General features: G+C 37.7%; 8 protein-coding genes and 3 pseudogenes across 12 annotated transcripts; 5 read left to right on the top strand and 6 right to left on the bottom strand.

The window, feature by feature from the left end:
- Nucleotides 1-1,852: 1,852 nt before the first annotated feature.
- LOC143551206 (threonine dehydratase 1 biosynthetic, chloroplastic-like) lies at nt 1,853-15,103 on the bottom strand (annotated as a pseudogene). Its single transcript, XR_013138463.1, has 7 exons — nt 14,548-15,103; nt 8,331-8,374; nt 3,691-3,870; nt 3,317-3,586; nt 3,047-3,253; nt 2,017-2,262; nt 1,853-1,935 (listed from the first exon to the last, which is right to left on the bottom strand). The product of XR_013138463.1 is annotated as a threonine dehydratase 1 biosynthetic, chloroplastic-like (transcript).
- A 4,006-nt stretch (nt 15,104-19,109) lies between these two features.
- Nucleotides 19,110-21,357, bottom strand: LOC143551223 (aspartic proteinase nepenthesin-1-like). The gene is made up of 7 exons (XM_077041696.1): nt 21,082-21,357; nt 20,095-20,273; nt 19,734-19,896; nt 19,588-19,661; nt 19,390-19,486; nt 19,207-19,270; nt 19,110-19,132 (listed from the first exon to the last, which is right to left on the bottom strand). Exons 3-7 carry the CDS (start codon nt 19,848-19,850, stop codon nt 19,110-19,112), a joined length of 375 nt encoding a protein of 124 aa, XP_076897811.1. The 5' UTR covers nt 19,851-19,896; nt 20,095-20,273; nt 21,082-21,357.
- A 15,124-nt stretch (nt 21,358-36,481) lies between these two features.
- LOC143551177 (uncharacterized) lies at nt 36,482-38,239 on the top strand. The gene is made up of 5 exons (XM_077041667.1): nt 36,482-36,593; nt 36,787-36,984; nt 37,100-37,225; nt 37,971-38,120; nt 38,219-38,239. The coding sequence occupies exons 1-5, from the start codon at nt 36,507-36,509 to the stop codon at nt 38,237-38,239; spliced, it is 582 nt and encodes a 193-aa protein (XP_076897782.1). The 5' UTR covers nt 36,482-36,506.
- Nucleotides 38,240-38,276: 37 nt separating this feature from the next.
- On the top strand, nt 38,277-40,260 carry LOC143551185 (uncharacterized). The gene is made up of 3 exons (XM_077041671.1): nt 38,277-39,571; nt 39,642-39,760; nt 39,831-40,260. The coding sequence occupies exons 1-3, from the start codon at nt 38,315-38,317 to the stop codon at nt 40,072-40,074; spliced, it is 1,620 nt and encodes a 539-aa protein (XP_076897786.1). The 5' UTR covers nt 38,277-38,314; the 3' UTR covers nt 40,075-40,260.
- A 528-nt stretch (nt 40,261-40,788) lies between these two features.
- LOC143551186 (uncharacterized) lies at nt 40,789-42,232 on the bottom strand. The gene has a single exon (XM_077041672.1). It carries the CDS (start codon nt 42,208-42,210, stop codon nt 41,029-41,031), a length of 1,182 nt encoding a protein of 393 aa, XP_076897787.1. The 5' UTR covers nt 42,211-42,232; the 3' UTR covers nt 40,789-41,028.
- A 1,229-nt stretch (nt 42,233-43,461) lies between these two features.
- Nucleotides 43,462-52,823, bottom strand: LOC143551207 (uncharacterized). Its single transcript, XM_077041683.1, has 4 exons — nt 52,049-52,823; nt 45,610-46,425; nt 44,329-45,117; nt 43,462-43,590 (listed from the first exon to the last, which is right to left on the bottom strand). The coding sequence occupies exons 1-3, from the start codon at nt 52,734-52,736 to the stop codon at nt 44,603-44,605; spliced, it is 2,019 nt and encodes a 672-aa protein (XP_076897798.1). The 5' UTR covers nt 52,737-52,823; the 3' UTR covers nt 43,462-43,590; nt 44,329-44,602.
- On the bottom strand, nt 52,820-55,497 carry LOC143551208 (uncharacterized). Its single transcript, XM_077041684.1, has 7 exons — nt 55,328-55,497; nt 54,241-54,410; nt 54,007-54,071; nt 53,547-53,589; nt 53,374-53,430; nt 53,193-53,292; nt 52,820-52,971 (listed from the first exon to the last, which is right to left on the bottom strand). Exons 1-7 carry the CDS (start codon nt 55,473-55,475, stop codon nt 52,820-52,822), a joined length of 735 nt encoding a protein of 244 aa, XP_076897799.1. The 5' UTR covers nt 55,476-55,497.
- A 14,462-nt stretch (nt 55,498-69,959) lies between these two features.
- LOC143551210 (phosphatidylinositol 4-phosphate 5-kinase 9-like) lies at nt 69,960-77,152 on the top strand. 2 transcript variants are annotated; one of them, XM_077041685.1, is made up of 8 exons: nt 69,960-71,225; nt 71,305-71,472; nt 71,596-71,761; nt 72,386-72,496; nt 72,589-72,776; nt 72,903-73,060; nt 73,143-73,302; nt 76,837-77,152. In XM_077041685.1, exons 1-8 carry the CDS (start codon nt 70,009-70,011, stop codon nt 77,108-77,110), a joined length of 2,442 nt encoding a protein of 813 aa, XP_076897800.1. In that variant the 5' UTR covers nt 69,960-70,008; the 3' UTR covers nt 77,111-77,152. The 2 variants fall into 2 exon arrangements, with proteins under 2 accessions (XP_076897800.1, XP_076897801.1); XM_077041686.1 differs by lacking the exon at nt 76,837-77,152 and having other exon boundaries at nt 72,903-73,066; nt 73,143-73,263.
- Nucleotides 77,153-80,988: 3,836 nt separating this feature from the next.
- On the top strand, nt 80,989-82,996 carry LOC143551211 (ras-related protein RABC2a-like; annotated as a pseudogene). The gene is made up of 6 exons (XR_013138464.1): nt 80,989-81,127; nt 81,805-81,873; nt 82,026-82,091; nt 82,225-82,345; nt 82,629-82,758; nt 82,842-82,996. The product of XR_013138464.1 is annotated as a ras-related protein RABC2a-like (transcript).
- Nucleotides 82,997-96,962: 13,966 nt separating this feature from the next.
- LOC143551188 (signal recognition particle 43 kDa protein, chloroplastic pseudogene) lies at nt 96,963-98,181 on the bottom strand (annotated as a pseudogene).
- Nucleotides 98,182-99,779: 1,598 nt separating this feature from the next.
- LOC143551212 (abscisic-aldehyde oxidase-like) lies at nt 99,780-107,996 on the top strand. Of its 2 annotated transcripts, XM_077041689.1 has the most exons (10): nt 99,780-100,017; nt 100,803-102,419; nt 103,252-103,502; nt 104,155-104,364; nt 104,452-104,670; nt 105,455-106,516; nt 106,624-106,722; nt 107,152-107,341; nt 107,425-107,656; nt 107,882-107,996. In XM_077041689.1, the coding sequence occupies exons 1-9, from the start codon at nt 99,864-99,866 to the stop codon at nt 107,643-107,645; spliced, it is 4,023 nt and encodes a 1,340-aa protein (XP_076897804.1). In that variant the 5' UTR covers nt 99,780-99,863; the 3' UTR covers nt 107,646-107,656; nt 107,882-107,996. The 2 variants fall into 2 exon arrangements, with proteins under 2 accessions (XP_076897804.1, XP_076897803.1); XM_077041688.1 differs by lacking the exon at nt 107,882-107,996 and having other exon boundaries at nt 107,425-107,868.
- Nucleotides 107,997-144,179: the final 36,183 nt, after the last annotated feature.

Here is a 144,179-nt window from a genome sequence, read left to right on the forward strand (position 1 = left end):
AATCGCAATCACGGAACTGGTTGTGGGACTTCATTATGTTTCAAGGTTTAGTCAACAACTTGTTGATAGATCTTTGATGGGGTGTGCATGATGTTTCATATGTTTTATGGTTTTGTTTATATTTGGATGTTTGAACTTGTTTTATGGGCAAATCATGATGGATGCCCATGTATTTGTCCTTGTTACAGGGTTTATTGTAAGTAATGTTCATATTGTAAGATGAGTATGGTTTCATGAAAAGAGATGTATACTATGAATGGAAATCAATATTTGATGGTGTTTGGTATGCTTTTGTTATAGGAGTACATTATTAGGTATGTTAACTTTTATCTAATGGGTTCGGGTCAGCTCTATTTAGGGCTGTTCACGAACCGAACAGAACCGAACGCGGGCATGCTCATACTGGTTGAAAGCGAGCCGAACCGAGCGGATTGAATTTAAAGAAACGAGCAATATCTTTATGCTTGAACTTGGTTTGGTTTTGAAACCGAGCGGCTTGGTTCGGTTTGGTTTTGCTTGATTTCGTACAAAGTTTACAATTCTAAATTTTTAAAACTTCAAAATATCATTAATTCAAGACTTTCAACTCTAAATTGTCTAAACTTTCACCTTTAAAATGTATAAAACTCATAATTAACAACAAAACATATATAAAACGAGTGGCTATGGTTTAAATTTGAACTTTGAATTCAACACAAAAGAGGAAAATTTTAAAAACTTTAAAAAATAGTATACTTTTATATATATACATAAAGTTTATATATAAAACTAATAAATAAAAAATAATTCGAGCAAAACAAACCGAACCAAACCGAGCGAGGCTTTGCTCGTGCTTGGATTGCTTTTAAACCGAACTGAGCCGAACGGCTCACTTCCAAACCGAGCCGAAATCGAACGAGCATTTTTCGAGCAAAATTCGAGCGAACGACGAACGAGCGGCGAGCAGTTTGGATAGCCCTAGCTCTATTGGAGGCTTTGGGCCTCCTCATTAGTTGATTAGTAGGTATGTTTACTCTATAGAGTTCGAATCAACACACTAATTTATATAATAATAAAAGTAGGAGAAACATGCATTAGTGTTTTATACATTATGCATCCAAGTTTGTATCATGTAATATTCATTTTTATATAATTTTTATTTTTTTACTTTTGGTCCCTAAACTTTTTCATATTCTACAAGTATACCACAAAATATATTTTTCCAATATCAACTTTGGTGTCTTATACTTTTCATCCTTTACTTTTTTTGTTTAACGTTTACGTTTGAATTTAACGAGTTAACCTGCTACAACACATGTGTGTGGTTTAACATTTCGTCTATTTTCCCGTTAAACAGCCACATCGCAACGCGTAGATATTAAGTTGACTTAGCTATTTTTTTTAAATATTTTATGTTTCGGTTTATTTTTTGTGTGTTAACACGATGCAATGAGCGTGTGTGGTTCAACGTTTTTATGTCTACTTTTTGTCCAGTTTTCTTAATGGTTAACGTAAGGTACTGACTGCAGGAGAGGGGATGACGAAGGAAGGCGGTGGTGGTGATAACTTCATGCTTTCGAGTGAAGTGGATATGCAAATACATTGTTTTACACATCCACCGCAACACGGGTGTAAATACTAGTTCATATACAAACACGGTTTCATTGCTTCAAGAATGTATCACTCTTCTTGTGTTTAAGTTTTAACAAATGATAGGGCCGACCGCCAACTCACCATTTGATGACGAGCTTTACAATTATTTTTTATGAATTATGTATCTTTGTATACAAGCTTTATACTTTGATAGGTTATTTCAGTTTTATACACACCCTTAAATAACTGTTTCTTAGGGATATAAGAAAAAATAAAATAAAAAGCTTACCTGTATAGGACGAGAGCTGGTTTCTTTTCAGATTCATATCTATACTTGAACTCGGTAATATTCATCTTCCCAACCTGCCAGCACAAATTATTAATATTCATATTAAATAACGTTGGTTGTTTATATTAAAAATTTTAACAAATAAAAAAACTGACCAGGTCAGCAAATTGTTTAAAACTTCCAGGTTCTCCAGGCAGGAAAGTTGCGAGTACAGCCTCCCGTTGTCTACCAACATTTGCAAGTTCGGTTACCAACCTTAATCTATCAAAATTCATGTTGGCCCCACTGGTTATAGCTACAACATTTATATCCTTATTATAGAACTTGCAGTACGCTTCGGCTCCAGCAAGCGCAAGTGCACCTGATGGTTCTAAAATGCTCCTTTTTTCCTCAAACACGTCCTACACCAAAAACACTTTTATAATTAATAAAAATGAAGGTATACCCAACGCGAATCTAAACTGAAATTTGTTATAATGCAGCTAGAATGTTCATTTTAAACTGATTATTCCTGGTAGATAGGCCTGTAAACGAACCAAATGTTCAGTGAACATGTCATGAACCATTCAGCAGAAAGTTCATTCATTTAGCAAACGAACAAATATGAACAAGATATTTTGTTCATTTATGTTCGTTTACGTTTGTCCATTAAAATCGTTTGTGTTAGTTTGCGTTTATTTTTGGTCATTTACGTTGGTTAATATATTCATTTAAAAACTTTTGTCCCATTGTTCTTCACAATACTTTTAACTGGTCTTAGGCATGTTTTTAAGTTTGTTCATTTATGCATGTTAATTTATTTAATAATTTTTGTCCCATTGTTCTTCACAATACTTTTCACTGGTCTTAGTTCAGCTATGTTTTCATCTATGTTCAATTATGTTCGTTCATGAACCGTTCGCTTATACTGTTCACGAAACTAAACGAACACAAATATGTTCATTTTCTTAACGAACAAACACAAACAAGAAAACCCTGTTCATTTAATTGTTCGTGTTCGATCATTTGTTCAGTTAAAGTTAAACAAACGAACAAGAACAGCTCTGTTCGTTCAGTTTGTTTGCAAGCCTACTAGCAGATTTAAAATTACAAGTTTATCTGCATCTGCTTACAATGACAGATAAAAATAACTAGGAAAAGTGAAGAAACTACAGAATATTTAAACAGAAGAGAGGAGGGGGGCACCTTTATGGATGCACAGATGGCATCACGACTGACAAGAACCACACCATCGATCAATTCCCTGCATAACCGAAAGGTTTCCAAACCGACTTCCTTAACCGCAACACCGTCTGCAAAGCCTCCCACTTGATCAAGAACTACTCGTTGCCCGTGATGTAATGATAAAGCCATTGCATTTGCATCAGTAGGCTCGACTCCAATAATCCGTACCTGCATGGGTCCCACTTATGTCATAATAAAATTTTGGGTAAGGCCAAGAATAAACACACCAACCTCTGGTGATACTCTCTTCACGTAGGCAGCAATACCAGCTATCAAACCTCCACCGCCAACAGGCACAAATATGGCGTGAATTGGACCGTGCATTTGGCGGACGATCTCCATTCCAACGGTTCCTTGGCCCGTTATAACATCTGGGTGGTCAAAAGGAGTTATGAAAGTTCGGTTCTCACTTTCAGCTCTTTTTTTAGCATATGCTTGAGCTTCGTCATACGAATCGCCTTCAAGAACAACTGTTGCACCTAATCTCTTAACCGACTCCCACTAAACACATCATTCAACAATAAAATAACCATAATGTCTATAACTCTATATAAAGGCTGGATTGGTTACATATAATCACGAATTATGAAGCAAAGGTGCAAAACCTTAATCCGAGGTGTGGTAACTGGCATGACAATGACAGCATCACATCCGAGTGTCTTGGCTGCTAATGCAACTCCTTGAGCATGATTACCAGCAGACGAGCATATGACACCCTTTGCCAGCTGTTCTTTTGGGAGTTTTGCCATCATATTATATGCTCCATGAAGCTTGAATGAGAATACCTGCAAACTCAATTATCATCTAGCAAGTTAAACAACAGACTTTTACTATAATTTCATAAGCATTAACAGAAAACATGCTAACAATTTAAAACTTTACAACTCTATTAATAAGCTTGACATTAAACATGAATAATTAGAGTTCACTTTTAGGTCAATAAGCTAGGGTTGAGTAAAATCGAAGCCAAAAACAGAAATTAACCCTAACCGAAACAAAACCGACGGTTACGGCTTTGGTTACAGTTTACGTGTCTCCGTTAACCGAATTTAACCGAACCGAATATTTTTATGTTATTCCAATTATACTCTAGTTCCATCATTTATACCTTCATTTCTAGTTTCGAACATTTAAACTTATGTTGCAACTGTTTATAACATTGCTTGGAACATCATAACCAAGCTTGGAACCGGCATATTTCAGCTTCAAAGCTTCATACTTGAGCTTGGAATAGGGATGTCAATTTATGGCACTTGCGGTGCGCGCATATAATGTATGTATGTGTGAACATCGGGTGGGCAAAAGTGAAATTGCACTAATTTTGACCTTATTTTACTAATCTCGTGAAAATAACGTTAAAAGTGGCGGAAGGTTAATCAGGCATCATGTGGTGGCGTTGATAGCCGAAAGACAAGGGTACATGCACCAATCAGCCGGTTACCCGATGATTGAGTGTTATGTGCCTTATGTCCAAGGCTTGATGCAAACTACTATCGAGTCGGGGGTCTCACCGGAAGCAGCCTCTCTATCCCTATGGGGTAGAGGTAAGGCTGTCTACATCTTACCCTCCTCAGATCCTACCATAGCTTTTCTATTGGCGGGATATACTGAGTACGATAATGATGATGATGATGATGATGAATTTATGGCACAGACCTGTTAACACGACACGGGTTTTAACAGGTTTGAGCTTAACAAGTTTCATGTCTTAAAACAGGTCGACATGTTTAAAACATGTTAAAATTCGTGTCCTAACAGGTTAAAGACATGTTAAACTTTAGTAACATGTGTAGATTTTAAATTTTAAAAAATATATATATACACTCCTAAAGTCCTAAACCAATATAGACATAAATATACAACATTTCACTATTGTCCGTCAGAACCCACTATTATATTTTTAATGGATGTTATGATTTGCTTCTATGGTTTTTGTTTCAAGTATGTTAAGGATTGTGGTTTTTTGTTTCAAATATGTTATGAATTATGTATTTATCAAGACGTTTATACTTGTTTTGAAATTTTTTGTTTCACTAAATATGTATTATTCATTGTATGTATAAACAGGTCTTAACAGGTTAACCTGTTACTAAACAGGTCCGTGTCTGTGTTTGGAAAATACGACACGATTAGTTATCGTGTCGTGTTCGTGTTTAGTACAATAGGTCATCGTGTCTTATCGTGGCTGACATGTTATGACAGCCCTAGCTTGGAAATTAAAACACCGAACACTATAACTGAACCATTTTCAATTGGAATGAAGGAAAAAGAAATATATAAAATTATATATTATATGGCCAGAGAAGAGTGAACTTCAATCTGAGCCATAGAAAATACCGACCATTAATATTGATGTAGCGGTTTTCTGGGTGGTTACAATTTTCTCACTTTATAATAATAGGTTACAGGGAGGTCACGTCGCCCTCTTCCATCCTATTCAAAAACCGATCAGTTCTGATTTCAGGGGTTCGTCATCCCCATCTTCCTTTCCGTTAAAATTAATTAATAGCTTCGATTAATTATAAAATATTTGGTTGCTGGATTTCGAGTTAGTCGTCCTCTCAATTACGTTCAATTCATTATTGTTGAGTTTGTTTTCCCTAACTTTGAACTTTACGTTTGATTTGTTGACAGTTCAAAGGAGACGAGATTCTTCTCCTTCTGATCAATATCGATTGTGGATGCTATCGGTCAATATGTAATCACCACTTCAATGCCCAAGACGAGGTATGTATATCAATTTCCCTTAATTTGTTTATTATTTAAACCAAATCCACGTAGAAGATTACATATTGTTGTTTCTGTTTCTGAGAGAGATTCATTAGCGAGGAATTTTATAATCTGCTTATTGTGATCAAGGATCGAAGGATGGAGGATTATAGATGTGATTTTGGCAACAAGCTGTAGCTAGAGGATGCTGTCTCTCAAATCATATTTGATTATAAGTTTTTTTCCCCTGTTTTTGTTACCATAGTTTTGGGAATTAACTCCACTTTATTACGATTCCTTAAAAAGTCAGTTTTCTTAATTACAAGGTTAAGAACAATTTTTGTGCTGCTGTTGGCTAGGCTGCTTCAAATCTGGTATGTTAATTGCTAATTGGTAACGAGTTAAAGAGATAAGGGACTGAACGATTTACGGGCAATGGGATAAAGTGAGTTACAGGTTTTAATTTTCATTTTATCAATGTCACGTTATCTTTTATGCTACAGTACAGAACGAGTTGAAAAATGGGAAGACGAAGCGAGTAGATCATAATATGGGCTAAAGTTTGACTTCAGGTCAGTAGGGGCCAGTTTTGGAATACACTGTTTCGGTTAATTTGGATCAGAATGCAAGTCAAGTTTCCTTTTGATAAAGGTCAATATTTCATGTATGACTGCAAAGGGTATTTTGGTCACAGTGCAGATTTCAAATAAGCTTCTGGTAGGAAGATACAATTTATGTTTGTATTTGACAAACAGGGAAGGTGTGTTAATGACCCCCGTTTGATGGAATTCAAAATTTTAAAGGTTCAAACCCGAGGATGCAAACAAAAAACAAGACTTGCCTACACATAGATATCTTGTGACCAACTACATATGTACCCTAAATTGTTGGAATCATTGACTGCTATGCATCACATAATGATTTTTTATGATGGTTGTTATTGATTATCAAAATACCAAAGGAATAGTCTGAGGGAAACTGTTTCTTAAAAGGGGGATTGTGAGGAACAAGTTAATGTGGTTACATTGCAATCAAAAGTGCATATTCACATCTATGACGAGGTTTGTTATGCATATAAATATTGTATCTTCTCGCATCTTTCTCTTTTTATAATCAAACTTAAACTGTATGCTAACAGGTGATTTTGTATGAAGATGAGTTGGCAGCAGCTTCAAAATAAGTTGCATTTTACTTCAGTGAATGCTCCTAATGCACGAGCTGTTGAAGTGGATTCTTTCCTCAGGTGTTATCTCTAAGTTAAGTTAGTTTTCTCTTAATTAAGATGATACTGGGTAGGGATGGCAAAAATAGGTGGCCGGCAGGCAAAACAAAATAATATTTAGTGGTTTAAAGCAGGTCCGGGCTGGTTTAACCAACCCACAAATTCTATTTGAGTATTAATTATGTAATTTAGGAAGTTTTGTACATTTTAAGATGATTTTTTGACCTATTCATCCGACCTTTTTCTATTAATGCATTTGTTTTAACCAAAAGAAAAGATACTTATACTCTTTATGACATTAAAATAACTGGCCACCAGCAATGGGTAATACATTTGTCATGTGTGTTTGTGTGTGTATTATTCATGGGTCAAAATTATCCAGGTAACGAGCTAGAAATTTGGTATTACTAATGGGTTACGGGGCATAACAATGTTCGTTATACACGGGTCAAAATTTTTCCAGTAACATGTAAAGCTTTGGTATTATTGACGATATGTGTCGAAACTGTGTTCTCAAAAGACGGGTTAAAAGGTTTAAATTCACGAGTAAAAATTAATTCGGAAACGGGTAAGGGTAATATTTTTTTTAATTATTAATGGGTCAAAATTACGGTAACTGGTTGGAATTTTAGTATTAACGAGTCAAAAGGTTTTCGTTGACAAGTAAAAATTAACCCGTAAACGGGATCATGCTCAAGTTCAAAACCTCAGCCTATGCGGGACATACTGGTGAGAGAAACACGATTACAGGGATTATTAATTGGTAAGTCTTTCACTTTGCAGTCTTATGTATACATATATATAAGATTAAGTAAATTGTATTTATAATTGTTGTATGTTTGTTTATAAGGTATTAGGGGCAGGGTCTTTTGTAATGCAAAGAGCTTGGCCTATCAAAGAATGAAATGATAAACTTTTTCCCTTCCTAGACACAAGCTCATGCTCATCATATCAGGTGTGATAACTGTTCAGACATTCCAACGTTTGATTGAAATTCGGTGTTTGAGATAATGATCTTTTTTTAATGTATAAGTGGACCTGTTATTATAATGGTTTAAATTAATTTGTAATCAAAAGTAATAGTTGATGTTAATAAGGTGTACTTTGGTCATATACAAAACGATTTTTGTTTAGGAAGCAATTCAAGTATACTCTGATCTCTTTAAGTGCATTTATTTTGTAAATTTCTTATTTCATTACTGAATTAAGGTAGTCGTCATATTCCAGCGTTAATTTTCCCGTCTACCGGACGGGTAAAATACTAGTTATCATGACCTAAATTGAGTCAATATAATAAGTTAATTGTGTGCTTACCGGCTGAAGATCTTCACGTTTAAGCCAGACATTGAAGTGGCATTCTTTCACGCGCTGATTGTAGTATTTTTCTAGCTTTTTCTTGTATTTGGCTTCACTGATGATAGCCGCCTCTCTGCGTCCCTCAAGTAAATTGAGATCCAACCTCCTTTCTTGCTCGTTATCCGTCTTACTCATCATGAGCACTCTATAGGATGGGCATCCAATCTCTGCTGGAATCATAGCCTCTGTTCCATAGGTTAGGCTGAACGGGGACTCGCCATTGCTGGTTTTGCTTAATGTCCTGTGCGCCCATAGGACATTAGGTAACTCTTCGACCCATGCATGGGACTCTCCCTCCAACCTTTTCTTCAGCCCATTCAGCAAGCTTTGGTTCGCGCGTTCCACTTGGCCATTCCCTTGAGGGTGGTATACTGAAGTGAAGACCTGATTGATGTGCAATTCCTTGAACCAACTGGATATCTTCCTGTCAATGAATTGTTTGCCATCGTCGCTCACGATTTCCATGGGCAGGCCAAAACGGCATACGATGTGGCTCCAAATAAATTGCTTCATTGCCTCGGCTGTGATTTTTGCCAGTGGCTTGGCTTCAACCCATTTTGTGAAATAGTCTACTGCCATTACCAAAAACTTTACTCGCCCTGGCGCTTGTGGTAAGGGACCCACAATATCGATTGCCCACTTGTGGAAAGGCCATGCAGAGGTCACCGGAATCAAGTTGTTCTTTGGCCGCATGGTATTTGGCGCATAGCTCTGACACGCTTTGCATTTTTGGATCTCTTTTAACGCGTCCAAGTACATGCCTGGCCAATAGTAACCTGCGTTCATTGCCTTGGCGATCACCATGCGCGGGCCAGCATGTATTCCACAGATTCCTTCGTGTATCTCTCTGATCACATAGCTTGCTTCCTCAGCGTATAGGCATTTCATGAGTGGTCCAAGATAAGAGCGTCGGTATAACGTACCATCGAGCATTTCGTAGTTCTGCGACTTGTGTCTTATCTTCCTCGCCTGTGCGCGATCGTCTGGTACCTTTCCCTCCTTCAAGAATTCCATTATTGCAGTTATCCATGATGAAGGTGTTGTATGAATTACAAGAACAGACTTCGCTCCCACTGACGGGTTGCTCATTACTTCCACCCTGACATCTTTGCCAAAATGATCGAAGCTGGTTGATGCCATCTTGCTTAGCGCGTCGGCAGACTTATTTTCACTGCGCGGAATGTGTATGATTCTGAAAAAGTCAAATTGTTCGGTGAGTTTCTTTGTCTGTTCTAGATACAGAGACATGGTGTTCTCCTTGGCATCATAAAAGCCATTGACTTGTGCTGCTACCAGGTATGAATCTACATGAGCCTCTAGCTTTTTAACTCCGAACTTGTGCGCGATGCGCAAATCAGCCAGCAGGGCTTCATACTCAGCTTCATTGTTGGTGCTCTTGAAATCCAACCTGATTGCGTAAGTATACTCATGATTTTCTGGATCCACCAGTTTGAGGCCTGCGCCGGACCCTTCGTTGTTTGAAGCTCCATCAGTGAATAATCTCCAAACGCTTTCTTCATTATTGGCTTGCGGAGGGTCTACTTCGCGCTGAGCCTCTTCGACTTTTCCTTCAGGGATTTCTGCGATGAAATCAGCTAAGACTTGTCCCTTGATTGTTGGACGAGGCTTATAGGTGATCGTGTGCTCCCCTAATTCCAGCGCCCATTTTGTCAGCCTTCCTGAGAGCGCGGGACGTCGCAAGACTTGCTGGATGTTGTAATCAGTCAGGACTTCAATAGGATGACCATTGAAATATCTGTGAAGCTTGCGCGACGCATGCGTTAGTGATAAACTAACTTTTCTATGATGGTGTAGCGCGTCTCAGGATCTGTCAGCACCCGACTTACATAATAAATTGGTGTTTGGATTCCCTTGCGATCCACCAATAATACTGCGCCAATGGCGCGCTCTCCTGCTGACAGGTACAACGTTAAAGTTTCACCAGGTATGGAGCTGTGAGCGCAGGCAGATTTATCAGACATTCTTTTATCTCACTGAAAGCTTGCTCGGCCTTAGGCGTCCACTTGAATTGGCTTTTCTTTAAGCAATTTCTCAATGTGTTAATGAATGGGGTAGATTTGCTTGCATTGTTTGCTAGGAACCTGTTAATTGATACCAATCTACCATTCAACTTTTGAACTTCCTTCATGGTGGATGGTGAGGGCACGCCGAGGATAGCCTCCACCTTCTCTGGGTTTACCTTGAAACCATCCTTGGTGACTATTACGCCGAGAAATTTCCCCTCTTCTACGCCGAATGTGCATTTGCTCGGGTTGAGCTTCATGTTTACTTCCTTTAGGCGCCGAAGGGTTTCTTCGATGTCTTTGAGCATTTGTTTTTCCTCCCTGCTTTTAATCACCAAATTATCCATGTAGACTTCTAAGTTTTTTCCAATCTGCTCGTTGAAAATTGTATCCATGAGTCTTTGGTAAGTGGCTCCTGCATTCTTCAAACCAAAGGGCATTTTTGTGTAACAGAAAACACCCTTGTCAGTTCTGAAAGCAGTCTTGTCTTCATCCTGTGGTGCCATTTGAATTTGGTGATAGCCCTTATAGGCATCCAGGAAACATTTGAGCTTAAATGGCGCCACAGAGTCCCCCTTCATGTCAATGTTTGGGAGGGGGTAACAATCTTTTGGACACGCCTTGTTGAGGTTCTTGAAATCAATGCACATTCTCCATGACCCATTGCTCTTCTTTACCATCACAGGATTGGCTACCCATGTTTGATATCGTATTGGGCGAATGATATTCGCGCGCAGTAGATCCTCTACTTGCTCATTCATGGCCTTTGTCTTCTCGTCTCCCATGACTCTTTTCTTTTGAGCAATTGGCTCCACGGACTTGAATGTGTTAAGAGAGTGCTGCGCCAGGTCTCGCGGAACCCCAGTCATATCAAAATGTTGCCACGGTAAGACTGACATATACGTTGTGAGCAATCTTTTCATTCTCACTCTTGTGTCATCTGATATCGTAGCTCCGATTGTGATTGTTTGTTCTGAGAATTTTGGGTTGAGAATCCATTCCTCTGGCGCGTTGTTTGCCACTGGAAGCTTTATTCTCCCCTCTCGAGGTATACTTATTACTGCGCATAAATGATCTCGGTACACAAATGTTACTCCTGTTGGTGTTGAGAACCCCAACGCGCCATGCGCTGGTGACGGTATGGCGTTGAATTGGGCAATCGTTCCTCTACCCAAGATCATACTATGGCAAGAAAAGGTGGGCAAGACCAGGAAGTTGACAATTTCAGCTCGCTTGTGCTTCTCATCCCCCATAGTTAGTTCGAATTGTATCTGACCTAGGGGTGAATAATTTCATTTGAGACACCCGAGATTGGTGCACTCACAACTTCGAGCCTTGCTTGGTCTGCTGGATCCAACTTCCTGAAACATTGCTCATACATGATGTCTGACTCACTACCGGTGTCCACCAGGACTCTTGACACCTCATAATGAGCGATGTGTGCAGTGATGACTAGAGGACTGCTGATAGACGGGCCTCCTCTGATTCTTGGAAAGATTACTTGTTGCTCGCGCCAATCCCCTTGGATTTGCGCGCTTCTCTTCCTCGATCCTTTCCCTTGCCTTCTTCCTTCAGCTACACAGATTCTTTTGAATTTTTTACTGGCTGAGGCTCCGTCTGGTTGTTCGTTCTCTGGTCTTGGATTTTTTACCAGGTGAGCCAACTTGCCTGATTTCACATCTTTATCGATCGCATCCTTCAAATGATGGCATGCATCGGTGTTGTGCCATGTAGATTTGTGAAACTCACAATATTTGCCACTGTTTGGTGGTCCCTTATGGAGTAATGGCCTGGGGTTTTTAAACTGGACATTCTCTGTGCTTAACACTTGCGAAGGCGTTTTGGTGAGGGGAGTTCATATTCTTGGTAGAGGTCTGTTAGGCTCTCTGCCGCCTTCCTTCTTGTCACCTTCTCCGCGATTAAGAATGTCTTTTTGGGGTTGGGGTGAACTTTGTTGCGCTTGCTTTCCTGCGGGAGAATAATTGGTTTGTTGCAACCTGGACCATACGGAGTTTTGTTTGCCCCTCCTTTCATTGTTGCGTGGTGCTTCTGTTTGATGCCCTTTATCTCTTGCTCTATCTTGGGCAATTTGTTTTTCATTTCGCGCGAAGACTCGCGATGCTTCCATAAGCTTAGCCCAAGTGGTTGGCATGCCTTCTCTGCTCACGAGAGCTCTGCGGAGTTGATCACTGCGCGCACCTTGTATAAAGGCCACGCGCAAGAGTTGTTCAGTGATGCCTCCAATTACAAGAGATTCCTGATTGAAACGAGTTATGTAGTCTTCAATGGTTTCATCATTCCTGCGTACGCAGTGCATGATGTCATCGGGGTCGCGCGTGTGTCTGCGCTGCTGTATAAAGTGAGCCTGGAACTTTTCGAATAGCTCTTCGAACCCATCGATTTGTCCTGTCGGCAAGCTTTCAAACCAGACACGCGCTGCACCCATGAGGCAGCGAGCAAACATGTGACACCATGTTGGATTCGTCCAGCTTTCTAAGTTTCCAGTGTTATAAAAACCTTGTAAGAAATCATCTGGATCTGTTGTACCATCGTACTTGCCTAAACCACTTGGCATCTTGGTTTTGTGTTGAAAGCCTTCGCAATGCGCTCAGCGAATTTTGAATGTTTTACCAAGATGGCTGGCCTATATGGTGTGGTTACGTCCACTTGCCCTTTCGCTTGTGGGTTGTATGGTGTGTATAAATCCGTATCAGCTTTGGCTCCAGGTGCTATGTGCACGTGTGCGCGAAGCTGTGAACCTCCTGCATGAGTATCTCGCGTCTTCTTCATGCTGTGCACCTCTTCCTCATCACTAATATCAGCTTGTTCGGTGTGAACAGAATGACCGTCTTTCAGCGCGCGCGTCTTTTATGTTGTTCCCTGAATGGTTTGTTTATCAAATGCGAGCCTTTGTGTTAAATCGGCCAACTTTTTGTGTTTTACCAACTCATTGTATTTGTCCATTAAACGTCGTTGTTCGTTTATGAGCCATTCTTTAGGGTCATTGGTTTCAACTTCCGGGCCCATTGGTCCTTTTTGTTTTGTACCAGTCAGATTTTGGAATGTGAGATCGTCTGGGGGAGTTTCAGTTTGACTATGAGGTGTTGTGTTGAAGGGATGGTTACTGGTGGTGCGCGCAGTGTCACGCGGCGCCCTCAGAACCTGATGTCCCTCATTAACATCCTCAAGCTCATTATCCTCCAGAACTTGATCGTTGTTTCGAACACCGGAAACCATGGTGAAGATTTTCAGAGAGAAAATTGATGAAATAGTGGTTTTGTTGCCGTTGTAACAGATGATGGCGCCAATGAAGAAGCGTGTATCGACTTACTTGTATATGATCAACGTTCCTCGGGTACGAGTGTGCTATATCACCGATGGTTTTCCGAGATACGAGTTCTTCCACCTACAAAACGAACAGCACCGTGAGCTTACCCCTCAGAAAGGGACAAAGGGGTCCTCTTTGGGGTAACCCTCCGGTGTGAGAATCAGATATTGTAGGAGAGGATAATCAGGATGTGAAAATGAGTAAATGACTTAGAATATATTTTCTTGTCTGCCTCCAACTGTGGAGGTGGTGTGGTATTTATAGTATTAGGGTTTCCAATGATTGGGCTCAGACCCAATTAGGGCCTTTTTGGCCTCCTCCTATTGCTTCGTGCCACGTGTACTTAGGACACCTGGTGCTTTTTCATTGATTATTCTCTGACCAAGGTATTTCACCTGACCCATGTGCCATCACGCGGTGGCACATGGGCTTTGCTGAGTTGTCCACCCTTCATTGGCAGCTGTCAACATCAGCACATTCTTTATTCCTTAAAAGATACCTTCTGGAAGGTTGTCTGATGAGTACAATCATGGTTGTCCTTATCCTGATTTGGATTAGACTATTGTCTCATTTGTTGTGTGTCGCTTACGCGCGGCCTTTATGCGCCTATCCTGGGGATGCGCAAGGTCTTCTCTTTATTCTCACACTAAATGTGTGTGTTGTGTGCATATGTGATATGCGCCACGCGCAGATGTTTCATGCGCTTGCGCATAGGTTTTGGCTTTGTGTCTTCATGACATCCTGATTTCAAGCCTCTTGTCTATATCTTGTGGGTTGACCCGCCCCGCTCGATGTTAAGGCGGGTGCATACCCCTTCACAAACGTTCGGAAAGCTTAGGCGCGAGCGATAACGGCGACATCGTAAACTCGATTCGACGATAAAATATTGGTCAAATACTCCATCTCAGTCAACGCAGCATTGCCTACCTCCACCTTATGGTCCGGTACGGCTCCTAACATGCCTGCTTCGTACTGAAGTGAAGACGGAGACACTTTAATCACCGTCGGTGGTTTTTCTCGCGTCTGCAACACAGCAGTTATTGACGTGGCATCCGTCGAAGATAAGAAATCGATCTCTGACTTTGATTTGGAGACGTTGGCGGAGACGGAAGGTCTCCTTTTGGTGGTGGTATTGAGGTTGAATGACATGACGTCATTGTTAGGTATATTAAATTGAGTAGTGAAACAGAGGCTTGCCATAAGGCGGCGGAATGCGGAGGCGTCGACGGTGGCTGACGGGATAGAAATGAAATGAAATAATAATAATAATAAAACCAAGGGTTAGGGGTACAGGACAGAAAGGTGATGTGGAATAAATTAGGTAGATCCACGTCAGATGGGGCATGAGATGTCTAGTGTCTGGTGGAACACCACCAGCCGACCGTCGCCTTTTTATCTTTTAAAAAGTTGTTATAATATAATAAAAAAATGTTTTTTATATTTTTATGTATCTTCTTTTAACAATCAACAAAAAGCCAAAATGAAATTTCTCTCTGTATGTGTTTTAACATTTGTTTATACGTTTTGATCTTTATTTATGCGTTTTAATGTTCATTTATCGTTTTGACATCTGTGTTTTGAGTATGTTTGGCAATGAGCTTTTATGAGCTTTTAGGAGCTTCAAGCTATAAACTTTTTTGAAAAAACTCATATTTAATAAAAAGCTTTGTTTGGTTGAAGTAGCTTCAAGCTTTTAGATTGATAGAAAAAGCTCTTTTTTCAAGCGCTAGTATTGGTAGCGTTTGAGAAAAAGCTAGCTACAAGCTTTTACATTTGAATTTACAAGTTTAGTACTTGAACTTATATCAACTTTTGTTAATTTATATTATAGTTACACATTCAACTCTTATTCAAAACTAACTACCCCACGACTTTTTTAGGAGCCATAACTTTTTCACACGTTAATAATTTTTTAAACAAATTGCATCATAAAAACGAGCATTTTATTCTCTTTAATTTGAATATGATATTGTCATACTTCTTTAATTTTAAAAAATTAACATACTACGTGATTATCGGGTAGGATCGGTAAAAAGTCGAGTCAGATGAGCTCGATTCATGTGTAAGACCAAATTAGGAGTCGGGTCAGATGAACTTGAGTCATGTGTAAGACCAAATTAGGGTCAGAAAGAGTCGACACAAAAAGGGTTAAATTAGTTCGATTCGTGTCGATACGCTTTTGAGTCGAAGAATTAGGTCATAACATGTTTCAGATTAGAACAGTGTATGTTCAGAAATGGATTCATATCAAAATATATTGGTTTAAAAAATTATTTATTTGAAATTACTGTATATTTCTGCTTTGTTTCTTGATTTTCGACATCATTTACAAGCTTACTGCTTTTCCATGAATTACACGTCTACATTCAGGTTATGTATGCACTGTCATCAGGTGAATCATGTACCAACACTGATTATGCGGTTGATGTTAGGTCGTGCGCCCATTCCGTCGCACCACGCGGGAACCCAGCTAGTTTTATTAAAAGCTTCTGCTACTCTGCCAAACACCTAAATATTAAAAAGCTACAGCTAACAGCTACCAGCTTCCAGCCTTCAGCCTTCAACTTCCAGCTAACAGCTAATTTTGCCAAACATACCCAAAAATGTCTTTTTGTGTGTTTCGACATTCATTTATGCGTTTCGACGTCCATTTATGCGTTTTGACCTTCATTTGTGCGTTTTGACATCCGTTTATGCATTTTGGCGTCCATTTATACGTTTTGACCTCCGTTCATGTGTTTTTGCATCAATTTCTTTTCAAAAATTTGGACGAAGCAAACGGGATTGCTTAAAATTTGGCGGAAGAAGACGAAATTACTTAAAATGTGGATTGAGCCAACGAGATTCAAATCATTTTTGAATCTCATCGGCTCGATTACCTAGGTGTCTTCCCAGACAATATTTGAAGAGTTATTTCAGGTTTTTAATTTTTTTTCTACGATTCTAGGATTCTCTCTATAGAAATTTTCCTCAAAATGAAACATCAAATCTTATATATTTTAATTTTCACATGTTTGCACAAACCGGTTTAAAACTCAAAACCGGTTCGGTTTGGTCAACAAAAGTAAAAACCGGTTCATGCGGTTTCGATTCGGGTTGAAACCGGTTTCTTACCATGTTACGATCGGTTTCGGTTCGGGTTTTGACTGGTTTTGGTTCGGTTAACCTGTTTGAAACCGGTTTTGAGGGAGAAAACTACAAACCAGTTCCAAACATCCGGTTTCAATCGGTTCCAAACCAGTTTCTACATAATCGGTTTCAAACCGGTTCGGTTTCGATTTGATTTTCGGGTCGGTTCGGTTAACCGGTTTGTTTGCCCACCTCTATGTAGGACCTAGCCTTTGATTTTTCTTTCAATTGAATAGGGTGATGACTAAGCTTTGGAATTGAGATCTCGTGTTTGAAGCCTAGTTTAAGGGAGTTTTCTGGAGTGGTGGGTTTCTACCTTGATTGCGTTTTGGATGAGTCAGACCTGAAACATCAAAATCAATATGAAATATTGACATTCAGTCTCAAGAAGGCTTACTAGAGTGTTGGAGATAGTTTCCAAACATTGATGAAAAAAGGCATGTATAACCCATGTTCTATTTATTAGCATAAAGAAAGCTCGTTTCGGTATGAAGTAAAGTGAAGGTCTTCTATTAATGAACTATTAATAGGAATAACTTCATTACCGAACCAGTACCAATTTTGAATTTCCGAATCTCAAATTTTTCAAAAACTTGGTACCAGTACGATATCAATTCAGGCAAAAATTCAGTAATTACTCTACAGGTACCGATACCAAATTTCTCGATCCCGAATTTCTTAAAAAGTTACCAGCACCGAAATGCTTCAATTCCGGTACCTGGTACCATTTGCTCATCCCTAGCATGAATGTGCTCTCATATATCTTTAAGAAATTATTGAACGAAAAAAGAATTGTTAAGATTGAGATAAGTAATTATTTAATGTGCAAAGAAAAATGAAATGGATGGCTGTATTTATAGTTGAAGCTTCAAGTACCGTGGTTCATATCAGTTCCAAGTAGCTTGCTTATATGGGTATGAACAACCATGACTTATTTGTCTAGTAAAATGGTGTCCGCTCTCACAATATGAGATTTTGAGTTCAAATCTTTACATGTAAAAAGTTAAGGTGGAAATTTGTTTTTAAGAAAAAAGAAATTTGGGATGAATACAGCAATGACAAAAATAAATCATCTGATAGTGTTGATTGTTACGAGTGTTGCTACAATGACATTAATGACTCCAAAATCAAAAACCCAATGAACAAAATGATCCAAAAACTGAGTTTTGCACTCCAAAATTTGGCCCCTTAACTTGAACCTGAAACTCTGAAAGAGCAAATGCGCCCACGTTTCTGATCTTTTTAGTTGTTGTACTTAACATTTCCTTGTAAACATATCTTCTTTTTCAAAAATCACAAAAATTGAACTATCTCCTTTACGTGCGTCTACGTTTCCCTAAACCCGTTAATCTTGCAAACCGTGTTGTTTTATTTGTCTTTTTTTTTCATTTATGCAACAACGATTATTTTTACTTTTTATCAGAGTGAAGAACCAAGCGCCACTACTACTATATGGAGTAAAAGAGCTTGAAGAACACTCAGAGGTTCTTAATGAACTGTTTTCACTCAACTCCCCTGCATTTCTGAATTTATCCTTGCTTGCACTTATGGAGACATTTACATCATTTGAACCTGAAATCCAGATGTGAAAGTGAAAGAACGCGGTAAAGTATTATTACATCATTTGGTGTATATATATATATAGGGTAAGGATCCTAAGAGAACCCTTTGCAAATTGAGAACTTTGAGAACCATTTTGGACCACTAAAAACACCTTTAAAAAAATATTTAAAAAAATTATAAAACAAAAAATAATAAAAATTTTAAAAAAGTAAAAAACCAAAATTCTTATATTTCATTCCGGTTTCATTAAAAAAATGAAAAAAATAAAAAAAATTAAAAAAAAACGTCGTATTATACACATATGTATAGTTTTATATAATCTTTAGTTACGTAATATACACATATGTACAGTATCATTTATCTTAAATTATACACATGTGTACAAAAAAATCATGTAAATGTACATATATGTATATAGTATACATATGTGTATATAATTTAGCTAAACCGAGTTTTTTTTATGAAACCGGGATGATAAAATAAGAAATTTGGTTTTTTTACTTTTTTGATTTTTGTGTTCTTTTTTATTTTATGATTTTTTTTATTTTTGGGTTTTTTGTGGTCCAAAATAGTTCTCATAGTTCTCAATTTCAAAAAGGTTATCCTGATCCTATATATATATATATATATAAGTATGCTTACAGTTATAATCAGTCCATCCAATTCGTTTCTTTGATAGACCATAAAATATTATCAAAATAATAGCCTAAATTTTTCTTTAGTATAATAATACATGTTAATGAAAGTACAAATGTTATTGACATATCAAATCCAGACTTATTTAACTGACCTCCAAGAATCGACACACTGTTTTGACCTTTCTGGAAGCCGATGCACCATGGTGTACCTCCCTCCTGAAACCATCAATTCAGTCAAGAAGTCAAAATGGACCACATTTGGTCAAACCGATCACATATATCAACAACTTGTTAAAAAACTAGGTAAATAAGGACACTATACTAGAAAAACTCACAACGGGGTCTCCGTGTACAAGGTAGTTTTCTGGCTTAAGGATCATGGCTGCACCGCCAGCAAAGTTTAAGGAAATATTTGGGAAAATGCTGGTTATGCTGTTTATGAGGCAATAAAGACAAATATGATCACTTGATGTCCAAATGGCAACAAATAATAATTAAAATAAATAAATAAAGAAAAGACATTTGGAAGGTACCTTGATGTAACCAAGTAGCATTGGGTGCCTTTGGAGATTACGGGTGTTGTTAGTTGTGAAACGGCCGAATTTATCTACAATTACGAAAGTCAATATTATGATTACAGGTTTGACCAACAAAGTCAAAAAGAAGAGATAAAGCTTACTGCATTGACAAAAAGTTCAAATGCTTCTGCAACAAGGAAAGTCAAAGTTGTTCCAGTATCAATAACGGTTCCTTGGTTATCTGATGTGACAAAAATAGTCGGGTCAACTGGCAACATCTGCCCATTGATTGTGATGCTCTGTAAATCCAGATTATAATGAGGCCTGTAATTTTTAAATAAAAAGCCAAGAAACCATTACACTTCGTACGTGTTATCTAAATCGTATAATTAAGAAAACCATGTGGGCCCCACATTTATTATTATTTTTTATTTTTTTTTGTAACAGGTGAAACAATTAGAGATAATACGTACTGTGACGGGACAAGGGGACTATAAACCATAGTTGGGTCCAAAATCTCACCAAGAACAAGCTTGCCACCACCCATTCCATCGGCTTTTAAACAATGTGAGAACACATTTGGAGTAATTCCTCGTGACGCGAGTTGTGACACGACAGATAGGCTGTGTTGACCAAAACCGAATATCCCGTCAATCGCCTTTTCTGGTTTCGTCAAACTACCTGTTTGATGTGTGCTACACCTATAATTAGAACAAAATTAAATAAAATGTTCGCATGTCCTTTGTATAAATAAATAATAACTCGTTTTCTTATGATTAATTATCTGACTCTAATACTATAATGTCGCATAATCGCTTTCAGAATGTACATCCAAACCCCCCCAATAAAGTTGTAAAGCTCCCATTTTTATGTATGATATGGATTTGCACACTAAAAATATTATATAACTAGTAGTATAACATTTTTTTAAAGAAAAAGATAAAAGAATATTGAAAGTTCTCTTAACATTGAAATTTCTCGTATAACAATTTTTAAAGAAAAAGGATAAAAGAATATTGAAAGTTCTCTTAACATTGAAATTTCTCGTTTGGCTCGTTTAAAAGTTAACCCAATTTTTAATATATATGGTCTATGAATTCTGTAGCTTAAAATTTGTGCATTATGTGTATATTGCAAATATTATTTTCAGTTCTAAATATTAAAAGTTCTGCACTATGCGTATATATAAATTATGAATTCTGTAGTTTAAGAATTTTGTGTTACGTGCATATATAACTTATGTGAATAGTGCAAATATTGTATTCAGTTTCTATCTATATCAATGTGTGTAAAATAAATAAATTTAAACTTTCTTAAAAATAAAACGAGCCAGCTCGACGAGCCACGAGCTTTGACTAGCCGAGCTCGAGCTCAACATTTCAGCTTATTAGATAAACGAGCTGAGCCCGATCCCACCATGGCTCGGCTTGTTTACAGCCCTGGACTCCCGTTATATGATTAAATCACCTTGCAAGTGCAAGAAAACATTTAAAGTGACAAGAAGCTCACCCGAAAGTAATGGAGGGCGAAGAGTTAGCAACCACGGAAGGGCCCACAATCGTGTCAAAATGCAACAAATCCGTGACATAATTACCCGATGTTCCACTACCATCTCCATACTGAAAACTATAACCACAGTGATTGCCTTCAGAACACGATGCATCCGAGGTTTGAACTAATGATGAACACGTAGAATCTGAACATGATACTGTAGAAGCAGTTGACGAACTTTCAGTATCAAAGAAATTGAGATCAATCTGAAAACAATGAAAAAAGGCGGTTTTAGTAAGCAGGATCTACTCAAATTTGAGAACCATAAAAAGAAGCATACACCAGATTTATCTTCTTAGGCGTGCTAACAGTGTACTTTATTTAAAAAAAACATATGAGAAGTACCTGGTTTATCCAGATTCTGTCTTCTTAGGCGTGCTGTTTTGATGTCGGGTGTTGTTGGTGTTAGCTCTGTTTCCAATTAAATTTGTTATTGCAAGTGGGTTTTTGGTTGTTCCTGGCCGTGCGGCTGATTAATTGGCTGGTAATCCGCTGTGTTTGTAGCTCTGTTGACAATCACTGACCTGTCTTCTTTTCAAGCACTAATGTAAAAGAATAGTGATTCCTCCTCTGATGCAGTTTCCTCTTTTTTTTCCCAAATTGTTTAATGCAATGTTTTTGGCCTTTCAAAATGTTTTAAGAAAAAGTTGCATGAGTTGTGGATATTCAAAATAAATAACTTAAAACTTTTGGACATATGGTTATTATTATTTTAAGGAATCTAGATCAATACCTATGGATGCATCCATGCTTGGAAGATTTCAACATTGGATTATAAAACAAAACCACCTTAATTTAAGGATATTTATAGTCTTAATAAATTATATATTTTATACAAAAAGATACATATTTAAATAAAAGGTTGTGCTTAGAAGGTACACTGTAAATCATAAATCATGCTGATCATTTTGCTTTATTAGTAGATTTTTATTTGTTTTGGTTCTTTTATAGCCACTTTAATACATTCTTACATAGGGATGAGAACGGTACCGCTACCGAAACCCCAATCCCGAAAATGGTACCGGGATGGTGCCGATATTTAAGACCGGTACCAAAAACTCAAAACTTTGGTACCGATTCGGTACCAATACCGAATTTGCTCATCCCTATTCTTACATTCACAGAAAGAGCATACTAATTCTTGTATTCTCAAAAGGAGCATACTAACATGTTTTATAAATTATTCATATATATGTTTCTGAAGTTCTGTTTAGCGGTTTCGTTTAAAATTAGAAAAAAATATATCTGTATTTTAAAATTACATAGAAGTACCTCGAGTCCAATTTGTTCCAACATTTCATAATTCTCTTGTCAAAGGTTGTATAACAAAACAGGGAATTCGACCGTGGATACTAAAGAAATAAACATATGAGATCCCTAAACGAAATTTAAACACTTTACTAAAATTATCAGAGATAGTATTGTAGTAAATGTATAGCATTCCAAGAATCATATGAGATATTGAGATCTCTAAACACAAACATAATTGTTTCATGCTAATTTACTCATTATAACCTACTAATCATACTTTCAAGAAACATCAATCCAAGTGAAGCATCTAAAAGAAATAATAAATAAAAATTTGAGTGCAATGCCACTTACATCACTTAGCAGGTAGTTGGAACTTAAATAAATAAAGCTTTGATGGCCTCCATACAACTAATACAGAGCTGTTGTTTTTTCTTGAATAATGCTTTGCTGAACATCATGGTAAAGAAAACATGAGCAACAATTAAAAAAATCATCAATTTGAAATCATACAGAAGCAAATACTTACCTAGTAGTTGACGGTTGATCTGAAAGTGTGCTTGCTAAAGATGAAAAATAAAAGTACATAAATACTGACAATAAGCTGGGCAAAAACCGAAGTAATGAAATTGAAAACAAAAAATCATCAATTTGAAATGAAAATGCTTACCCAAGGTGTCGTTTTGAATGTGGGAATCGATCTCATGGGGGATCTTTTGAGATAATTGACGGGGTAATATCCTTAGTATATCCATGGCGATGAGACAGACAGCAACAATAGTCGATAGGCAATGATGATTACATGGTAACCAACCATGTAACATTCCACAGGTACCACCGCCACGAAGAACAGATAATCGATGCAGAACACAGTGGGCGAGGACATACGACCATCAAAGAGCGATGAGAGAGAATGTTTATGGCATAAAGGATGAGTAAGTAAAGAGGGGGGTGATAACACAGTAAGCCACAGGTACAACAGACGATGCATAAAAAGCTTGTGTTTTCATATATATATATACTAGTTTTTATAACCTTTGTGATATAGTGTGCCTTATGCAGGTTTGTGATATGTTTGCTACCATAATATATGTTTAGTTGAAGATCAAACCCCCACAATACATAAACATGAAAAATAGCGAGTCAGTTGTAGTTGTTACACCATTATATCAAAACGTAAGTTAAGTTAGTTGTACTTGTTACACCATTATATAAAAACATAAGTTGTTTGGTTGTAGATTAATATTCACAACACAAATAACATGAAAATCAATGACATTACACATAAAAATATAAAATATAAAGTGTTCTTGTTTTTTAAAATTCACCATTTATTGCAATACTACTATTAATGTTACTTAGTGTATATATTACAATATGGTGCTACAAATCGAAAAGTGTAGTGTTATCATTTGTTCACGTCTAATAGCCTTTAAATTCAATCAGACTTCACAGAAATATTAAACTGAACTTCGCTTAGTCACATGACAAACCCCACTTTAACTTTTGTGTGAATGTCTTGATAACCAACACAACTCCCACCAAACCGCCATTGCATGGCCATCACCGCCCCAGGTCCACACCACAACCACCCTCTGTGGCAACTTGTTTTCGGCCATCTATTGCAAATTTGCAACTCCACACCGTTTCCTTGTAACTCGTATTCCGAGTAGACAAATCATGGCGACCGCCAGTCTCGTCTTGCCGCTCAGATCTTCACTCGCCCTCCATCCTTTTGATTTATCTCTCTTTGTATTCCATTTGGATATGCATCTGACCTATTAAAAAAAGGAGAAAGATGGTTAAAATAGAGAGATCTGCATAGTTCCGCCACCACCGTGCATATCATCTTTCTAGCGAAAGAGAGATACGACGAAGATAGAGAACCGTGGTCGTCCGTCCTCTGCCGAGAGAGAGATGAGAAAGATAGACAACCGCTGCCACCATCTGCTGCCGCCTTAGACGACAGGTAAGCCATCGGTTACAGCAGGGCAACAGCTGTGTCTCTAAGTCTCTTTATCTCTCTAAAAGAAAAGTGACCGGCGTAGGTATGTAATTTTAAGCGTGAGAGAAGAGAAATCAAGTATGAATGTATGAATGAACATAGAGAAAGTTGCATGTATGATGAAGATAAAAAGGGCAAAAGCTTCATCTGTAAGTGAGGAGGTTGACAGGAACAATGAAATATATGAAGAGAAACATGTGTAAAGTAAATGATCTTTATGTTGGTATAAAGAGCTAACAATCACACAAAAGATCACAAACTATGAACACAGTTGATCACAGGAAGTATATTATAGAAATGGAGTTTTTCTGATGATTACATGCAGCCAGATGAAGGCTTATTTATAACTGAAAAAGAACGGGAAAAACTGAACTACCCAAAGACTAGGTACAGCTAACAAACTAGCTGTTACAACTTATTCAAATAATAATCAAACGAAAATACTGAAAATACTGAACTGCCCCTAACTGCATGCATGAGAACAGGACTTCCTGTGACACATGGGTTTGGATTACTTTTCTACACCCTTCCTTGATCCAAAACCCATAACTCCAAGTTGTTGTCGGTAGAATGCAAACTTTTCTTTTGTGAGACTCTTGGTTAGAACATCAGCTAGTTGATCATGAGTGCTGCAGAACTGAAGATCAATCTCCTTTTGCATTACCATTTCCCTAATAAAGTGATACCTCAGTTCAATGTGTTTGGACCTACTGTGCAACACCGGGTTTTTAGACAAGTGAATTGCCGATTTGTTGTCACAATAAATTACAGTAGGCTCTTCTTGTTTGAAACCAAGATCATTTAAGATTCTTCTTAGCCAGATTGCCTCACATGCTGCTCCTGTGGCTGATATATATTCTGCCTCCGTGCTGGACAGAGCCACAGTAGCTTGTTTCTTTGAACTCCAAGCTATTGCACCACCCCCTAAGTTGAAAACATAGACAAACACATTCTTTCGGTCGTCAACACAACCTGCCCAGTCGCTATCACTGAACCCAACCAATTTAAGAGCTTGCGTTTTCCTGTACCATATTCCATAGTCAACCGTATTAGCAACATACCTCAACACTCTACGAGCAGCTCCAAGATGGATCTTCGAAGGTTTCTGCATAAACCTTGAAATCATGCTTACAGCATGAGCTAAATCTGGCCTGGAGTGTGTTAGGTAGATGAGCCCACCAACCAAACTTCGATACATTTCTTCATTGACTTTGTCAGCCCCATCATCAGAAGCCAACTTTTCATTGGTATTCAACGGAGTTATCTCAAGCTTGCCTTTTGGCACCTCAAATTTTTCCAGCAAAGCTCTAGCATACTTTTCTTGTGATAGGAAAATCCCTTCCTTGGTCTGAATAACCTCAAGACCCAGGAAGTATGATAGTGACCCCATATCCGTCATCTCAAAAGTTGTCTTCATGCCTTGCTTGAACTCTGAGATAATTGGTCACAAGAGGATGTACAGATAATGTCATCCACGTAGAGACAGACATAAATGACATTACCTGAACCATCCCTTTTCACATGTAGTGTGGGCTCATTGTAGCTTCTAACGTACCCATACTCCATGAAATACCCATCAATTTTTTCATACCAAGCTCTGGGAGCTTGTTTTAGACCATATAGGGCTTTACGAAGCTTGTATACTTTATCTTCTTTCCCTGGTATCACAAATCCTTGTGGCTGCTCTAGATAGATTTCTTCATTTAAGTCGCTGTTTAGAAAGGCTGACTTGACATCCAGTTGATTGATTGGCCAAGTCATGTGAGAAACTATACCCAAAAGAAGTCGGATTGTTTCAAATCGAGCAACGAGAGCAAACGTTTCCTGGTAATCAATCCCAGGTTGTTGAGAATAGCCTTTCGCCACAAGTCTGGCTTTGTGTTTTACTCCTTTCCCGTCGACATATGATTTGAGCTTGAACAACCATTTTGCCCCAACAAGATTCTTTCCATGAGGGAGAGACACCAATTCCCAAGTATTGTTTCTTGTAATTGCATCTAGTTTAGCTTGCATGGCCTTTTGCCACTCCTGAGATTTAATTGCTTCATGGAAGGTGGTAGGACTTAGAGTACTTAAAGCAAATTGACAAGCATCTAAGTCTCCATCACCATCAGATGATAGACCTTCCCCTGAAACATAGTCTTCTAGCCATGTGGGTTTCTTGGGTTGTCTTCTAGTGGGGTCGACACTTTGAGAAGTTGTGGAAAAAATTGATGGTTGAGGTATGGGTGAGTAGGAATTAGGATCATGTGATATAGGTGTAGTAGGTGGTACTATTTGAGGTGAGTTATGACATGTGGGTGAGGAAAAAGAAGATATTTTATCAATTGTTTGGGTAATGGGAGTACAAGCAGACCCTTGTTGGGGGACATTACTTTCTTGACTTTCTTGAGTAGTCACATCACTAGGAAAAGGATCCACATGCATACTTTTTTCATTTTCACCCCATACCCACTTGGACTCTTCAAGGAACACAACATCCCTTTTTATAGAGAACTTTTTTTGTTTTGGGATTGTACAATCGGTAGCCTTTGGTCAGATTGGAATATCCTATAAAGATACACCTTTCTGATTTGTCGTCAAGCTTTCTTCTTAATTGGCCAGGTACCAACCCATAAGCTACACACCCAAACACTTTCATATGAGAGACAACTGGTTTCTTCCAGAACCAAGCTTCAAGTGGGGTTTGGTTTACTAGTGCCTTTGTAGGAGATCGATTGAGCGTATACACGGCAGTTGAGACTGCTTCAGCCCACAAAAAACTTGGTAACCCACGTTCATGCAGCATACTACGAGCCAGGTTCATGACGGTTCTATTCTTTCTTTCGACCACCCTATTGTGTTGAGGTGTATAAGCTACAGTGAGCTCACGTTTGATTCCTTCTTGATCACAGAACCTGTTAAATTCGTTTGAACAGAATTCCCCACCACGATCCGATCTTAAAATTTTGATCGAATTGTCACTTTCACGTTCAACCATAGCTTTAAACAATTTAAACTTTGAAAAAACTTCATTTTTGTTAGTGATAAAGTATACCCAGCACATTCGTGTTAGATCATCAATAAAGAGGAGGTAATATAAACTGTTACCTAAGCTCGGTGTTTGCATGGGTCCACAGAGATCGCCAGCCTCGACTTTGCGCGTGTATTTGTGCCTTTGAATGGAAGTCTTGCCTGCTTGCATGTGATACACGACTCACATATGAAGTTTTGATTGATTCTTGGAAGACCTTGCACCATGTTGTGGTCATATAGTTGCTTCATCCCTCCAAAATGAAGGTGGCCAAAACGATAGTGCCATTTGAGTGCTTCAACATCATTACGAACAGCAGGTGAGTTTTGGATGGTAAGCATGCAGGAGGTATCTACCATGAACATGTTGTTGTTGGCAACAGGAGCTCGAATTACCCTCTTCTTGGTAGACTTGTTACGTACCGAACAAAACCCATCATCAAATAACACCGAGTACCCTTTTCTCATAAACTGACCAACACTAAGAAGGTTGTACTCAAGCGAAGGTACATAGTAAACATTCTCCAGTACTTTAAAGTCATCCCCTTCTGTGAACATAATCACTGTGCCCTTACCTTCAACCTTCAAGGGTTTTTTATCTCCCAATTTCACAGTGCTTTTGAATGATTCATTCATTTCGATAAAGCTTTCAAGATTACTAGTCATGTGATTAGAGGCACCTGAGTCCATGAACCAGATCCGCTCCTTTTTATCATTCTGGGTTGTGCTTACCATCAACAAGTGGTGTTCTTCTTCTTCATTGGTCTCTTCCTTTTGGTCAGTTTCTGCAATATTGACTTGAGGTTCATCATTGTACCAACAATCTTTTTTAAAGTGACCGAATTTTTTACATACAAAACACCGGGGAACCTTGCTTTTGTCAAAGTTATTCCTCCCTCGGCCACCATTTTTTCCACTTTGAGACCCACGTCCACGACCTCTCCAAGAATTTCTATTTTGTTCTTGCACAACCGGCAGTGCTTGCTCATCAGACCTTTCAACCCCTTTGCTCTGTTTACCCAGCGATAGCCGGAAGTTAATTCTCTCCTCCTGAGATTGCAGCAACCCCATCAACTTCACCGGAGTTACCTCAGCCAACTCGAACGTGACTTCAATAGAGGGAATCACATAATCAAATCTAGGAGAGAGACTCCTAAGAATCTTCTCCATAATTTTTTGATCAGTGAGTTCTTCTCCAAACGATCTCTGCTGCCCCACGTTGTTCATAACACGTGAAAAATAGTCACCAACAGCCTCATCTTCATTCATGCTCAGGTTTTCAAAGACCCGACGTAAACCTTGGAGTTTGATGGAATGTACCTGGGAGTCCCCTTGGAACTCAACACGAAGGATCTCCCAAGTTTCTTTGGAGGTTTCAGCAGCAGCAATTCTTGAGAACAAGCTATCATGAATACCTTGATGGATGATAGTCATAGCCTGGGCATCTCGTTTTTTTTGTTCTCTCAGATCGGATCCATCTGCAGCAGCCGTGACATCAAGATAAACGACGTCCCAAAGTTCCTTCGAACGAAGTATAGTCTTCATTTGAAGGCTCCAATGCTCGTAGCCATCACCCTTAAAGACAGGGATGACGACAGCACGAGTAGTACCAGCGGAAGAAGTGTAGTCGGCCATTTTTAAGGTTTGAGTAATGAGGAAGGCGATTTGAGTTGAGTGCGGTGAGAGAGCTGTGCTCTGATACCACAAATGTTGGTATAAAGAGCTAACAATTACACAAAAGATCACAAACTATAAACACAATTGATCACAGGAAGTATTTTATAGAAATGGAGTTTTTCTGATGATTACATGCAGCCAGATGAAGGCTTATTTATAGCTGAAAAAGAACGGGAAAAACTGAACTACCCAAAAACTAGGTACAGCTAACAAACTAGCTGTTACAACTTATTCAAATAATAATCAAACAAAAATACTGAAAATACTGAACTATCCCTAACTACATGCATGAGAATAGGTCTTCCTATGACACATGGGTTTGGATTACTTTTCTACACTTTACGTGGAACTGTGAATAAATGAATAAAGAAACACGTACCAGCTTTCCTACCAGATGTCATCACACAAAACATAAGAAAATGTACAACTAAATTAGCCAAGATTACAATACCTATAAAAGTTAATAAATAATAATTTAAAAAACCCATAAAAGTTAATAAATATTACCCGCCGTAGTAAGGATCGGAGGTGCCGGCGACGTTGAAGTCAACAATGCCGCCGGAAAACTGCTGCAAGATTCGCGCGTGTCTGACACGGTCACGTGTTCTGAGGACTTCAAGCTCAACCGTCCTGTTCGCCGGAAACGTCCTTTCCAGGGTCAGAACCCTGGCCGGAAAAGACAGCTGCGGCCGCCACATATAATAATAACAATAATAATAATAATAGAACGATTAAGAACTCCATTTCGGTCTTTAAAGGGGTTTTACAAATTCATTGATTCAAAGTACAATGCGATTATCGATTGAGTTTTGATGGTGTGTGTACGCATATGCTTGAATCCCAATGAGAATAAGAATGTGTGTATGTAGATAGATACATGAAGTTGTATCTATTTGTTTTGTGGAGAAAATTGAGGACGGTGGTGATCATCATTGACTGTTGACTTTATTTAAAAAATAATAATAGAGTGGTCTCATTATTGACCAGTGAATTTTTACATCCTATTTTATATAAAAACTAGTATTAACACCCGTCGCGCTGCGTCGGGGTGTAAATCGTGTATTTACATATCCACTCCACTCGAAAACATGCAGTTACAATTACCATCGCCTTCGTTTGCTTTCCTTTCTCCCGCAATTAGTAATTAACGTTGTCACGAAGAAACTGAACAAAAAATAGACGTAAAAACGTTGAACCACACACGCTCGTTGCGTCGTGTTAACAAAAAAAATTAGATCGAAACGTAAATTACAAAAATAAAAAATCAACTTAACATCTACGCATTGCGACGGGCCAACAGGGAAAATACATAAACACGTTGAACCACACACATGCGTTACAACGGGTTAACTTGCTAAATTTTGGCGTAAACATTAAACAGAAAAGCTTGTAAAAGATGAGAAGTATAGGAGATCAAAGTTGAAAGTGGAAAAATGTTAGCGCTAAAACTAAAAAATATTTTGTGATACATTTGTAAATTATGAAAAGTATAGGGGCCAAAAGTAAAAAAAGAAAGAAAAACTTGCAAAATGGTACAACAAGTAAAGCATGATGTACAACTTTGAAAGCCATCATCTCCCAATTTTGTAAATATATAAATAATATAACATAATTAAATAAGAAATTAAATACTTCAAATATAATTATATTATATACTACTGTACTATATTAATATCTATTTGTCAGTGCCACATATATCCTTTGTACTAACTTTATAGTTTGGCCAGATGATTTAAGTTGTTTTCCCAAAGACTTCCAAAGGGTATGTTCATGAGTTCGAATCACTTGGCATCAATTTGTTTTGTTTCTTAGTTATCTTAGGGTTTTTTAATTGTTACATTAATGGTTATTTTTTTCTCAATCAAAATCCCTGATTACAACTTCTTTAGTTATTATTTTATATATTGGTGTATAAAAGAATGCTTTTTTTAATGATAATTTAGGCTTAGTTCCCTACTTTGTAATGAATCTAACTGATACCGAACAAATTCGCGTCAACCCGCTGACGCAACGCCCGTGTTTTTTTTAATATGTTAACTTGACGAAATTAGTTTTGGGTTGTAATGAATCTAACTGATACCGAACGAATTCGTGTCAACTCGCTGACACAACGCCCGTGTTTTTTTTTAATATGTTAACTTGAAGAAATTAGTTTTGGGTTCAGTTTCGGTACCGTAACAAACGTAGCCGATGTCGCTCGAATTCTCATTGTCGCTGCAATGCCCGTCTTTTATTGACCAAATAAGCATCATTTTAAATATGTTTTTTTTCGTATCATAGGCTATACAAGTTTCAAAACTATTTTGAGCGTCTATTAATTTACTCCTAGGGTTTAATGTATATATTGGCACGAACTTAGACAATGGCGATCAAATTCTTGTGACTATGATTATAAGTTGTATGTGTTCCGATACTCTTTTGGGTCTTTACAAACTTAATTTGTCCCACCACCGCAACGGGACTGAGATAATATAACTTTTTTTGTTTTTATAGTTCCGGTACAATAACGAACGTTATTAAACAAAACAAATTTGCATTGGTTCGCATTTTAGACCGTACGTATAAACGTCATTTTAGATATGTTTTGTTGTATTATAAGCTAATGAGTTTTTTTAGTTTGGGGTACCGTAATGAACATAACCAAAACTGTGGGAATTCACGCCGACTCGCCGCGCAACACTTGGGTTTTACCGGCCGAATAAGCGTCGTTTTAAATGTGTTATTTTTTGTATCATAAGCTATACGACTCTTTTGGGCAGTTACTAAATTAATTGTTGGGTTTGGTGCCAGTACCGTAACGAAGTTAATCGATATAAAGCTTATTTATAACACATTGATCATAAGTTGTAAGTGTGAACATAATATTTTAGATACCCACATAAATATTTTTTGAACTTAGTGTTGTTGTCATTACCAAATTAAATGATACCGATCAAATTTGTGAAATTGTGATGACGCCGTAACGCGACGGATGTTCCTAGTTATGTTCAAATTAATGAGGAGAATACTTTGTTTTATCTGATTGATTTTGTCTACAAGTGAAATGAAAGTTGAAGGTTAGACAAGACAAAGACCAGTCGAAGGTTAAAACGGAAAACGATGAAGAATAATTTAGTCAGTAAGGTGACATAATATTATTAACTAGTGACGTAGTCTGCAACATGACATGTATCTCATACTCGAAGCAATCGTGTGACAATTTGTATTGAGTTTTAGTGTTAAGCCTTTAGACTGCTAACTGGCAAGTCTTATTTTAGATCCCAAGATTGACAACATTATTTGTGAATGCAGGGCCGTCTCCAAGAATTTATATGTCTCGACTGAGCCGAAATAAAAAGGCCCGTAAACTCTAATGAGTAACGAAATATTGTAGCAAAAAAAATTTTAGGCGTTACGTAAATGGGTTTTTTGTTTATTTTAAACAATTAAATTTTTAAATGGGCTTACTTAGTTATGATTTAGGTTGTGTATAAAAAAAAACTTAAAATATGTCTCAAGTTAGAGTAGAACTTGCAACCTTTTTATTGGAACTCACAACCTTTACCACTAAACCAACCTAGTTATTGTACAATTAGAGTAAAACATTAAATATATATATATATATATATATATATATATATATATATATATATATATATTTCTTTTTCATATAAATATATATAAATTTGTGCCCCCAAAAATTAAGTGCCTCTGCCGGTCGCCCACATTGCCCTATGCCCGAGCCACCCCTGTGTGAATGCATATGGTACTTGTAGGTTAAAAATCATGTATATTTTAGAAGAGCATTGCTCGAGCCCATGCCCATTTTGCTGGAAATGCAATGCCCTACCACGGTACCACCAAACTTCCATCATTGTTGATTGTTTTATTTTGAAGAGTGGAACTTAAGAAATTCTCTCACGGGCAATGTTTTCATAACCGGATGGCCTACCGGTTCACCGGTCGGGCCGGCCGAACAAATTTGGTCAAAAAATGACGGATCAAGCTTAAAAAATGACTTTTTCAAAAAAAAAAAAAAAATTTTTTAGAAAACCGGTTCAACCGGTCCGGTTTTCCGGTTCAACCGGCTGAACCGGTTCGGACCGGCCGGTTCTCTGTCAGCCGAGCGAACTATGTGAACCGGACCAGTCGGGGGACCGAATCCCGGTCGGACCGGTTCAACCGGCCGGTCCGGTCCGGTTTCAACAACATTGCTCACGGGTTTCAAAGGGGGTCGTCGTCAAATTTCATAGGGGTCAGTCGATATTTTAAAATATATTTACATTTAGAAAAATATTTTCATAAGGTACGGCTGACCTCTGTACTATAAGTGTAGGTCCGCCCCTAAGTTTAAAACATTTTGTTTCATATTATTTTATTATTTTACGATCTTTTGTTGTAATATTTTACCCGGCCGGTCCGGTCCGGTTTCAACAACATCTCCAAACGTAAATGATTGGATTCCCAAGTATTTTCACACCATGTTATTATATAACGTAGTTACTTTTGCTTAGTTTGTAACTTTTGATATTTATTACTTATCAGTTGACTCACTAACAAATCTTATTATCCAACTCATAACCATGCTATCCCACAATTTTGCATGAGCAAGCCCATCAATGGTTTCAAAATCGTACCTTTTACGAATTCTAGTACATCTTATTTATTTATTTTAGTAGATAATCTTACCTTTTACGAAACAACGCATCATTAAAACCAACATTATATCAATACAATCATAAGGTTTGGTTTACACGTCGCAACTAGTACAGTTTTCATCCACTTTATATTTTGCTCAATGCCATGTCATATGCAGATACATGTGTGCACACTCGCATGCACATGCAAATGGGTCCTGCACCTAGGCTAACTGGCGTAAAATTGATAGTCAACATAAGAGTATAAGACCATGTGTTAGTGATAGTAATACGGAAACTCATGCCACGTAGCGAGTTAGTAGGGGTGTGCATGGGATGGTTTAGGTCGGTTTTGGTTCAAAACCATAACCATTATTGAGATGTCGGTCAATGGATAGCAGTAACCATAACCGATTGGTTAATCGGTTTTGAAAGTTATAGCGAGTCAGTTATTGGCCAATTAACTGTGAATTGGACCCAATTAACAATAGTTGGAAACTATATAATTTGACATTATTTGTGCCTAAAAATCCGGGATTGAATTTATTTATTTTTTGCCATAAAGTATATTGTTATTACACAATCTATACTAATTAATAAATAAAGGTTTTCATATGCCACATGTCATCACCATGTTAATCCTTACAAAATTTTTCCTCCCATCTCTCATATTAAATACATTTCTCTTTTTAATATTTCATTTTCAATTTTTAATAATCACATCTTAATTTAAAAGAATTAATACCATCATAAATATGTTAATTTGTTTAATATAAAATATATTGCATTAGTTATTAATATTAAATTTTTATAACTAACCAATACGAAACGGGTGGGTTTCTTTAACCGATTAAAGTATCAAACATTGTTCATGCCAAAACAGTTTAAGATTAGAATGACTTTTGGTCCACGAGTTGGTTTAAAAAAGTAGTCATTTTCAACTAAATTTTGATATAGAAAATAACAAAGAATTAATTTATGATTTATGAATTTCTAATTTTTGATATAGAAAATAACAAGAATTAATTTTTGATTTCTGAATTTCTAACAACTTTTTATTTCCAAATTGCGTAATGTGTAACATTTTTACCGTATAATATTATCTTTATATGTGATAAATTTTTTTTATTTTACATTATGTTATTGTTTAAAAAAAATTACTTATTTTAACCCGTGTGCTACACGGGTAACTAACCTAGTTGGATATATATATATATATTAATTAGGGGTGTTCGCGGTCCGATTTTTGGGGTTTTTTACGTCAACCGTGAACCAAACCGTATAATATTTAAACCGAACCAAACTTGGTTCTGGTTTGATTTCACGGTTTGGGCTTGTCGGGCTTTTATGCAGCATATATATAAATGGGGTCGAGATACTGTACAATAATGCTTTAACGTACAATATGTACGCGAGACGCTCAAAGACAAAAATACTAAAACGCTCAACCAAAAACTAAAACGCTCAAAAACAGTAGACATTAATTACGAGTGGAAGCACGTCTAAGTTATAATTAGCACATGCATTTAAGATAGTTTCTCCAAATATAAACAGGGTATAATATCTAAGGCATCTAGTACAATGGATCAACATGGCATTACAAGAGTGACGAGTCTAACCATAAGCACTCATGAAATCATGATTCCATTCATATTTTACCTTACAAGCATCATCTTCATCATGCTTCTTACCTTTTTTTAGCCTATAGGTGCATTAGGTATCCACCACATGTAAAGTAAATTAGGCTAAGGGTCACAAAATCATTTAAGGTTACTTTTCAACTTCGCAATCCAATAAAAAATATTTCTAGGAAATTTTTTAAACTTTTGATTTAATTCCAACAATGCAATGCAATGCAATGCAATGCAAACTGAACAAGACCTCATGAACAAGATATCATGAAAAATCATATATTGCAATGCCCCCCTTCACTTTTTTTTATAAATATATAGGCACCCCTGAGTTTTGATACAACACAAACAACTTTCTTTATTTATGCAACCACACGGTGAAAAATTTAAGTAGGGATGCTCATGGATGGTTAATAAGGTAATCGGTTAATTGGTAGCGAAATGATTAGTTCAAGACTTTCTTAAACCTAACCTAAATAAAAAAAAACCGCCTTGTATCTTATTACTATTTACTTAGTAATAAACTGTTTTGTAGTTAACATTTTAAATGAGTTCAATTATTGTCGAAGAATACAAAGAAAATTTATATGTTAAAGGGGAAAATATAAAGGATAATAGATGTGATTTGAAAAAAAGTTCAAATTAAATTACTACGTGATTAGAGTTGAAAATCCTTATTGACTCGTAGATTAGTACTAATCAATAAATGTATGTACTAAAATCTAGATGCAAAATTGGCGTTGGACTGTTTGTTTCGGTTAATTATTAACGTATGTTAGTAAATTAACGTGTGGGGATTGTTAATCGACTATTTAACAAAATTCGTAGACCTAAAAACTCATCTTAAAAGTTGTAAGTCGTAACAATATCAAAAGGCTAAATTTTGATAACTTGATTAACCAAACCCATTTAGTAATCCGGAAACTTTCAAGGTATATCTAAGTTGTGATTTCTGAGAACTTATTATTTATAAACTACAACAATCCAATGAAAGAAAGTTAAGGGGAAAAACTGTCAATTATTGAACTACAGGGGTTGGCTTTGTTTTTCTAATTAGATCACCATATAGTCATATATAAACTAACATGAAAAGTGCTCTGTTTCTGTAAAAGAAAATGGATTTGTTGCTGATGATAATACTAGAATTCACAGTTTTATAGAACACCAATTAATTGGTGAACTATTTGCTCTATCATGATGTTTAGAGCACAAAGAAATGGAAAGTTTTCCGGTTCATGGGAGAAGATTGATTTCAAGTTCTCAAATCTTCAGGCTCTTCAGGTAATCAATCATCTATGTAAATTGAGTCGACGACATTTTTAGATGTTCATGCATTTTGTTCTCAAATTAATGAACTTATGTGTGATATAATGTCGATGAGCCTTTACTTCTGATCATACCATCTTATAACTTGCACAGCTGAAAGAACTCGACTGGTCATCATATCATGTCATATTAGCATATTACATCGCAGGTACCAAAGTTATGGGACAAACTTTTAGTGTCGATAATCTCCATAGAAACAGGAAAAACAATTGCAAGATCAAATAAAGCGTTGGTGCGAAATGGGAATTGTCAATGGACGGAAACTCTATCAGTATCCATCTGGATTCAACATCACGATTCTTCAAAAGAGCTCAATGAACATCTATACAAATTTGTTGTTTCTATGGTATGCATGATCTTGATCCAAAATGTTTCAAGATCTATCACTTGATCTCAGTCTTAAATTTCATTATTGTGTGTTTTGCAAAAACTGAAATAAAAAACTTATTTTTTTTTTGTAGGGGTCTGCTACATCTGACATTCTTGGGGAGGCATCGGTTAATATGGCGCGTTGTCATACTAGTTCAAGATCATCTTCCACAGTTTCATTGCCATTGAAGAAATGTAACTATGGCACGATTTTGCAGGTGACTTGTATGTTGCAGAAGAAAATTTGCATTTAAATTAGGAAGTTATTACTGTGATTGATCATTGATGCAACCGAACGGTTGGGTTGAGTTGAGTAATTTTCACTTTTCTCTTTAGCAAAATGTATTTTAATAAATTTTAAAGTATGAGCTATGATTAGAAAAACAATCTCACTTTAATACTAAGACTACTGGATGCTAAAGATGTCACATAAAATCCTTGTTAAGGTATGTACGGTGGATAGTCTAGTGGTATTAAGGTGTTGGATTAAAGTAATTGATAGTCTTACCATATAATTTTAAAATTTGAATAGATTACGATGTTTTATATCTAAATACACTTTGAATTATTTTTATAACATATTTGAACCATTTCAATGTAAGCTAATTTTTCCCTCTCACCCTATACAAATAACTGCAAAGCTTTGTACATAGGGATGGCAATGGGTTGGGTTTGGGTCGGATTTAGGTAATCCCAAACCCATACCCGATTATTAAAGCTCGTACCAAACCCGTCCCAAACCCGTCGGATATTTATCGGGTATTTACCCGTCGGGTTTCTTATCGGGTTTTGACAAAATATAACCAACAGATTATATACATTTATTTCCCATTACATCCCTATGTTCAAAGAAACTAGAAGCATCAAAACAACTATATGACTTTAGCGAACTTACATATATTGGGACATAATCCAGTGCAAAGATACAATAAAAAACATGATACTTTATACCGTCATTATCAGGTCAAAATCCAGTGCTTGACACCAAGAACAAAACTCAAGCACATGTTTGTAGATGAAGATTATGATTATGCAGGTAGCAGATCAAATGCGTCAGCTGCCTCACTTAATTTCAAACCTAAATCCACTTCACTTCTTGAAATTAAAATCATGGTATGCTTCGTAGTCATATAATCTGGATTCTCTTCGCTTCGACCTTTTTGGCCGAAAAACATAAACTTTAACTTAAAAATCGACACGCCTTACTTCAGTTTTCAAGAAACATTGGATGATTACAGTCATTACACAAGAATTTTACACTTATACTGGATTTCTGAAAGAAGAAACTTAGTTTGACTTTGACCTCAATGCAGGAAACGAGTTCTGAATCATCTGTGACGAGTGTCGGCTATTCAACAAACCTTATAGAAGCAGCAGAAGACACCATTGAAGAAAATCATGAGCATATAGAAGATTCCAGTTTGAAAATCCAAGAGCTCGAGGGTCTAAAAGTTGAACAAGAAGCTCGAATCACCGATCTTGAAAATGAAAGCAATATAACCTCCATATGTTTAGAAAACTTAAGAAATGATCTAATGATACTTAACAGCAACTTTGACTCACAAGTTTCTGCTAGCAAGTTACTTGAACAGAGAGCAACCAACCTCGAGAAGCTCAAGTGTGAAATGGAGCTTAGTTTGTTTGAAACAGAAGAAGAAAACATCAAACTACTGGAACGTGTGTCTGACTTAGAAAGTCAACTAACAAGGGTCAAAGACGAGCATGAAGTGACCAGAATGGAGTGCGAATATGTGAAATCTGAAAAGCAAAAATTGCAAGAATCTGCTGAGAATCTAATTGACGAATGCAATAAGCTCCAGAAGTCATATGAAGATATAACAAACGGAAACGCGGAATTGTACGAACAATATTCACGTATGGTGTCCGAACTAACATCAGAGACTGAAATGTTCCGGAAGGAAGTAGAAGATCTGAAAAAGGAAATTTCCCGGCTTGATGAACAAAAGTCAAAGTTGACTTCTGAAAAAGTCAATTTGGAATCTTCTGTAAAAGAAACGATTGAAAACGAGATTCAGATCGTTCGCAAAGAATCTGAACACAAGATTCAAGATCTAACAACAGAGCTTGCTTCCGTCAAACAAAGTCATAAAAAACTGATGGCAAATCACGAGAAAAAGTCAAAGCTGTTGACTAGTTACAAAACGAGAGAGAATAATCTTGAACTTAAGCTTACGGTGTCAGAGCACGAACGACAACAACTCGTTCAAGAAGCTGCAAATTTAAAAAACGAGATTTTAGATTCTAAGAAAAAGCTTGAAAAACTAATGAGCGAAAAGAGTAATCTAGAAGCTTCTCTTAATTCAGTTTCTAACAGTTCTGAAGAACTTAAAGCTGAGAAAAGGTCCTTTTTCAACAAGATGTCTGAGTTAAAGGATTCTAAGAATGCATCACATTTGCAGGACGCTGATATGAAAAACGAGATTAGCAGGGTCAAAAGTGTAAATTTGCAGTATCGACTGAAAATTCAACAACTTGAAGGCGAAAAGAAAGAACTCTTGAAGAAAATTGAAGATCTACAACTGCTATCAGCAAAATCTAAAAAGGTTTGTGTTCATAGTAAATCTTTTGACTGAAAAAGAATGTTTTTTTAATCTTTTATTATTTCGGTATCAGGGCGTTCATGAGACTCGTTCTCAAGAAGATACAGATTATTCTGCAAAAATTAAGATGCTTGAAACAGAGCTTCATGAGGCGCTCGATGCGAATAACAAATACAAAGTTCAACTTCAAAAGTAAGTCAACCTTTGACTTCTAGGAATCAAAAATCAATGTAAGTTCTAACTGGTCTGCATATTTGTTCAGGCTAAAGTCTAAGGGGCGTAACAGTCTTTCATCAGGGAACTCAAAGGTTGAAGGTGAAGTGGTCACAAAAGAACGGTTTGAAAAGACGAAATCGTCCTTAGAGACAGAGCTAAAAGACCTTCGTGACCGTTACCTTGAAATGAGCCTCAAGTATGCTGAAGTAGAGGCCGAAAAAGGAGATCTTGTAATGCAGTTAAAAACAAACAATGCAAGAAAACGAGTTCAATTACATGAAAACCCATGATAAGTAGTTAAGTACAAAGACATTCGTTCTAAAAAGATTAATAATACATACTCCTACTTATACAAGATAAGATAATCTTATTTTAAGATTTGATCATATACTTCTATTCTGGCCTGTCACCTTTTTGAGTAACAGAATGTATACATAAACGCATATGTGAACTAAAAGTTCATGGATGTGTATAGTTGATTCGTCATTATAAGATGCAATTCTTATGCGCCTATATGTGAAGATGTTGAAATAACTTAGGGAATATATTATGTTTACTGTATTATTGTTACTTATAAAGTTATAAGTTTTTAATACATGGAGACGTAAGATTAAGGCTAAGGACTTTTAGGGGAGGACGCAGCTCTGACTTTGCTTTACGTTAAGGGCTTATTTTTTATTTATTTTTGCTTACTTTTGATGGTTTTTTGCATGTCTGTCCCTTCTTGCAGTTGTTTCTCTATGATATTTTATATGTCTATATTATACTTTTGTGCCAGGCTTATGCTATTGGCAAACTATGCTTCTAATATTTTTTTCACGTCCATTTTTGGTTTTTGGGAAGGGGGGTCTTTTTCCTCAAAGCAGCCTCTGTAATCTCTATTCTTTAAAATAGAGGCATTGTGTGTACACCCCCCCCCCCCTCTTCTCGCAGACCCTATCTATAGCTCAGCTACGAGTGGGATTACTGGGTATGGTTGTCATTGTATTAGTTTTTAATACATCAAGAATATATGAATTCAACTATCAGAATGTTGATACATATAGAAACTAAAACAACTATCGAAATTCTTTTCAATTCAAACAAAATTCAGGTGATTCGTGCATCGGAGTTGTCCCTTTTTACTAACTACCTACCAGTAAATAGCAAGAATTTTAAGAACAAAAACTACTAACCAAAAAGATTGTGAAAACTGATAATAGGTAATAAGGTTATATAAATAAGAACTCACACATGTAAAATGATCAAAACATTTTTGAACCCGTCATCCCAAAGATAGCTTCCCAAACAACAGGCGAGAACGGACCTTTCTTCTCCATAAAATCTCTAACACCTTTATCATCAAACCCAAACCCTTTATCTTTCAACTTACCAATCACAATCTGAGCAGACTCCAGACCCCGTTCCTTACAAAACACATTAACCAAACCCGTAAACGTCGCCAAATTAGGCGAATGTCCAGCTTCCACCATCTCCAAACAAAATTCAAAAGCATCATCCAACTGCTTCCCATTAATCAAACCCTGAACAAGAACACCATAACTAAACGCATTCGGCACGATCCCATTACTCTGCATCTTCCTAAATATCCTTATCGCCTCATCAGGCTTATGCGCCTTACAAAACCCTTCCACCACCGCAGTGTATATCACCACTTCAGGAATCGACCCTCTCTCACGCATCACACCAAACAACTTCAACGCATCCTGAACCAACCCGTCACTACACAAACCATGCAGCATTGCCACCGCGTTCGGAATCAAACCGGTTTCCTTCATCTTTCTAAATATTTCATCCGCATCTTCCGGCGACGCCGCCAGTTCTCCGTCTCCACCGCTATTCAATTTCTCAGAATTAGGTTTATCATTATTATTATTATTATCCTGATCAAATCCAAGCTTAAAACTATCTAGAAATCCATCAACATCCTGAAGCTTATTATCCTTAGCTCGTGAATTAGGGTTTACATGACTAATTTGGGGATTTTGTTCATCATCATCATCAAATGGAACATATGAGGTATTACTATTACTATTACTATTATTATTGTTACTATCAATATCATTATTATTATTATTATTAGTATTATTACCTCTAGGTTTATTTCGTTGGTTAGAATAATTAGGGTTTGAGTGTTGTCTACCTCTAAACTCACGGCCGCCGCGGCTATCGTTATCGTCGATGAAACCGGAGAGTCTAGAGGAGGATGTGGTGTCGCCGGAGCGTCGCCGTGGTGGCGGTCTGCCGCCGGAGTAACCGTCGTTAGACCTGTTGTTGTTGTTGTTGTTGTTGTATGATGAGGAGGAGAAGAAGAAGGTTAACATCATCATGAATGGTGAATCTACTACATGACGAGTGGTTGGATGAAGAGATTGGTTGTGACGAATGTAATTAGAAATGTTGAAGGAGATCTTAAACCCTCTCATCGTTGTCTCTATTTCGCAGCTTTGATAAACCCTCAAATATTTATATCATCATTTCAGTTCACACAACGACTTATATACTGTATATATTTTGTTTTTTTTAAGAAAATTAGAAATGAATATTCCTATTTAACATAGTATTGGCATATAAGACTTAAGAGGCTCAACTAACGAAATATGTTTTCATCTTTTATCATATTTGCTCTTGACAATCTACGACTAATAGAATTTTAAAGCCGTGAATTGTCGGTCGCCGAAAAAACCGTTTTAGTCGGAAAACTCAACCATTTCATCCTAAACGTCTTTGTAACCTTAAATTGGACCTTTCAGAACTTATTTCTAGTAAAACTCCTAATTATCAAGGTCGTTGGAACATAGAACCACGTCTGAGTCAGTTGGTGGTGTTCAGATGGTGGTGGTGGTCAATGGTGGTGTTCAGATGGTGGTTGTTGGCGGCCGTGGTGGTGTTCAGGTGGTATTGGTATTGTTTAGGTTGAGTTTTCTTGCAAAAAAAGATTGAGTTTTAAGCCAAAAACGGTTTTTCGTCAATCGACGACTAACCATATTAGGATTAACATTTGTCGCGGATTATTAAGAACAAATATGTTAAAAGCAAGACCGTCGGCAAACATTTCTTTAATTGGGGCTTTTATTTGCAAATATTTAATAATTATGGTTATTTAAATCAGTTTTCCGTTTTATATTTTCATACTACAAAAAACTAGAAGATAACTTCTTTCTTTTTTCCTTGAGGAAATCAATTCATTTTTTGCAAAACAATTAGGGAAACATCTTATACATATTATTTGATGAGCCTCAAAGTTTGTGTGATTTCACATAAATTAACTGTAAAAACCGGGGTGCATTTGACAACACGAAATGTTTTGAAATTAGAATTCGAAGTTGCATACGAATATGAATGATTTTAACAGAAAGCTTCGGGTATCCGAATCTGAAGCATCTGGAGTGGTTTTAAACAGTTTTGAGGAGTTGAAGCAAGTAATATGTTGATGAAGATAAGAAAGTGAAAGGGGATGAAGTTTCGTGCATAGGGCCATTATCATTATGCCATAACGATGAAACGAAAGAGGTACTATTTGATTTATCGTTTATCTTTAAGTTTGTTGTTTGTCATTATTTTATCTCTGGTTTGAATATTAAGATAGTATTGACGTTTTTATTATTATCATTAGTTGAGCCCAGCGGTATGTGCAAATTTTGGTTTGGGTCCTCAAATATGGGGACGATGCACCACTCGCCTCACCCATAACTATAATTTAAACATACCGCAAAGACCATCCGTGTAATTCTTTCTTTTATAAAGAGAGATGATTTTAGTTAGACAAGACAAAGAATATCATTCATCAATATTGTTTTTGAGTTCTTTCAGGTAGGGATGAGCTTTTTTTCCTAAATACTAGTACCCGTACCTGTTCAGTACTCGTACTTGTACCCGTTCCTGTATGTGTCTATTGGGTACGGGTATGGGTATGCAAATTTTCTGATTATAGGTACAGGTACTTTCGGATACAGGTACGGGTACAAGTACTGGTATTACAGGTACTGGTACCCGTTTAGAATATTTAGGGGCTTTTATTAGGTTTTCAACACTTATGACTTAACTTTCAAACGGGAATTTCAAAACATAATATATATTAGTTGAATAAGCTCTCAATTTATATGTGTATATTCATATATTGTGTATTCGTATATTTTTATTTCATGTATGTGTAATTGTGTGTATAATTAAATAATATGCATAACTTTTTCTCTTGTTTTTCTATAAAAATTGAGGAAACAATAAACTAAAAAAAGAAAAGGGAATGGATTTTATATTATGGCTTATTCGTTTCATTTTTAGTTTTTGTATTATGTTTTGGTTGCGGTATTACGGTTTTGGTATTATAAATTGATTGTCGGTAACGTACCGTTACCTAGTTTAGTGGAGATTTTTTTTAAAAAAAGAACAAAGAGGTACCAAAGCAAGTACTGTACCCAAAGTACCTGTACCCGTACCCGTACCATATAATTCGGGTACGGGTATGGGTACCAAGATTTACTGATTTTAGGTACGGGTACTTTCGGGTATAGGTACGTGTACGGTCCCGATCTCATCCCTACTTTCAGGTCTAGAGAGGTAACCTTGATTAACAAACACGAGTGTCTCATAGTGGCTTGATTCTCAAGGAACCAGCTCGATGATCAACGCTTGTTTAGGAAGCGTTGGTCGGGTTGAGCCCGCACATCTCATAGAGCTTGCTTTAGGTCTAGGAAAATCTAAAAAGCCCTTCAAACTGTATTAACAAGTTATCCATGAAAAGAGCTCGTTTGTAAACGAGCCAAGTACTGATAAATTATCCATGAAAGAGATCATAATAGTCTCTAATCTAACATTCTAGTTATCTAAAGAATCCTCATCATCAAAATCGAGCTCGGTTTCATCTCCATCATCATCAGACACTCCAATATCTTCTTCGATCTCATCTTCAAGACGATGTTTTCCACTATCATTTGTTGATGCCCCGGACACGTCATCGCTCACTGTAACTTTAGATACTCTACCTACGTTACTAAACGTCAAGTCATCACCAATAAAAACCAAATCATCATCTTCAACATCATCTTCCATTCTCCCTATCAACCATTCACTACTTTCGTCAATGTCATGCAAAAGGATTGGATCAACGGTCCTCACACTTCCATGTCGACGTTCCAAAGCGCGATTGCATTTCACATACACCATATCAGCCAGGCTCTCGTGTGCCAATCTATTTCTCTTCTTTGTGTGAAGGTTTTGGAAAACATCATTGTTCTTTTCACAACTTGTAGCACTGCAAGTGAGGCTCAGAACTCGTATAGCAAACTGTTGCAGTTTAGGAGCCGAATATCCAAATGATGCCCACCACTCCGCTAAAAGATAACAAAATTTAAATACTAGAATGAGCATATAATGCATAATATGTAGCAGGGCTGTAGCCGAGCCGAGCTTAGGCTCAAGCTCAAGATCAGCTCGTAAAAACTCAAGTCAGCTCATGGCTCGTCAAGCCCGTTAGCTTTTTTTTTTTAAATTGCACAAGATATATTAAAGACATGATTTTGTAACATACACATGTATTATTTTTGTTTCTTTTTAATACTTTTTAAAGATCAAGAGGTAGTTTCAAAATATTATATGTATTATTCTTGCTTTTTAATTTTTTTTTGTATTTTATAACTATTATTAATCAATTATTATATATTAGAAATTGGGATTTAATATAAACGAGCCAACGTCTAGTTGGGGCTTGGCTAGTTACAAACGAGCTCTTTTCGAGCCAAGCTTTTTTCGAGTGAGCCACGAGCTTTTTAATCAACCCTAATATGTAGTATATTAGAAAAAAAAAACATTTGTTTGTAATTTACCTGGAGCCTTTTGCTTCCTCTGCCTAATAGCTGCATTTTTACCAAAAAGCCCTTCGGCATTTTGATATTTACTTAGTTCTCCAAGAACTATGTCTTCATCTTCTACACTTGGAGACAGCCTTTCAATGCAAGAATATAAACCACCCATAATTTCTTCATCCTCTAAAATAAGTTTTACATCATCATAAAAGATAGACGGGTTTAAGTAATGTCCAGCAGCATGCAACGGATGGTGGAGTTGACATTCCCATCTATCATCTATAATATCCAAAGTTTTCTCATATAATTCCTTTTTATTATTAAAACTCTTTTCGATAGTCTCTTTAGCCCTATCTATGGCATTGTACATGTAACCCATAGCCAGCCTTTTTTCACCATGAACCAATCTAAGAAGACTAACAAGAGGACCAGTTAACTTAACAGTATGTACTATATTCCTCCAAAATGATTCTTGTAAAAAGATGGATTTGACTTTTTTGCCCTTTGGGTCCTTCGACCACTTGCTATCTACCCATTCTTGAGAAATGATAATCTTTCTCAAATTGTTTTTTTGCTTGTGAAATTGGAGAAGAGTGATAAAGGAAGTGGCAAATCTTGTAATCGCGGGCCTATACAAGTTCCTTTTACCTGTGAATTTTCTCATCAAGTTCACCAGACCCACAAAGCTGTATATGTATCCGTTTGCGAACATTGCGCTTTTTAAACAACTTTTCACTCTGGGTATTTGTTTTCCTATATCCTCCAACATAAGATCTATGCAACGTGTTGCACATGGAGTCCAGTACAGATGTTTCCTAGTGGCTTCTAGCATCTTCCCTAAAAAAATTTATAATAAGATGGAATTAGATTACACATAAGGAATACACACATGCATGCATAGAGAGAGGGGCGTTCGTTTCAGAACCAAGAATACGTTGAGAACTGCGAGAACCACATAATGCACTGAGATAGTAACAACTTTTGATGATTTTACATTAACAAATGCTAGAGTATAAATACAGGGAATTGAACAACTAATCAGGAGTAAAATCCTCCTATTCCTAAATGACAAAACTATACAATGAATGATAATAAATGCAGGAGTGATTTGAGGCAACTGCAGGAGTGATTTGAGGCAACTGTTTAGAGTGGCCTAATACCCCCGTCAATGCGAGATGGATGTGGTTGTAGACGAAGCATTGTTCGAAACTTTTCAAATAAAGGTTTGGGTAAACTCTTGGTGAAGATGTCAGCAACTTGTTTATCCGTGGAAATAAACTTTGTGTGGAGACGACCAGCAGCTACTAACTCTCGAATGAAATGGTAGTCAAGATCGATGTGTTTTGCTCTCTTGTGGGAGATGGGATTTTGACTTAGAAAAAGAGCACTCTTGTTGTCACATAAAAGTGTTGGCGGTCCCGGTGGTAAGGCATGCAGTTCACGTAGAAGATGAGTGATCCAAATAAGCTCCGAAGCGGTGTTAGCCATGGCTCTATATTCCGACTCACAACTTGAGCGTGCTACCATTGGTTGTTTCTTTGCGCTCCAAGATACCAAGTTGCCCTCCAAGATACCAAGTTGCCACCTAAATAAATGCAATAACCATAGGTGGATCTTCGAGTGTCAATGCAACGAGCCCAATCTGCATCAGAAAAACCTAGTAAAACAGTTTCTGGTGGTCTATCAAAGTTTAATCCGTGTGATAAAGTCCCCTTGACGTATCGAAGAATGCGTTTGACAAGCTGAAAATGAGTGCTGCTTGGATTTTGAAGGAATTGACTAGCTTGATTTACGGCATAGGATAGGTCCGGCCGAGTGATGGTTAAGTATTGAAGGGCACCGACAAGAGAACGATAGAGAGTTGGATCATGAAATGGTTCACCGGTAGAGTGGAAAAGGTCTTTTGGTGTGAGAGGAGTGGCCACGGGTTTGGAATCAAGCAGGCCGGCTCGGGAAAGAATGTCATAAGCATACTTGGATTGATTTAGAAACAAACCAGTTTTGGTATGGGTGACTTCCAAACCGAGAAAAAAACTTAGATTGCCGAGATCTTTAATTTTGAATTCCTTGTGAAGTTGACGAGTGAATGCGGTAATGAAGGTTTTATTGTTACCCGTGATGATTATGTCGTCAACATATACAAGGATGTAAATTAAAGTGCCATTGTTTTTAAAGATAAACAAGGATGGATCGGCTCGACTACATTGGAAACCAAGTGTGATGAGGAAGGAACTTAATCGTTGGAACCAAGCTCGTGGAGCTTGTTTTAGGCCATAAATGGCACGATTTAGTTTACACACGTGATTCGGACGAGTTTGATCTTGAAAACCCGGTGGTTGTTCCATAAAGACGGTTTCCGAAAGATTGCCATTTAAAAATGCATTGTTGACATCGAGTTGTCGTAACTTCCATTTGTTGATGGTGGCAAGGCTTAGAACAACCCGAATTGTAGATGATTGACAACAGGGCTAAATGTGTGAGAAAAATCTATTCCTGGAACTTGGTTGAAACCTTGGGCTACAAGTCGAGCTTTGTAGCGATCAATGGAGCCATCGGATTTGTATTTGATCCGATAAATCCATTTGGAGCCAATTATGTTGGTTGAAGCGGGACGAGGAACAAGATTCCAAGTGTGATTGGAATGTAAGGCTTGAAGTTCATCATTCATGGCACGAACCCATTTGGAATCCTTCATTGTGGTTTTAATCCCTTTAGGTACGTGTGAAGAGAGAAGAGAATGATGAAGAGAATGATTGGTGAATTGAGATAAGTTAGCAGAATGTTTGGTTTTAAAAATACCATGCTTTGACCGAGTGGTCATGGGATGATGATTGGTGTTGAGAGGTTGGTTTTGGGCAGAAGTGGTCTGTTGGGTTGAGGGATCTGAAACAGGTTGCTGGGCAGAAGGTGTGGTAGAGTGTTGGGCTCAATCAGTCTGCTGAATTTGGGTTGATTGGGCTGAGTCGGGAGTGAAACTTTCGGATGGTGGGGTAATAGGTTGGGCTGAATAGGGAAGTGGATTTGGTGGTGGGCTGGGAGATGAGGAAAACGAGTCAGAAGAGTCGGATAATGGGATGGATTCGGTGGATGGGTTGTTGGGTGGAGACGGGGCTGGGCTGCCTGGTGGGGACGGAGTGATGTTGGGCTCAGTATATGGGCAGCGGGTACATGGAGCGTTTGAGGTGGTGGAAGGTGTAGGTGTGGTTGGTTGTTTTTGAGATGTTGGGGTGGGTAACAAGTCTTCAAAATTTGTGAAAGGAAGGTTTGAAGTGTCGGAGTTTTTGGAAGGAGTGTGAAATGGGAATGCATCTTCGTCAAATTTGGCATGTCGAGTGGTGTAAATTCGACCCGTTGTGGGATCTAGACAACGAAAACCTATGTATCGAGGACTATATCCAATAAAAATGCAAGGAGCACTTCGTGGTAATAATTTGTTTTTGGCGTAGTCACGAAGATACGGATACACTAGACACCCAAAAATGCGAAGATTTGAGTATGATGGGGTTTGGTTAAAAAGAAGTTAAAAGGGGATTTGTTTTCAAGAAGTTTTGTTGAGAGACGATTTTATGATATAAGTGGCGGAAGTGAAAGGATCAAACCACAACTTTGGAGGAGCATGGGCATTAAACATCATTGCCAAACCAGTTTCGGTGATATGTCGATGCTTGCGTTCGGCCCGACCATTTTGTTCCGGTGTGTAAGGACACGACAAACGATGATGTATGCCATGCTCTTGAAAACAAGTTTGAACTTGATTGTTTGTGAACTCGGTTCCACCATCACTTTGAAAAACTTTGACACGTTTAGAAAATTGATTTTGGACAAAGTTTAGAAAGGTGGTGAGAATGTTGTGAAAATTAGATTTAGCCTTTAGAGGATAAAACCATGTGAACCGAGAGTAGTCATCTACAAATATTACATAACATAAGTAGCCATCGGTGGAGGCAATTGGTGCGGGTCCCCAAAGATCACAATGAATTAAGTCTAATGGTTGTTGTGCGCGCTTGTTATTTTCAACAAAGGGTAGATGTTTAGCTTTAGATAACTCACAAGAATTACATAAACCTGGTTTTGGTAATAAAGATGTGACAAAGACATGACCAAGTTTGTTTAAACTAGTGATAGTATCAAAGGAAACATGTCCTAGGCGACTATGCCATTTATTGAACGAAGCACGAAGATGAGAAGCCGAAAGCGCAGCAACAAGAGACTTGTGACTTTGGGTGAGAACATAGAAACCATTTTCGCAAGTGCCTCTAGCAAGAACCTCCCCCGTTTATCGGTCCTGAATATGAAAGTAATCGTTAGAAAATAAAACATCTACGGGAGAGTCATTTGTGAGTCTACTAATTGATAGTAGATTTTTTGTGAGATTAGGAACAACAATAACATTTTGTAAGGATAAAAAGTTATTTAGAGATGTGTTCCCAATGTGAGTGACGGGTAATGTTTGGCCATTGCCAAAAGAAACACGCATGTTACCCGTGTGAAGTTTAGAATCGTTTAAACCACGATTATTAGTAAGCATATGGGTTGTTGCACCTGAGTCGGCTGTCCAATCCGGAGTTTCGGATGCAAGGCTGCATTGAGCAGTGAATGCTTGTGCTAGATTTGCATCTAGAGTGAGGGTTTTTTTGCGCATAAGACGCTAGTGCAGGGCAGGTACTAGCATAGTGACCGTCTTTGCGACAGAGTTGACAATGAGGAGGACGTTTAGTGTAGGTATTATCGCTGCCTTTTGAGGGTTGTGAGCGTCCTTTACCTCGAGAAGAGTACGATCGAGCGGGTTTGGGAGAGTTTGAATAGAAGGCAGCTTCAGTTGTTGATGGTCCATGAAGTTTTAGAACAAACAATTCCTGGTTTTCAGCATTAGCGAGTAGGTCCCAAAAAGAAGGAGCAGGTTTGATTGTTCTTTGGGATGTGGAAAAGCTTTCAAAAGAGGCACCTAAACCACAAAGAAACCAGTGGCATTTCTCCTCATCACTGATGTGGTGACCGATAGCAGCAAGTTGGTCAGAAAGTGCTTTAAACTTCCGCCCATAGTCGGTGACAGAACCGGTACCTTTCTGAAGATTACGAAGAGTGTCCTTTAAATTGTGGATTCGCTCAACGGAGCAATGGCTGTAAGCATTGGCTAATGCCTCCCAAACTGATAAGGAGGTGGAGTGGCCAATGGTTTCGTGCATAGCTTCTTCGGTGAGGGTGGAGTTTATGAGGAGGAGGACCTTTTGGTCTGCAGATTTCCAGGAGATAAAGTCTAGATTGGTGATGGTTTCATTGTTGGAGGTGATTTTTTCGGGTGGACATGGTTTGGAACCATCGACGTGTCCGGCAAGATCAAGGTAGGCAAGAACCGGGGTAATTTGTTTATCCCATGGGAGATAATTGGTAGAGTTTAGTTTGATATTGATTAGACGGCTGAGAGAGTGGAGGGGAATAGTGGAAAGGTCGGTTGAGGAAGACATGGTGATGGCGGTGAGAAGGCAAAAGAAGATTAGGGCAGAATACAATCAAGGAGACAGGATCAAGGCTGATACCATGAGATAGTAACAACTTTTGATGATTTTACATTAACAAATGCTAGAGTATAAATACAGGGAATTGAACAACTAATCAGGAGTGAAATCCTCTTATTCCTAAATGACAAAACTATACAATGAATGATAATAAATGCAGGAGTGATTTGAGGCAACTGCAGGAGTGATTTGAGGCAACTGTTTAGAGTTGCCTAATATGCACTTCTACCTGTTGCTTTAAGTGTGATACATAAGGTGGTTACATAACCACCTTATTTTTATCTTTTAAATCATCAATGCACTACGTTATGTGGTTCTAGCAGCTCTCAACATATTAAATGGTTCTGAAAAGAACACATCATATATAATAGGATTGGGATCATGTGAGAACCATTTTGAAATTGAGAACTTTGAGAACCATTTTGAACCACAAAAAAAAACTCTTTTTAAGAAAAATAAAAATATATATAAAACAAAAAAACGCGAAAATAAAAAAAAAGTTAAGAAACCAAATAAAAATTTCTTTCATCCCGGTTTCATAATTTTTTTTTAAAATATCGGTTTAGCAAAATTATACATATATGTATAATACGTATTTTTAAATTTTAAACATATTATTCTTTATACACATATGTACAATTAAAATAAATCATAATGTACATATGTGTATATTATGTAAACCGAGATTAAATAAAATTATACATATTTGTATAATTAAGTTTTTTTTAATGAAACCAGAATAAAAAAATAAAAAATTTTGGTTTTTTTACTTTTTAAAAATTTTTGTTTTTGTTTTTTCATTTTATAATTTTTTTGAAGAGGTTTTTTTGTGGCCCAAAATGGTTCTCAAATTCAAAAAGTTCTCTTAGGAGCCTCACCCTATATATATATATACATATATAATGTGTGTGTGTGTAATAAGATATTAAGATTGCAACTCTTACCAGCTTCAACATAAGCCAATGCATTATCTGTAACAACTTGAATCACATTATCCTCTCCGACCTCCTCCACCATTGCATCAAGAATCTTGGACAAGACACTTGAATCTTTAGAGACATTGGAAACATCAATGGATTTCACAAACACGGAACCTTTGGGGGAGTTGACCATAAAGTTAATAATATCCTTTCCCACCAACGAAACATGCCATCCCTCGCATATATCTGAACAGCCTTTGCGTGCCCATTCTTTCTTGTGCTCGCTAACTAGGTTATCAACTTCTTTTACTTCCTTACTAAGTAAAGGAACTTTCAACTCGTACATGCTCGGTGGTTTCATCCCAGGACCACATTGTCCAACCGCTTCAATCATTGTGTTGAAACTATCATAAGTAGACGCATTAGAAGGAATATTTGCATCACAAAACCACTTCGCTATCTCTCTACAAGCAGTACCCCTCAACTCGTTATTACAAACTTCACTGACGGTTAGATGCATCCCACATTTATCATCCTTCTTATTTGGAGTGAAGATCATCTTCATAAAACCTTTTACCCTTGGTTTTTTGCGTTGAGACAACTTACTACCGCTTATTTCACTATAATCCCCGTCATCAACGTGATCATACTCATCGACTCGAATCCTTGAGTTCATAACATTTTCCACTTTTGCCATTTCTTTTTTATGCATGTATGTTTTTATCTCGTCACGTACATGCTCAGGGCACCTCAAGCAATCAACTACATTCCTAAAACCTCCCACAAAATGTTGTTTCAGTCGATAAACTCCTCCTTTGACCACTTTCCCACAAAAATTACAAGTAATATTATTCCTATTAGTTGGATCTTGGGTCCCATACTTTCTACCCGGATCAGATGATATGGATGTAGAAGAAGGGTGCTTGAACTTGAAGTCATTCTAATTTCTAAAACATAAAAGAAAAGGATCATATAGCCAATGGAGACCCCAAAAAAAACATTGACTAGGAAATCACATGTTATATGTTATACAATACATGCATAGTTTTTTTTAAAACCTAATGTCATGTTGCCTCGTTTTACTCGTACACACAAGACATACATTTTACTTTTCAAATCCAGTTCTTTAGTTATAACTTAAAATATTTTAAAAGAGGTGGGTACATACCGTGTACTTGGTCATCATGATTTACATCGTCAGCTCCTTCTGGGAAACCAAATGAGTCCTTACATAAGATAGGATGTTGCTTATGGTATTCGTGCAATGCCTGCACTTACAAGTTACAACAATTTATAAAAAGTCAGATAACAATGAAATCAAATTAAAACGCAATGTACAAGAACATTACTTGTTTCAAAGCATTTTGAAACTCTTTAGCCTCGTTACACCTCCTCTCATCAAAACACTACACATACAAGAAGATAATATTCAGTGCAGCATTCATAGTTAAATCTGCTTGATTAACTAAATAAAAAGTGAAATAGTTAAAAGGGCAAAATTGTGTATGGAAATTAAACTCACTTCCTCAAACGATGAAAGGTCTACATCTGGATCAACCCAGACACTGAAAACGAGACAAGAAAACTTGAAGTCATATATCTTAAGGAATCTTTAAATACCTGAAAAAAGTAGGGGTGTGCACGAGTCGGTTTTGAGCTTGAACTGAACCAAAAACAAAAAGGTTGGGCTTTAGTTTTTGAAAACCATTTGGTTCCGGGGTTTTAGTTTTTGAAAACCGTTTGTTAATTAATTATTAATTGATTATTATACATTTGGGTTAAATTATTTGGGTAACACTATTGATTGAATTCTTATAAATTACTTAAAGTTCAAAACTAAAAATGAAAACCTATAAATTTGGTTCGGTTCAGTTCATTTTTTCGGTTTTAACTATATGCAAAACTGGAACCAAAACGAATGTTCAGTTCGGTTTTTACAGTTTCATGCACACCCTAAAATAAATAATAGAAGTGTTCATTACCTGCCACGCTTACCAAAGTACCGCACTGAAACAGACCGAGCTTGATTTGATCTCTCTCCCAAAATCTGTAAATTTATTATTAATTACTATAAATATCAATCAGATCGATTGAAATGAAATGTGGTTTTGCTTCATATGCGAGTTTATAAAATACAATCAACAAATCAAGTAACTTTGATTGATATTTAACTCGATATCGTATGAAAATAAACCTAATCATATATCATTCCTTACTTGTGCAGGCCACCAAAACTTCCCATCCATATTAGCCCAGACAACACTTCCAGGAGCTGTGCATACTTCACTCCTTTCTATCAGATGCAATTGATTTTTATTTTTAGAAAGCGGGTCGACAGTGACACCCGATTGGATATCTTTGCTGCTGTGTGTGCTCGGTTCCATATCTGTGACATAAAAAGACTTCATATTAATAAATAAAGTTTTAGAAAACAACCATCAGAGCCAGCCAAACAGTAGAACTAGGTAAAGCTAGGGCTTTAGGCGTCCAAAAAATTAAGGCCTCCGTTTAAACGTTTAGATGTTTATATATATACAGAATCGCATATTAATTAGATACAACTGATAAATAAACCAATTTTCTATGTTGGCCTGGTGGTTAAAGCCATATCCTTTTTTTACTAAATGTTATCCACGCAAGTTCGATACCCTCACGATCAATATTCCTCCTTTTCACTTGAATGTTTCATATGGTATCTTTTAGTTATAATTATTTAGTTTTTAATTGTTTTTTTTTTCAGGAATATATATACCTTGAGCTTGTATCATATATAAATCCCATTCAATTTTTATATAAAAGCTCTAAACTTTATTATATGTATACGGAACTCACTGTTCGGTAAATTTAAAATATAAGAAGTTTGTAGGTATATAGATTCATTTGATTGTATTATACAAAAATCAAACTCCATTTTGTATTTTCATATACGAAACATGTCAATCGATCGGCAAATTTTAAAGAAAAAAAAATTATAAGTTTTATAATTTCATTTACCGGTACCAAAACGAGCATCAAGTTAATTAAATCGGGATTGGTATCAGTATTTACCGATTTTTGCCAACTGTGCCAGTACCGAGCTAATCGCTAATTAAACCACCAAAATGGTCGGGCCGGCCCTGACAAGTGACAACCATTATCCAAACAATGAAGAGATACCCAGTTCAATTTCACATGTAAACCCTAACCCTAATTTGTAAATTATACATAAATTAACAAAATGTGGTTCGTATGTGAAATTGAAAGTCACGAATTGCAACATATGGGTTCGAATTATTGGAAAATTATTTGAATTTTGAAAAATACCTTTGAAGGGTCGAATTGGAAGATTGAATTGAGTACGTGGTTTGGGGGAATTAGTAGTTCTTGGAAGCTGAGCACAATTGGGTATGTGATCAATTTGTTTCGTCTTCTCCCGCTTTCTCTTTCTGTAATACACCTTCGTCTCCTCCATTGCCGTAGAGCTGGGAGTATTGCTTGTTGAGCTAGTTTTCAAGTAATGCCGGCGCCCGGCACCGTTTGGTTCGGTTTAATTTGGTTATTTGGCGAAACTGAAACCGAGTTATCGGTTTTTTAATATATAAACCGTAAGGATTTTGGTTTTTCGGTTTTCTTGTTTCGGTTTTTCGGTTATTTTCTATTCAGTTATAATCAGTTTTCCTTTTTCTCAATTGTGCGTAGACATTGAAAAAAAAATAAAGATGATGGATCCATTTTAAGTTTGTAAGAGCGTATTAGAGTACCGTACATATATATTGAATTCAAAAAACAAAATAGGCGTTGATACGTGGAATTATATGAATACAAAGTTTTTTGAATTATACAGTTTAAAATTCAACAAAATTCTTAATTAAAAACACTAAAAGTGTAGTCTCAGTCTTCATTTCTCATCTCGTTCATCTTCAAAGTTTAGTTTGGGTCTTCATCATCTTAGTATTCTTCATCACCATCAATCAGTTCGATTCGGTTCGGTTTTTTCGGTTATTTTAAATATTGAAAACAAACCAAAACCGAAAATTCGGTTTTTAAATAAAAAAAACAAAAAGTTAATCGTCGGCTGATGCTTCGGTGTGGTTTTTTCGGTTAATCAGGTTTCGATTCGGTTTTCAGCTCACCCCTCTTCTTAAATGAGTTTCAACATAGGTTATAGCTCGTTTAAGTTCAGATTAATTCAAGCTTTTAACGATTCAATCTCAAGAAGCTCGCTTGTGGCTTTATTGATTTACACATCTACATATATTGTTACTAGACGAGTGCCCGCGCGATGCAGCGGGTGTTTAAACGCGAACCCTATTAATCACGTAACAATTATGAGTGTTCATGGTTCGGTTTAAAACCTTGAACCGGTCATCGGTTTGGTTTCACCACTGAGTTTTTTACTTTCAGTTGGTTGTTTTTTACTTCCTTTATCATTTCAAGTATCATATTTTGACTTAGTTGGAATTGATGATACGGTTAAATTAATAATCATTTTAAACAAATTTTATTATCAAAGCTTAAACTGTTAAACCAAACCAAACCAAACCAGACCGTTAATAACAGTTTGGTTTCAATTTTCAATGGTTTAGTTTTGGTTTTGGATGACAAAAGATGGGTACTAACGGTTGGACTCACAAGTCCACGACACATGATCATCGACCTTAGAAGATTAAACCATGATAAAACAAAATCTTCAAGGTTAAATTTAAAAAATTGAAAACAAATTAGCACGCATATCATAAAATCATTATTGAAACATGGTAAATGTTAAAACAGTAAGTATTAGAAAGGTTGAATAGTTAAATTAGAAAAGTAATATAACTTTATAAATCAAAACACTATAGATCACTTTCTTGTATTTATCCACTTAACGATTTTTGGTTTTAAATAAATCATATTGCTAGACACGTCTTATTAGCATAGTCGGGTTTTGCCACTCACAAAATCAATATCGATGCCACAGTCACATACATACAGCCTATTGGTCCCAGATCGATCATGACCGAAAGTCTGTCTTTGCTCGCTAGAAACATCAATTCACGATTAAATATATTACTTTTTAATATACAAGTACCTGTCATTTTTAATCAATATATATTTAAAAAAAATTATATTATGAGTGATATTTGTAAATTGTAACCATGACTTCGATGCTTATTAAGTTCAACTCATGCAACGCAAATTTAGGTAGACAGAGACAAAGACTAGAGATGAGCTTGGTACTAGTACCGTAGGTAAAAATTTCAATATCGATCCAAAATTTTTAAAAACTTAGTACAGGTACCTGGTACCATTTGCTCATCCCTAGTAAAGACTGCGCTTTTATGTATGATGTAAATGTGCCAGGCTATTTATTCACTACTTAAGACAGCTTCGTTAAAATCGTAATTTGAACCAGGCTTAAGCGAACTTGAGCTTTGGCTAAACTGATTGTTAAAGCAAATCCCAACCTCTGTGATTGTAGGTTTAGATCGACTCTAATGGTTAACAATATAAGTGATAGTTGAGAGGGATGCAAGAATAATTATAAAATATATAGTTAAAGGTGTGTATTAATGAATACGAGTAATCTTTGATTGTTACAATATGTCCTCTATTCAATCGTATGATTATTTCTAATGGTCTCCTAGATGGGTAGAATAGTTGTTATTTTCCAGCTTTGATCGTTATTCCTCGTACGATCTCTTTTCTTGTCCTCTAGTGGGTAGATGCTTCCTTTGTTTCTTTCATGACAATGCTCTAGCATCGGTGTTACGTGTAGATGCTATTTCTGGAGTGTTACCCCTGCATATTTCTATATAGTAAATGAGTTTAGACCCAATTTCATGCGAGGTTGTCTAGGATTGCATGTCTAAACACGCTCGTTGTTTATACAAATATAATTAACTTTATTTTATATAATAAATATATAATTACATCTAAATTATAATAAAGATTACTAAATAAAATGCTTTTTTCTTATTTATAGCTTAGACTTATAATAAAAAAACATGTAGAAATTTAGTTTTGTGTATATAAATATATCTTTAAAAGTTTAAGAAATAAGAAAAAATGCTATGCTTGAAATTCAAACTTAAAACTTAAAACAAGTCGAGCTCGATCTTAATATCTACCGGTCAAATTTGAATGCAAGCTCAACCTCGACTCGATTCATTTGCACCATACTCCCAAAATTAGGGGTGAGCAATAACCGAATCGCTAACCAGCACCGAACCGAAAACCGACGAAACCGAACCGATATAACCGAAAACTGAATACCGAAATTAACCGAACAGAACCGAATTCTTCAACTTTTAATATTTTCAAGCCTTTTTCCCTCTATTTCATGTATTATATGTATTAATAGTTTAATGCTATCATTTTCATGTATTTACATCTCCATTTCATGTTCTAATATCTTAATTTCATATATTTATACCTTCGTTTCATGTAGTTATGCATTCATTTCATGTATTTAAACATTCATTTCATGTATTTTTAAACAAAATTTTAGCCCAAGTTTGATACTAGTTATTTACCGAAATTAACCGAATCGAACCGATAACCAATTGGTTAGGTTGGGTTAATGCCAATAACCGAACCAAACCGTGCACACCCCTACCCAAAATCCTGTAAGAATACAAGTTGTTATTAAATAATTGTAGAATAGATAAAGTGTTAATTATTAGATAATTGCCATAAATTAGAGAAAAAAGAAGAATTTTATTGACTAGGGTCCAAAGAGATGGTCCCGAGCAGAATATGTGTGCATGTCCCTCCCAACTCTTCGATCAGTCTTTCATCACCTCAAGGAAAACGGAAAACAAGATTTAGCATAAGTATATTTTTACTACCAAGTTGATTTAGGGTATATTGTCATATCAAACTCTTATGTCTTTATCATATGTTAATTAACTTTTGTTAGACGCACGCATTTTTACGGTCGGTATGACCCAAAATAATAGTTACATCATTTATTTTTATTTTTTATAATTGTGAGATTTTCAAAACTAATAGTTACATCAATTCAATTCTCTTAGATAACTTTCTAAGGAGCATATAGACTAATAGAGTATAGTTGGTACTAATAAACGATACATAACAATGATATAGAACATGTTTGTTACTGGCTTCTAATCAAATTCTATTATACAAAACAAATAGAACAGTATTTTATATGAAATAATGTCATATTTAAATAATACAATTTCTACTTCCAACTTACATGCGAAGTTTTTTATGTTGAAAGATTGGTGAAAATTGGTGAAAATGATTTCCCCCAACTTTGAACATAAATATTTATATAACTTATAAGCAACTTTGATTAATATCAATATTAACTATTTCTGTTGGGTTCGAGGACTTCGTAATGAACCAAACCGCATCTAAAACTGAGTTTAGATGAATGCAGTATTAATGCTTTGTAATTGAAACTATGAAGTGTTTAAACATGTTAAAGCTGTCATACAGTCATACCTTTAACAATATAAGTGGAACATATGGGGAAGTTGTCTCGCATAGGAGAATGAACAAAAACTTAGAGAGATTTATAGGGAGAAGCATTTCATAAAAGGACGCACGCGTAAAGTTTCACACCCTCGTACCTGCACACATGCGTGCACTCAAGGTGTGGACGATAGGCACAATATGATGATTTGTTGGGGGCACTTTGCACTTAGAAAGACGTTCAACCGTAAAATTATTAAAACCAAATTCATGACATTAAAGACGTTAACACAATTTATTTTCATTTTAATTGGTGGTGACCCTTCACCTTTTTGTTGCCTTTCAACTTTCTTTCTTTCTTTCTTTCCACTATAAAATTACAAGGTGACCCCTTTGTTGTAAAATAAACTTGAAACATTTCAAATCTTGAGAATTTCGATACTCTAAAGAACACTCAACGAACATTTATATTCAGCAACCTTAAATGTGACAATCTTAAAGGTGTTTTTAAGGCTCTGTGATCTACTTCGACAGTTCAACATCTCTTTGATGTAGTACCTTAAGAGACATACGCTAATCTGTTTTAAGGAAACCATGACGGCCTCAACCTTTTGCTTTTACCTCATTCTTTGTATTTGCGTATTTTATTTGTAATTCACATTTTAATTCACTTTTAATTTATTTAGTTTTTTCTTTTGTATCATAGTTCTTAAATAAAATTGTGAACGGTTTCTTACGATTTAATACGCAAAGTCGCAAATATGTCAATTGTCACATAACCCATTTTTCTTCTTGCGGATTGATTTACGATCTTAAATAGTAGTTTCCATGCCTTATATAATAACTAGTAGAGTGCTCGCGCGATGCGGCGGCGAACAATAGTTAAAAGGTTGTTAACGAGCTAATATAATCCAAACCAGGGCTAGCTCGAACTGGACTCGAACTTCATTCCGAACTGAATTGGCTAGGCTTCAAATTAAACTTGAGATGGTATGCTTGACTGTCAGTGTATGATTTGTTGTCCACAGCTGATCGAATAAGTTAATGGTAGTTTAGTCTTTATGTTTAATGTAATATGGCTCATTCGCTAGGCATGTATAGCGAATGAGCTCCATTTATTATAGATTAAGCTCATTCACTAAGGGATTTAGCAAATGAAGGCTCATTCGTTAATGTAATGTCCATTCGTTGAGAATGTTTAACGAATGGGAGGTCATTATCTACGAGAAACCTTATTCGTTAGGTGTGTCTAACGAATGAGAGACCTCATTCATTAGTGATGATTAACGAATGAGGGTAGCTTATAAATAGGCATTTCCTAATGAATATACGTAGATATCTATGCCATATTTATTCTCCGTGTAACGTTACCATGCCGAAATCTCTATAGGCTTAACTTATGTAATGTATGAAAACAACGTATATCAATAAAGTATTGTTAACGTAATCGTCTCGTGTACGTATCATGTTATGCGATTAGATCTTGCAAGAGGACCATACGTTTTCTCATTGACTCAATTTGGCTCAACTTTACAATTTATTATCATAAATATCACACATATAACTTAATCATGTCGATGGATTAATTCTAAGACTTTACTTAACCAAAAAGTTGAGTAAGTCGGTTGCTTGTTATAAGGACTGAACTTGTGCTTATAGAATATAGTGTATGTTTGGTTGGAAGTAATGAAATGAAGAGGGAATGGAATGAGAGAATGAATGGAATGAACATGGGAATGAAATGGATCATTACCTATGGAAATGAAATTAATAATTACTTTATATTGTTTGGTATCAAAAAAAAATAATTGTAAGAATGAAATAGAACTAATAAAAATATTCCTAACCCAAAATATATTAAAAAAAACTCAAATGACAACGGTGGTGGTAGCTCAGGCGACGAAAATGGTGGTGGTGGCGGTCAGGCGGGGTGGTTGTGGTGGTAGGGTGGCGGTGGTAGCATTGGTAGTGATGGCGATGGTAGGGTGGCGGTGACGGTAGTGGTGGTCAAGCAGCGAAAGTGGTGGTGGCGGTTATGGTCAGGTGGCGGTGGTAGCACTGGTGGTGGTGGTGGCGGCGGAGGTGGTGGTAACGATGACAGTGACGGTTAGGTGGTGGTTGTTGTTAGGTGGTGGTGGTGTTGAGATAGTAGGGTGAGATATGAATGAAATGAAAAAAAGAAGAAGGGGGTAGGAAAAAAAAGAGATTCCATGTGTAATGGATGATTCCATTCAATTGAGTAAACAAACATCACTTTCTTAATTTCCACGTAATGAATCATTCCTGCATACCAAACGCTACCATATAGTCTCTCCCATATTGTTTCTCCATTCATATGGACAAAGAAACAATAATAAATGTTTAACGTTAAACAAAAAAGATAAATTATTTATAAGACTTCTAATGTGTTTTAACACTTGTATTTACTTAAACTGTTGAACTTTATATGCATTTATATTTTTCTCCTCCTTATACGAGAACCTAAATTAAGCATAATTGTTCAACTTTTAAAACATTAATAACTTTTCTCTACGACATTATTATATAAAAAACAACACCATAAAAACAAGCATTTAAAAAAAATTACATAAGTATTTTCTTTTCTAAAAAAACAAACTAATTTTTTTGCTATACTATTTTTTTAAAGAAAAAAAATGATTTTCTTTATACCTAGGTGTGTTGTGCGTATAATAAGTGTGATTATAGTCATGCGTAATTATGAAAATATGTTGTGTAATTATCATAGAAGGTGTGCAATTATCTTTCTTTATGCGTAATTATGTGCATGCAAAATTGCAACATATATTGCGTGATTATGTACGTGTCAAAATGGGTTGGTGTTATTTTCAAACAGGTTAGAATTAGGCGGTGTTATTTTCCAACTGATCAGAATAGGTTGATATGGCACGCACAACCCGACGTTAGTTGGCGCGTCAGGCTCGCTATGCGCGTCAACCAACATTGGAACGAACACAAACCTACATCTTGTCGCATAAAGCAATATCAAACTTGTAATCAATGTCGATACACATGTAACGAAGGCACATCGACCACATAGTTGTTACCGGTACGAGCGTAACTTGACGGCCATAAACGCATAATGCATCATCGGATGCGTAAACAGATTCGGTACCTGGGTAACCCGCGCTTGAACGCATGAAATCTAACGTCGCCACGTGTGTAACGCGGCATCTGACTCGTAACCGATGTCGGTACGCATGTAACCCGACATCAAATGCTTAACCAGTGTCGGTGTAACCCGACGATGTTAAACGCCTTGCCAGAACCCGGTTGTCGGTCGTAAATCGTTTTCGTGTAACATGCGAATTTTTAAAAATTACAAAGTATAGCATTACTATACTCAAATTAAAGAGAACAAAATTCTCGTTTTTATGGTGTAGTTTCTTTTTTTAAATATTAACGTATGAAATAGTTATGATCTTTTAAAAATCGTGAGAGGTAGTTGGTTTTACTTGAGGGGCCAAAAATATAATCTATACCATATATAATGTATGAGTGATGGGCAAATTAAGACACTTGAGTTTTAAGTAATTTACTACTTAATTAACAAATTGTACAACTTACATAGCATGTTGAGGAGGGACAAAATAGTCTATTAGACAATCTGATGCACGGTTAACTTTATTTCCTTAAATATGGTTACAATCTTAACTGTCACACCCCCATTCTAGGCCTAGGGGTATGATCCATAGTTGGTACCATATTTCTAAATAAATCAGAGTTACGGATTTTAGCGGAAGACTTTATAAAAACGAATGATCGATATTATAAATATTTACAATACAAAATACGAGACGAAAGTCTCGTTTTAAGTTTACTTGTTTATATGTTTTACAAAACCACCATATTTTATATTTACACAAAATTATCCGAGCCATCGGATTCTTGAGCTTCTTCGTCTTGCAAGCTCTATTCCTGATTACCTGTAAAATGTTAAATAAAATACGTCAGCAACGAATGCTGGTGAATATGCTGACGCTAAAATATTTTCTTTACTTAATTACCCCTCGAGACCACGTAAGTCTCGGCCCATCTTGGCTTAGGAATAATCAAGTTAAAACAATCATCATAAACTTAAGTCTCTGCACTAGGTCACCTCAGCGAAACACCGCAGCGTTTATGACATAACTTAGGTACCATAAATATACACATGACCATTCCCCACTCGGACATAACTTAGGTCCGGCCCATCGTGGCCGGAGGTCGTGACCAAGCGTGGTGCGATGTGCCCACCGCGTTCCACATATAGGATCCAGACAAACGTATACCATAGCCTGAGGGCTGGCTTATACTCTTATTTATAATGTTTTTAGAGACACGTAGCCTCATGTAAAGTTTTACACATAACACGTTTATTTTTTTGAAAACAAGTTTGTAAAAGTGGGGCGTATTCACCTTTCAATGGGATCGGCTTCCAACACCGTCCGTTAGTCTTTCCTTCGCTATCTCGCACCTATAGTACGAGTATAACATTCATTAGTCGGATACACGATCCGGCTTAAGACCTTTAGTCTCATTCATCTCGATGAACCTTTAGTTCATTATATCTGTTTTTTTTACTTTAAAACCTTTAGTTTTAATAGTAATTTATAAACATTTAGTTTATTTATAAAAACCCGACGTTTCTTCTTCATTAAGAAACGTATGTCTTTCTTTATTATTTAAGTATAATCATTATACTTAAATAATATATTTTATAACAAAGAATATTTATACACATATATATACTCATATATATATATATATATATATATATTTTATTTCTCTTTCTTTATTTTCTTTGTTATTCATTTATTTGTTTATCGAGAATAATATCGACTTGGGTATTAAGCATTTATAATATTTTATTATTATTTTGGTCGGGCATTATGCCTACCTTGCTTGGCTTAAAAATACCCTTCACACTCGGGCAACACTTCGACTCTATCCTTCTTATCAACACACGCTTTGATCAACCCTTGACACGCTTATCGAGACACCAACTCATATAGCACGTACTTCGAGGTAGCTATCGGGACGTCTGGGCAGCACCTCCTCTTTACTCGGAACGTCGTCGGGAAGTGGCACGTTTATCGAGGTGTAGGGCATGGAAAACGAGGCAACGGAACATGGTTTTCAAGTCGAATCGAGGGCACGCTTTACGAGGTGTAGAGAGAGAGTAGTGAGAGAGTAAGTGTGTGAAAATTGGTATGAGATTATGAAGATCCGAAGGCTGCTATTTATAGGGCTGAAATCGGACCCCATCGCGGTACCGCGATGGGGTCCCCTGGCTGGCCCGTCGCGTACCGCGACGTAGGCCTGCGCAGTCATCCCCTAGACCTGCCACGTGTCATCACGTGGCAGGCGCCGAGCCACGTGGCGACACGTGGCAGACGTGTTGCCACGTGGTGACATGTGGTGGCAGGCGTTGCCACCGTGCGCCACGCGGCACACGTGTCACGCGTGTCAGACCACCCTATCGCGGTACGCGATGGGTGTCTCCTCTGGCCCATCGCGTACCACGATAGGTCAGGAAAGTTGATATCAGGAAAGTTGATATGGGTGTCTCCTCTGCATCGCGCGGGCACCCGTCTAGTTGTTTTTTATATAGTAAAAGTTGATAAAAATTAAGGGGACAAGATGTAAGTATTGATATAAAGACATCTTTTCCCTTAAAAAGAAGTTAAGACATGCTTTAAGACTTGTAAACTTAGCAATATTTGTTGGACCTCTTAACTTTTAAGAGGTCCTTCACTCACTCTTTATATATAGTAGAGATATAGAAATAAAAAAGATCCAATATATATAAACGACAAGAAAACCCTCCAAAACAAAAATAACGGTTGACAATAACACTATTTTAAAATAGAGCAAATTACCAAAATAGCCCATTTCATGAGAGAGAAAACAACAAATAGCAAGTGAGATTTGAAATTCCCAAAATAGCCCTTCAAATCTCACGTACACGTGAGTTTGTGAGATTCCCTGTGACTTTTGGTGGACAAATCAGATTCTGCCAAGTGTGTTCCACTCCCACTTACCACGATATTTTTCATCCCAAATCTGTCGGAAACTTAACTTTTGACACCAAATATAACCTGAAAATATTCAACTGTAACGTGATATTTCAAGCTGTTTTTATCGGCAACGTGAGTTTTCAAATAAGATGGATTTGAAAGGTTTTTGAAATTCATTTCCTTAGATGAATTTCAAATGAATTTTGTTTTTTTTTTAAAAAAACCATCTTCTTCTTCATCTTCATCACCATCACCTTAATTATCTTCATCACCTTCATCATTATTCCGGTCACCGTCACCGCCACCGGAGCTTTAACCAAAGTCCTCAACCTCCTCAACTCCTCACCTTAATCATCTTCGTCACCTTCATCATTATTCATCATCTTCATCTTCCACCTTCTCCTAGATTTTTTCGTGATTCCCGTTCTCTAGTTTCGATTCCATCCCTGACTCATCCATTTACACATAAACAACAATACCCAACTCCAAAACCTATCTCCAATTACCCAAAAAAATATAGTCTACATTATTGGATGGGCCTATGAAATTTGTACCAAATTAATGTTATACGTTAAAAGATGGGCCATAAATATGTTCAACGTTAAAATGTATCCGGATTATATGTTTTACGTTAAAGTTTTCCAAAAATATGTTGCATGTCAATTATTGGTGGGCCCGATAAAATAAGGACCAATTTTATGTTATACGTTAAAAGATGTCCCAAATATATGTTCAACGTTAAAATGTATTAGGATTATATGTTTTACGTTAAAGTTTCCCCTAAATATGTTGCGTGTCAATTATTGGTGGGCCCGACAAAATAAGAACCAAATTTATGTTATACGGATTATATGTTGAAATTCATTTGAAAATTCATCTAAGGAGATGAATTTCAAAAAACCTTTCAAATCCATCTTATTTGAAAACTCACGTTGTCGATAAAAACAGCTTGAAACATCACGTTACAGTTGGTTTTTTTCAGGTTATATTTGGTGTCAAAAGTTACGTTTCCGACAGATTTGGGATGAAAAATATCGTGGTAGGTGGGAGTGGAACACACTTGGCAGAATCTGATTCGTCCACAAAAAGTCACGGGGAATCTCACAAACTCACGTGTACGTGAGATTTGAAGGGCTATTTTGGGAATTTCAAATCTCACGTGCTATTTGTTATTTTTTCTCTCATGAAATGGGCTATTTTGGTAATTTGCTCTTTAAAATAACACCAACTTAACGAGACAGCCCTAAAAGGTTGGTAAAAGGTCACCTTTCTATATACTTTACTGGTGTTAGAAAAGAAATGATGCAATAAAGCATAATTAATGATTAAATGATCATTTAATTTTCAAACCTTATGAAATAATGATTTCATCTTAAATCTCAATAATTGTATGCAATGAACCAATATAGTAATATATTACTAAACATGGAAAGTATACAATACATCCTTTTGAAATTTAGAAATTCTTTATATTTCATATTTTAATTACAATTATTATTTTGCTAATTAAAAATTAGTCTATGATCATGTTTCCTTCATTTTATATGAATTGTACATGTAGTCTTTAGAATTTACACACATGCATACAACTAAATGACTAATATTGATGTGCAGTAGAGTCTAATATAAGTAATAATATAAGAGTGATGATTTTGGTTTGATATTTTATAGTTTCATGTTTAAAACCTGTCTTAAGGTGGTTTTTTCACAGTGGTGGATTTCCTCTTTGATGGTGTTTCTGGGTGAGTCAAGTTTGGAACATCAAAATCAATATGGACGGTTCACATTCAGTCTCAGAAAAACTCGGAACATTAAGAGTATTCCAAATATAGTTCAAAAGAAAAAAAAAGCTAGTTATGTATTAATTGGATGAAAAATATGTATGTTGATTATATAAAGAAAATTATACATCACAATAGTGATCATTCAGATCAAGCTTTTTTAAGGATTGTTGTTGTCAATTGGGATAACTTAAGACATAATTAAACATTTTAATAAAATAAGTACATATGTGATTTTTATAAATTTTTAAATAATTGAAATTAATATGTTAGGCGCCATCATTTATATGTTGGTACACAAAACTTAAAATTATGTTATAAACATGAGATATAAAGTATTTAAACAAGTTGTTTTCATGTTTGATATTTGTATTAAATGTATCATCCTTAACATGTTAAACATGATAAGAAATGTTGACTATGTGAAAATTTGGCTTCTTATGCAAGGAATAAAATTATTATTAATTAAATATAATAAAAAACCGACGTACGTACCTCGACAAAACAATCCATTCAAATATCCAATAGGAGAGTTGGAAATAATACATATTTATGTTAATTATTAAATTCAATTTTAATCAAATGATTAATTTAAAGCTAGATGCAAACCGACATTTATTTGATTAATTCAAGCTGTCTTTTAGGAGGAAATCAAAAGGAATGACAACATTTTGATTACGACTTCAATTTTGTTTTTCATTTCTCTAATATCTAGAGATAAAAAGAATGCATATGGACACAATAAAGAATCAAATTGTAAGAAAATAAACAAACCACATAAATACTTGTAGATTACGATAGATAAATACAATGAAAGACATAAAATTAATGACATCCTTGTATGTTAATATATCCGTCTTAAATATCATGGTTAATCAACATATACATGTATTTATAAAGTTCGGTAATTTTTTACTTAATATTGTAATAATGAGTAATGTTTAAAGCTAATAAATGGTTTAATTATTGATTAAGATAGTAAAAAAGAAAGTCATACTCAAACAACCACCACATCAATCTCATAAAATACATAATAGCATTGAAGGAAAACATATAGAAAAATAAATAACATATTAGCTTAGTTCATGACCATACCAATAAGACTTAGGACTTTTGATATATTGTTATTTGGTTTATAATTACATCCATTATCGTCATGGACTCATGGTAATAGAGAATATAAAGTAAACTTCTAATAGGGGTCGTGTAGCGTGACACCACTCAAGCACTTAAGAATGGGGCACATGTTCTACCACCTAAGACGCTTGGGTGCAGTGACGAAGCTTGGACTAAGATACGGGCGCGGGGGGGGGGGGGGCTCAAAATGTATATATAATTTCACAAACGGAGGGGGCCGGGCTCAAATTTTCGGCCGAAATGGCTAAATTTACACTACGTATAAAAAATTTCGAATGAAAACGGGTAAATTTACACTACTACGCAAAAAAAAACGGGGGGGGGGGCCCTAACTAAGCTTCTCCAGTGCTTGGGCGCCATTGGACTCTCGCCCAACCATTCCGTGCGATGGTTAAATTACTCGACAACCAGTTTAGTTTATTATGGATGTCTAAACTATATGAATCTTCTGTCTAAATTAGACGAAAAATAATATCTGAATATTTAAAATTCAAACAAAATATGACTTTAACATTAGTTTCTATCACAATCAGAATGCTACCGATTGTGTTTGACAACGAGATTAAATGTTAGGTGTGTAATTAATTACATATGGTTATCCAAACATAAATTGTACTTTGAATTAGAGGTGGGCAAAAAACCCAATTCCAGACTCGACCCGAACCGAACCAGTCCTACCCGACCCACGGATACGAACCGAATTTCGGTTCTAAGAAAGATCGTTCTCGGACCCTGGCCCACTGGAACCGGTTCCACATCTACGTAGTCAAAAACTGATAAAAACTCAACAAACCCAGTCAAAAACGTTATCATACCATACCCAGAACCCATTATCAAAACACCTTATTTGTGCACCTTAACTTTGAATATAATAATATGAAGAAAGTATTAAACTAAGTGGTATTGGTAGCAAGGCAGGCAGGCAGGCAGGCAGGGAGGCTAAAAAGTAAAAAGAGAGTAGAAACTAGAAACTAACATTTGAAAAGTGTGTTGCTACGTTAAATCCGCTCCATATATAAATAGTCAACCTCAACCGCACCTCATTACATTTCATTACAGAATCTATCAAACTCTCTTTTTACCTCTCTCCACTATTTTCCGGTATACATTCTCTCTCTATAAAACTATACGTATACGTATATCTACATTTGTTATTTATCATTGATTATATCTGCGCTACGATATTATCATTTTAATAATCATTACTCTGTAATAATGTTGTTCATCAATCTGGAGGTAATTCGTTGTAAATATCTGATATCTTTTGGTATGTGGCTGAATGAAGCTGTGGTTTACAAACAATAATATATGCTTCATTTTATGAAACTAATTGCAACTGCAGCTGCAGCTGCTTTTGTTTTAATTTGAGTTTAATTCACGCAAAACTTGACAATTATGAGGATTAATAGAATACGTGTGTCTATTTGATTTCAACAAACTTTCACCTACAGCTTGTACTGTATGCTTATAAACTTGTACTTCAACAATCTACATGTTGCTTCATGGATGATGGATCTGAATCTCTCTTTGAGTGATTATTATAGGTATTATTATGTGTATTTTCTGTTTAATTGATTTTGTTTTGAATATATTAATTAGGGTTACACACCAAACATTGAAGGTACTGAATAACCTCTAGACATTATGCATGTCTGGCCCTGTGGCCATAGCGGACAACAGCACTGAACCGACGCTATCATTTTCAAGCAGAACACGATCGCTCGATTTCACAAATGGAGAATCGTCGCGGCCTTCGGTTGAAATCGTCACCGAGTTTGGAGAACTTAAGCTACAAAACGGGGAGTTTTACTCCGGTTTTCTTCATGGAAACGTGCCCCACGGGTCGGGAATGTATGTTTGGTCAAATGGCTGCAAGTATGATGGTGAATGGAGACGTGGAATCTGGCACGGGTATGGGAAACTTCATTGGACGTCAGGGGCTAAATATGAAGGGGACTTTTCTGGTGGTTATATGCAAGGAACCGGGATATACATACGAGCTGATAAACTAGTTTATAAAGGTCGGTGGCGGTTGAGCCGAAAACATGGGTTGGGTTATCAAACGTTTCCTAATGGAGATGTGTTTGAAGGGTCTTGGATTCAGGGTTCACCGGATGGGCCCGGTAAGTATTCGTGGGCTAACGGGAATGAGTATTCGGGTAATATGAAAGCCGGTAAGATGTCCGGTAAAGGTGTGTTTACATGGACTAATGGTGATTCTTATGAAGGTAGTTGGTCGAATGGTGTTATGCACGGTTTTGGTGCGTATACATGGTGTGATGGCGGTCGTTATGTCGGCACGTGGACATTGGGGTTAAAAGATGGAAAAGGCGCGTTTTATCCAAACGGGTGTCGGTTGCCAGCTCCACAAGAGCTATACCTTCAAGCTTTGAGAAAACGAGGTTTGTTATCCGACTTACAAAAGTTTAAGCAAGTTTCACGTATTCAGCACGCGTCTTCGATCGATATGGGACTGTTTAAAATCGGTGGTGGTCGGTCGTCTAACATGAATTCATCTGAAAAGTTTTCAAAAGATAGTATTTTGAATTTGGATGAATCGCGTGATAAAAATGTTTCTTTGGAAAGAAGATGGAGTTTAGAAGTTGCTATTGAGAAAGTTATGGGAAATGATTTGGCATCTTTGATGTCTGATTCTGGTATGGAGGATGATACTAAAACTCCAATTCTTGAAAGAGAATATATGCAAGGGATTTTAATCAGTGAGCTTGTGGTTGACAGTACCGGTTCTAAAAGAGAAATGAGAAGACAGAGGAAGTTAATTAAAGAGGTTAAGAGGCCCGGAGAAGCCATTATTAAGGGTCACAGAAGTTATGATTTAATGCTCAGTTTACAACTTGGGATCAGGTACATATTATGGTTTATTACAATTTTACATCTATTATATTGAGCCGATGAAGATTGAAGTTTTGAAAAATATGATTAGGTATACCGTCGGGAAAATAACACCAGTACCAAAACGTGAAGTGCGGGCATCAGATTTTGGGCCTAGAGCTAGCTTCTGGATGCAATTCCCTAAAGAAGGGTCTCAACTGACACCTACTCATCAGTCTGAAGATTTTAAGTGGAAGGATTACTGTCCAATGGTATTCAGGTTGGTCGTTAAGTATTTTTATATGATAGCATAAGGTTTGGAACACCATCTAGTTGCATTAGTTTTTTCTGTCATGCGCAAATCATTTGCCAGTTCTGAAATTATTTGTTTTAAATACACCAGGAACTTGAGAGAGATGTTTAAGATTGATGCTGCTGACTACATGATGTCTATTTGTGGCAATGATGCTCTTAGAGAACTTTCATCTCCCGGGAAAAGTGGCAGCGTCTTTTTCCTGTCCCAAGATGATCGTTTCATGATTAAGACTTTGAGGAAATCTGAAGTGCAGGTAATCACATCATATGAACTGGTTGATTCAAGCTATGTTTAATCTCTATCTGGTCAAATGGGTATAACCATATAACAAAACAAAAAATCAGCTAAAAAACAAAATTGACCAATGGGTTGAACATTTCCAAAGTTTCTAAAGAGTATTTTTAATGCATAAAATCCCCTAATTTATTTTTTAAGTTTATATTATTCTTGACTAGTGAGATCATGTAACTTTTGCAATCATATTTGACACTGTAGTGTAAAACTTTTGGACAAAAGTTGTGTTGGCCAACACAACGACCTATTTTTGCCTCATAATCGTCACTCGTTTTATGTGGTTTCACATAAGTATGATCTGTTTCTTTCCATTTTTGTTTCTTTCATATATATATATATTTTTGCTTGCTTGTGATGTTCTTTGAGCACATCTATGAGATTTTTTGATTTTGATGTTCTCTGTTCGCATGTATGAGATTTTGTCTCTAGACCTTCAAATTCAACTCTGGTGTGTTACATATCCTCTTGGGTTGTGCGTTCAATACATAACCACTCCTAAGTAGAGAATTGCAAGAACCGTACAAGCAACATATAGCTTTAGTCGGCTGTGTCTAGGGATCCTCTAACTTGTGTTAAGTTCTAGGTTCTTCTGCGGATGTTACCGGACTATCACCGTCATGTGCGGACATATGAAAACACACTGATAACTAAATTTTTTGGTCTTCACAGAATAAAACCATCAAGTGGTCAAAAGGTAACATTATGTTTTACTTTCATCAACAAGAAACCTTATAGTATTGAACTTCTGGGTTGGCACCCCTGATACAATTTATATGATTATTTCAGTTCCGGTTTGTAGTGATGGGAAATATGTTCTGCACAGAATTAAGGATTCATAGAAGATTTGATTTAAAAGGTTCCTCACTCGGGCGGTCTGCCGACAAGGTTGAAATAGATGAAAACACAATACTCAAAGATCTTGATTTGAACTACTGTTTTTATCTAGAACCTTCCTGGCGCAGTGCTCTGTTAAAGTAAGTACTGTATTTCTATTGGCCACAACTGATTCTTTATATATCAATGAATTTTGGTTCAATAATAGTGCTGTATTACCATTGAAACGTAAGACCACATGACCATATTTGTCTTTATATATGCAGTCAAATTGAAATCGATAGTAACTTTCTAGAAGCTCAAAACATTATGGATTACAGCCTTTTGCTTGGTGTTCACTATCGAGCTCCTCAGCACCTGAAATCATTGATGTCTCACAATCAAAGTGTTAACACAGATGGACTGGGAATAGTTGCAGAAGAAGGTATTTGTATCTATCAGTTTCATATCAGATCGCACTTCAAAACTTAAAAAATTAAATTTCTAATTTGTTGGCTCAACTGCAGAATCTATGGAGGATGAGATATCACCACAAGGTCTTGTTTTGGTGCCACATGGATCTGGAGATGGTAGTGTTGTTGTGGGCTCACACATACGAGGAAGCCGTCTAAGGTCATCAGCTACCGGTGATGTAGAAGTGGATCTCCTTCTCCCTGGCACATCAAGGTATCATAAATTAATTAGTAGGTTGGCAATTTGATCATGTTCATATAATTATGAATAAAGTTAGGTCATATTTAATCTCTAGCAGGTCTAATAGGTAAGCTAAATGATTTAACTAAAAGGAAAACAGGTCAAATTTGTTGATCTCTAAAGTGTATAAACATGCATAAAACCTACTAAATTTCTTATTACGAATGCAACTTCATTATCTTTGCACTATCATTGGCTTTCAATAACTTTTTGCACTTAATTATGTATATAAGATCAAATAAAAATTGATAGAAAATGTGTATGCTGGCTGCTCCAACCCAATTCGACCCGCTTCAATCTTTCTGAAAGAAAAAAGAGTTAATGTTGGTGTGATCATGGTTTCAACACAACAAAAACTCTTTAACAAAACATCACTCCATTTTGAATTACTATAAGGGGGTGTTTGGTACAGAGAATGGAATTGCAGAGAAATGGAATAGAGAAATGGAATTGCAGAGAAAGGGAATTGGTCTGGAGAATGAGAATTGACTGTTCTGTTTGGTAGTACAGAGATTTCAGTAGAGAAATATAGCTGAGAATCATTTCTCTTGTTTGGTACATAGGAAATAAACGGAGAATTATATCAACTTTATCATTAGCACAAGTATTTTTTTCATAACAAATATTTATTAAAAAATAAAAAACATATAAAAAGATGCATAAATTCCAACCAAAATATGTATTGATCAAACCAATTCACATACAAAACATAGTTTTTAAGCAAAAAACATCAACCATAGTTAAAACCAATTCACATACAAAACATACTTCAACCATACACAACTATCCCATTGAACCATCGGTATACAACTCGACCATCTCAATTTTCTCTTCTATTGTCAACGCAAGAAAAGAACGTCCTAGATCCACATCTTTACCAATCAAATGAGCTGCTTTGAACCGTTTTTTCGTAGTGATACCTGGTAAAGCTTTCAACTCATCACTAACCTTTTCATAGATTTCACGAGCCTAATTTTTCACTTAAACGGGTTACCAAACGCCAACAAGTTTGGCTTCGGTTTTAAGGGCTGCACGTTGTAAGTTTTAAGAGGTTCATAGTCTAATTTTTCTGTTATAAACTTATACTTTTTTTTTCAAACTTGTAAGTTTATACCCAACTCACTTTATTACCGAAAATGCCCTTTGCCTTTTTATATATGTTTAGAAATTGGTTTTAGTTGCGAAACATGTCGGGACCTGTTAAAATACGTGGTAATAATTTACAAAAAAAGTTTAATACCGATATTAGGCTGCCCGGAACCGAAATATGGCTTTGTTTCGGTTTAGGCCCGTTAGCACATTTATGGTGCATTTCTAACAAAACTCATCTTTGGTTAACAAGTGTGTTACGACCTGTATTAGTACATAAAAATAAGTTGTTTTACATTACGTAGGTTTTAAAAATATTTTAAAGCTGCACTAACGAGTACGAGTCTGGTTTTTGGCCCGTTCGGGTTCTAGTTTGGCTTTAATACGATGTTTCACTTAGAGTAGTTTTAGATCAGATTATATATAATCAAAATAGTATATTTAAGGCTGCAAAAATATGTCATAATATCATGTAGGCTGCAGGTGTCGTTTCTTATTAAAACGGGTTACCAAAGTGCCGGTTCGGATGCTTTTTAACACACGGTTTATAGGTATCTTTCAGGGCTGATTTATACCAAGTTCAGGGTTCAAAATAAACACGTTTAACTTACAGCTTTCTGTTTTAAAATCAATATTTTCTGTTTTGTAGTTTTAGTTATATACCTGTCATATTTTTATTCCAAGAATGCCCTTTGCCACATTTATTGACTAAAACTGGTTCCTCACCACAACACGGTCCTGGGCCAGTTATAATATATTGCAAATGACTTAATAAAAGTTTCATACTGATAATAGGGTTCTCGGAACCTTAATAGTGGCTTTGGTTCGTTTGGGCCCGTTAGGCCTTTTGTTCGGTTTTAAAATGTATGTTTTCGCATCAAACAAGTTCGGGTCAGATTATATGTTTAAAATAATATATGTGGGCTGTTAAAATGATATCATAACGGTACTTAGACTATAGGGTTCAGTTCTTGATCAAACGAGCCACTTAACTGTCGTTTCAGGGTATTTTAAGGCGCGGTTTTTATAATACTTTTATAGCTTCGTCAAAATACTTTTATACAAACAAAAAAGGATACCTAGTTGCTGGAAAATATGTGATAAAGTTCCAGGGTTCAATGGTTGCAAGACGAGTTGTTTTTCAAACTATTTCACATGGAAAATATTAACCGATTGGCCATGAGAGTGGCCACTGTTTTGAGGGCTGTTATAATACGAACTTAGCACATTAATATTCTTGATTATATCAGCATTTAGACTGTATATTTCTTGGTTAGTTCATGATTTTGTTTAGGTTACAATGATGTAACCGGTTTTTAAGCTTTATTTCATTAGGTAGTTGTTAGGATACCGGTTTGGGCTGTTAACACACGGGTTCGGGCCTTGGATTTGTTAACATGTAATGAGCATAAAAAAACGAATTGATACCTTCAATATGCAGACTCACACAAGATCAGAGGAGTAGAGAAAGAGAGCGTACCAGAGAAGGGGTGCCTTGGATTGGATTGGGATTCCAGTGGAGGTCAGAAGAGGCTGGAGAAAGAAGATGATTCCAGTGGAGGTATGCGATCGTTGAAGAGGCTGGAGAAATGGGAGAAATGAAAAGGAGGAAAATGGAGAAATGAAACCCTAGAGAAATCAATTCTCCGCTTTTTTTAGAGAAAAGGAAATGGAGAAATGGAAATGGTTTATTTCCATTTCTCACATCTTTCTTTCGTAAACAAACAAGAGAATTGTTTCCATTTCCATTTCTCACCCTCCAATTCTCTGTACCAAACACCCCCTAAGATATTAGACATAAGAAATCTAGCTTACAAAAACATGTCAACAGTAAGTAGGGATGTTAACGAGCCAGCTAAGTTTGACTTGTTTAACTTATCAGAAGTCAAGCTTGAGCTCGGCTCATGAGTGAACAAACTTTCAAGCTTGATCTATTCTTGGCTTGGTTATTATTTTAATCATTTATTTGATTTATATATGCATGTATTATTTTTTTATATACTTATAATTGTAACTTTATAAATACAAAATAATATATTATTTAGTTGCTTTAATAATTATATAGAATGATATGTATTATGTGTAATAAAATTTTATTATATTTATATAGAAAAATAAGTCGCTATTAAGCTTGGAAAAATGGACGCGTAGAATGCCCATAATTTGCTCGGTATAGTGATGGATTTCACGGCCGACAGTCAAAATGATTTTTGGTCAAATAGGTCAATTTAGAAAAAGTACCAATTTAGTTCGCTATATTTGTTTTTCTGATGGCTAGTGGTGACTAAGACGGTTGCGGTGGTGGGTACCATATGGTAGTGGCATCCGAGATTGCCATAGCTAGTTTCCTAGTTGTCTTTTTGGTAATTAATCATGGTTCTGTTATTTAGTTATTTTTTTTCAAATTTGTTATGGCAGGTTACAAATACAGCTAGGGGTGAACATGCCAGCAAGAGCTGAGCTTCTTCCAGGAGAAGAAAAACAAATGTTTCATGAGGTATATGACGTCGTACTATACCTGGGTATCATTGACATATTACAAGAATACAATATAACAAAGAAGATTGAACATAAATATAAATCATTTCAATTTGATTCCATTTCCATATCGGCTGTGGACCCCACATTTTACTCGCAACGCTTTCTCCAGTTTATCCAGAAGGTATTCCCTCAAAATGGTGCAGCGAACTAAAACCGTTCTGCATTGCAACATCCACGTACCTAAATGCATTGTGAGGCAGTGGCGTAGCCAGAAATTTTTTCCTACGGGTTCGAAAATTTTTGAGGGACAAAAGACCGACTGTTTACCACTTATATTTGGGTTTTCTACGGGTTCGATGTTGAAATTTCTATGGGTTCGATGTCAAAATACACTAATATATAACACTAAAACAAAATTTTGTACGGGTTCGGCCGAACCCATTCCCCTAAGGCTGGCTACGCCCCTGTTGCGAGGTATGGAAAGTGGATACTATGAATTTTGTAACATGTCATCCGTTCTTAAACCTAATTATTGCACACAGATTTTTATTTCTTCTTTCATGCTGATTTTATTTATTTTGTTATGTGTGTTAATATCCTTGAAAAAACAACTAAAAAAACTAGGGGTGTCATTACCATACACTAGAAGAAACATGGACTGAAAGTAAAATATGGTTTTGGTTCATTTCTATTTTCTAGCATGTTTAATATACAGGTAATGTTTGGGTTGGCAGTTTAACCCATTTAATTAGACCGGTCATGTTTGGTTTGATATGTTTAACCAATTTGATTAATTAGCAATGTCGAACTTGACAACCTGTTTATGACTTGCTTAACTGTATATTGCAACCCTTCTACCCGCTGATGAACCTTTTAACACGTTTACAATCCATTTATTTTATGCGGTTCTCGATCAATTCACATTGGCTAAAGAAATAAGAAGGAAGCCATATAGAACGTAGATGAGTGGTGTTCCTTGAACTTAAAATGAAGAACAAACTAAATGAACAATCGAATAAGAAACCACTAATAAAGATAAACGTGGGTGGGATCGTAATGCAGAGTGGAAGCGATAAAATAAGCAAAGAAAGTAATTAGCACAAAGAATGATTTTTATTAAATTTATGAATGAACAAACCATTACAACTTACAAGAGGCCCCTTTCTTTATAGGAAAATTGGATTTTAATAATCTCAACTTAACGCAGTTGCTGATAATAATCTCAACGTTGAAAATAGCTGTCACTGATCCCAACTTTCACACTATTTGTTTTCATTGGATCTCCGTTAAAAAAAATTTAATGACGTTAAGTTTTTTCCAAATTTCAAACTGATATTTTAGGGCTTTTGATCGGAATGAGGATACGGGTCGATTGATGTAAAACTTACCATCAAACGGTGGTCCAAACGACTAAAGGATGCTTCAATTCCGATGTTTAAACTTTTAATTAACAAAAATTAAATTGTTTAAAGCGTCATTTCGAGTTAAGTTTTACATCAGTCGATTCATATTCTCATTCTGATCAAAAATCCCTAAAATATCAATCTGAAATTTGAAAAAAACATAGCGTTGTTACATTTTTTTTAACGGAAGTCCAATGAAAACAAATAATGTGAAAGTTGGGACCAGTGACAGCTATTTTTAAAGTTGGGATTATTATCGGTCAACTGCACTAAGTTGGGATTATTAAAATCCAATTTTCCTTCTTTATATGGTGATTTCTAATATTGGTGAGTGCCAAATTACAAAATAACAATTTGGAACTATAAAAAAAATATTAAATGATAACATAAATTACTGATGACCGCTAGAAAACGTGTTTAACTTATTTATGGAAAGTTGAGTGTTGCAAATCTTGAACAAAAAGTCTTATTGGGTGAACTCGGAGGCTTAAACAATGGATCTTGGGCCTGACAGCTCCGTGGTTTGCCACAAGGTCCGACTCGTCAAGACCTTTCTGTTGGAAGTGGTCCTTGTAATTTCACTTCAGTCCAAGTTATGCCCGTTATAAGTTTGGGCCCATTCGGGCATTCGGCCCTGCTTACCCTTTTCAAGTTGGTCCATATAAGAGTTTGCTAACTCTTGGATCAACTCCTTATCAGATCGTGGCGCACACGCACGAGGAGATTAACTCGATACATATTGTTATAATATGCCAGCCCGTTTAGATAAATAAGTTAAATGAGTTGTGTTTAGACTTTAGATTCTACGATTTTAAGTGTGTTTGTGTTAGGATTAATGTCTTTGTCACAAATAAATACACGAGTTTTGTTCATGATCAACATATCAACCCTTTAAGCCACCAACTAGATACCAATTCCGGATAAAAACAAAGGTACATCCAACTAGAAGTCTTAGAACAGAGGGTGACCCACATTGGAAATATGGTTTAAAATGGAGCCCCATTTCAGTCAAAGGCAATTAATTTTTGGTAAGCCCTACATGGCTTTTTACAGTAACATCATAACTCTCCTTTCTCTCTGAGCCTGTGGGCTTTTCCCCTATCAGGCTATTATAAATTTATAACGTGCCCGTGCTCACTTTGGGTGTTCTTTTCTTTTTCTGAACCTTTTAATATGTTTGTTTTTTATTTATTAAGGAATAAAGCACATTTATTTGTTTGTATTAAATAGAACGGAATACTTTTGATCAAAGGATGCAACGTCTATTCATTTGAAAAGTACATTTATTTGTCCTTGGGGTTTTGTTTGGTTTATGATTAATCAACTCAAGCATTTTAGGGCTAAGTCACATTCAAAACTTGATGCATGTATACTACATTCCTATCCCTTCTAGGGGTCACATACTTACCAAACACTACTTAATTAATATATAATCCAAATTCAATATCAGCAAAACGATTGATTAATAAGACATTTTTATGATCCAATTTAATGTCATAGATTTTTAATATTAAATTGAATCAAAAGGAAAAAAAAAACATGATAACTATTTACGGTGACAACCAAATTTACATAATTAGATGAGCCACCAAAATATTGCCATGATAAAAAGTTTATAAAATTTAAATTTGTAAGGTGTTTTTTTTTTTAAAAAAATCATAGAATAATAAATTTCAGTATTTTTTTTGAACGGCCAACTAAGTAACGCCTTGATTCATTAAAATTAATTGGACTTTTTTATCTAAATAAAACCATTAAAGTTTCGATATTGTTTTGTTTGATTATTGTTATTTATATATGTTAAAAGTGAAAGATTTGAATAAAATGATTACGGAACTTGAACACTACTTTTTCATGTTTACATGATACACAAGGTTTTTTTAAATTGATGAGAATGATCAAGTAAAATCCAAGGTTTTTATAACTATTTTATTTCAATTACTTAAAAAAGATTTACAATAAAAATTCATAAACACCGTAACTATACAAGTTTGAGTGATCTTCTAGTTAAAAAATACACAAATAAATGACATATCTAGTTCTATACTATATATGTTTCAAAGAAAATTCTTGTCCATAGAAAGTCAAACAAGCGGGGTTGGAGGTGTTGTCCAATTAACAAAGCCATTAGAATTAGATGTTACTGGCTGCTTCCATTGAGATCAAGTGTTCAAGTCCTATCTAAGACGGATAATCCAGTCATTAGAAAAAGAGAAAAAAAACAAATGAGTAAACAATGTGCTGTGCGTCGCTAGTTTTTATTTTTTTTTAAATAGCAAAATTAGTGCTCCTTTAAAAGTTACAATAATAGTAAATAAATAAGAAAGGTAAGTAGCAAAAGTGAAACGTTAGAGAGCTATGTTCTTGTCGTGGTACAACAGCTGTTAAGTGGTAGTCGGCGGAATGGTATTCCGAAGAAATGTCCAAGTCAAAATCTGAAATCAGCAGGAGTTTATTTAAAACAAAATAGTCTGAGTGAACATGGAGGGGCTAAATACAAGTTCTATTAAAAAAAATATGAAACGTGCATGGCGTGACCGTGGATTCATTGTTTTCTCTCTCTCTCTAGAATCTTAATTCATCAGAGTGAGTACAGTTTGTTACATTTGCTGCCATTTATTTGTGCATACTGTTACACTGATTTGTTTGTTGAAAAATATATACATACAAATAGATATAGAGAAAAATGAGTTGGTCGTATGCGCTGTCATTTAAGATCTTACTCATCGGAGATTCCTGAGTCGGCAAAAGTAGTCTTCTCCTCACTTTCATTTCCAATTCAAATGCTAATGTTGACGACGATCATGATCTACCACCTACTATCGGTAATTATTCATTATTACTTATTAACTCTCTTCTACTAAATTCATTCATTCATTCAGTCCGTACAGCGTATAGTTTGTATATGTATTTTGTTATGAACTGTGGTTTCATAAACTCTTTCTTTCAAAATGGAAGACAGATATTTGATCAACCAAGAATTGATATGAATTTTGTTGTAATTTCTACAATGGACGGAAGCTCAATACATAATTTATCGACTTTGAACTGTGAGAATCACATATAACGTTTTTACTTTTGCTTTTTTATTTTCTGCTTAATATACGAGCCGCCGTATGATAGGGTGAAAAGTGGTCATATAGGCCATATGACTTTGTAAATGGTCACATCAAACAGTCAAACAAATCATACTGTCCACATGATTTGCCCCATCATACGACCCACGTCAATGATGTTTGGATAGTGTGTCGCTGGTGTTTTTGACCTTTAGTAGACGCAACCGTGCAATATTAATTACCATTTAGCATTCTCTCTGTCATCTCGGCTGAAAGTCGTATTAGTCGATAAGTTTACAATCTGGCTTGATGGGAGCATATGCGAGCGCAGAGTATAACTTAAGGATCTTGTATATGATATTAAGTGCATTCGACCATCATTAGACATAACGACATGTTTATATTTGTGCGTTCTGCTAATGCAGTTGAAATAATCTGTTGACCAGGTGTTGACTTTAAAATTAAACAGTTAACAGTTGCTGGGAAAAGAGTAAAACTTACAATATGGGACACAGGTATGCATTACCAATAATAATAATAATCCCCAACATTATTCTAAAAGGCTGATTCTAGATAAATGCTGCAGTATATTAGTCATTGCTTTACGTTTGCATACGCTTATTTCATAAAGGATTTCTGATATGTGAACTGATAATGTTTGTTGCAGCTGGACAGGAGAGATTTAGGACATTGACAAGCTCTTACTTTAGAGGTGCCCAAGGGATAATTCTTGGTACGCGATCATTAATGTTATATCCAAATCCACATGTTCAAGAACTATATAATTTAGCTTGGATGTTGATATAACTGCATGTTCTTTCAAGCTCAATTAATTAAATATTAATAAAAGTCTGCATGTGTTACAGTTTATGATGTTACAAAAAGAGAAACATTCACAAACTTGTCTGAAATATGGGCTAAAGAAGTGGATCTTTATTCCACTAATCAAGATTGTATCAAGATGCTTGTTGGGAATAAAGTAGATAAAGTAAGCTCAAGATTCTCTTTCAATGTTGACTTTCTTGTAAACCCACTTCCATTTTTCAATCCAGTTAACTAATTTTAAACAGATAACCGCGCGAACACTTATACTGTTATACATATTGCTTTAAATCTGAAACATAAGACGCTTTTTACTGTCTCTCTCACTACATTTGATTATCTTCCATGCACTGCATAAATTGCTAATGCATTGGCCCATTCTTGTAGCTCTGCTAAAGATTGGTTCTGCATAGAACTCGAGCAGTCGTTTTTTGGATTTTTAAATTTTAGATTCGGAAAGATTTGTGAGCAGGGAAGAAGGCGCTGCTCTTGCAAAAGAACTTGGTTGTATTTTTCTTGAATGTAGTGCTAGAACTCAACAGAATGTACACAAATGTTTTGAAGAGCTTGCATTAAAGGTGAACTTAGTACCCCTAATCCCCTCAATATTTTCACATCTCTAAACACATTCACCAACTTTTTGTGCGGTTTGATATTGCAGATAATGGAGGTTCCAAGTCTTCTGGAAGAAGGGTCTACGGTAATGAAGAGAAACATAATGAAGCAGAAACCAGAGCACCAGGCTGCAATGCATAATAGTGGTTGTTGCTCATAGAAATGTAACCAAATATAACATGTAAATCTCTCATTTCTCGTCGTTTATCTTTGACACTGCATTTAGCATGCTGTTTTGTCGGTTTGTAAATAACTTGCACTCTCATCCAATGATTTGTCGTGAATTTTTCTAGTAATAATATGTTCTTTGAAGTATGGCTTGTAAATTAACCGGACCTAGTGAACTGTTTATCTTTGTTTGTTTAACAAACGAAACATGAACAAAAAGCTGTGTTCATTTAATCAACAGAAGTATATGAACTCATGTCTTAAGCTTGTTAATTGATATTCATTCGTTTATACCCGTTTACATTTTCATTTAGATTTATTTATTACTCCCTCCGTCCCTTTGAAAGTGTCCACATTTCCTTTTTAGTTTGTCCCATTACAAATGTCCACTTTCAAACTTTATTAACTGATTTCCAAATTTACCCTTAAAAATACAATCATTTCAACTTTCTTAAATTTTGTCTTTTTATATATGTCAAGGGCATTGTAGTAATTTGTTAAGAAAAAACTAAAAAAGTGCAATCGTTCAAACTTTTTTAAATTTTGTGTTATTCAAACCATGACACTTGTAGAGGGACGGAGGGAGTAGTTATTAGAGATACTAATTAGCCTATCATGCAACAACCCGAACAGATTTTAAAACAAAGTCTTCAGTAATTGACTTAAGAAACGAACAAAAACGCCTTCATTTCCTCCATTTACGTCTGTCTGTTTATGCTCATTCATATACATTAATTTAGAATATCGACAAATTAACACATTAAACCTGAGATGCAATTGCACTTTGTCTAGTTGCAGCTTCCAAAAGCGTCCAAGTTCCCGTATTGGGTTCAGCTAGTTCGCCCAGGGTCTGTCAAGTTGTAACATAAAACCACATGACCAAAAACATCAAAAAAGTGAAAAACACAAACCTCATACAAATCAAACACCAACCTTTCCATACACATTTGTCTTGGTAGGGGACGCTCCAATCAAAAGCAAAAGTCAAGCAACCTCCTCATGTTCCCCTCTGGCAGCAAAAAGCCTTGTTTAGTTGAAACGATCTGAGTGTTATAGAGCCCGAGCCTCAAGTAAACCTCGTTTAGTTTTGAGCCTGAGCTCGAGCCTAGTACCGGAAGACAATTTAGGCCCATTGAGCCTAGTATATTTTTAAGTTTAAACTCCTTTGGACGTCTATGTATTAATTTCACATTGCAAAGCCAAGATCGAGCCAAGCTTTGAGTCATTTAAGGTACCACACACGAGCTCGAGCCAAGCTTAGGCTCGTAAAAACAATAAAAAAATGTATATGAATTACTCAAAAATTAATAATTGAGCAGAACTTGAGCTTGTAAAAACGACTCACTAGCCGAGCACGTACTTTAGAAAAAGGTTTACAATCTAGAAAAACGTGCGTTTAATCACATTGCAAATGAATTCGTTCTTTCGAATACGGTAATTTCAGAATTGAAGGCCCAATACTCAACCTATCCATTTAATAGGTATTTTCATAGAACATTTTGGACTTATTTATCTGGTTTATCATGTGAAGAAACACTAAGTGATCCCGGCAGATTAAGGATAATCTAAGGGTCAGGTAGATGTTTACCACGAGGGTTAAGTCTGGCAAAGATGGTTATTCTTCTTGACCTGCAAAACAGACACCGTGAACTCGTCACTGAGAAGGGGGGGGGGGGGGGTTTCCTCCTTGTGACCACCCTCCGGCGTGAGAATCAGACTAGATTGCTCTGAATATAAGTGTATATTGAGAGAAATAGCTAGAGAAGATAAGATAATATCAGATGATATAAGATAATGATACCGTTCCAAGGTGTTGGAGTATTTATAGCCGAAGGTAGGTTTCCAAGCAGGTACGCCCGGCTGTATAATATTCCTTTTCCACCAACTACAGGCTACGCACGTGCCACGATGGGAGTTGGTGAGTAGGCAGCGGCTGATAGTGACATGGCCAGCTGTATAATATTCCTTTTTCACCAACCATGGGCTGTGTACATGCCACGATGGGAGTTGGTGGGTAGGCAGCGGCTGATAGTGACATTTTGTACTAGAGCGTGCTCATCCTCGTACTGTTGTCGGTGAGCTGTCACCCTGTGATTGGTTCATGGGCTGCTTTGGTAAGATCTTGTCTATTTTGTCCATACCTTGGCAGGTATAGTACAAAAGATCTTCCAGATGCGTACGGACTGGCTCATTTGGGCGGGAGTATTCCCGCCTTGCTCAATCCTTCCACAGGTGACATTGCTGAAGTTTAAGAGTTAGTGCCTTATGCGTGTAGCCTTACCGTTAGTGCGGGTAGCCTTCCTTGGTATGTACCCACAGCTGCGGGAACAGGTAGGGTACTGTACCAAGGGAGGCTTTCCTGCGGGAACAGCTGGCTTACTGCGTGTAAGGTCTTCATCTCTCTGAGCATGGTGGGTCTTGCGGAACCAGTTGGTCTTTGCGCAGACGTACCTTTTCAAGGTGTGTCTTGCGGGTCCAACTGGACTTTGCTGGGACCTACCTCTTCAAGTCCCCCCAGTCCATTGTTCTTCTCATGAGTTGTTAATAAGTGAGGTGAACTTTTGGACTTTAAGCAAGGGGTTTTAAAGAGGGTTTTTGTTTTTTAAGGTTTTCCGTGGGGATTCTTCCCGCAGTTTTCCTAATGTCACTTGCAGAAATTCCCGACTTTTCTGCCTGATCATTGGTTATGATGCGAGTAGGTGTTTAACCCCTTCGCACGTCGGGAGCGTTGAGTTTCACTTGCATAGATTCTTCATGAGGTTTTGGTAGTTTTGGACATAGTGATCAGTTATGTTAAACTACCAATTCCATCTTGAAGCTTCAAACAATCTAATTCTCAACGTTCCCGTTATGCGGAGGTGTTATTTCTCTTTCCGCAAGCATGGTCCATAAGATCCTTCTTGGCTTCAATTCCCTGCAAGTGCTAAGTATGTGAAGGGTTTCGCCTTGACACTGTACCCGCACTTGTCTTACGGTTTCTTGTTTCCCAAGGTATCTTGTTAGCTTCGATTCCCTGCAAGTGCTATGTGAAGGGTTTCGCCTTGACACTGTACCCGCACTCGTCTTATGGTTTCTCGCTTTCCAAGGTAAGGGGGTATATTCCCTCTTATTTTTGAATCTTTGAATCTTTCTGAAATTCAAAGAGTTGGTGAAAGGATAAGAACAGTCCAAACGGGTGAAGTGACGTTGGCGTCTCCTGACGGTTTCAGGACGTGCAGGAAGTTATCGCGACGTGACAGTATATGGTCATTCCAGACGCTTTTCCAGGCGCGTAGGCGCGAGTTTTCGGGCGCGTGGGCGCGAATTTTACGGCACGCGTCCTTTCAACAGCTGTTTTCCAGTTTGCTCTTTTCCACGTGTCGCCGTTTTATTGCACCTGCACTTCTCTCTCTCCTCCGCATTAAATTCATCGCATTCATTGCGATGAGTATATAAAGGGGGAAGAGGGTGCATCTCAACTCACCTTCGCCTCATTCTTCTTCTTCTAAGCGATTTCCGGCGAATACTCTAACTTTTCCGTCGAGCATTCTCCTGAAATCGTTCTTCAAACCCAAAGCATGTCTTCCATTCATGATCCTGAGGTTACTGCCGAAGAGTCCGACGTATACCCTGAGAACCCGATGTCCGCGTCTGACAAGGATGACAAGAGTACTGCTGGCGAGTGCCAGTGTGCTCTTTCTGTCGATCTATACAACTATATCGTCAAGAAGTTCATGCTCGATCCTTACGAGCCTGAGTTTCCGGAGCTTCACCAGACGGTGTATGATGCTCCCAAGGGCAAGATAGGGGTTTATGCCTCATTCTTCATGTATGGGAATCTCAGATTCCCATTAACGAAGTTTGTATACCGTGTTTTGGAGAAACACGGTGTACACTTGACGGAGGTACACCCAATGGCGATCGCTAAGGTCCGCCATTTTGAATGGGTGTGCCACATTCTGGGCATCGAGCCCCGTGTCGACCGCCTGATGACCTTCTACTCCTGGAGGTGCATCCAGGGCTGGTATACCTTGGTCAATCGGATCAAGGGTTTGAAGATCTGCGCCTGATGACCTTCTACTCCTGGAGGTGCATCCAGGGCTGGTATACCTTGGTCAATCGGATCAAGGGTTTGAAGATCTGCGCTACCGAGCGCAACCTTCGGTCTTGGAAACGGGAGTTCTTCTACATCTCTGCCCGCGTCATCTCCATTGCGATGACGTTCAAGAACGGGAGAGCGCTCCCCAACCTTCACGCCTCCAACTACCAGGAGACGGAATGGTTCACCAAGATCTCCCAGATCCAGACTCCGGTCTACCGCTTTGCGGAGTCTGGGATGGTGATGCTCGGGATGAGCCGGGTATGGAAGGATGCCGGTTCCGGGATGCCGCAAGTACCTATCATCCTCGTATACGGTTTGAATTCTACTCCTTACGGTATGCTCCGTCTTTTGTGCTGATTTAGGGTTTTTCTTCTAACTGTTTATTTCTTTTTATTTTCAGATGGAAACAGCTTGCAATCGCTTCTGCAACCGCGGGAAACTGGTGGTCCCGCTCGACTGGGTACTCGTGATCTCGACGAGAACGAGTTGCCCATTTTGGAGCAAACGACGGATAGGTTCGTGGAGGTCTACCCGCCGGGCCACGAGATTTTGAGCGCCACGCGGCCAGGTAAGGGATTCTTTAACCCCCGCCCTCTTCATGCTCAAACCTCTGCTGGAGTTTCCCTAATTTTGTCATCTTCTGATGAGGGATCCGCATATGGGCCTTTCTTCGTGAGGAAGAAGAAAGCTGCCGGCGTGAAGGGCAAGACTAAGGTTGCCTCCACCGTCGATCAGGGAAATCGGTCTGACTCGGAGACCGAAAGCGAGGAGGCGGCGGGGAACCCTGGTGAGACCATTGTCTCGGGGGTTGGGACAGCTGTCACCTCCGAGCAGCCAAGCGTTACGACGGTGACTGGCATGAAGAGGCCAGTTCCATCGGGTTCGTCCCCGCCCGTCAGAACCTTCAAAATTAAGAAAACCCGTAAGTATACTTTTTATTTAACTTTCCCGCATTTATTTCCGCCATTGTTTTTAATATTTTATCTTCATGCAGGCGTGGATGCAACCGTATTCCAAAGTGGTGCGGGAAGGAGCAGTTCTGGACCCACGACGGTAGGTTTGGTCAACCTACCCGAGGCGATGACCCAGGCGGCTGCGCCTGTTTGCAGTGTTGGTTCAGTTGCTCATCCCATTGAGGCAACTGTTCCAATTATGACGTCATCTCCGCCGGCTGTAAGTGCCATCTTCACCGCATCCTTCACTGAGCCGGCGGTGATTTTTTCTGCAGGCTCTTCCGCAGCGGCGGCCACGGTTGTGAATTCACCAGTGAGTTCACCTCCGATGGTCTCTACCGCGGCGGCTTCAACCATGCCTCCTTCGGCACCGGCGACTACCTCGTCCATGGCCGGTTCATCAGGTATGTTCAGGGTTGGGGCTTCTAGCTAATCTTTGCCTCCTTCCCATCTCCCTGACCTCTTGGATGGATATCCCTTAGGTTCGGGTGATGGGTTTGGCGGCTACCGGCCTGTTGTCGACCCTACAGGTGCGTGGGGTTATTTTGGCCTATTATCTTTTTTTTTCTAACTGTTTTTTGTTTTTGCAGTTTCAGATTCCAATGAGGTGTATGTTCCACGGTGGAACATCCGCCGGGGAACAACCCTTCGAACGGCTGTGGACTGCGTCGAATGGGCGCGCCACGCCGCCCCAAGCGGTGCGTTGGGGGAGGCAAGGCTAACTACCAGGAGGGTAGGCTAACCAATGAGCTTCGAATTCTCCTTGCTCGAATGCAGCCGCGCGTCGAGTTGCTTTGTCGTGAAAACGACAAGTTAAAGACGGCGCGTAGCCTAGAAGTGGCTCAGGCGCGTGCGTTGCGGGAGGAGAACAAAAGGTTTGCCACGATTGCTGCGGAGAAAGAGAAGGCCTTCAAGGACCTTGAGGTCGAGGTCCAGGCCAGGCATGAGGCCGTTCCAAGGCTACCCAAGCTGTTAACGAACAGCTTAGGTTGGCCAAGGAAACTGCGCGGAACGCGACTGAGAGGGCCACCAAAGCTGAAGCCATTGCTGATCCTCTGCGCGCCGAGAATGAGAAGCATAAAGCCAAACTAGAGAGGCTTCAGCAGGCTCATGATGCTTTGGCCTTAGAAGATGTCAAGAAACTCCAAGAGCTCCTGGACCAGAAGGGTATGCTTGACCGCACTGAGCGTAAGCTGAAGGGCGTTGAAGAGGCTGCTGCTAAGGAAGTGTTGCTTGCCAACCTTAACAAAAATGAAGCCGAACGCGCCCGTGATCAAGCTCAAGCTGCCCTCCAGGAAGCTCTGATCACCAAGGAATGGCTTCTACGAGAAGCGTTGTCGCAGGTATGCGTAGCTTCATAATTTCTTTACGCTTTTCTTTATACTTAGAAAAGTTTTTGATATATATTTTTTTTGTAGGTTGTGCATCGGATATTCACGAACACATCTTATGACGATGCCATGAGCGCAGCCCTCAACGCTTCTCATGAGGATGGGGAAAAGGCTGGTTTCCTGCTTTGTCTGGGGTTTGTTGAGAAGGGCATCCCGCCTTCCAACTTCCCTCTTTATGACGTGGACCTTGAAGCTGCTTACGACCAAGCAGTGAACCAGTATGCTGCCTTCCCGCATCCGGTGGTGGAGAAGGTGAACGAGATTGCTGCTGCTGCTGATGGGCTAACTATTCTCAAGGCTTTCCTTGAACCGCCACAGCCAACTGATGGTGCGGGTTCAAGTGGGTTTGGAGGGAGTGGTCCTGAAGTTTGAACCTTGAGATCCCTTCCCATCATTAGGATAGATCTATATATTTGTAGGCGGGTAGATGCCCAGCCATTCTTGTAATGTTTTAATTTTTATGGAATATAAATGTTTTGTTAATGCCTTGCCTTGTAAACCTTATATGTTGTGCTCATGTATATTTTAGTTTAACTTAGCAATTTTCTAAGTGTTTAGGATAAGTTAAACTGCCAACGTGGTAGATAATAAGTTCAAGTTTTGCTTCCTCTATCATGATTGTGCGGGTAAGACCGTCACTTTCACTTAGTAGGATGGCCAAACTTTACCTATATCTGACCTGCGTGAAGGTTTTCCTCATCTTTTCCTTAGAAATTTTTACCGTTTTTATGTTTATGCGGGTTTTGCCGCCTTCCACATGCAACGACTTACTTCTTTCCACACTTATTTATGCGGTGAATACCGGCATATCAGTCTGGAAAGTTCATAAGTATAAAGGTAAGGCTATCAACACAATGTGATAAAGGGGAATCATTTCCATTAGAAGTGGCTCTAGGCCTTTTCTTTACAAGTTTGGAATTGATCTACATGTAACATTTGCGTAATTGAGCTCCATTCCATGTTCTTGGGATGGGGGTGCCATCGAGCCTTTCGAGCCGGTATGCGCTTTTTCCCAAAACTTCTTTGATAATGTATGGCCCTTCCCAGACCGGGGCCAGCTTTCCTGGGCGCTCTTGGTTCGAAGCCTCGTTGTTACGCAGTATGTAGTCTCCGATATTGAAGTTGCAGAGTTTTACCCGCGTGTTGTAGTACTTTTGCATTTGTCGCTTGTAGTTCTCTTCACGCACTGCGGCTAAGTCTCTGCGTTCTTCGGTTAGCATGAGGTCTAACCGTCTTTCCGCATCATTGTCTTCTGGTTGAGTCAAGACCCTTGGTGAGGGTAGACCAATTTCGACCGGGACCATGGCTTCAGTGCCATAGGTGAGACTGAACGGGGTTTCTCCCGTACTTGCCTTTTTCAGCGTTCTGTTTGCCCAAAGGACGTGTGGAACTTCGTCCACCCAGCCGGATCTATGTTCCAAGAGTCTTTTCTTTATGCTGTCGACGATGCTCTTATTTGCTCTTTCCACCTCACCATTACCCTGCGGGTGCGCCACTGAGGTAAAGGTGTGGGTGATTTGAAGTTCTTCTAGCTACTTTTGTAGCTTCTTGTCAGCAAAGTTGGTGCCGTTATCGCACCAAATTCTGTGGAAGTCCAAAACGACAAATAATAAATTCCCAAATAAATTTTTTGATATGTTTTGCAGTTGTGTGGGCTAAGGGTTTTGCTTCTATCCACTTGGTGAAGTAATCGATAGCTACCACTAGGAACTGAACGTTCCCTGCTGCTGTGGGAAATGGGCCCGTCACATCGATGGCCCACTTCTGAAATGGCCATGAAGAAGTGACTGGAACAAGTTCATTTTTCGGGCGATGCGTGTTGGGTGCGTAGAGTTGGCAGGACCTGCATTTTCTGATGTATGCCAACGCATCCGTATGCATCCCCGGCCAAAAGTATCCCGCGTTGTTTAGCTTAGCTACAACTGCGTGTGGACCTGCGTGTACTCCGCAGATGCCTTCGTTTACTTCCCTTATGAGGTAATCAGCATCTTGGTCATCCACGCATCTTAGGAGTGGGCCCAGAAAATTACGCCTGTAAAGTATGTCATCAACGAGTTGATAGTTCAGTGCTTTACAGCGTATCTTTCTTGCCTGTGTTTTTGACTCTGGTAGTATACCCGCCGCAAGGTAATTTATGATTGGCGTCATCCACGTTTCCGTGCCGGTTTGGATGACACAAATTTCCTTGTGCGGGACTGATGGTGTTCCAAGAAGTTCAATGCGGATGTCCTTTCCCAAGTGGGTGAAGGCTAACGATGCAAGCTTGCTTAACGCATCCGCAGATTTGTTTTCTCTTCGCTTGACGTGTATGACGTTACAATCGTTGAAATCGCGCATAAGGGTTTTTGCTTGTGCGAGGTATATGGCCATTGTGTCGTTCACAGCCGTGTACGTCCCGTTTATTTGGTTGGCTACTAACATGGAATCCACGTGGGCTTCCAAGTTTTTCACTCCCATCTTACGCGCAATTCTCAATCCGGCCAAGAATGCTTCGTACTCCGCTTCGTTATTCGTGCTTGGAAAATCCAGTCGAATCGCGTAAGTGTACTCTTGGCCCGCTAGGTTAGTTAGTTTCAACCCTGCGCCTGAACCCTCGTTGTTGGCTGCTCCATCAGTATAGAGTCGCCAGACATCATCAATGTCTTGTGCTGGAGGGGGTTGAGCCTCTTCCTGGCACTATTTCTCCCGCGAAGCGGGGACTTCTGCAATAAAGTCGGCCAAGACCTGGCCTTTTATGGCTGGTCTTGGCTTGTACTTTATTGCGTATTCTCCCAATTCTATTGCCCATTTGGCTAAGCGTCCTGACAACTCGGGTTTGCCTAGAACGTTTGCAAGCTTGAAATTGGTGAGAATGGTGATTGGGTGGCCTTGGAAATATCGTCTTAGCCTGCGTGAAGCCTGTACAAGCGCTAAGACTAATTTTTCCAGGGTAGAGTACCGGGTTTCTACGTCTGTTAAGATGCGTCTAACATAGTAGATGGGCATCTGGATGCCTTTCCGTTCTACTAGTAGGACTGCCCCGGTTGCTCTGTCTGTGGCGGAGAGGTATAGGATTAACTCCTCCCTCGCTCCTGGTGCCGTGAGCGTTGGGAGTTCGATCAAGCGTGACCGAATCTCTTGAAAAGCTGCTTCCGCTTCTGGTGTCCAGCGGAAGTGCGTTTTCTTTAAACAATTTCTTAATGTTGACACGAATGGGAACGACCTATCCGCATGATTCGCCAAAAAGCGGTTAAGTGCGATTAGTCGTCCATTCAGTGTCTGAGCTTGTTTAATGGTAGTAGGTGATTCCATTTTGATAATGGCTTCGACCTTTTCAGGGTTCGCTCTGAAGCCATCTTTGGTAACGATGACTCCTAAGAACTTCCCTTCTTCCATTCCAAAAGAACACTTGCTCGGGTTGAGCTTCATGTTTATCTTTCTGAGCGTATTAAAAGTTTCCTCGATGTCTTTTAACATCGATTCTGGCTCAAGGCTTTTGATGACCAAGTCATCCATGTAAACTTCCCAGTTCCTCCCAATTTGGGCATGAAACTCTTTGTCCATCAGGCGTTGGTATGTGGACCCGGCATTCTTAAGTCCGAATGACATCATTTGATAACAAAACGTGCCATCGGGCGTCCGAAATGCGGTTTTATCCTGATCGTCAACGGCCATGTGGATTTGATGGTATCCCTTATACGCATCAAGGAAGCAATTAAGGCGAAACGGTGCTAACTAATCTACCTTAAGGTCAATTTCGGGTAACGGGTAACAATCTTTGGGGCATGCTTTGTTTAGGTCTTTGAAATCTATGCACATGCGCCATTGTTTGTTAGATTTCGGTACCATGACGGGATTTGCAACCCATGTTTGATATTTACTAACGCGTACGATGCCTGCGTCAAGGAGTTCCTTGACTTGGGTTCTACACGCGTTAGCCTGTTCCGCTCCCATTACTCGACGCTTTTGTATGACCGGCGTAAAAGCCGGGCCACACTTGAGATTATGCTCTGCCTTACTTCGAGGTACACCAGTCATGTCAGCTGGTGTCCACGCGAAGATGTCAGCGTTTTTCTGCAGTAAGCGTTTGAGTAAGGTGCGTGTGGGATCGGTGATTGTTGGACCAATAGTAACAGCCTGGTCAGGGTATTTGCCATTGAAGGCCCATACTTCTGGTTCGGTAATGGTTGGTTTAGCCATCTTTGGTTTGGGTTTAGATGAGACAGATGCGATGCATACCTGGGGAATACTGGTGATCATCGCTACACCCTCAGCTGTTGGCCACCCCATCATGCCGTGGACTGAAGACACCACGGCATTGAATCTTGTCATCCCATCTCTCCCGAAGAGAATGTCGTATGTGTGGTGTGGCTTCCTCATTACGACGAAGTCCACGTCTTCTGTGCGGGAGTGTTTCCCGTCCGTGAGAGTGACGGGGAAAGATAGGATACCCAGGGGGGTGTTTGTGCTGCCATCGAACCCTTCCATCGAGGCGTAGACTGTTTCCAGGCGTTCTTTGTCTCTGTCGTCTAGTTTGTCGAAGAGCTGCCTGTACATGACCGTTGACGAAGCGCCGTTATCAGCAAGAGTGCGGGAAGTGATGTAGTGCCCCAGCTGGCTTTTAATGACTATAGGGCCTTCTTTGTTGGGCCCTCCTGGCACTCGCGGGAAGCGCAATTCAGCTTCCTTCCACGCACATGGTTCTGTCGTTCGTCGTTTTCTTCCTCTGATGTTGCCATGAACCATGTGGATGCTGATGTCGACGGGCTTTCGTCCGTTGCCCTTGTACCGATTATCATTCCTCCCTCCGTTCTTGATTGATGCCACGAGGTGTGTAAGTTTTCCATCTTTGACGAATGTTTCGAAAATATCCTTCAAAGATGTACACTCCTCGGTGGTGTGGCCCTTTGTCCCGTGGAAGTCACAGGATTTGCTCTGATCAGCGTTATGGCGCTGTCGGATCATTGGAGCTTTTGGCCATGGGAGTTTCTCGGTGGCAAATATCTCTGTGACGCTTTTGGTGAGTGGCGTCCACCTAGGGTTCCGGTTTGATGAGTGCGTGTTATCCCTTCCGCCTAATAGAGGGCGAGAGCTGGATGAGGTGTCAAAGTTTACCCTTGACTGCCAAATACCAAGCTTCCTCTTTTTGTTTTGTCGGGCAGTGCGGACGTTATTTTCTCTTGTTCTCTGCGTGTAGAGGTTTGTGCTCTGGGGAAGATTTCTACCCAGTTGCTTCTCCGTTTCGGCAAAGCGTTTAGCTGCCGTCATGATGGCATCCCACGTGGATGGCATGCCATCTTTACCTGTCAACGTGCGGATGAGCTCTGGGTACTCAGCGCCCTGGATGAAAGCGGCGCGAACAAGATCTTCGCTTATGGTGCCCAAACTTAGCTTCTTTGAGTTGAAGCGAGTGATGAAGTCTAGCAAAGATTCTTCCTCCTCTCTAACTCAGTTGAGGATCGTCCACTGCTCTTCAGTATATTTTCTCTGTTGACTGAAGTGCTGGCTGAACTTGTGCTGGAAGTCCGCCCAATCATAGATGTGGTGGACCGGTAGACGATCAAACCACGCCCTGGCTGCTCCGACCAGCGTCATCTGGAACATATAACACCACGTGGGTTCCGTCCAGTTGCTGACGGTTGCCCCCGCTATGAATCTGTTCAAGTGATCGTCTGGGTCGGATATGCCATCATAAGTGCCGATGTTGGACATCTGTTTGGCACTCTTCGGGGCGATTGCTTCCGCAATGTCCCTTGCAAACTTGGACGTTCCCGCATTTGCAACAGTTGGCCTGAAAGTTTTGGAGAAATCACGTGGGTTTCCCCCCGCGTTCCTTGGTTTAAAGGTTTCTCCAAAATTTCTTCTCGGCTGGAAGTCCGTTTCTTTACGCTTCCCTTTCGCCCTATAACGATTGTTTGCGTCACTGTCGGACTCCTCCCAATCATCGTCCAAGTACTCGCAATCATTGCTCATGTTGAGCTGTTGTCGAGTGCTTCCGAATTCGTCATTAGCCTGTTGGAGTGAACGTAAACGTTCATCCAACTCAGCTTGGAATTCTTTCTTACGTGCTTCCGCCCACGCTTTAACTTGATCAAGTGTTTGGCGGGGGAGCCTCGTCTGTTGTTTTTCCAACTGGGTATCAATGAATCCCAGGGGAGGATTGTTTACTGCACTTGCCCCGGCTTGAGTAACCGGGGTAGTGTTCGTAAAATTGTGTACTCGCCGGTGTTCCCCCCAGTAGCTAGGGTTGTGGTTACCGGAGTTTCTTGGTCACCCGTTGGCCTTGGCATCGGAGTAACCTTAACCATCTTTCCAGAGGTTTTGAAAAAACTGAGGATTAGTTCTAGCTTTCATGCACGGATGGCGCCAATGAAGAAACACTAAGTGATCCCGGCAGATTAAGGATAATCTTAGGGTCAGGTAGATGTTTCTTACGAGAGTTAGGTCCGGCAAAGATGGTTATTCTTCTTGACCTGCAAAACAGACACCGTGAGCTCGTCACTGAGAATGGGGGGGGGGGGGGGGTTCCTCCTTGTGACCACCCTCCGGCGTGAGAATCAGACTAGATTGCTCTGAATATAAGTGTATATTGAGAGAAATAGCTAGAGAAGATAAGATAATATCAGATGATATAAGATAATGATACCGTTCCAAGGTGTTGGAGTATTTATAGCCGAAGGTAGGTTTCCAAGCAGGTACTGCCGGCTGTATAATATTCCTTTTCCACCAACTACAGGCTACGCACGTGCCACGATGGGAGTTGGTGAGTAGGCAGCGGCTGATAGTGACATGGCCAGCTGTATAATATTCCTTTTTCACCAACCATGGGCTGTGTACGTGCCACGATGGGAGTTGGTGGGTAGGCAGCGGTTGATAGTGACATTTTGTACTAGAGCGTGCTCCTCCTCGTACTGTTGTCAGTGAGCTGTCACCCTGTGATTGGTTCATGGGCTGCTTTGGTCAGATCTTGTCTATTTTGTCCATACCTTGGAAGGTATAGTACAAAAGATCTTCCAGAAGCGTACGGACTGGCTCATTTGGGCGGGAGTATTCCCGCATTGCTCATTCCTTCCTCAGGTGACATTGCTGAAGTGTAAGAGTTAGTGCCTTATGCGTGTAGCCTTACCGTTAGTGCGGGTAGCCTTCCTTGGTATGTACCCACAGCTGCGGGAACAGGTAGGGTACTGTACCAAGGGAGGCTTTCCTGCGGGAACAGCTGGCTTATTGCGTGTAAGGTCTTCATCTCTCTGAGCATGGTGGGTCCTGCGGAACCAGTTGGTCTTTGCGCAGACGTACCTTTTCAAGTTGTGTCTTGCGGGTCCAACTGGACTTTGCTGGAACCTACCTCTTCATCATGTAAAATTGCTCCATTTTGAATTTTTGGATTAACCTACTAAAAATAAAATCATCTTCACAAGAAATCATTTAACGACAGTTAAAAAATAGAGCAACCCTTAATACACTTGTTGCTTCCATCCAAATCTTTTATCATGTAACTAACAAAATACCACAAAATAATACCACAAAATTCAATTAATCTAATATCCCACTCTTGTAATTCTAATTTCAAAAAAACATAAGTATTAAAACACGTCGATCTGTCAACCCGTTTCATTGCTAGATAACGTAGTCATGCAGGAACCGACTCCGGCTCCTTCACGACCACTACTTTCAAACTCCTTTATCAACTCGGGATCCACATTTTCTTCTGGTTCCCAGGTCGCTTCTTCTATATCCGTCCACTTAACTAAATACTCACTCTTCCCTTCCTCCCCATCCCGTCTCCCTACCACACACTCCGCCTCAGCGTATTCCAACCCATCTTCAAAATCCTTAATCAAATCCACCGCAATCAACGGAGCCTTGATCCACTCGTTATCCCCACCATCCTTCCACTTAACCAAATACTCGAGATTATTCCCCTTCCCTCTCTTCTCCATCACCTCCTCCACCTCCGCGTACTCAAATATCGCCCCTTCCAATATCTTAATTACACTTTCCAACCCTAACCTTTTCGCAAATTGCACCGGGTTCCCCTTAGGTGTCGCATTCAAAACCTCGCGCGCCAAATCCAACGGGGTCCGCCCTCTATCATCTCCCGCCTCGGGGTCCGCTCCAAACTCCACCAATAATTTCGCAACACCCGGTCTCACATACCCCGCAGCCATATGTAACGCCGTTAACCCTCCGCCGTTATCTCTGTGCATGACGTCAGCACCCGCCTCTAATAATATCCTAACACATGACTCAGAACCTAAACCGGCAACAAACAGTAACGCCGTCCGGCCGTCACCGTCGACGGCGTCAATATCCCGGCCGTCGCCGGAATCGATTAAAGCCTTTAATGCGCGGTCGTCGGCTTTCTTGGCGGCGGTCCACCATGGGTTTTCGTACTCGGCAATGACGTCAGCGGCGATTAAGTTGGCTGGGACCCAGGTGGGGTTGTGGTCGTCTTCCCATTCGATTAAGTACTCCATTCCGGTAGCGGATTCAAGTGCTCTGCTGCCGATGATGGATTTGACTTCGCCGTAGGTTTCGTCTTGGTCGTAGGTGGAGAATTGAGGTGGGTCGGATTCGGATTGTGGGTCTTCGACGGTGGTGGCGGAGATGGAGACAGAGAGGTTGGTATTAATATTAATAAAGGGGTGGTGTGGTGGTCGGAAACGGAGGTGGGAAGGTGGGGTTTTGGAGTGGAGTTTGGGACGGAGTTTGAGGGTGGAGAGAGATGATGGGTTAATGCAGAGAGCGTCCATTTGGTGGTGGAGATTGGTGGTCTCTGGATATTATTGATATGTGAAAGATGATGATAGGATAAGAAATCTGAAAATCCAATCCAAGTTTTTCATTCGTGGGTTTTTTCGTCTTTTTAGTTGACAAGGCTAATTATGTAATTTGTTATTATTACTTCTTCCGTCCCATTATAAGTGTCATAGTTTGAATTTTTAAGTCTTTCTTTTGTAACGTTGACCGTAAATATTTTTGTTCGTGTCATATAATACTTGATGAAAATTATATCAATGTAAAATATGTTTAAAACCCAATTCATTCGTATATTTTACATCAAGTATTATATAACACAAACAAAAATATTGTCGTTCAAAGTTAAACAAAAAAGACTAGAAAAATCAAACTATGACACTTATAATGAGACGGAAAAAGTATTATTTTTTATTTTAGACGACTTTCTTATATTTAGGCTATTTGTGTAAAACATAACGTTTGTGAAATTGGTTGGTGACAGATTAGTAAGCTTGACAAAGTTGTGAAATTTGAGGGACGTGATCGATTTCAGAAGGTGAAAGAAGATGTATTTTCTTTAATAGCATATGTTATGAGTGATGAGCATACATGCAATAAATACAAATTGAAGCAAAGTGGGTGGATAACAAAATGGAAGAAAGTAGTTATATGTGGAAGTCTTAAGATAATGTATAGCTCTTTTCTTATGTTTATCAAACTTCGGAATCTGCGAAGGAAGTAGGAGATTTACTGGAATCGATATGATTAGCTGCTAATCCATATATTAAGCATTTTTTGGTCAATGCATTTACCAATTACAACAATGGTCGACTCAAGATTTGTATTGGACTAGTATAACGAATTCATATGTATGTATCGTGGGAAGATTTGCTCCAAATAACATAAATACAGATGAATTTATCTTGGTGATAAGTAATATCGACAAACTGTCTTCCAATTGAAAATTCTAAGCACATGTTAAACACGTGTATGTAAAACATGAGAAGATATTATTGTTGTTTTAACGTGTTTATAAAAAATATCTAATAGCAAGATAATATTGCAACAACAAAGGCTTCACACGCAAGTTGCCTTCCTTCACGTCGGTTTGGCTGACTCTCTCTCATTCCTTTTACCCGTAGACCCCCCCCCCCCAACCCTGCTACATGTAAGCTCTCCCATAGCAACCTTCTCTAACGTTTCCACCCTAGCGCGTGCACACACACACACACCTCATAACGTCCCGTGTGATATGATCTGACATATTAAACACATCTTAACAAATCATCATAAGATGTTCTAATGATAAGATATTTGAATGGTATTCACTATTCAAAGGGTCCCATATTTAAATCATACTAGGTAAACATCTTGAACAATCATACGTATCTTACGGCCTTTTAAGATGAAAAAACGAAAACTATAAACATAATAAAAAAACATTAAATATTTATAATTTTATACATCTAATCCTTTACCTTCAACAAATAGTTTTTTAGATATTTTTCCATCATTATCAAAATCATTCCATCCATCATTTTATAAAAAGAGAAATTGTTCTTGTCTATGAGGCGGTTGAGTATTAGAATATTATATCACACAAAAAGTAACTTTAACTTTTTGTGTGAACAAGATTCGCAAAAGTTAAAAACTTTTAGGTGGCATAGTCATCTCTCACTTCCATTCCTTGCTTTCCGTACCAATATTTGCTTCACTTCACCTGCACCCATTCATTTCATTTCTTCTTTCTTCCAACAATGGAAGACACCCAACTTAATTCTACACAAAGATTAGTGTTTGCTGTTAATGGTGAGCGTTTTGAGCTAGATAACATCGACCCATCAACCACTCTGCTTCAGTTCTTGCGTTCTCATACTCGTTTCAAGGGTGTTAAGCTTGGTTGTGGTGAAGGTTTGATTTCTTTTTGTGTGTTAATTTGTTGGTCAGTTGGTGTGTGTGTGTTAATGTTTAATTGTTGGTGAGTTCAATTGGTGTTATTATTTATATTAATCTTTAAGTTGAATTTGTTGGTTTGGTTACAACCTGTTTGATGAAATGCCCAAGTGAAATTTAAATAGGATTTTCACCTTCTTGTTTGTTGCCAGAATATGATTTGGGATATAATAAGAGCATAGAGTGTGCCGTCCCATGTTTCTATATTTTTATCACGCATGTCACGTCACCATCACATCAGTTTTTTTTCCGTTTTGATTTATTTTTAACATAAATATTTATGTTTAAATTAATCTCAAACATCATTTAAAACTAAAATAAGATCTAAATAATTTAAAAATTATAATATTACAATAAGTTAAAATTAAACGTTCAACAAAAAAATAAATTTGACTGTTGTTGTGATGATTGTTGGCGAGGCTTTTGAAATTGTTTTTGCTGTTTCCGGCCGGACCTTGATGATGATTCCATTTTCTGAAACAAAAAAAAATATGGTTGAATCTTGAAATATAAAGAATATTTGAGTGATATGAGAGTATTTGTTAAAAAGTTGGATGGTTTGAATGGTTTTATAGTTTTTTTTAAACGGTCCAGTGACCGTTGACGATCACGTTTCCCTGATTTCACCGCACTTTCCGCAGGTGTTTTTCATTCACACTCCGTGTGCTCTAATGATGTTGATTTGTTTGACACATTTCATGTCAATTTGAACCTTTTGCATATTATGAGTTTCATAATTGTAGGTGGTTGCGGTGCTTGTAATGTTCTACTATCCAAGTTTGACACCAATCTCAAACAAGTTGAAGATTACAAAATCAGTTCATGTCTTACGCTTCTTTGCAGCATAAACGGGTGCTCAGTCACTACAACCGAAGGTCTCGGAAACATCAAAGACGGGTTTCATTCCATTCACCAACGGTTTGCAGGTTTCCATGCATCTCAATGTGGTTTTTGCACTCCTGGGATGTGCATGTCACTCTTTTCAGCACTCGTTAATTCAGAGAAAACCGATCGACCTGAGCCCGCTCTCGGTTTCTCAAAACTCACAGTTTCAGAGGCTGAAAAGTCGATTTCTGGTAATCTATGTCGGTGCACTGGTTACCGACCTATTGCTGATGTATGCAAAAGTTTTGCAGCTGATGTTGATATTGAAGATTTGGGGCTTAATTCTTTCTGGAAAAATGATGCCAAACTAAATAAACTGCCTTTTTATGATTCAAAACAGATAATCACATATCCTGAATTCTTGAAAAACGAATACAAATCCACAGCAGTTTTGAATAATCATCAGAACAATAAGGGTTGGTACAGTCCAGTTTCTATAGAAGAACTCACAAGTTTGGTGGAAGTCAACTCGGTTGACAATGAAGTGATGGTAAAATTGGTTGCTGGTAACACGGGAATCAGTTATTATAAAGAAACTAATCAGTATGACAAGTATATTGATCTTAGGTTTATTCCTGAACTTTCTAGAATCAAGAAAACCGACTCACATATTGAAATTGGAGCAACTGTTCCAATCTCTAAATTAATCTTGGCTTTAAAAGAAAAAAGATTTGATGGTGATTTGGTGTTTAAGAAAATTGCTTCGCATTTGGAGAAAATTGGCACTGAAACGGTTCGTAATGTGGCGAGTGTAGGTGGAAATTTGGTAATGGCACAAAGAAAGAATTTTCCTTCCGATATTGCCACTGTATTTCTTGCAGTGAAGTCAAAAGTTACCATCTTGACAGGGGTAAAAAGGGAAACTTTTACTTTAGAGGAGTTTCTTGAAAAGCCTGCTTTAGATTCAAGAAGTGTGCTTTTGAGCGTATTTGTCCCGTGTTTGAAACCAACCAAAAACGGGTACCCGGAAAAGTCAAACACTAAAATTTTATTCCAAACTTACCGGGCTTCTTTGCGGCCTCTCGGGAACGCGTTAGCTTATTTAAACGCTGCTTTTTTGGCTGAAATTTCTGTTTGTGATAGTGGTGTTAATATTAACAGCATTCGGTTAGCTTTTGGTTCTTTTGGGGATAAACGTGCAATAACCGCGAGCTCGGTTGAAAATTATCTTGTTGGGAAAATATTAAGTGTTGATTTGATGTATGAAGCTGTTAAGTTATTAAGGGTTGTTGTGACTTCTGAAAATGTGACATCACATCCTGCTTATCGGTCAAGTTTGGCTGTTGGTTTTCTGTTTGACTTTCTTTGGCCATTTGTTGAAGTTGACTTTCCTGGAGTTAGGTCAAGATTAACATCTGACCATTCTGAAACAACAACGTTGTTGTCATCTGCAAAGCAGGTGATAGAATCGAGTGATGAACATTACCCTGTTGGTCAACCGATTGTAAAGACTGGTGCTGCAATCCAAGCTTCCGGTTTGTATTACTCGACACAATTAATAATTTATTTATGATTCAAGATAAGGTCTAGAAGTGGAAAAACTGACGGTCAAGTGGGTTGGGTAACGGGTCAAAATGGGTCCAGCTTAGGCTTGTAAACGAGCCGAACAAACACGAATGGAGCATGTTCGTGTTTGTCCATTTAACTTAACCAAACAAATGATCGAACAATTAATCATATATGGTTTTCTTGGTCGTGTACGTTCGCTAAGAAATGAACATATTTGTTTATGTTCGTTCGCTAATAGCATAAAACGAATGAAAATAGCTGAGCTAAAATTTGTTAGATTTAATGTGCCGAACAATGTGTTGGGCCTAAAAAGTTATTACAAGTTTACAACTACAGTAAGTTGTAATGGGCCTACAAATTTTAAATGAATATATTAACAAACGCAAACTAACGTACTTAAACAAACGTAAATTAACGAACATCATTGAGCGTGAAGGAATGGACATAAACGAAGATAAATGAACGTACGAGACGCGTGTTCATGTTCATTCGTGTAACTAAATGAACAAAAAATTTGATTCATGTTCGTTCGGTTGTTAGATAATGAACATAAACGAACTTCTCGCTAAACTGTTCACTGAACGTTTGCTTGCGGTACGGGCAAATTCAGTTGGATCACAAATATATATTTGTTCAACAATAATCTAAGTTTTAAATTCGAGACTATTCTAGAAGTTGTAAACATTAAACATACAAATTGGACAAATTTCTACTCGTTTGACTTGTTAATGGGTCAATATTTCCAGCTGGAAGTCAATGTCTTATCCACTCATTTCTGAAGCGGCTTTAACTATACAGGTGAAGCAATATTTGTAGATGACATGCCTTCGCCATTGAACTGCCTTCACGGAGCGTTTATTTACAGCACCAAACCGTTAGCAAGGGTAACTGGTATTAAACTAAAGTCTGAAAAAGATGTAAACTCCGTTATTACATTTCAAGATATTCCAAAAGGAGGTGATAATATTGGAGCCAAGACCCTTTTCGGCCCCGAACCGTTATTTTCTGATGAACTTACTTATTGTACGGGCCAGCGTATAGCATTCGCGGTATTTAAACTCTCTTAGGCATGTACACGAACCAAACGGACACAAATGGAGCATGTTCATGTTTGTTTGTTTAACTCTAACCGAACAAATATCAAACACGGACATTTAAATGAACGGGGTTTTCTTGTTAGTATCCGTTCGTTATGAAAATGAACGTGTTCATGTTTGTTTATGTCTGTTCGTTAATTGTATAAACAAACGGTTCATGAACGCACATAACTAAGCTAAAACCAATTAAAGCAAATATAAACAACAATATGTTGGGCCTTAAAAGTTATTAAAACTGGACTAAATCGTAACTGACCTAAAAATTTAAATTCATATGCAAACGTGAATGAGGGAACTCAAGCAAACGTAGACTTACCAATATAAAAAAACATAAACGAAAGAACATAATTAAAATTAAATGAACGAATGTAAGCAAACGTTCACGTACATAAATAAACAAACGAGATGCGTTCATGTTCATTCATTTAACTATACAAACAAATTTTTTTTTGTTCATTCGCTATTAAATAAACGAATATAAACAAACTTCCCACTGCACGGTTCACTGAACCTTTGGTTCGTTTACAAGCCTAATTACCCTCAAAGATCTTATTTTATGTAAGTGTAAAGAATTAAGCTTAGGAATGCAACTGTAAATTGTTAGGTTGCAGAGACACAAAAGAGTGCTGACGTTGCAGCTGATAGAGCAATAGTTGATTATGATATTAAAGACTTAGAACCACCTATATTAACCGTTGACCAGGCGGTTTTGAAATCGAGCTTTTTTGAAGTCCCGTCATTTGTATACCCGTCACAAGTTGGTGATTTCTCAAAGGGGATGGCTGAATCTGACCACCAAATCCATTCAGCTGAGGTGGCTTTAACTAAAAGTTGATACTTTCTTTTTGTGGGTATTTGTCTTATTTTTTCAAGCTTACATGAACTTTCATTTTTTTTTCAGATTAAACTTCCATCACAATACTATTTTTATATGGAAACACAAACTGCGTTAGCAGTCCCCGATGAAGACAACTGTATGGTGGTGTACAGTTCCATTCAGGTCCCTGAATATGCACAAAGTGTCATAGCAAGGTGTCTTAATGTTCCTGAACATAACGTTCGGGTTATTACTAGACGAGTTGGTGGTGGTTTTGGTGGCAAGGCTATTAAAGCTATGCCCGTGAGTATTGGTTGTTTTAATGCCATTTTTTCAATATAAAACTTGTCAAATATCATATATCTCTCTACGAAACTTGCTAAATATCGTATACACCCAAATCAAATTGTAAATATGATATATAAATATATCATACACGCACCCATTTATAATATATTTAGTTAAACAAATTCACAGCACATCATTTTGCCGTTCATTTTCTTATAACATTAACATTTCACTTGTACCCCTTTTTAACTCATTGTTTACTGCCTTTTTTTCATGTGTAATTTTTTATTCTTTTGCAGTTTTTCAATTGACTTGACTAAAAATGAATTTTTATAAAGATTTTGTTTTTACCCTTTTTTTACTCATCTTTATACTGCTTTCATTATTTTTTTTTTGCTATTTTTTTCTTTTCTTTGGATTTTTTACTGCTTTTTGGATTTTGGTTTTTTTCTTTGTAAAAAAGATCGAGTCAATTGGAAAACAGTAAAGAGTTAAGAAAAAGTAAGGATAACAAAAAATAAAACAGTAAAAAGATGAGTTATAAAATGGATAAAAATGGAAGTTTAAAGTTAGAAAAAAATATTGTCATATTATGAATTATATTTATGAAATGTGTTATAGTGGATTTAGTTGATATTTTCATTACTATAGAGGGATAAATGTATATGTTATTTAGAATTTGGTTAGATATATATGATAATTGACAAGTTTTATAGGGATGTGTATCAGATTTGTCAAGTTGGGTATATATGAAACTATCCCAAAAAAAGTTGTGTTATTACTGATATTGATAATATAGGTTGCAACAGCATGTGCACTCGCAGCATACAAATTACACCGTCCCGTAAGAACATACGTGAACCGAAAAACGGACATGATAATGGCAGGAGGACGACATCCCATGAAGATAAACTACACAATCGGGTTCAAATCAAACGGGAAGATCACAGCCCTACATCTTGATATTTTAATAAACGCGGGCATGTCACCCGACGTTAGTCCCATGTTACCATGGAACATGATGTGTGCACTAAAAAAATACAATTTTGGCGCATTATCATTCGACTTTAAAGTATGCAAAACGAACCATTCGAGTAAATCCGCAATGCGGGCCCCGGGTGAAGTGCAGGGATCGTTTATAGCCGAGGCGGTTATCGAACATGTGGCGAGTTATCTTTGTTTAGACCCCGGTTTTGTTAGGGAAATTAATTTTCATACGTTCGATAGTTTAAGGCTATTTTATGGCGTTGGTGCAGGTGAGCCATTAGAGTTTACTTTACCAACCATATGGGAAAAATTAATGAAATCTTCAAACTTTAACCATAGAGTTGACTTAGTCAACGATTTTAATAAAAACAATACATGGCGTAAAAAGGGTATTTCTCGGATTCCCATCTTGCATGAGGTGTCGCTTAGGCCAACACCGGGTAAAGTGAGTATTTTACGAGACGGTTCGGTTGTGGTGGAAGTTGGTGGTATTGAGTTGGGTCAAGGGCTATGGACCAAGGTCAAACAAATGACTGCTTATTGTCTAAGTGCAGTTCAGTGCGGTGGGACTGAGGGGCTGTTGGATAAGGTTCGGGTCGTTCAAGCGGATACTTTGAGTTTGGTTCAAGGCGGGTTCACTGCTGGAAGTACAACTTCTGAAGCGAGCTGTGAAGCGGTTAGACTTTGCTGCAATGTTTTGGTTGAAAGACTCGTTGCGTTAAAAGAGAAGTTAAACGAACAAATGGGTTCGGTTAATTGGGAGTTGCTTATTATGCAGGCAAATATGCAATCGGTTAATTTATCAGCAAGTTCGTTTTTTGTACCAGAGTTTACGGCTATGAGATATATTAATTATGGTGCTGCAGTTAGTGAGGTAAGTTTCATGGTCACTGGTCAGTTCATTTTTTTATATCCTTCTAATTTTTAAACGCGCGCTTCTTCATATTCTAACTGTTTTGCGGTGAATGCGGTTATAAACAGGTGGAAGTTAATCTTCTGACTGGAGAAACCAAAATCTTGCAGACAGACATTATATATGATTGCGGTCAGAGCTTGAATCCTGCTGTGGATATGGGACAGGTTTGTGGTCATGATAATCAATTAGTTAATAATAAATTCATGTTTTTAGTTTCCCAACAGAGAGGTATTTTGGTACTTTTACTGTATCGAGTGTTGTTTCGGAAACTTTACCGAACCGAGGGACTATTTTGGTAATATACCGTACCAAGGAGTATTTTGGTAGTTTGTGTACCCAGGGCTATTTTGGTAATGTTACTGTACCAAGGGGGTATTTTGGTAGTTTGCTGTACCTTGGGGATAGTCTGGTAACTTTACTGTACCAAGGGGGTATTTTGGTCACTTTGATGTACCTATGGTATTTTGATAGTTTTACTGACTGAGGGGTAATTTAGTAATTTTACTGTACCAGGGGGGGGGGTGTTTTGGTAATTTTACTATACCTAGGGGGTATTTTGGTAATTCTACTGAACACGACTTGGTTTCTTACAGATTGAAGGGGCTTTCGTGCAAGGAATCGGGTTCTTCATGCTTGAAGAGTATCTTACGAACTCGGATGGCATGGTGACTGTGGATGGTACATGGACATACAAGATACCGACAATCGACACCATACCAAAACAGCTAAACGTGCAAATACTTAACAGCGGGCATCATAAAAAGCGTGTGCTATCTTCAAAAGGTATGGTTAAAAGAAATCAACAAGTCAAACAAACGGATCACATTACATGTCCATGTTTCTTATGTTATTGTTGTGACATGCAGCTTCAGGTGAGCCGCCGTTGCTTCTTGCAGCTTCAGTTCATTGTGCAACTAGAGCCGCCATTAAAGAAGCGAGAAACCAACTACGTTGTTGGAAGGGGTTGGATGGTGGTTCTGATACGATGTTTCAGTTAGATGTTCCTGCCACCATGCCAGTGGTGAAAACGCTCTGTGGGCTCGATAATGTTGAGTTCTATCTTCAGAGTTTGTTGTGTAGTTCATGAAAATGGTATGTGTAAGTGTGTAACCATGTTGTTGATATTATAGAATAACAAAAAACCTGTAGTGTGTTGTATATCATTGATCGACTATTTATAGGAGTACATTAGAGATCATCACAAAGGAAACTCATTCAAAATGTATCGCTCATTGTAATAACGATATTACAATAAACTCCAGTTTATATATATTTCAATCTTATAGATACATTGATGGTGTTGCTTGTAAGTTGTAACACAAGATATGGAACTGGTGATGGGAAGATGAACTACATGGAAATTGATCAAGAACTCGAGGCCCGCAAACATTATTTTTTGTATTGCAATTTAACTAGAAGTCTTCTTATTAAATTTATATACGAACTAGTTTTTGTCCCCCCGTATTACGAGGTTGTTTTATATGATTCGTTTCTAAATATATATATATATATATATATATATAGGGGAAGGGGGTAAGGATCTTAAACCCTTTGCAAATTGAGAACTTTGAGAACCATTTTGGACCACTAAAAACACCTTTAAAAAAATATTTAAAAAAATCATAAAACAAAAAATAATAAAAATTTTAAAAAAGTAAAAAAACCAAAAGTCTTATATTTCATTCCGGTTTCATTAAAAAATAGAAAAAAATAAAAAAAACGTTGTATTATACACATATGTATAATTTTATTTAATCTTTAGTTACGTAATATATCATTTATCTTAAATTATACATATGTGTATATAATTTAGCTAAACCGAGTTTTTTTTTGTTTTTTTATGAAACCGGGATGATAAAATAAGAATTTTGGTTTTTTTACTTTTTTGATTTTTATGTTTTATTTTATTTTAAGATTTTTTTTATTCTTGAGTTTTTTGTGCTCCAAAATGGTTCTCAATTTCAAAAAGGTTCTCTCATGATCCTGATCCTGATCCTAGGGAAGATTAATGTACAAATGAAATTAACGTGCTAAACGTGAGAATCAAGTAGAGTAATTATTTAATTGCATTATAGAGTAATTATCATAGAGTAATTACATAATTACTCTACTTATATATATAATTACTCTACTTGATTTTTAGGTTTTAACACGTTAATTTCATTTGTATTTGATCCAAATCCTATATATATATGTGTGTGTGTGTATTTGATTTCAATTTTATTTATTGTAAGGAAGTTAATAATGTACTTAAGATTTGATGGTGAAAGAGTTTTGTGAATGTGATGTTATAACCCGGTTTAAAAGATATATGGATTTGTTAGATTCATGATCTGTTTATTTTTTTTTACTATAAAAGTGTTTCTTAATTATAAATAATATATTTAAAAAAACAAATATTAATTTCTAATATATCTCTATTATATAGGAATTTTTATATCAAATATTTAATGAGATGTTATAACCCGTTTAAGGGGTATCTGGGTATGGTGAGAGAGTTACGTCAGAGATTTCGTCCCACCGTGTGTTACGCTAGAGAGTTCTGCTCTTGTGGCAGCACAACAATTGTCAAGTGACAGTCGACGTTATGGTTTTCTGGAGGAACGCCCATGCCAAACTCTGACGTCAGCGAGGGCCCGGTTAAGACAACATAGTCTGGCTAGAGTGGGGTATCAGAGCTTTCCGAATTTGAAAAGTGTGGTGGGCTAAATATAAGAAAATCGTCGTTCTACAAAAAGTATAGTTATATTATTGATTTATTTTATCACCGTTGATCAAAACATAAACGATTAAGATCTTTCACAACTTTATTTTTTTATCTATAAATATCATCTAAAAATCTTTTCATGTGATACTGAAGAGGTATGTACCCGCCTCAACACCGAGCAAGGCGGGTCAACCCACAAGATAAACACATTATGAAGGCACAAAGCCAAAACCTATGCGCATGGCGCATACAAAACATGCTCAGGCATCATATGCCCAGGCACACATATGCTCGCGCATCACATATGCGCGCGGCGCATATCACATGCTCGTGCATATCACATCTGCCCAGGCACACATATGCTCGCGCATCACATATGCGCGCGGCGCACCAGCGCGCGGCGCATATCACATGCTCGTGCATATCACATCTGCGCATGAAATATCTGCGCGTGAGAATAAAGAGAAGACCTCGCGCATCCTCAGGATGGGCGCATATCACACATGCACATAATCGACCTCGTCCTTATCCAAATCAGGATTAGGGCAACCTTGATTGTGCACGTCAGACAACCTTCCAGAAGGCATCTTTTTAAGGAATAAGAATATGCTGATGTTGACAGCTGCCAAATGAAAGGTCGACAACTCAGCATGACACATGTGCTACCACGTGATTACAACCAACGAGAAAGCGCCAGGTGTCCCAGAGGACACGTGGCGCAGTGCGATTGGAGGAGGCCAACGAGGTTGAGCCTAATCAGTGGAAACCCTAGCACTATAAATACAGCATCAACTCCACTTTGATGGGGACATTCATACTCAATCATTGACAATTACATACACATTGATTCACATTGAAGCAAATTCAATCATACAATCATACAGAGTAACATACAGTATTCAGCTATTAAGCAATACTCTCCCAATTCCCTTACTCTCACATTATTATCTTCTCCTACACATACTTATTCTCACGCCGGAGGGTTACCCCAAAGAGGACCCCTCTGTCCCTTTCTGAGGGGTAAGTAACGGCGCTGTTCATTTTGTAGGTGGAAGAACACTGATCCAGAAGAACCATCGGTGAAATAGTATAATCACACCCGAGGAAAGTAGATCTGCTACCAGTGAGTAGATCCACGTTTCTTCATTGGCGCCATCCGTGGGACTCGAACCCACGACCACGTTTCTTCATTGGCGCCATCCACTGTTACATCGGCAATCAGATCTAATCAGATCTACAAAAAAATCAAACACCATGGTTTCTGGCATTCGTAACGTTGATCAAGCTCTGGAGGATATTGAACGTGAGGGTGTTAACGACGGACAGCAGGTTCTGAGGGTTCCGCGTGATTCTACGCGTACCACCAGCAACCGTCCCTTCGTCACAACCCCTCACGGCCAGACTGAAACTCCTCCAGACGATCTCGCGTTACAAAATATGGCCGGCGCGAAACTGAAAAGACCAATGGGTCCAGAAGAAGAAACAAATGATCCGAATGAATGGCTCATAAACGAGCAGCGGCGTCTGATGGAAAAGTACAACGAAATGGTCAAACAGAAGAAGCTAGCCGACCAAACACAAAGGCAAGCGTTTGATAAGCAGACTACAAAGAGGCCGCGCGCGCCGGAAGAAGGACATTCTGTTCACACTGCACACACTGAGTTCAGTGATGAAGAAGTGCATAGCATGAGGAAGACGCGGGATACTCATGCAGGAGGCTCACAGCTCCGCGCGCCTGTGAACATGGCGCCTGGAGCCAGAGCAGATCTGGATCTGCACATGCCATACAGCCCACCGGTCAGAGGGCAAGTGGACGTAACCACACCCTACAGACCAGCCATCTTGGTAAAACACTCAAAGTTTACTGCGCGCATCGCGCAGGCTCCCATCCAGCACAAGACCAAGATGCCAAGTGGTCTGGGCAAATATGATGGCACAACAGATCCAGATGACTTTTTGCAAGGTTTCTATAACACGGGAAACCTAGAGAGCTGGACGATGCCAACATGGTGTCATATGTTTGCTCGCTGCCTCACGGGCGCAGCGCGGGTATGGTTCGAGAGCTTGCCGACTGGGCAAATTGATGGGTTCGATGAACTATTAGAAAAGTTCCAAGCCCACTTCGTACAGCAGATCAGGCACACGCGCGATCCTGATGACATAATGCACTGCGTACGCAGGAATGATGAAACGATTGAAGATTACATCACTCGTTTCAATCAGGAGTCCCTGGCAATCGGGGGTATAACTGAGCAGCTCCTGCGCGTGGCCTTTATACAAGGCGCGCGCAGTGATCAATTACGACGAGCTCTCGTAAGCAAAGATGGTATGCCTACCACTTGGGCAAAACTAATGGAAGCCTCGCGAGTCTTCGCGAGAAATGAAAAACAGATTGCCCAAGATAGGGCAAGAGAAAGAGCGCATCAGGCTGAATCACCGCACAGCAAAGAGAAGAGGGCCAAACAGAACTCTGTATGGTCCAGGTTGCAGCCAACAAGTTTTTCTTCCGCAGAAAAGCATGCGCAACCAAGCTCACCCCAGCCCCAAAAAGATGTTCGTAATCGTGGGGATGGTGACAAGAGGGAGGGCGGCAGAGATCCTAGCAGACCTCTGCCAAGAATATGGACTCCACTCACTAAAACACCTTCACAGGTGTTAAGTACTGAGAATGTTCAATTCAAGCCCCCCAAGCAACTACACTACAAGGGACCGCAAAACAGTGGCAAATATTGTGAATTTCACAGGTCCCCGGGCCACAACACCGACGCATGCCATCATTTAAAGGATGCGATCGAGAAGGATGTAAAATCAGGCAGGCTGGCTCACTTGGTGAAAACCCAAAGAATAGAAGATGAGCAACCGGAAGGAGCCTCTGCCAGCAAGAAATACAAAAGAATCTGTGTGGCTGAGGGGGGACGACAAGGGCAGACGTCAAAAAAGAGAAGCGCGCAAATCCATGGAGATTGGCGCGAGCAGCAAGTCATCTTCCCAAGAATCAGGGGAGGCCCTTCAATAAGCAGTCCTCTCGTCATCACCACACACATTGCTCATTACGAAGTGTCAAAGGTCCTGGTGGACACTGGAAGCGAATCTGACATTATGTATGAGCAATGTTTCAGAAAGTTAGACCCGGCAGACCAAGCGCGGCTCGAAATTGTGAACGCACCAATCTGTGGTGTTTCAAATGAAATCATCCATTCCCTTGGCCAGATTCAGTTTGAACTAACTATGGGGGATGATGAGCACAAGCGAGCCGAAGTTGTCAACTTCTTGGTCTTGCCCACCACGTCATGCCACAATATGATCCTGGGTAGGGGAACGATTGCCCAATTTAATGCTGTACCGTCGCCAGCGCACGGCGCATTGGGGTTCCCTACACCAACAGGCGTAACATTTGTTTACCGCGATCATTTGTGCGCAGTGACAAGTACGCCGCGGGAAGGGAGAATGAAACTTCCAATGGCGGACAATACGCCAGAGAAGTGGATTTTAAACCCAAAATTCCCAGAGCAAACGGTCACAATTGGCGCTACCATTTCAGACGAAACGAGATTGAGAATGAAAAAGTTGCTCACAAAATACACGTCGGTTTTCGCGTGGCAACACTCCGATATGACGGGGGTCCCGCGAGACTTGGCGCAGCATTCTCTTAACACGTTCAAGTCGGTGGAGCCAATTGCTCAGAAAAAGAGAATCATGGGGGATGAAAAGGCGAAGGCCATGAATGAGCAAGTGGAGGACCTGTTGCGCGCAAACATCATCCGCCCGATCCGATACCAGACGTGGGTAGCCAATCCTGTGATGGTAAAGAAAAGCAACGGGTCATGGAGGATGTGTATTGACTTCAAGGACCTCAACAAAGCATGTCCGAAAGACTGTTACCCCCTCCCAAACATCGACGCAAAGGTGGACTCCGTGGCGCCATTCAAGCTCAAATGTTTCCTGGATGCCTACAAAGGCTATCACCAGATTCAAATGGCACCACAGGACGAAGACAAGACTGCCTTCAGAACCGACAAGGGTGTTTTTTGTTACACAAAAATGCCCTTTGGTTTAAAGAATGCGGGCGCAACCTATCAGAGACTTATGGATTCGGTTTTCAGTGAACAAATCGGAAGAAATCTAGAAGTCTACGTTGATGATTTGGTGATCAAGAGCAGGGAGGAGAGACAAATGCTCAAAGACATCGAGGAAACTCTTCAGCGCCTAACGGAAGTTAACATGAAGCTCAACCCGAGCAAATGTACTTTCGGCGTGGAAGAGGGGAAATTTCTTGGTGTAATGGTTACTAAGGATGGTTTCAAGGTGAACCCTGAAAAGGTGGAAGCCATCCTTGACATGCCTTCACCATCCACCATGAAAGAGGTTCAGAAGCTGAATGGTAGATTGGTGTCAATCAACAGGTTCCTAGCGAACCACGCCAGCAAATCTACTCCATTCGTTAACACTTTGAGGAACTGCTTGAAGAAGAGCGAATTCAAGTGGACGCCTGAGGCTGAGCAAGCTTTCAGTGAGATAAAAGAATGTCTCATAAAGCTGCCCGCGCTCACAGCTCCACTTCCTGGCGAAACCCTTACATTGTACTTGTCAGCTGGAGACCACGCCATCGGCGCAGTATTATTGGTGGATCGCAAGGGGATCCAAACGCCAATATACTATGTGAGTCAGGTGCTGACAGACCCTGAGACGCGCTATTCCATCATGGAAAAGTTAGTTTTGTCACTAACACACGCGTCGCGCAAGCTTCACAGATACTTCAATGGTCATCCGATTGAAGTTCTGACAGGTTACAACATCCAGCAAGTCTTGCGACGCCCCGCGCTCTCCGGAAGGCTGACAAAGTGGGCGCTGGAATTGGGTGAACACACGATCACTTATAAGCCCCGTCCAGCAATAAAGGGTCAAGTTTTGGCGGATTTCATCACGGAAATCCCAGAGGGAAAGATTGAAGAAGCTCAGCGCGAGGTAGACCCTCCGCGAGCAAATGATGAAGAAGATGTTTGGAGGCTATTCACTGATGGAGCCTCCAACAGCGAAGGGTCCGGCGCAGGCCTCAAACTGGTGGACCCTGATAATCATGAATATACTTATGCTATTAGGTTGGACTTCAAGAGTACCAACAATGAGGCTGAGTATGAAGCCCTGCTGGCTGGTCTGCGCATTGCGCGCAAGTTTGGAGTTAAAAGGCTAGAGGCACATGTTGATTCTTACTTGGTAGCTGCACAGGTCAATGGCCTTTATGATGCCAAGGAGAACACCATGCCTCTATATCTAGAGCAGGCAAAAAAGCTCGTTGAGCAGTTTGACTTCTTCAAAATCATACACATCTCGCGCAGCGAAAACAAGTCCGCTGACGCGTTGAGTAAGATGGCATCAACTAATTTTGATCACTTTGGCAAAGATGTCAGGGTGGAAGTGATGAGCAACCCGTCAGTGCAAACGCAATCGGTCCTTGTAATTCATACAACCCCTTCATCCTGGATAACTCCAATAATGGAATTCCTGAAGGAGGGGACGTTACCGGACGATCGCGCACAGGCGAGAAAGATAAGACACAAGGCGCAGAACTATGAACTACTTAATGGTACATTATATCGACGCTCTTATCTTGGACCGCTCATGAAATGCCTGGATGCTGAAGAAGCAAGCTATGTGATTAGGGAGATTCACGAAGGAATCTGCGGCATACACGCTGGCCCGCGCATGGTGGTTGCCAAGGCAATGAGCTCGGGCTACTATTGGCCAGGCATGTACTTGGATGCGCTAAAAGAAATACAAAAATGCAAGGCATGTCAGAGCTACGCGCCAAACACCATGCGGCCAAAGAACAACTTGATTCCGGTGACCTCTGCATGGCCTTTCCACAAATGGGCCATTGATATTGTGGGGCCCCTGCCGCAAGCGCAAGGGCGAGTGAAATTTTTGGTAGTGGCGATAGACTATTTCACAAAATGAGTTGAGGCCAAGCCACTAGCAAAAATCACAGCTGAGGCGATGAAGCAATTTATCTGGAGCCACATCATTTGCCGTTTTGGCCTTCCTATGGAAATTGTGAGCGACAATGGCAAACAATTCACTGACAGGAAGATATCCAGCTGGCTCAAAGAATTGCACATCAACCAAATCTTCACTTCGGTCTACCACCCTCAGGGGAATGGCCAAGTGGAGCGCGCGAATCAAAGTTTGTTAAATGGGCTGAAGAAAAGGTTGGAGGGAGAATCCCATTCTTGGGTCGAAGAGTTACCTAATGTCCTGTGGGCGCACAGGACATTAAGCAAAACTAGCAATGGCGAATCCCCGTTCAGCCTAACCTATGGGACAGAGGCTATGATCCCAGCAGAAATTGGATGCCCATCCCATAGGGTACTCATGATGAGCAAGACTGATAACGAGCGCGAAAGAAGATTGGACCTTAACTTGCTTGAAGGGCGCAGAGAAGCGGCTATCATCAATGAAGCCAGATACAAGAAAAAGCTGGAAAAATATTATAATCAGCGCGTTAAAGAGTGCCACTTCAAGAAAAATGATTTTGTCCTTCGAAACAATGAAGCTAGCCGCGCAATACCCCCAGGAAAAATGTCCCCCAATTGGGAGGGACCTTATCAAATTTCAGAAGATTTGGGGAAAGGCGCGTACACTTTAAAAGATTTGAACGGAAAAAAGATACCGCGCGCGTGGAACGCGGCACAACTTAGAAAATGCTTCATGTAAAAGTTCAAATATGTAATCAAGGCCTTTAAGCCATCATGAATGATGATTCGCGCTATCTTTCAATATTTGTTCTATTACCTTTGCATACATGTTTCACACTTCCTTTATTAATTTGGAGCAATATGACAACACTATATTGACTTAAAAAACGAAATAAAACGAAGTAAAACATACATGCGCGAGCCTTAGCTCAAACGCGTTAACGAGTCTTAACTCTAAAACGTCAGGGCCTTAGCCCAAACCTACGAGCCTTAGCTCAAACACGTTAATGAGTCTTAACTCTAAAAACGTCAGGGCCTTAGCCCAAAACAAAGAGCCTTAGCTCAAAACACTCACAAACATCCATCTTACACCCCGCGCAGCCTGATCATAAAAATCCTTAAACACAACTAAGGCAAAATACATGCCATATCATAGTTGTTAAGGTCTCAGGTCGAGGTCGCGCGCGGAATCATAGTGGATATCTGGGTAACACATGCTGACATGTAATGGCTAAAACTCATACTTCCATATAAAAAACGCGCGACAACGAGGCGCAAAAAAGGAATAGTGAAAAGTCATCGCGCGTGTCAGCATAAACAAGATACTGCGAAACCACTTACAAAATAGGACTATGGTTAAGTGAATAATTTCCTTACAACCTTGTTCTTATTTTAACGTGCAAGCATATCTAATATCTATACAAGCAAACATGAAGAGATGAATGGAAATGCGCAAGATGCGAAAAAGGGAAAACAAATTTCATTCCATAGCGTTGAAATTTACAAGTATGATGAGTTACAAATTACAAATAAAAATAAAAACATGAAGGGCTTCTCAAGTCTCCACGTTGACATTAGCCTCTTCATCATCCTCATCATCGCCCTCGGCATCTGGAGCAGCCTGCTCCTCTTCATCTCCAAACTGACCATAGTCAAGTTCTTCCTCCTCATTGGAGTCTTCTATCACGACGGTGTCAGGAGCAGATTCTTTCGCCGCGCCAGAACCGCTGGCAGGGGCAACATCCCCCGCGCCACCATCATCGCCACCAGCCCCCTCGCATTCATCGAGCAACTTCTTTAGCGCGCCGAGGTCGGGCTGGTCAGCAAGCGCAGCAATCTGCAAATCAATAGAAAAGTATTGAGTACAAAACACTTGAAAAATTAATCAAGTAAAACTCATTAAGGTCAAGGTACCTGCATAAGGATGGGGATGGGAGTATTCATATACTTCTCCCCCACCGCGGCCATGTCCGCGCAGGCCGCGTCGCTCTTGTAAGGGTACTCGGATGGGTTCTTCTTCAACATACCATATTCGTACCCATCCGTAAACCCTTCAGCTCGACCCACCAAGCGAGCGGCAGCATTGCAGTCCATCACAAGGGCCTGAAACTCGGCGGAATATTTCATCGCCAAAGCGCAACGAGTCATGCCCTGTGACACCAGCCATTGGCGATCCTGCGCGAGGCCAGCAACAGACGTCTCGAGGGCAGGAACCTGTGAGTTTAATAACTCAACAGTTTCCTTGGTCTTTTTTAGCTCCTCTTTATCAGACGCTGCTGCCGCCAATATTTTTTCTTTCTCCGCCTGCGCAGCATCAAGTGCTTCCTGGCTGGACGCTGCCGTCGCCAAGGCCTCATCTCTATCGGCCTGCGCGGCCGCCAATTCCTTCTTCAGGCGCGCGACCTCACTCTCCAGTGATGATTTCTCAGTGATACTCTGGACGATAGCTTGGTCACGCGCCTCAGCCTGCTGTTCCAAGACACGCACTCTCCGCGCATACTTGGCAACTTCGGCCTCCGCCACCTGCTGCTTCTCCCGCGCAGCCTGGAGCTCATGCCCGCGCTTAATAAAGGCGGTGTTGGCACTTGCTCTATTTTCGCTGAGCTCCGCCTGGAGTTTCTCAGCTCGTGCGCGAGCATCAGAAAGGTTCCAGGCAGCCACCTTAGCCTCTTGCTGGGCTGCCACAAGAGCATCGCGTACGTTAATATAATCGCGATGAAGCTCTTGGGAGGCAGCAAAGAAAGCTGACCCAGCGAAAATGTGATCGTTGAGCAAGTCAGCGCGGGTGCGCTCCTCCTGATACCTCCTTTCAGTAGGAGGCACGGCATGAGCCCAGAAGTCCTCGCATACGCCCATGGATTGGAAGGAACTGTCTTCATTAATATTCCATCTCGGGCGGTAAACGTGGTCACCTTCCTGCAAAACACAAGAAATGTTCTAAGTCATAAAACATACTTATATGGAGGTACGCGCAGCGGAGCAACAAATTAAAACATACCTGCGGGGATGAAGCAGAAAAGTCAGCGCCAACCCCACCAGAAGTCTGCGCTGCGAAGTCTTGTGCCATCGCAGGGCTGGCGCGGTCTCCCAAGGAGTCCTCAGCTTGGGCCCCCTCAGCCTCCTCATCTTCTTCAATAGGCCTCTTCTCCTGCGACCTGGAGGGCTCCAAACCAGTATCGCGGGGAGGGCTGCGTGTAGGAGGAGGCGAGGGAGGTCTCGACGCCGCCAATTCGGCGCGCAATACGGTTTCCTGCTCCTTTGTAATCCCAATAAGGGGAGACTCAGCACTAGCAGGAGCAGGACCAGAACCAGCGGCGCCGGCAACGGCGCCAGGAGTGTCGCCAGCAACTTGTACGCCAGCTACAACTCCTATGAACAAATCAACAAGGAAAATTGGTTTACGACTGGATCCAAAAGAAAAAATTCAGGAGACAAATGTGCAAAACATACCTTGGCGCAATTCTGTTCGCGCGGCGAACATCGCCATAAAGTTCATTCTACCCTTTTCAGAGGGTAGAACAGGGGACTTCGAAGCAGCCCCCGGCGCAGCCTCAGCACCTTGTGGCGCCTGCGGCTGATCTGCGACCGTCGCCGGTCCTGCGAACATTCAAAGGAGCAAAGGTTTAATAATAATTCAATCAGATGAAGATAAGCAAAGTATACCTGTCGCAGGCGCGGCACTGCTTCTCTCTTCAGCCGCGCGAACGGAGGAGGTGACGCCACCATACCTCAAGTGGACAGGAGGTCTGCCCACTTTCACAGGCAGGGAAGCTAAAGAAACCTTGGTGGTAAACACCTCGGTTTCCGTAGGTCCCTTCGTTTGAGCATGGGGATGAGCGACAGGGGTGTCATCTTTCTTTTGTCTCTTACTGCCCCCTGCGCCAGATTTCCCCTTAGCTTTGCGCTTTAGTAGGGGCGCCTCCTCTTCCTCCTCCTCCTCCTCCGCGAGCTCCAGCTCGTAGTTCTCCAGCGCATCTACAATACATGCAACAGAACTGTTAATAAACTTTGGTATTCTAAAGGAATAAGCATAACTGCGAAGGCTTACCAGGCGCGTCGCTATCAAAGTCAAATGCCAGATCGACAGGGATGAACATGTCATCGAAGCGATCTGGGAAGCCCACCTCCCCAGCGCCAAGCGCAACGGAGCCACCTTCCACTTGATCATCATAAGCGGCGTGGATATAATCCTTGGTGACTGCGCAAAAACAAGTCAAGTGATATCAGCAAAAAGAATTATGTTCGCGCAGAAAAAGAAATAAAGCAATGAAATAAACTTACACAACCCGTCGACTTGGATAACGGGCACAAGCGCGCTGTCGGTCCACAGCTTACTCATGCCGACCCCCACCAGCGCCTCCTCGCGAATTTTCTTGGCGGGGGATGGTTCGGTGGTCAGTTTCTTAACCCAAGCGCCGGTTGGGTTCTTAATAACATCCTCATCCGCGGACGCAGAATCGATCGCGCGCATCGTCATGCGGATGGGGATTACACCAGCCCTGATGTAGAAGAACCTCTCAGACCAGTCATGAAGGCTCTTGAATGACACGGTGCTGCACTTAACCTTCTGACTGCGAGGAATAAAGGAGATCCAAGAATCTTGGATCTTGGGCTTATAAAAAAATTGAAAGCGCCGAGGGGTGGGCTCCTCGCGCTGTGATTTGCACATGAACTCGAAATGAGTCATGCGCACGAGTCCAAACGGATGGACTTAGGATATATGAATCCCGAAAAAACGTAACACCGCGCCTACAAACCTTGTCATCGAAAGACAAAGGTTGCAGTGGGTGAAAAAATGGGTGTACAGTGAAATATAGCCGGGAGGCGGGTCCGCCGCCGTCTGCCCGGCCACAGGCAACATGCAGCCAAACACAGGGGGGAAACCCTGTGACGAGATGAGGCTGTCGAGATCGGCCTGCCTCAATTTGCAGGGGATTTCATTCCACCTTTTCGGGGCCTTGGTCTTCCCTACTTCCTCCGATGTGGTCTCAACAACCCTCTTCCCCTTGCCCTTCTGCTTCAATGTCGACATCACCACAGATTTCACACGGCGTATTCGGGAGGCAATAGAGGTGATGGAGGGGTTAGAGGAGTCTGAACTATCAGACATACAACTGCAGCAGCAGATAATCGAGGATTCAAAACAATCAAAACACTCAAATCAGAATATGAAAGGCAGAAATTCGAAAATTAGCAACAAGGAAGATGAAGATAAAAATTTTTCCTAAGGGCCTGCTTTTATAGGCCCAGGAGAGAGAAAAGTGGTAACTGATCGGATTTCACGCGCCCCCACTCGCAGGTGCAAGCCAACGAGAGCGCGGCACGTGTCCCTAACACTGTTGAGGGGACATAAAAATGTAACCGACCTGCCACGGAACAGAGACGCGCCCTCACTCGCAGGTGCAAACCAATGCGAGCGCGACACGTGTTCCAGACAGCTGTGCGAGGGGACATGAAAGGCAACTGTAGCACCTCGAGCACACGAAACGTCTGACACGTTTACGGCGCACGTCACCACCAACCAACCACGTGTTTGGATCTTTCGTTTCAACCAAATGGATAGAACTTCGCGCAACGATGAAAACAACCAAGAAAACGACAAAACCCCTTTAAAAGACCAAATCAGTAAGTCTAATATCTATCTTACCGCGCTCGCGCGAGATAAGACACACATTAGACTGGGGGGGCTTGAAGAGGTATGTACCCGCCTCAACACCGAGCAAGGCGGGTCAACCCACAAGATAAACACATTATGAAGGCACAAAGCCAAAACCTATGCGCATGGCGCATACAAAACATGCTCAGGCATCATATGCCCAGGCACACATATGCTCGCGCATCACATATGCGCGCGGCGCATATCACATGCTCGTGCATATCACATCTGCCCAGGCACACATATGCTCGCGCATCACACATGCGCGCGGCGCACCAGCGCGCGGCGCATATCACATGCTCGTGTATATCACATCTGCGCATGAAATATCTGCGCGTGAGAATAAAGAGAAGACCTCGCGCATCCTCAGGATGAGCGCATATCACACATGCACATAATCGACCTCGTCCTTATCCAAATCAGGATTAGGGCAACCTTGATTGTGCACGTCAGACAACCTTCCAGAAGGCATCTTTTTAAGGAATAAGAATATGCTGATGTTGACAGCTGCCAAATGAAAGGTCGACAACTCAGCATGACACATGTGCTACCACGTGATTACAACCAACGAGAAAGCGCCAGGTGTCCCAGAGGACACGTGGCGCAGTGCGATTGGAGGAGGCCAACGAGGTTGAGCCTAATCAGTGGAAACCCTAGCACTATAAATACAGCATCAACTCCACTTTGATGGGGACATTCATACTCAATCATTGACAGTTACAGACACATTGATTCACATTGAAGCATATTCAATCATACAATCATACAGAGTAACATACAGTATTCAGCTATTAAGCAATACTCTCCCAATTCCCTTACTCTCACATTATTATCTTCTCCTACACATACTTATTCTCACGCCGGAGGGTTACCCCAAAGAGGACCCCTCTGTCCCTTTCTGAGGGGTAAGTAACGGCGCTGTTCATTTTGTAGGTGGAAGAACACTGATCCAGAAGAACCATCGGTGAAATAGTATAATCACACCCGAGGAAAGTAGATCTGCTACCAGTGAGTAGATCCACGTTTCTTCAGATACCATTCCATAGTGATCCATATACATATACTAATATCATAGCATAAGCTATACTCGTCAACGCTTTAATTTGTTAAAAATGAAGTTATATCATGCTTTCAGGGTAGTAATAGTGGTAGTTTCACCGATTCCTATAGTGAAAGCGCACTCGAGTATGGGAGCAAATTGTGAATCAAGCAAACTTGAACAATGTGTTCCGTTTTTTATTGGTGGACCATTACCAACCCCAGATTCATAATGTTTTGTGAATATCAAATGACAACATGGTTGTTTTTGCACCTTCTTAAACGATCCAAAATATCCCAAGTATCTTATCAAACCTCGTGCTAAAGAAGTTTGAACAACTTGTGGTGTTTTCACGCCTGAACCAAGAGATTGTTCTAAAACCCGCATTTAGATGAACTGTTGTTTTAGTTAAATTAATAAATAAATAAATTTATATGCAATTCTCAAGGTTAAATATTAGATGAACAAATTTTGACATGTTCATATATTTATCGGAGTAATATGCGGTCTTCGTCCCTGTGATTTGTCTAAATATGCGGTTTTAATCTAATAGTTTAAATTTGTGATTTTCGTCAATGTGGTTTTATTTCACTTACAGTTAAACTCGATCCCACTAACTATGTTAAGTCTAGTGGTTAAATCTATCACTGTGCCCCTCACGTTAGGGACAGTTTTGTCCTTTTTTTCCAAACAAACCCCAACCCCTCACGTGAGGGGGATTGCGAATTAGGACTAGGGATTATAATTTGGGGGGGGGGGGGGGGGAAGACAAAACTGTCCCTCACGTGATAGGTTTAACGACAAAGCTTAACGATGTTAGTGTAGTCTGGTTTCATTACATGTACGAAAATCGCAAATTTGAAACTATTGACTAAAACCGCAAATTCAGACAAATCATCTTTAAATACTATTAAAGCAATACAATGTGGACACATGGTCTTCTTTTAGGCTGTCCACATGTGCAATTCAGTCACCATGTTTCCATTCTCATGTGCTCTAATATTCTGCCATGTGTCATGTTGACCAAACACCAAAACACTTATTTAAACCTTAATATTTTCCACCAAAATCATTTTAATCTGTCTATCTCTCTCGGCTTATTAACTCCACCATCCACTATCTTCTATATTCCGGTAATGTAGATCGGGATTAATCCTTTTCCGGTAAGGTTATATATTTATTTTAATTGTTATATAATTTTGTAATAATCTCATTAGGTTGTATATCAAAATCCAATATTGAATTGATATTTTGAAGTTATTACGGTTTTCCGGTAAGATTTTTGTTTTTCGTTTTTGTTTGTATATTAGTGCCCTGCTTGCGGTGCACACATATAATGTATATATGTGTGAACCTTCGGGTGGGCAAAAGTAAAATTGCACTAATTTTGACGTTATTTTACTAATCTCGTGAAAATAACGTTAAAAGTGATGGAAGGTTAATCAGGCATCATGTGGTGGCGTTGATAGCCGAAAGACAAGGGTACATGCACCAATCAGCCGACGTCCCGATGATTGAGTGCTATGTGCCTTATGTCCAAGGCTTGATGCAAAACTACTATCGAGCCGGGGGTCTCACCGGAAGCAGCCTCTCTATCCCCATGGGGTAGAGGTAAGGCTGTCTACATCTTACCCTCCTAAGACCCTACCATAGCTTTGCTATTGGTGGGATATACTGAGTACGATGATGATGATATGATGATGTTTTTGTTTGTATTTAATCTCTATCTCTCTCTCCCTATCTCTCTCGGCTTACTAACTCCACTATCCACCATCTTCTATATTTCGGTAATGTAGATTGAGATTAATCGTTTTCCGGTAAGGTTATATATTATACTCTAATGGCCAACAATGTTATATGATTTTCCGGCAATGTTGTATCTTTTTCGGCAACATCATATTTGCTTCCGGTTATTGTAGATCTAACCTTTTTATCTTTGTTTTCGTTGTTAACTGATTTTTTTAAAATCAGTTTAGGTTCTAAATAAAAAACGGCGATGAAGCTAATAATTCTACGTTTTTACGTTTTTCCGGTAAGTTTTTCCGTTCATGTGATATATCTATAACAATGGTTGTTTTATATTGCCTGATCAAACATTAAAGTTGATTTTAAATTTAAGTTGAACTTTTTAAATGCTGATTAAACAAACATTCATAATTTCTAAAATTACCACCACTAAATTTATTATTTCTAAAACGATGTAATTTAAAATTTATAAATTTCCAAATTTAAATTAAAGTTGAATGTTATGAATTACTGGATATTGCTAAACGTACCCCCCCATCTCATCCATTTTTACTAAGCATACCCCCTCCTTCAAGTTTTACATTAATACAGTTTAGACCTGTTTGTTGTTTCCTTTGTCATTTTGTTATCTTTTATTATCATTATTATTTTTATAAAAGCATTTTTTTCTATTTTTATTTAGCATTTTTTTATTTACCCTTTTATGTATATTTAAAAGCCTTTAATAAAAACATATTTTCTCTTACTAAGAAAAATCTTTTTTTCTTATATAAAAAACGTTGTTTTTCTTGTTTTAAAAAAATGTTTTTTTTTTCTATACATGTTTTAATCTTTTTGGAGAGCGTTTTTTTATTAAGAGATAGTTTACATTTTTTACAAAAAATAATATAATTTTTTATAAATAAAAAGGTTAAATAACATACAACTTGATAAAAAATTCGACTCTTTTCTTAGATAACATTAATCTCATGTATCCAAATCTAACAACTAAATCAAATTGTCTTGAATACATTTTATAAAAAAATAAAAAAAACTAGCTAGAGAAAGCATACAGTACTTTTTAATACATGTAAAAAAATAAACAAACTTTTGATAAGATCTTAAAGAAATAAAATAATAAAATAAATAACAAAAATATATAAAAACTGTAAAACAAAAATAAAATAATTTAATAGTTTTTTATTTGATATTTTGAGAGAATTATAAAATAAAATGAGAGGGACTAACATGTCAATTAAAAATGTTAAGGGAAAATGAAAGTTCAGGGGGGGGGGGTGTATGGATAGGAAGGGAGGAGAGTACGTTTAGTCTGACCCTTTAAATTTATTATTTGTAAAACGAATATTAATATCTAATTTTTTCATTTCAGGTTATGTTCACAACTTGATATAGCTAATTTTATGGGTTGAAGATTTGTTGATAAGATATCTTATTTTTTGTTTAATATTGATGTATATTTTTATTATTATTCATGTATTTATGTATTTTTCACAATTCATGTAATTTATTTGATTTTTATATAATCAATTATATATAGTTGTTGGTTTTGTCCATTTAATATATTTTAATCAGAACCGATGTATTAAAGAAAAATTTTATTTTTGTATCTTATATTTATCTATTTATTAATGATAATCTCTATAATTTATAATAATTATTATAATTTTAGTAATTTTGTTATTATTAATTTATTACCTTTTCTAATTAGTTGTTACATCTTATTTGACAGAAATAATAACATTTACACCTTATCATTTTTATATTTTAATATATTTTACTTAAAACATTATTGTGTTATTATATTGTAAGATACATTATATTTTCTATATATAACCAATTACGTTATATATAGAAAATCCAATAATAAGCTATAAAGTTTTCATGATTTTAATTACAAGATATTTAAACTTCTTTTAAATTCTGAAATTGACCAATCTTTCAATAAATTTTTAAAGGTTTTAATACTCTCCATAATTTTAAAATCATTTCAAATTTTTTCCATAATTTTTTTAGGTTTTCAAAGTAACTCACTTGATTTTCATATTTGTAGTTATTTCTAAATTAACTAGTCATATTAGTAAAATTAGAACATATTTGATTTTAATTTTTGTGATTTGGCATTAACTAGTATAAGTTATCATTTTAATATTAAAAAAACCGATTGTCAAACTAAAAATACTTGTCATAATTGCAATGTAATCTTACTTTAATTTACGTGAATATTAATTATTAATTAATACTAAAATAATAACCGTGTTATTTTAGAACACAATATTCAAATTAACATAATTTCTAATAATCAATACTTAATATATTATAAATTAAATAACTGTGTTATCATCATTTATAAATATTATTCGTCACATATGATTTAGTGAATATTATTAAACATGACAAATTTTCATAATTAATATTATTATTCCCATGAATCAAGATATTATAAATTATTTCTATCTTTACATTGAAGACCAAATTCAAACTTAAAACTACAAAATTTAAACTCCTTTTTAATTAACATATTTAAACTCTTTTTAAATTCGGAAATTGACCAATCTACGAATTTTTAAAGGTTTTAATACTCTCCATAATTTTAAACTCATTTCAAAATATTTCCATAATTTTTTGAAGTTTTCAAATTAACCGATTTAACTTTCATTTTTGTAATTATTTCTATATTAATTAGTCATATTAGTAAAATTAAAACCGATTTGATTTTAATTTTTATGATTTGGCATTAACTAGAATAAGTTATCATTTTAATATTCAAAAAACTGATTGTCATACTAAAAATACTTACCATAATTGTAATGTAATCTTACTTTAATTTACGTGAATATTAATTATTAACTAATACTAAAATAATAACCGCGTTATTTTAGAACACAATATTCAAATTGACATAATTTCTAATAATCTAACTTAATATATCATAAATTAAATAATCGTTTTATCATCATTTATAAATATTATTCGGCACATATGATTTAGTAAATATTATTAAAAATGGCAACTTTTCATAAAATATTAATGTCACTTTCTATTTCAAAATTTAAATTAATCACATATTAATTTCATATTGTTATTATTTATAGTAGATTCAATTGATTATGAGATTCCACACCCGAAACATAAGTTTCTTTTTATATTCAGCGTTTTAAATTTGGTTATGTATGTTCAATTTTTTTTTTTGAATTTGTGTTCACAAAATATTAATGTCACTAAATTTCTCAATAATATATAATAAACATGTATTATATTTTTATCCATTTTAACTAAAAAGTTTTTTAAACATAATATAAATCTTCTAATTATAACATCCAAACAATTTGATAGTCTAAGTCTTCATAATGTTTTCAAAGAATATTAAAAATATTTGATAATTTATTTTCTATACGTTTATATTTTGTTTTCATTGATTTTGCATCATATTTTTTCACCTTTAATTATTTTCAAAGTCAACATAAAATTTTTAACCTTTCCAAAGTTATTTGAAAATTCATTTATTGTAAAATGTTTTCAAGTTTTCCAAGTTTAACAAAATATTAATGTCAGTGATTTAAAAGTTTGTTGCAAGATTGGTCAAAAATAAAAAAAAATTCATAATTTTTTAAAGTTGACTAATTCCAATTTTTTTATATTTTGTAACTATTTTGAAAATATTTCAAAACAGGTTGTTTTAGAAGAGTATCAAATTTGTTAGGTATAAAATGACGGCCAAAAAAGGTATTTATTGATATATCTTTTTGGTTTAATAGTTTAAGTTAAAGATATTTTATGTTGCCATTTTACTTTGTTTGTTGTTGTCTATGCAGTTAATTGCGGCGCTATAGCGGATAGCGGCCCGACGGTATAATAGCGGAACCGCTATTTGGGCGCTATTTACCGCTATTTGAACGATCTTTAACAACCGATATATCGGTCTACTCATTGAGTTTATCGGCCCAATACTATTGACCCAAGTTTGTTAGATTTTTGCGCCCAAATCGTTTACCTTATTAACTCATAGCCCAATTCCATCTTATTTTAACCTAAATCAGTATATTATTGAACGATAAAGACCGATACATCAGATTTTGTTTCTTTCTCCACCTCCAGCGCTGCTGATGCTATCTCAAGTTTTCAACCAAGGTTAATATTAGTACTATGCAGTTAATGCCGAAAAATAGCTTTAGTGTTAAATCACGAGGATGATTTCGTGGCTTTCGATTAAGTGATTAAATCATGTCTTAAATTAAAAATATTGTTACTTTGTGTTTTGAACTATTGACTTTTATGATTTTGGTATTATTGTATTAAGACTTAAGTATTATTATTAGATAACTTTTGGTGTTTTTTATATATATATATATACCACTATCCCACCGCTATCCCACCGCAATAACCGATATCTCATTGACCGATATCCGCTATTTTTCGGCATTAACTGCATAGGTTGTTGTATGTTATTTTGTTTTAATAAAAACAAAAATTTAATAAAAACAACTTTATTAATGTTCAAATGTTACTCATTATTAAATATGTTATTATGGTATATTTAATTTGGATGCTATTGTTTTATTATATTTTCAGGTGGTGAAACAAAATAAGTTTCTTTTGATAGAATGTTTGAAGAAGTTGATGGTGGTTTAATATGAAAGTACATGTTTATGTGTTTTGTTGATGTTTTTTGGTTGTTCGATGTACATTAACTTATTGTAACTTTTAACTTTTAAGATCTAGACAATGTAAATTGTTAACGTTTTGGTCCGAAAGTTTGAAGAAGTATTGTATTGTTTGAATTTGTTGTTTAAATTTATTATGTTTGTTATGTTCAAATTAACTTCCTGTAATTTGAAAGTTTTAATATTAAGACAACGTAAATCTATTACTTTTTGGTTGGTATGGTGATGTGTTAAGTGACAATGTAAATCTATCAAGTTTTAATAGTTAAAGAAATATCATGTTTGTTTAAATTCATGTTTAAGTTGATTATGTTTAGTGACAAGTTATTCCATACACTAGTATAGATTATAGACGAAACCTGCAAGTTTACTTTATTTATCGTTACTAAGATAAAGAGAGTATTTAATAGACATTACCATACATACACTAAGATGCATGCGCTAATGGTGTCACTAAACTATAGAACTCTTAAGAGTAACGCTCGACTCAGTAATAATCAAGATATTTGCTCTTTCTTAAATTACAAAACCTTCAACCAAGAAAATAAAAACACTACATAACAAATTAAAAGAAAGAACATAACGGTCCACCATTGATCAAAACATGTCACATGTCACATATTTTCAAGCTTAAATAGCAAAAAAAAAATCTAACCGAAATTAAACGGAAAACAGAAAAACCAAAACCGAAACCGAACGATTTCAAAAATTTAAAAACCAAAGTTTTAGTTTTCGGTTTGGTTTTAGCCTAAAACTGTACCAAACCACACAATGCACACCCCTACTAAAGTTTAATTACATTTTCCACTTTCTTAAAAATTACAAACCTTCAACCCAAAATAAAAATAAGGTCATACATTATTACAAATTTAAAGAAAGAACATAATAATCCACCATTCATCAAAATATGTCACATGTCACATATTAACAATGTCCAACCAAATACTATTCATCATCATCATACTCACCTTAGTTCATCTCCAAATACTCCTCTTAACAGTGAGATCTCAAACTCTCTCAAACACAACCTTGAATCCCAAAGACTTGTATATTCGACATCACCGTCGTCTTCCTCCGAAATACCCTTGTTCGCTACAATCGACGCAAGTTCACTCCCAAATTCAACGTTACTGTAACCACATTCATCAACCGTACCCGCACATACATCACCGTCATCATAACTTCCATCATAATTAGCTAAGTACTCAAAAGCCCCTTTAGCCGAAGTACTACGAATAAATTCAAAATCAGACTCGATCGATCTCATCTTCATAGTGTCCTTAGCCTTGTCTTTGGACTTACAAGCCGGGTGGACATGACACCCGTTGCAACGTGACTAAGCACATTTTCCAGTGAATTTTGATTGGTTTGTTGGCTTAGTTGAAACCTTGGTGAATACGCCGGCTATAGAGATGGCATCAACAATTTTAACGTGTCGTCGTTGAGGAAAGGGAGCCGGGAGGATTGCGTGGCTTCGAACGAACCCGTGTTGACGGCCTTCTCTCTTCATTGATGTGAAGGTTGCTAGAGGATAATTATTTTAGCCTTTTAGAAACAGTAGTTTAGAGTGCTTTTATAGAGGACTTAAAAAAATAACTTGAAGAATAAGTTAGTTTGGTTGCTTTAACATGTTACGTATTACAAATTGTGGATATTGTACTTGGTACACAAGTTAATTTATGACTACATATTTGAAAATAGCAAAGTAGATTTATCCTAATTTTTATATATAATTTAAGAAGCTTGCTAATATGTTATTGGATTGAAAATAGAAATGTATTTATTAATTTGAATATTCTTGAATCAACTCATGTACATAATCTGTCAGTTATGAAATTTAAAACCAAAATATAGGTAATCAGTTATAGGTTTGATTTCACGTTTTTAATCAACAGCCTACTCTAAAAGGATAATATATGTAACATTTTTTTTAAATATCACTCAAATATCAGGTATTTACGAATTTCTTTGACCAAGATTTGTTTGTGCAATTTTGTGACAAACTAAATACATATATGGACTTCTGTAGTATAAAAAAATATAAATAAAACATTGGTTTTAAATATTTTACTTTTTCTCTTTTACAATCTTTTTTTAATGACAGCTTAATACAAATGTGTTTAAAAGATCACATAACTATGTTCTTAACAGTTAATAAAGTCTTTATTTACCCATAACCTATTGATTTAGTTGTCTGGTGTCTCTTTTCATAAATGTGAAGTTGTGGTGCAATTAAAATTTTATTTAAAAAGATAAATAAAATTGTTATTTATAGCACAGCTGAATATTTATGTATAAGAGATCATATAGCCAATTAGAGCATCCACAATAACAAACATCAACAAACCGCCACATCAACGCCACATCAGATTTCAAACTTTTCTCAAAAACTCACACTTTCTTCCACAACAACAAACCTCTACAAACTGACACATCATCACCTACTACTTTATATTTAATTAAGAGTGAAGTGCTAAAATCGTTAGGTTTGCTCAAATATACGATTTTTGTCCAAATAATTTATTTTAGTCTTTTTATATTTTCATGTTTTGAATTAGTTAGTTAATTCAATAATTTAATACCCAAGAGCTCTTTTATATTTCCGTTTAAGTTCTTCAAATAAAAAATTAATTCAATAATGTAAATATTAATACTCACAACCACCCCAAATTTACCTTAGACAATTACACCACAAACTTCTTTCATCTTCATCGGCAAAACTCAATCACCCTCCTCAACTTCAATTTCAATCCACCATCAATCTTTACATAAACTCTTACCCACTTACCCACTGCCAATTTCAATTTCTTCATCGGCAAAACCCCAAATTCCTTATACTCACTGTAGATAATCGGAGATTTGTAAACGAGATCGGAATCGAGGCGTCAAGCAGCGGTCGGAAGTGATATGTAGCAGTGATTAAGGTATCTATTGCTTAAATGTTGATCAGTTCTTCATGTAAGTAATATAAAACATGATAAATATTAAACCTATGAACCTGTTACAACATGAAGAGTAGTAACCGCAGCAGGGTATGATGTAATCGACATGTTTGTCATCTTGATCGAGTTCCCCTTTAGGATGTATAGTTAAGGATGGTTAGGGTTCTTGAGAGGAACTCGGTTTAGAAGAGAGAGGAGACACATGATTTACTTATGTGTGTGAGATTAGGTTATGATGTTAATTTATTCTCTCTATATATACACCCAAAGGAAAACCCTTTATTAGCTATTAAGAGTAATATGGCCCATCAACAATTACCAAGCTAATATATAATAAGGTATAATTAATTATTTTGATCTATTATTATATAAATGATAATGATGGCCATATAAATAAATATATAAAATATATTTATTCTTACATTCTCTCACTTGGCCGAGTAATCATTTATTATGAGTATTAGATAAGCCTGATCAGGAGTTAACACTCATTTTAGTTTTAAACTCAAACTGGAGCAGAGAAATACAGTCATTGAATTGAACATCAGCTCAAGACCCCCATTAATCATACTGCAATCTTTATTTAAAACCTAAGTGGTTATGATCAAAATTTTCAAGTAAGCCCTTCAGAACGTTTGATTTGTATATTTAATTACTCTATATGTCATTATGCATGCAGAACATATTAAGAGACGTACAAAATCAAAACTGATGAGGAAATTTAATAGTTAATCATTCATAGTACTATATGCAGTTGTACGTGGTCATTAATAAACCCCTCATGATTATAAGCGCTTTCATAATACTTATGGGTAATGAACCTTTAGTTATAGGATCCTTAAGCATATCATGAATGTATGCGATATGAAAATTTAGATTCCTCAATTCGTTCATAAACGAATAATTAATTTAATATCAAATTTAATGCAGCACCTATCAAACTGTTACTGTTTGAGAAAACATGGTAGCTGACGTTATCACAATTAGTCTTCAATATATAAGTTATTTGGAGTTTAATAAAACTTATGAGTCCACTAATAAATATTCAACAACATTTATTGACAACAACGTTGTAATTAATCAACATATTATGTTGTTATGACTTAGGTTGTTGTTATCGGTTCATTATGACTCCTCCATGAGATAGATTTATCTACTGACATAAGAATATATCCCGAAAATTACATTTTCTTATCTCTGAATATGACAAAGTTTAGAGTAATATACCGGTTTGAATTCTCACTTCTTTTAAATTATAGTCTTTCGTTTCTTTTAAAGATATTTTATTACTCTTTTAGATGTTTCACATTAATCTAGGCATATCTAGTGTGATACAATTTTGAGTAATATCCGAACGAGTATAGACTTGAACCTACATAAGGCTTCTACTTAATGAAGCATAAGGTAATAATCTAAATGATCCTATTATCCTCTAAATAGAGCAATATTGTTTGTTACATGTGTAAGGACCCATTTAAGGTAAAATTTATAGAACAAAACTAATGTCCCTTTGGGTCTATCTCAGAATGTTATGATATCTATTATGTAAGGGATATCTTTGAGATATTTCATATCAAAGTGTGTGAACAATGCTTTGACTTATGTAACATATACTTGTCAGAAGAATGTCATCTATATAAGGACAAGTTTGTTTTTAGTTGCTCCCACTCATCTTGAGGTAGGTACATTAATCCACTTGGTTTTTGATGAAAATAATTGTATAAATATTTCATCAAATTTTGATGTTTGCATTAACCCATATATAGATTTTATTGACTTATAGACTAAATGTTCATTAACCTTCAGTTTATAACATTTAGGTTGTTTTATGAGCATGTAGATATGTAAGTCAGTTATTAGGGAAAGTTGTTTTAATATTCTTCTAACGTAGCTCTTTAACTATTATAAGTTACTTGAACAGTGATGATCCTCAAAGAAATGTTTATAATATAGGTTATAAGATTCTTTGACGATTTATTCCCTTTTGAATCTAACCTTTAATAATCAATTATGCTTCTTAGTGTCTTAACGTTTGTGTTAGGATTTAGTTTAGTTATGAACACTTTTAGGTGATTCAACCAAATCTCAAAACGTTAGCGACTTATGAAGTCAATTATGATTGATGATAATGGTTTAATTATAAGGAGTATGATCATTAAACTTTCCAACATCCAATTCAACTTTAGTTAGCGAGGTTACATAAGCATCAAATTAGTAGGTTTTAAAACCTAGATGGCCTTCTAAGTTGATTATTGGGTAATTTTAAAAGTCTCAGTTTTATGGATTAGCTCTTAGTTAGGTTTCTATCATTTTCAAGAGGTGGTGCAGTATGGTGTACAAGAGGTGTAATTGGAGTAAAATTTAATATCTCTCTTCCCCCGCCTCTTGTATTTCTAACAAGTCATTATAAAGACTTTTACTGCTCCCACTGACCTTAGAAACCTTTAGGAAATTAGCATACTTAGGGTCAGTATTTAAAGACCAAAAGATTCTAACAGAGAAACAAGTTAATAATATAAGTTGTTGCAGTTTCTCTTGGTGAGGATTAATTTAGTAAGAAATCTGAATTTGTCCACGTTTAAGCAACAATGAAACTTTTGTAAGAGTAGTAGTAAATTCTAAAGAGATAAGTTTTGATGGAATAGTGTTATGATAGAGCAGTGTCTTGTACAAGAGGTGTATTTGAGATAATATCATGTCACACCCTGACTTAGGGCTTAGGTGTGTGACCACAAGTTGGTACATGTTTTGTAAATATATCAGAGTTTATGGATTAATTTTAGCGGAAGACTTTAGGTTTGAATATAATGTTAATTTACATTGAAAAACTTACTCGGGAATTAAATACCCGAGTATCGGTTTACAAAACATATGTTTCATATTACAAGGATTTTAGTTATAAAAAACGGAGCCATCTTGTACGTGCTTCTATCTTCGTATAGACTCTAATCCTTGCTAATGCTACTTATGTTTAATTACCTGCAATGGGTAGGAAAAATACGTCAGCTATATGCTGGTGAACACATATGACTCAATTAAACATTTTGAATGACGATTACAATACAAATGTAGTTTTCTTGACAATCTCAGCAGAAGCATTTCTACTTCCGGTATATGTACCACTGCCCTACACACACAAAGGTATTCCCCGAGCCAAACGACCCTAAACTGAGAACTGGTCATGACCGTTTAAGCTCGCGGCTTCATTGTCTTTGATTGATTGATTGAGCTTTAACAGTTATGTTTGGATCCATACACATGCGTATTCGGTGTGAGTTGATATTATTCTCTACTTTGTATTATAATGTTTAGGGATTTCATTATCTCATGTAGACATTGATTGACTCGTTAAGACAAACACCCGTTTGTCTCATTGAGTATAAACATGTTTTGACTGATTAAAAAGGTTAACGTATTCACCTGTACCGTCGGTGTTGCAAACCTTGACTGATTGATTGATTGATTGAGAATGATACTTAACCTATACATGAATAGGTTTGTATGAATGATTTGAATGATGATTAAGCTATGATTGTAAGCTTAACCTTGAAATCGTTTATCTTTGATTGTGAATGAAAACACTTAGTTTTATGTGACGTTTGATATAGCATGCTTTGGCCTAATAGGTTCTATCACGTTAGTAAGTTTCTCCAGGTAAGTAAACGGGTCCCTCGGTTGATTGAGATTTAAGCGAATTATTTTTCCTTAGGCAAGAAACTTACTACTAGTGATATCCCCCTTTCAGTTACTACATGCCCGTCAAAATATATCTTTCGCTTAACATTACTTCATCATGAAGTAACGTTTATGAAAACATGATTGTGAATGATTTGTAAAATACGATCAAGGTTAAAGGCCATAGCCTCGATTGATAGTCTAAGCCATAATTCAAATAACTTAAACATAACTCCTACCTTAATTCGGATGCTTAGAATGATAATAAGAAAAGTAGGATCTTGATCTACTCGCTTATGTGATTGCTACTTGATTATGACTTCGTTTCTTGCACGAACTTCGAGAAAACAGCACGTCGGCTTGCTACGAAAACGGGGCACGTTTTCCTAGGCTATGTGTGTGTAAAGAAAGGTGTTTTTGAGATGAATGGAGCTCATGCCCGTCACCCCCATTTTATACCGCGATGGGTTCCTTGGGACCCGTCGCGTACCGCGGCGCCGCCTTTTTACGCCGCATTATGCGGTGGTGACACGTGGCCTGTCACAACGTGCCACGTGTTGACACGTTGTTGGACACGTGTCCACTGACTCAGCAAGCCCATTGCGCTACGCGATGGGTTGAGTGTTACCCCGTCGCGTACCGCGACGGGAGATCTTCAGAATTTACACTTTTGGTCCCTGTACTTTCTAAGTTAGTATTTTTAAGCCTTAATTGTAAATGGTAAAAGACGCAGTGTTTCATATCAAGTTTTCACTCCCCCACCTCTTGCAAATCTTGTAAGTTATGATTGAGACACTTAAGACTCCCACTGATCTTTAATATCTCTAGGAAAAATACAAGAAAAGTTTCAATGATGTACATGACGTGGGAATCTGTCATATATATGTTAGACTTGATTTGATTCCATTAACGTCCAGATGTCATAATAAACTTAATGGACATATTTAGAAGAAATCGTATTAAGTATATATGAACGGATCTCTTTAAGACCGCGGACCATAGAATACTGATTAGATACAAGTAAATAGCATTTTAAATGATAAAAGAATTATGTCTGAATATTCTGTTTGAATAAGTTTCACGATGTCAGTGAAATATAACTTATGGTGGACTCATACTTATTCCTTAAGCTAAGTAATGTTTAGGGCATTTAACACATGATTTAAAATCACTAAGAATGAGATTATATGAAAAATCACCCTCATCAACCATGTCATGATTTCTCATGAAATTTGGTTTTAATAGATGAATATTATAGGTCTCATTTGTCTTTCGTTAAATTTTTATTTGCATTAAAACAAAAGTTTTGAAAGTATACATTATCATCTTGTTCTATTTTATAAATGTTTCAATCCAGATATTGATAACAAATAATATAAGAGTTTAAGGTAAGTGTGACTTTATGTTGGCTATGCAAACGTTATAACTGTCATAATGTAACTTAAGCATTGATACTAAATTCTGATTAATCTTCATAATATTTAAGGTATCATAAAGTGTAATTAAAAGACAGTTTATCATGGTTCTAATAACCTTAACATTTAAATTTGTCACTAACACTCATGTTAGTTATTTGTTGATTTCGGGTAAACATATAGAACTAGACTCAACAAATCACGTGTTAATGGGAATATTAGGATTAGCAGACTTATATATCATTATTATACAACTATCAATTTTAGCCAGTTGTTCTTTTGAATTATGGATAGTCTTGTAATGTCTATGCCTAATCTAATGGCATATTTTTGCAATGGGACTTCTCCTTAAGAAACTTAAAGCTGGAAGTAATACTTGTATTTTTTCTATGAACCTTAGAATTATCCTCTTTTAGGTTTTAGTGGTAGTGAGTTGAATAACATCTTATTTCTAGCACCAGACATTTCTTTTCGTGTACATATGTTGCTGATCAACACACTCATTTTCCTTTGGTACTTCTGAGTGTTATAGTTGATTCGTAAGGCACCAAATTGTATTGCTGAAAATTTTAGTATGTAATGTACTAAAAAAATGTATTTATTTCCATGTGTAAGCCCTTAATTTTATAGGTCATGGTATTTTACATTATGATGTATTCGGTAATGCCATTTAACCTTATAGTTAGAATTTTCAATGTAACGCCCCTAAATTTCAATAATAATATTTTAATATATTATTTGTTTTAACGGGAGGGAATTTACCCGAGTTAGTAAATAATAAAATAATGATAAGAGGGAAAGATAAATAGGCTAATTAGATGGATTAAATCATGGACTAAAAAGGAAAGATGGGCCTCAGGTCCATGGGCTTAAGGGTGTAAGTCCCCCGGGGCGTCGCTGATCGATACGAGATCCGCACGATGTCTAGGAGTGCGGAATCCTCCTAGACTCGTTTATGGTGTTATAGACGAAGAACACGATTACACAAAAACAAATACACGAATGGGATAAAACGAATCTGCAGATCTTTTATATAATAACCATAACACATTACATACCGAACACGAAAAAAAAAGACGGCCGACCCGAGGTGAGCTCTACCTCGGGTGGTCCCACGCGACTACCCCTCTCGGTTTCTCTCTCACAAATACTCTCTCTTTCTTTTCACTAAAACAACTGAAAAACTAACTCCAAACCCAAAACATTACACACATATATATAGACTAATATCTTCGCGGGCTTGGGCTTGGGCCTATGGTGAAGTTGTTCTAACTTCACCAACACGTGAAGTTGTGCTAACTTCACCAACACGTCCCATATAGTCAGAATTGCATAGCGACGGTCACAAAATGCACCAACAGACCCCCCCCTGACCATTGCTCTCAATTCTAACAAACACAAAAGATTATCTGTTACAAACCATGCACCAACAGACTCCCCCTTTTCTGTTGCTCTTCTGTGTTCTTCTTCTGGTAGGACTCAATCAACCAGCAGTGTCTGAACTGTCATGAAGCTTTACAAATCTACTAATCACCTGATGTCTTCCATATCAAATCTCCCCTTCAGTGTAAGCGCCTCCAGATTACTTCGATCGAGATCTTTGTTCGTGACAATCCCGGTACCTAATCAGTCGTCTCAACAATAATCAGTTTGTAAGATAAGGTTTAATCTTCAACTACTCAACAACAAGTGATCAGTTTCATCACAAAACCAACCCGACAGAATCTAACACACATGACCATTAATAAATCCGAAAAATCTTCTATCAACAGGGATAACGATCAAATGACTTTCTTATTATTTCCGAGAATGAAATTATTTAAGTAGCTCACCCCTAATAAATAAGTATCTCAGATACTCGTATCCCACATTTTCAGGTTGAGAGCTTAAACAATTTAATTTCCGATTAAGTCCAACTTGTTCAAAAATTTTCACCTTAATAAATAAGCATCCCGGATGCTCGTATCCCACGTTTTCAGGATCCAAGTCTCGAACGCCTTGAAAATAACATAAATAATAAGCTTTGACCACGATCCAATAATGACGAAAACCCGAACAAAATCTGACTTTCTTCAGTTGGTCAATCTCGAACAATATTTCTTGGCCTAAAAACACCAAATATGTGTCAATATCCAGTTTCAAACAATATCCCATTCGCAACTTCAACTACATGGCCATAGTTGACCCGTATTTGTTCACACGTAAGACCAAGAGATACCAATTTTCACTCTTTGTCAGAACAACTTTTTCGGTCTCACAATAATCGTGTAAACCTGGCCATTCGGACGAAAACTCCAAACAATTTTTTTTTCAACTTCACCAAAAAGTCAACTTCACAAAAAAATCAACTTCGCCAAAAAAAGTCAACTTCGCCAAATAACTTCACCTTTTAACTTCACCTCTCTTTAACTTCACCAGCTGATAACTTCACCACCTGTTAACTTCACCATCAGATAACTTCACCATCAGATAACTTCACCACCAGATAATTTTGCCCTTCGTTAACTTCGCCATTCAATAACTTCGCCAAACTTTAACTTCGCCCACCAGTAACTTCACCAACCAGTAACTTCGCTAAAACCATAACTTCGCCAAAACCTTAACATCGCCAAAACCCTAAAATTTGATCGACAACTTCGCCAAAACGGCTGTTCAGCCAAAAATCGATCAGAAACGAGCCAGAAACACCAAAACGCAGATCTCGAACCATAGCATAAGAGACTAAGGCTCTGATACCACTTGTAAATCCCCCGGGGCGTCGCTGATTGATACGAGATCCGCACGATGTCTAGGAGTGCGGAATCCTCCTAGACTCGTTTATGGTGTTATAGACGAAGAACACGATTACACAAAAACAAATACACGAATGGGATAAAACGAATCTACAGATCTTTATATAATAACCATAACACATTACATACCGAACGCGAAAAAAAAAGACGGCCGACCCGAGGTGAGCTCTACCTCGGGCCGTCCCACGCGACTACCCCTCTCGGTTTCTCTCTCACAAATTCTCTCTCTTTCTTTTCACTAAAACAACTGAAAAACTAACTCCAAACCCTAAACATTACACACATATATATAGACTAATATCTTCGCGGGCTTGGGCTTGGGCCTATGGTGAAGTTGTTCTAACTTCACCAACACGTGAAGTTGTGCTAACTTCACCAACACGTGAAGTTTTTCCAACTTAACCAACACGTGAAGTTGTGCTAACTTCACCAACACGTGAAGTTGTGCTAACTTCACCAACACGTCCCATCTAGTCAGAATTGCATAGCGACGGTCACAAAATGCACCAACAAAGGGAGTATAAATACCCCTTAAACCCTAATTCTTTCCATTTCCATCCATATTTCCATCTTATTCTCTCTACACCTCCATAACACACACAAACCCTTTCTAATTTCGGCCACAAGATAGAAGGTGAAATCCAAGATTAAACCAAACCAAATCCGGGTAGATCCTTAATATACAAGCATAATACAAGAATAAAGATTGACAAGCAAGCCAAGCCGTAACCTATGAATATCATAAAGGTATGTTCTTTACGTTAAAGGTTACATTTTTATAAACGTTTTTCCTTGAAACTTAACCCTAGAGTAGATCGGGTCTAGTTAGTTCATAAAGTAGCAAACTTGATGCTTAAAATGGATGAAATGGACTTATGGTTAAATACGGCTCGTAAAGGAAACCCTAGATCTAGCCTAGAACGTTTTAACCATATAAAGGTTTGAGCTTTATGACTAAAAGGGTTAGATCTTGCAGCCGTGGTGGTCATGGGTGTAAAACAGTTTTGAAAAATGGCAAAAAAGGGTAAAAGTTCATGAATTGAACCTTAGAACAGTAGCATAGCATGGTAAGAACATAAAAAGTGGAAAGATGAACTGAGCTGGGTGTTCTCGGCAAGAAATGAGGGTTCTCGGCCAGGCACGGGTTTTCGACAGAACCAGTTCTCGGTCAGACACGGGTTTTCGGTCAACCCATGTTCTCGGTCAGCAAGGGTTCTCTGCCAAAGAGTTCTCGGCCAAATATGAGATCTCGGTCAACACACAAGTTCTCGGTCAAACCATATGGGTTCTCGGTCAAAAAGGGTTCTCTGTCTTGAGTTCTTGGCCACAGTTCTGTAGGTCCTGAACCCAAATTGGGCCAGATGATGGATATTTGGACCTGATTTAAATAAGCCCAGCTTAGAAAATAATTAAAAAGTCTAATGGAAAATGTGTTAAGGCAGCTTAACCCCAGCCAGGGCTCTGCCTCTTGGACCCCGCTAGGGGCTGTCGCCCCTAGAACCCCACTGCCAGGGGCGCTGCCCCCGGACCCCCGTTCGTTGTGGGTTATATAAAGATAGAAAATACGATATGAGTAGTAATAGTTAATTGATACGTGTAAATATTATACAGTTAGCCGTTCACAGCTCAAGAAGGGAATAACTATTAACGGTGAACGCAACCGCATTCAGGTGAGTCTCTAGCCCCATTTATGTGTTATGTTTTCGGGGCTGTGTGCATACTCGATGTGATTGTTAATACATTTATCCTAAGTGATAAGTGTATGTCTTATGTGATTATGTGAAAGGTAAGAATGATGGCTTGTTGGTACGTGAACGATCTTCGGATATTGCACGTGTTGTCAAGATATAATGTTATGTATAAGCTATGAATGATATGTATGTATGTTATGAATGAATGTAAGAGATAGAAAGGTAGAAAAGGGACTGGACCCTAATAATATCCAAGGTAGAAAAGGGACCGAGCCCTTTAATAATCTCAAGGCAGAAAAAGGGACGGACCCTGATAACTTCCGAGGCAGAAAAAGGGACTGGACCCTAATAATATCCAAGGCAGAAAAAGGGACCGGACCCTAATAATATCCGAGGCAGAATAGAATAGAGTAAAGTAGAATTTGATTTATGAAAGTATGAATAGAAGTATGTAGAGTATGTTATGTTATTAACTAGAACTCACTCAGCATAGCTGACTTTTAGTATGCACGTAGGTGAGTAGAATGAGACAGCTCGCTTGAGGGGAGCACGTGGCATTGAATAAGAGGCTGGCATCGGAAGACGTTTATGTTTAATATTATGTTATTTTGAAGGACAAGGTGTTTATTCTAAGACAAGTTATGGATTAATGTAATGTTTATGAAAGTTTTTATATTCCGCGTATGTTTTTATTAACTCTGATGATTAGAACTATGTTGATGAGTAAATCCAACATCCAAATGTGAGGCACCGGTAACGGGGCCTTACATTCAAGAAAGAATGCATGTATCTTATGAGTTATTTTGATTAGTCTTAGGAAAAATTAAATCAAGAATAACTCTAGTGATAGCATTTATTTAAATAAATTATTGATTATCATTATTATAAGAGACATTATGATTGACGCATCCCATTTGTTATGCTCTAGTTTTTAATATAATGATTGTTATCAGAAAGAGTAGTAGGATAGCCATATCATGTCTTAATGAATAATTAAAGTTTAGAAGAGCTAAATGTTATTAAAACTCTTTATGAGACAAAATTCAATTGTATTTTAAGATTAGAGTGGATGATTTGGATGAGATCGTTATTTATGGAAGAAAATATAGTGAGTAATATTATGGGATATTAAAATAATATAGATTAAAGTTTATGATCATTAGATTAATGAGGGATCATTAATATGAGGATCACTATATTTTATTGAAGATGTGATATGTCTATTATTAACATCAAACTAATTGACTATAATTTATAGTTCTACTTAAACAAAAAATAAATCACCTTTGGGCAGAATTAAAATTATTTAAGTATATGTGCAAAACAATTGTAACACATCACTTTTGGGCAGAAGTGAGACAATTATTTTAATTATGCGCGGGCTAGTTTTGCTAAATAAAAATGTAACAAATCACATTTGGGCAGAAGTGAGACATTTGTATCATGTTAGGCAAAACTAACAAAAGCTTTTCAGTTATACTTGAATGATAGGGTAAATGTAACTCATCACCTTTGGACAAAAGTGTTACATCAAAAGTTCATTCAAGTAAAGCATTTATGTTTTGTAAAATTTTATAATATTTAAGGTTTACAAAACATTTAATTAGTTAATAGCGGAAAATTTTTAGAGTAAGGATTTTTAAGTTTCCGGTAGGACATTATTTTGCGGAATTAGTTCTCGGAAATTTTGGGCTCCCGGAATTGCCAGTTTCCGGCTTTTAGTGGGTTCACTACAAAAAAGATAGGCATCTAGGACTAAAGAATCAGTCACCGATACCTACAAATCAGTCCCTAATGGTCAACAAGGACTGATTTTTTCAGTCACCAGTCAGTCCCCTATTCCTAGTCCCATATAGTAGTTTTAGTGACTGAAAATCTGTCCCCTTCACATGGCATCAACGACAACTGACATTCAGTGTCCAATACACATAAATTCAGTCCTTAAACTGATCCATGGTACCACAACATTTCAGTCTCCGATACTTATCTTCCAAGAGTAAAAATCAGTCTCTAGTTGTTTGATATTTCAGTCCCAAATACATTTCTTTAGGGACTAAAGATCAGTCTTCTAAGCCATGTCTATTTGTCTCTAATGCGTTTTACTAGATTTGTAATCCATACTAGTTCAGTCCCTAATAAGGTGTATTAGAGACTAGTTTCAGTATTTAGTAAGTGTTTTAGAAACTAGAAATTGTTCTTTAATAACATGTCTTTTCAGTCCTTTATATGTTTTTTAGTGACTGTAAATTAATCTCAAATGTTTTATCATTTTAGTCACAGATATGTTTTTATTTAGACTAAAAATCATTCTCTTATAACGAAATTTACCAGTCTTCAATTCATTTAATCAGATTCTGAAAACCAGTCTCATAAATCTGTCTTTGATACATATTTAAATTTAATTTGGTTATTTTAGAGACTAAAAAATAATTTTCATCAAAATCTTATTCAGTCCATAATATGTACTTGCATTGTTCTAATTTTTTACTTTTAGGACTAAAACTAATTTCCATATATTTTCATTTAACTCTCAATATCACAACATTGTAATGTTAAACCAACAATATCATAACTTTGCAATGCTAGATATAAAAATAACAAAACTTGGTTCAGTATTTCCAAACATTTAAACAATAGTAAATAAATAAACCATAAAGAAAGTTTTAACTAACACGATAGCTAGATCAGGTCTTCACTATCACTTTCATTGAGTTTTCCACTTGATTCATTTTCTCCATTACTTGCAGATGTAGCTACCACGTTGTCAAAATCTGGAAACTTTGAACTCATGAACATTGACACTCTTTCATACAGCTCATTGCTTTGTCTAAGTTTCTCCTTGTTTTGTTTCAGTTCCTCCTTGAGTGCAACAACCTGATTTTGAAGATTTTCGGTCTCAACTGAAGGTGGTTGAGACGAATTTGGTATCATCCAGTGATCCTTTTTCCTCGGTACCGGCCCAACACCCACCTCCCATGCAGATTTTATTGTTTGCTTTTTAGCACACACACTTTTAATTGCCTTTTTCTCTAGCTCATGTTCCATATCAGCGGTTATGGTCGTTCCTTCTGAAGTTAACTTATCCATTGCCTAGTCCTTATGGCGAAGAATATTTTCCTAACAAAATAGATGATACGAACAAATAGTTAAAGCTAATAATAACTAGGGGTGTTAACAGTTCGGTTTAAAACTGTGAGCGGGCTTAATTTACGGTTTACACTCAAAACCAACTTTATAAAACCGGACCGGACCGTAAATTTTGAGTATATTTTAATTACTATTTTTTTATACTACATATGTTTATCTGTTCAGAATTATTTTATTG

Source organism: Bidens hawaiensis, unplaced genomic scaffold (genome assembly GCF_021521415.1).
Source record: "Bidens hawaiensis isolate Kalapana, Puna unplaced genomic scaffold, B.hawaiensis_p1.1 tig00016274_1, whole genome shotgun sequence".
Classification (NCBI taxonomy): domain Eukaryota; kingdom Viridiplantae; phylum Streptophyta; class Magnoliopsida; order Asterales; family Asteraceae; genus Bidens; species Bidens hawaiensis.

Excerpts from the sequence above, each read along its gene's own strand:
- LOC143551223 (XM_077041696.1), bottom strand. The coding sequence starts at position 19,850 with ATGTTGCCAGTTGACCCGACTATTTTTGTCACATCAGATAACCAAGGA. Across the intron at positions 19,662-19,733 it reads TTGAACTTTTTGTCAATGCA|ATAAATTCGGCCGTTTCACA; the intron begins GTAAGCTTTATC and ends TCGTAATTGTAG. Across the intron at positions 19,271-19,389 it reads TTGTACACGGAGACCCCGTT|GAGGGAGGTACACCATGGTG; the intron begins GTGAGTTTTTCT and ends TGATGGTTTCAG.
- LOC143551177 (XM_077041667.1), top strand. The coding sequence starts at position 36,507 with ATGATGTTTAGAGCACAAAGAAATGGAAAGTTTTCCGGTTCATGGGAG. Across the intron at positions 37,226-37,970 it reads ACTATGGCACGATTTTGCAG|GTCAAAATCCAGTGCTTGAC; the intron begins GTGACTTGTATG and ends CGTCATTATCAG. Across the intron at positions 38,121-38,218 it reads TTCTTGAAATTAAAATCATG|TTTTCAAGAAACATTGGATG; the intron begins GTATGCTTCGTA and ends GCCTTACTTCAG.
- LOC143551185 (XM_077041671.1), top strand. The coding sequence starts at position 38,315 with ATGCAGGAAACGAGTTCTGAATCATCTGTGACGAGTGTCGGCTATTCA. Across the intron at positions 39,572-39,641 it reads TATCAGCAAAATCTAAAAAG|GGCGTTCATGAGACTCGTTC; the intron begins GTTTGTGTTCAT and ends TTTCGGTATCAG. Across the intron at positions 39,761-39,830 it reads TACAAAGTTCAACTTCAAAA|GCTAAAGTCTAAGGGGCGTA; the intron begins GTAAGTCAACCT and ends ATATTTGTTCAG.
- LOC143551186 (XM_077041672.1), bottom strand. The coding sequence starts at position 42,210 with ATGAGAGGGTTTAAGATCTCCTTCAACATTTCTAATTACATTCGTCAC.
- LOC143551207 (XM_077041683.1), bottom strand. The coding sequence starts at position 52,736 with ATGCATAAAAAAGAAATGGCAAAAGTGGAAAATGTTATGAACTCAAGG. Across the intron at positions 46,426-52,048 it reads ATTGGCTTATGTTGAAGCTG|GGAAGATGCTAGAAGCCACT; the intron begins GTAAGAGTTGCA and ends AAATTTTTTTAG. Across the intron at positions 45,118-45,609 it reads GAGGAAGCAAAAGGCTCCAG|CGGAGTGGTGGGCATCATTT; the intron begins GTAAATTACAAA and ends GTTATCTTTTAG.
- LOC143551208 (XM_077041684.1), bottom strand. The coding sequence starts at position 55,475 with ATGGAGGAGACGAAGGTGTATTACAGAAAGAGAAAGCGGGAGAAGACG. Across the intron at positions 54,072-54,240 it reads AGTTTTGGTGGCCTGCACAA|ATTTTGGGAGAGAGATCAAA; the intron begins GTAAGGAATGAT and ends ATAAATTTACAG. Across the intron at positions 53,590-54,006 it reads TACTTTGGTAAGCGTGGCAG|TGTCTGGGTTGATCCAGATG; the intron begins GTAATGAACACT and ends TCTCGTTTTCAG.
- LOC143551210 (XM_077041685.1), top strand. The coding sequence starts at position 70,009 with ATGTCTGGCCCTGTGGCCATAGCGGACAACAGCACTGAACCGACGCTA. Across the intron at positions 71,473-71,595 it reads TACTGTCCAATGGTATTCAG|GAACTTGAGAGAGATGTTTA; the intron begins GTTGGTCGTTAA and ends TAAATACACCAG. Across the intron at positions 73,061-73,142 it reads GGGAATAGTTGCAGAAGAAG|AATCTATGGAGGATGAGATA; the intron begins GTATTTGTATCT and ends GCTCAACTGCAG.
- LOC143551212 (XM_077041689.1), top strand. The coding sequence starts at position 99,864 with ATGGAAGACACCCAACTTAATTCTACACAAAGATTAGTGTTTGCTGTT. Across the intron at positions 100,018-100,802 it reads TAAGCTTGGTTGTGGTGAAG|GTGGTTGCGGTGCTTGTAAT; the intron begins GTTTGATTTCTT and ends TCATAATTGTAG. Across the intron at positions 102,420-103,251 it reads TGCTGCAATCCAAGCTTCCG|GTGAAGCAATATTTGTAGAT; the intron begins GTTTGTATTACT and ends TTAACTATACAG.